At 41.2% G+C, this 144,179-nt stretch overlaps 1 protein-coding gene across 1 annotated transcript; it reads left to right on the top strand.

Moving 5' to 3' along the window:
* Positions 1-12,753: 12,753 nt before the first annotated feature.
* LOC132405566 (uncharacterized) lies at positions 12,754-95,209 on the top strand. Its single transcript, XM_059990473.1, has 17 exons — positions 12,754-12,836; positions 23,129-23,228; positions 27,167-27,508; positions 30,935-31,204; positions 33,688-34,026; positions 34,105-34,365; positions 49,492-49,836; positions 50,668-50,937; positions 56,351-56,689; positions 57,886-58,155; positions 63,236-63,343; positions 63,660-63,758; positions 66,169-66,246; positions 68,875-68,928; positions 78,081-78,121; positions 79,410-79,491; positions 92,104-95,209. Exons 2-16 carry the CDS (start codon positions 23,141-23,143, stop codon positions 79,476-79,478), a joined length of 2,973 nt encoding a protein of 990 aa, XP_059846456.1. The 5' UTR covers positions 12,754-12,836; positions 23,129-23,140; the 3' UTR covers positions 79,479-79,491; positions 92,104-95,209.
* The last annotated feature ends 48,970 nt before the right edge of the window (positions 95,210-144,179 follow it).

Below are 144,179 nucleotides of genomic sequence, written 5' to 3' on the forward strand. Positions count from 1 at the left end.
CCAACATTGGGACAAGAAAATACAAAATAGAGTTCTGCATGGGAATGCAAATTGGAGGGTAATGAAAACAACTCATATCAGGTCAATGAGGGACAGAAAGGTTTCATGGAGCATGTGTATAAACTCTAATTCATATCAGGACAAGTGGGCAAGATGATTACCGAATCATCTGAGATTTTTGCAAGAATTGGCTGAGTCATTTTATACAGGAGCAGGGAAATACAATAAAGATATTTAGATAGACACATGAATACACATTCATCTTCTTAATTCACCCGTCTTCCTAGCCCATCCACCCACCTTCTCCCTCACCTGCTCTCACTTATCAGCTGCCTGCTGAACTAAAATTCAAAGTTGCTTGTCATACAACCATACATGTATAGACATGAAAACAGCCAAAGGAAACAGTGTCCTCCAGAACAGATATGGCTGGAGTTTCCAGGTGCAACTCAGAAAGGATGGGATAGATTCATCCCAAAGAAGAAATATTCTAAAGGGAGGTAACTGTATGACAATTCAAAGAGAGCATAAAAAATGGGAAGTTAGCTAATAAGATAAAAGAAGATACGGAAAGTTTTTCAATACATAAGAATAAAAGATAAATGAGTGTGGATTTCAGTCCACTGCAAAATGATGCTGGGCAGGTAGTAATGGAGGATAAAGAAAATTCACAACTTGTATTTTGTATCAGTCTTAACTGGGGAAGATGCCAGTAGTATGCCAGAAATTCATGTGTGCCAGGGAACAGAAATGAGTACAGTTGCTATTACTAAAGAGAAGGTGCTTAGGGAAGCTAGAGGTTCTGAAATTGGTTAAGTTCCTTGGACCAGATGGACTATGTGTTTGGGCTCAGAAAGCGGTAGCCATATATGTAACATTGACTAGGCCTTAAGCTGCAGCGTCACCTGTTGCTACCAATCAAGGGAGATGACAATAGAGGCAGTGTGCTAAGGCGTCAGTGCTGGACTTCAATACTGGTTAGGTGGAAGAAAAGCTGAATGAACTTTTTCTTGTGGACAACATCCTTGGACTCAGGGACATGGGCTATATTATGTTTTTTTGTGTGACTGTTTATTGATATCTTATATGTGCTATATGTGCACTGTGTTGTGTGTGACTGTCGGTGCTGTGTTTTGCACGGTGGCACTGCAGGAACATTGTTTCCTTTGGCTGTTTTCATGCCTATGCATGTATGGTTGTATGGCAATTAACCTTGAACTTGAGTCCAAGCTGTTTACTGATAGGTGAGAGCATGTGAGGGAAATGGTGAATGGATGGGCTGCGAAGACAAGTAAATTATGAAGCTGAATGGTTATTATTGTACCTATCTAAATGCAGATTTTGTATTTCCCTGCTCCAGTTTCCAAGACTCAGCCAAAAATTCCAGATGATTCCTTGTCCATCTTGCCTACCTGCCCTGATATGAATAGGGATCAGTGCACAATCTCCATGAGACCTTTCTGTCTGTCACTATCCTGATACGATGTTACTTTTGTTACCCTTCCATTTTTGCATTACCAAGCACAGCTCTATTTTGTAGTTTCTTGTCCCAATGATGGGTGTCAACCCAAAATGTCCATACATGCTGCCTGGCCACTTGGCTTTTCAATTCACATCTTCAAGGGAATGTAAAACACTTCTGATTGTGCTGATTCAGAGCATGCTCTACTCTCTCTACACCCATGAATGTGTCGTTAGGCACAGTTCAAATGGCATCTATAAATTTGCTGATGGCACAACTATTGTTGGCAGAAATTCAGATAATGGTATGTGGGCTTACAGGAGCGAGGTATATTAGCTAGTTGCAGGAATAACCTTGTACTCAACGACACTAATACCAAAGAACTGACTGGGGACTTCCAAATAGGGTAAGATGTTGGATCTCAAACCAATCCTCAGAAGGTTCAGAAGCAGAAAGAGTGAGCAATTTCAAGTTCCTGGGTATCAACATCTCTGAGGATCTATCCTGGGCTCAACATTTCAATGCAGGTAAATGAAGGCATGACAATGGCTATATTTCATTCAGTGTTTGAGGAGATCTGGTCTGTCACTAAAACCACTCACAAACTTCTACAGATGTACCACGGAGAGCATTCTAACTGGCTTCATTATCATCTTATATTGGTAAGGGGCAGTGGTGGATCACTATTGCACAGGTTTGAATTAAGCTACGGAGATTTGTGAACTTATTCATTTCCATCATGGGCATAAGCCTCCAGAGTATCCAAGACATCTTCAAAGCGCGATGCCTCACAATAGAGCCATCCATTATTAAGGACTGTAGTACCCAGGGCATACCCTGTTTTTATTGCTACCATCAGGAAAGACACACAGAAGCCTGAAGACATGCACTCAACAATTCAGAAACAGTTTATTTCCCTCTGCAATCTGATTTCTGAATGAATGTTGAACCCATGAACACTATCTCATGACTTATTTAATTTAAGTATTTTATAGATCTATACTTACAGTAACTCATACTTTTTCACTATTATTATATGTACTGTATGTTGCAATGTATAGGTGCCACAAAGTCAATAAATTTCATGACATATGCTAATGATATTAAAGCTGATTCTAATTTTGATTCTGTCTTGGGGTCAGTGAAATACAGAGAGAAACTTGAGTTAAAAGCAATTTACAAAATTGTTCACTCTTTGTTCCAGCACAGCCAATTTCATGCAAAGTTGAAACTTCCTGCCACACTACTGATAATTATCTGCTTTTATGATGTATCTTTCTTTGCTCCTCACTTCTAAAGTCACAGAATTGACCACAAATATCACAGTTTTTGAACATGGCTGATGTGATATTCCATTTTTGGAAGTGTCAGTTCATCAGCTCACACGTTCACTGGCTCTTCACTGAAATCTATACATAGCGCCACTGTTGATTCTTCATTTGTAAAATATATTACATTTTATTTTGACAAAGCTTATTTGAGATATTTAATTTTTAACCCTGGGATGTGCAGGCTGCTACAAAGCCAACATTTTTTATTGCCCATCCCTACGTAATTCCAAACAGAGTGGAGGGCTGTGACATTTCTTGGGGCTCATAACAACCAAGTACATTGCTGTAGTTGTGCAGTCACATATAGGCCGGACCAGGTGTGTTATGAGCCCTGCGGCCTCTGCACCGATCCGTACAGTCCTGGGCTTCTGGGTTTCTCGTGCTCCTGTATTTACCAATAGTTGCCTTAACTAGAGTTGTTAAGCCCTTGTACTCTCTGTTTCACCTTGTCAAGTTAATTGTGATTGGCACAGGATTTTCACACTCTACAATTATTTAACGTGGATCCCATTGAACGCTCATCATGGGGTCCTTGTCTGGTGAATGATTTGCCTGTGGTGTCGCAGTTGTGCCTCTGATGTTCTGTCAAAATCCCTCTATATAACCTTTTGTTTCTGTCTCTACATGGGAGTCTGCTGTTCCTCCATACCTGGGTTCAGTCATTGCCAGTGCTCACCATGACGAGGAGAGATTTGCTCATCTGAAACACTGCAGAAGACAGCCTTGTTATTTCAAGGTCTCCATCATCACATTTGACCATATGTCAGCACTGAGTTTCTATGTGTGTCTCAGAATAAGACTATAAGATATAGGAGCAGAACTAGGCCATTTGGTCCATCGGTTCTGCTACGTCATTCACTCATGGGCTGATCTGATTCTTCCAGTCATCCACACTCCCCTGCCTTTTCCCCATACCCTTTGATGCCCTGGCTAATCAAGAACCTATCTATCTCTGCCTTAAATGCACCCAATGCCTTGGCCTCCCCAGCCACTCATGGCAACAAATTCCATAGATTTACCAACCTCTGACTAAAGTAATTTCTCAGCATCTCTGTTCTAAATGGAAGACCTTCAATCCCGAAGTCGTGCCCTCTTGTCCTAGAATCCCCTACCATGGGAAATAACTTTGTCATATCTAATGTGTTCAGGCCTTTTAACATCCATAATGTTTAGATGAGATCCCCCTCATTCTCCTGAACACCAGGGAATACAGCCCAAGAGCTGCCAGATGTTCCTCATACAGTCACCCTTTCATTCCTGGAATCATTCTCGTGAATCATCTCTGAACCTTCTCCAATGTCGGTATATATTTTCTAAAATAAGGAGACCAAAACTGCACACAATGCTCTAAGTGTGGTCTCATGGGTGCCTATAGAGCCTCAACATCACATCCCTGCTCTTATATTCTTTACCTCTAGAAATTAATGCCAGCATTGCATTTGGTTTCTTCACCACCAGCTCAACCTGGCGGTTAAACTTTAAGGTATCCTGCACAAGAACTCCCATGTCCCTTTGCATCTCTGCATTTTGAATTCTCTACCCATCTAAATGATAGCCTGCCTGTTTATTTCTTCCACCAAAGTGCATGACCATACACTTTCCAACATTGCATTGTATTTGCTGATTGTGGCTGCAGTTTAAGAACAAGAATGGAAGGGGAGAGAAGCGAGTGCAGTAGGAATAGGGGATTCAGTATTTAGACCAGCAGAGTGAAGATTTTTTGGATGGGAAAGATGCACCCAGGTAATATGTTGCCTCCCAGGTGCCAGGGTCAATGACATCCTGGACCAGGTCCAAAATATTCCAAAGGGGGAGGTACACAGCCAGAGATTGTGGTACATATTGCCACCAATGTCATAGGCAGGAAAAGGGGTGAGGTTTTGAAGATAGAATATAGGAAGCTAGCTAGAAATCTGAAAAGCAGGACCACAAGGGTAGTAATGTTTGGTGTACAAATTACAATGGCAGATAGAAGAGGCATGTAAAAAGGGCAATGTTATTATACTCATGGGGGTTTCAATATGATTTTAAATTGGGAAAGTCAAGTTGGTGCTGGATCCCAAGAGAAAGAATATGTGGAACGTCTGCAAGATTGTTTTTAGGGCAACTTGTAGCTGAGTCCACTAAGGAATAGGAAATTGTGCTTAAGAAGTTGTGTAATGGAATAGATTTGATTAGGGAACTGAACGAGCTCCCTTAGGAGTCAGAGAGCATATGATATAATTCACTTTACAATTTAAGAGCAAGAAGCTAAAATTAGATCTACCAGTATTACTAAGGAGTAAAGAAAATTACGGAGGCATGAGAGAGGAGCTGATCAAAGTTAATTGAAGGGGACTCCAGCAGGGATGACTGATCCATTTCCTTTTCAAAGCCAATCTCTTGCCTTCTGTCTGAAACCTTTCATATCCTGACTAATCAAGAACCTAGCACCCTCCCCCTTATATATACCCAATCACCTAGTCTCCACAGATAGCTGTGACATTAAATTCTACAGATTCACCACACTTCTGCTAAAAAAAAAAAATCCACATCATCTCTATTCTAAATGGACATCCATCTATACTGAAGCTGTGCTCTTTGGTCCTAAACTCCCTACCATAGAAAATATCCTCTCCACATCCACTCTATCTCTGCCTTTCTACATTTGATTGGTTTCAAAGCAAACCCTACCCATTCTTCTGAATTACAGTGAGTAAAGTCCCAGAGCTACAAATCATTTGTCATTCAATTAGACTTTCATTCCCAAAATCATTCTCGTGAAATTCCCTGAACCCTGTCCAATGTCAGCAGTTTCTTTCTTCAATAAAGAGAAAAAACAAGAGAAAATCTGCAGCTGCTGGAGACCAAAACAACACACACAAAGCACTGGAGGAACTCAGCAAGCCAGAAGGCATCTGTGGAAAAGAGTAAACAGTCAACGTATGTGCATACATTGGGGTGGGTCTTTAGCAAAGGTTAACGTTTGGATCCAGAGCATAAAATGCTTGGAAACACCTAGTCAAGAGGAAATTCATGAGAATGATTCTGGGAATCAAAGAGTTTATGTATTAGGAGTGTATGATGATCCTTGGCCTGGACTAACTTCACATTGAAACTGTTGAATATTAAACAGCTGAGTTAAAGTAGACTTGGAGAGAGTGTTTCCTATAGTTGGGGAGTCTGGGACCAGAAGGTGCCTCCTCTGAATAAAAGGACATCTTTTTAGGATGGAGATGAGGAGGATCTTCAGAGGGTGGTGTATCTGTGGAATTGATTGTCACAGATGGCTCTGAAAGCTGCTTCATGCAGTGTATTTAAACTGGAGGGTGACAGGTTATTGATTGGTAAGGATGTTGAAGGCTACAAGGAGAAGGCATGAGATTGGAGTTGACATGAATAATAAATCGGCCATGATGGAATGATGGAGTTAACTCGATGGGCTGTATAGTCTAATTCTGCTCCTATATTTAATGGTCTTATGATCTTAGTATTTTCAGCAGGGTAGGGGAGTCCAAATCTAATAGTTCCATTTAATATCAGAAAATGTAACATTGTATAACCTGAAATTCTTGTTCTTCACAGACATCCATGAAAACAGAGGATACACCAAAGGATGAGTGAAAGTAAAAACGTTAGAACCTCAATTCTTCCCTACTCCCCTTCCCTTACAAAAGCAGCAGCAAAGCATTGACCATTCCCCTCCCCCATCAGCCCCCCGACTTACATCAGCAAAAAGCATCAGCACCCACCACTGCTCAGCAAGCAACAGCAAAGAAAGACTAAAAATTCTAACCTAAACTAAACATTCAAGGTAAAAAGACTAAACATTCACCTGACAATTCAACATACCACAGGCTCTCTCTCTCCCTAATAAAGGGGCATAGAGGTGTCATAGAACAGCCGGGGAGACTAACAAGACAAAAAAAAACAAAACCTGCCGACTGCAAAGTGGATGTCTACAGTGTGATTGTGTTTCTGAGATCTCCCAACTCTAGAATTAGCAAAAAATTCTCCTCCACCAATGAGAGAAGGGAAGAGAGGGAGAGAGAGTGATCTAAGTACAAATACTTTCAACAGCTGATTCACTGTAATGATATTTCATTTTCTTTTGCAACGTTGGCGTTGAAGTGGCTCATCCCTAGGGTCTCAGAGCCTCAGAGCCCCAAAGGAGTAGTTGGCTTCTAGGCCACATCTTAGTGATAATTAACAAACAGCCGATTGGTGAGTCATGCGGGCAAGAACAATCGCCGTAAAGTACCGCCGTTTGAGTGGACTTGTATGGCAGGGACCTCAACAGAAGCCTATCTACTTTGAAAAGGAGAAAAGAGACATTAAAGTTAGAAATTAATCTGTTTATCTAGATGAGCTTGAAGAAGCTGCTCTCCCGCAGTTGTTGTAGATTTAAGCTAATGGAGAAAAGAATTAAATTGAACTTGAGGATCAAATTTTCCACGCAGACATCAAAGCTCAAAGTAAATCTATTATCAAAGTACATACTTGTCAGCTTATACAAGCCTGAGCTTCATTTCCTTGTGGGCATATTCAATAAGTCCATCATGGAATAATAACATAATAGAATCAATGAGAGACCACACTAACGTGATTGTTCAACCAGTGTGCAATAGACAACAAACTGCAAATATAGAATGAAAGAAATAATAATAATAAATAAATAAGCAATAAATAGAAAGAACATGAGATGAAGAGCCCTTGATAATGAATCCATAGTTAGAGGGACGATTTTAATGACAGAGCAAATGAAGTTGAATTAAGTTATCCCCTTTGGTTCAAGAGCCTGATAGTTGAGGGATAATAACTGTTCCTGAACCTGGTGCTGTGAGTCCTAACGCTCCTTTATCTTCTTCCTGATGACAGCAGTAAGCTCAGAGCAAGACCTGGGTGGTGAAGATCCCTGATGATGGAAGCTGCTTTCCTGCAACAACGCTTTGTGTAGATGTGCTCAATGTTGGGAAGGGCCTTATGCATGAGGGCCTGGGCTATATTCACCACTTCTTGTAGGATTTTACATTCAATGGCACTGACATTTCCTTACCAGGCTGTAACATACTTTGAAGTCGATCAGAGTCTTCCTGAACCAGAAAACCTGGATCAATAATTCCAGGTTGCACAACATGGAGCTTACATTGCTGCCGATCAACTAGAGCTCAAGAAAACCAGCTACAATCTATCAAAGCTGTCAAGGCTGCAAAACAATAATGTAGGGAGAATATTGAGTCAGGAATCACAATGAATAGCACATGTGACTCGAGATTAGGGTTGCATACCATCGCAGACTTCAAAGCCAAATGTTGTGGTGCCGCCAATATTGAATCCTCTCTCCTGGATGAGCCAAATCGCTTTTATGCCAGGTTCAATGTCACTAACTCTGACCCTTCAAGGAAAGACACTGCTACAATCATCAACTTGGTCATCTCTGAGGCTGAGATGTGCAGATGTTTCCAATGATTTGACAGTGGCAAAGGGACAGAACCGGATAGCATCCCAGGTTGAGTACTTAGTATGTGCGCAGCACAACTGGCAGGTGTGTTAACAGACATTTTTAATCTCTGCTTCTCCCAGGGTAGACTGACCTCCTGCTTCAGATTATCCACCTTTGTCCCTGTACCAAAAAAGGCCAAGGTAACATGCCTGAACGACGGGCTTCCTGTTGCACTCAGCTCAATAATAAACAAATTTGAGAGGCTGGTCAAGGATTACATCTGCAGCTTGCTACCACCCAAACTGGAACCCCTACAGTTTGCCTACCAACACAACCAATCAACAGATGACACAATAGCCACTTCTCTACATACTGTCCTTACACATCTGGAGAAGAAGGATGCTTATGTGAGAATGCTGTACTTGGACCACAGTTCAGCATTCAACATCACAGTTCCATCCAGGCTTGACGAGAAGTTCAGAGATCTCGGTCTTGACCGTGCCTTATGCAGCTGGATCCTAGACTTCCTTTCAGATCGCCTGCAGGTTGTAAGAGTGGGTTCCGTCAGCTCTAACCCTCTGACTCTCAATACAGGTGCCCCTCAGGGTTGTGTACTGAGTCCCCTTCTCTACTCCATGTATACCTATGTCTGTATCCCAACCCACAGCTCCAATCTAATTAAATTTGCCAATGACACTACAATGAGTGGCCTTATCTCGAACAATAATGAGGTGGCCTACAGTGAAGAAGACATCTCTCTGACACAGTGGTGTCAAGAAAAAAACCTCTTCCTCAATGCTTCAAAAACAAAGGAGTTGGCTGTGGATTACAGGAGGAATGGAGACGGGCTAACCCCTATTGACATCAATGGATCTGGGGTTGAGAAGATAAACAGCTTCAAGTTCCACGGCATCCACATCACCGAGGACCTCACGTGGTCTGTACACACCAGCTGTGTGGTGAAAAAGGTACAAAAGCACCTCTTTCTCCTCAGATGGTTGAGGAAGTTTGGTATAAGCCCCTAAGTCCAAAGAACTTTCTACAGCAACACAATTGAGAGCATCCGAACTGGCTGCATGACTGGCTGGTATGGAAACTGTACCTCCCTTAATCGCAGGACTCTGCAGAGTGGTGCAGATGGCCCAGCACATCTGTGGTTGTGAACTTCCCATAATTCAGGACATTTACAAGGACAGGTGTGTAAAAAGAGCCCGAAGGATCATTGGGGACCCAAGCCATCCCAACCACAATCTATTCCAGCTGCTACCATCCGGGAAGTGATACCGCAGCCTAAAAGCCAGGACCAACAGGCTCCAGGGTAACTACTTCCAACAGACCATCAGACTGAGGAAATCACTCTGACTTGAGTGTACTCTATATTGCAGTGACTGTTCTATTTATTATAAATTATTATGATTGCACATTGCACATTTAGATGGAGATGTGATGTCTAGGTTTTTACTCCTCATGTATGAGAAAGATGTAAGAAATAAGTCCATGTTATGCCGAATTTTTGCAAAATTCACAAGAAGTAGAGGCGCTGACATGCTTTCTTCATAATTACACTTCAGAGGACAGGTCCTCTGAAATAATAATTAAAGTTGCTGATTCGCAGATCAGGATTGGCTCCTGAAAGTCTGGTTTTCTCCCTCTGAAGTTAATAATCCACTCCTTGGTCTTGCTGACATTGACTAAGAGGTTGTTGTTAAGGCACCACTCAACCAGATTTTCAATCTCCCTCCTATATGTTGATTCATCACCACCTTTGATCCGGTCTACAACAGTGATGTTGTCAACATTGAAGCTGTGCATAGCCAGACAGTCATAAGTGTAAAATGAGTCGAGCATGGGGCTATGTACTCAGCATTGTGGTGTGCCTATGCTGGTGGAGATCATGGAGAAGAGTTTGCTTACAATCTGATCTGACTGGTGTCTGTATGTGAGGAAATCAATGAACCAATTGCACAAGGAGGCATTGAGGCCAAGTATCAGAAGCTTGTTGATTTACATTTACAGTTATGATGGTATTAAATGCTGATCTATAGTCAATAAACAGCATTGCGATGCATTCATCATTGGTGTCCAGATGTTCCAGGCTTGAGTCAAGAGCCAATGAAATGGCATTTGCTGTGGGCCTGTTGCTTCAATAGGCACACTGGATTTGATCTAAGTCACTTCTCAGGTTAGAGTTGATATATTTCATCACCAACATCTCAAAACACTTCATAACTGTGGATGTCAGTGTCACTAGATGATAGTTATTAAGGCAGGTCACCACATTCTTCTTGGGAACCAGGATAATTGAAGTCCTGCAGACTGCTGAAGCAAGAGTTTAAATATCTCAGTGAATACCCCAGCCAGTTGATCAGAACAGGCCTTTAGTACTTGCTCAGGCAAGGTGTTTCTAACGGTTCACCCTCCTGAAGGCTGCTCACACATCAGAGCCTGAAATCATAGGATTATCGGGGGCTGAGGAAGTTTGTGATGATTCCTCCATGTTTTGAAGGTCAAAGTGAGCCTGGATGGCATTGAGTTCATCTGTAAGTGAAGCCCTGCTGTTGCCTATGTCATTTGATTTAACTTTCTAAGAGGTAACAGCATTCAAGTCCAGACACAACTGTGAAACATCCTTCTTTGATTTGAGCTTAGTCTGGAACTAACTTCACATTTAAGATGGCTTAACTATTCTGCTGGTCTAACTATTTGGACCTCTTGCAACTTTCTTGGGAAAATTCTGAATGATTTTATGGGGACTCATTCATGTAAAATGTTTTAACAAAGTCTGTGACAACCACGCTGCACTCATTCATATCAACAGATGAGTCCCTGAACACGAGCAGTCCACTGATTCTAACCAGTCCCATAGCTGCTCTCTTGCTTCCCATGACCACCTCTTTGTTGTCCGCATCTGTGAATCTTTGCTCTTTAGCCAAACTGACAGAAAATACAGAAGAACGATATCTGGGGGAAATTATAATTATCAGTCAATATTTAGCCTAGTGACCATTATTTGCAGACAGCTGTGACTAAGACAGTATAAAATGAGGAACAATCTTCACTGCCCATTTCCTCATTTTGTTCACTGGAAATGTCTGTTGAAATGGCAAAGTAACTGTTCAGATTGCCAAAGATAAACTCAGGGGGATCAGACAGACACAGATTAAGCTGTGGAGATCACTGCAAGAACGAGTGTCTTTGTCAACAGTGGAAACCCAGTGAGAGCAGATCAGCAGGGCCAGGAGAATCACTCCGCTGTTGAGCCAAGTCAATGTGTATACTGAATGCAGAGCTGGATAGGTAGTTGAGTAGTAAGGGTGTCAACGGTTATGTGGAGAAGGCAGGACAATAGAGTTGAGAGAGATAACAAATCAGCTGTGATGGAATGGTGGAGCAGACACGATGGATCAAATGTTCTAATTCTGCTCCTAATTACTTTATGGATAGACAGCAATTTTCACAGCAGTAGTTTTCAGTTGGTTAAGTTCTCAGAACAGATGTAAAACGTCAGTTAATCAACACACTCAACAAGAGCTCAAGGGAATTTCTTCAGTTATTTTAAATGAAGAACTTTGTAGTTCAGGTAACACTGTTTAAATAGAAAGCAATGAATAAACATTGTTAAATAAGCTTTGTTTTACTTGGGGGTAACTAGATATTAGGTAAATGAAAATTATTTGCAAATTTGCTTTAGTTTGAATTGGCATTGCAGCAGCAAACGCAAATTATTCTCAAAAGCTGTGAAGGTCTTGAGGCACTGATGCACCATCAATAACTCTCTGAGACATGAGGCGAGATATAGGCTTTTATTGGCTGGAAGAAAGAACAAGCAGCAATTGACCACCACACTGCATCCTGGAGACTGAGGCCAGGGCGGTGTCTCCAATCGCCTTTATACCGGGATCCGTGGGAGGAGCCACAGGAGCAGTCAGCAGGGTGGGGCGTGTCCAGACAGGTATATGTAGTTCACCACAGGCACTCTGTGAGATTCGATATGGGAAGCACTACAAGGCACAGGAGAAAATGAATCATTGCAAAGCAGATGGCTGGAACTTCACCCATGGGTAAAACTAAAAACTCTCACTCAACACTGGACTAACTTTGAAAATATTTTATGACTTTATAAATCAAATCAAGCTCATTTTTTATTTTCTTCATCCTAAAGTTTGCCAAGTGGTGTTGTATCTGGATACAGTTTAAAACTACTGGGCCACCACAATCAAATAACAAACATTGAACCTAACAAAATTGACCATGTTTCATTCATAATGACATAGTCTGTCATTTACCATTACCTTACACTTTTGATATACTTTCAAAACTTTAACATAATGATGTTCTAAATCTAAAGTCTTCCAAAACATTTTTGAGTTCATTAACTTCCCATTTTTGGATTATTCAATTTGGTATTTCACATTGATATTTCATTGTCTCAAATACACTTAACATGAGTGATGCCGGAACCCTGAGCTGAAGAGGAAGAGGAAGCTCGCCTGCCCTGTGGTTTCACGAGAGTCACTGTCACTTACAGTGCAGAGTCTGGGGAACTCAGCCTGTTCTGTGTCTCAGTATTCGGAGATTCTAAGTCAGTCTTTGGGCTCCTTCACCAGTATCTTCCCACAAGGTAGGTGACCTCAATGCAATCTCACTTGAAGGAAAGGATAGGTTCCAATGGGTTAACTCAGTGTTAATTATCTTGTACTGTTGGATACTTCACACTTTCAATCAGTTCTATTGTTGCAGTCTGCCTTACTGTTGATTAAACATGGGCGTTAAAACATTATTTATTTGTTCTTTTTCTTGTGTTTTTTCTCTTAATTGCACTAAAGGAGGGTTGTCATAGATCAATGACCAGACTCCCATATTATACACATTTTAATCTTTCCTTCTTGTTACTTGGCCAATAAAATAGCTTCAATGTCAAAATGGTTTGAATTTTTCCTGTTTCCCCGCCAATGCTCTGGTTTTCATTCTCCCTCACCGTTCTACTGCCTCTTCAGTTCATGGCCTGAGCAATGAGGTTAGACTTAGTTGAAACCATTTTGCAGGGAAGGGTGTGGATGAACATTACAGACAAACTAAATGGACAGCTTTTTAATGCACAGTTAAATTCGTAGAATGGCAGCAGTAATTCCAGAATTTCTTCAGTCAGAGGTTGTGCAAGTGTGGAACAAGCTCCAAGCGAAAATGGTAGTCGACAACAAGGTAGACCATCAAAGCTTGCAGTGGGATAGAAACTAAATGGAAATACATGCTGAAAAATGGCAGATGGGATATAATGCAGACTAGTGTGAGGTGGTGAATTTTGGGAGGACAAACCAAGGTAGGAGTTACCCAGTGACTGATAGGGCACTGAGGAAGGATACAGTAGAGCAAAGGGATCTGGAAATGCAGGGCAATATTTCATTTCAAGTAGTGTCAGTAATAGAAAGGGTCTTAAAAAGAGCTTTTGGTACATTAGCCTTTATAGATCAGAGTATTTTGTCGAGAAATTGGGATGTTTGCTGAAACTGTTTGAGACAAAAGTGAGGGCGTATTTGGAGTACTGGGAGCAGTTTCTGTCACCTACATACAGGAAAGTTATCAATAAGATGGAAAAAATGCTGGAAAAAGATACAATGATGTTGCTGGACTTGAGGACCTAATATAAGGGAAGTTTGAATAGTTAGGGCTTTTTTCCCTGGAGTGTGGGAGAATGAGGGGTGATTTGATAGAGTTAGAAGAATTATGAGGGATATAGGTAGGATAAATGCAAGCAAACTCTTTCTATTGAGGTTTAGTGGGATGAGTATTAGAGGTCATGGGTTAAAACGAAAGGTGAAATATTCAAGGGAAATCTGATGGGGAACTTCATTCAGAGGATCAGGAGTGTGAAATGAGCTGTTAGCAAAGGTTGTAGATGTAGGTTTGATTATATAATTTAAGAGAGTTTTGGATAAATACATAGTTGGGAGGGGTATGGAAGGGTATGATCCAGGTGCAGGTCAATGGAAACAGGCAGAATTAGAGTTCCCACAGATGAGATGGCCTGAAAGTCTTGTTTCTCTGCTATAGTGTTCTGTGATTTTATGACTCTATGTGAAATCAATTACAGCATTTAAGACAGAGTTCATGGATGTGAGAAGTATGGAGGGCTATTGCCTGAGTCCAGATAGATGGCAGTGAGCAGAAGACCAGTCTGGCTCAGACAAAGTGGGCCAAAGGGCCTGTTTCTGTGTTGTGGTATCTGTGACTCTATTACAGTAGTGACAATATGCCAGTGGCAGAGCCCACAAAAGGGAATTGTTTACTCATGTAATTGTGTTGGAAAGATTCTAAAGTGTTCCATGGTCAAGGTTTTCATTTCATTTTTTTTTCATTTTTCAATCTTTTTTATTGATTTTCAAATAAAGAATATACAAATACAAATCAAAAGAGGAGTTTAACAAGTAGGTAATATAAAATATATATAAACAGCAATATTAAAGACAAAAAACATATAATATCAAACTCAAATACGTAATATATAATGCTGTTATATATAAAATGGTCAGAGAGAAATTACAACTCCTCTAAGCAATCGTAAAAAAAAAAAGATTAGAAATTTTATTGATAGAGAACGAAAAACCCCACCAACCAGACTAAAACAAAAAGGAGAGAAAGAAAAAAAAAAGCAAGAAAAAGAAAGATTGGGCAGTCCAAATGAAGATAAGCTTAAAAAAGAGAGAGAAAAAAAAACACATCTTTCCAGTCATCTCCGAACCTTCATGGACAAGGATATTCTCCAAAGAGAATAAAGAAAAATAAGTAAATAAAGATAAATCAAATCATGTGAAAATATTGAATAAAAGTCGCCAGACTTGTTCAAAATTAAAAGATGTATCAAATGTCCGGCTTCTAATTTTCTCCAAGCTTAAACATGACATGACGGAGGAGAGCCTATAGAAAACAGTGGGCAAGTTAGATTCTTTCCAGTGTAGCAAAATAGCTCTCCTAGCCAGTAAAGTTGAAAAAGCTATCACATGTTGGGCGGAGGCAGACACTTTGCTTGCTTCCTCTGAGAAAATCCCAAAAATTGCTGTGTGGATTAGGTTGAACATCCATATCTATAACTTTAGATAATATTCCCAACACATCCCTCCAAAAATTATTTAAACTTACACATGACTGAAACATATGGGTTAGAGTAGCCACTTCTGCTTTACATCTATCACAAATAGGGCATATATTATGAAAAATATGTGCCAATTTATCTTTGGAAATATGGGCCCTATGTGTTATCTTAAACTGAATTAAGATATGGCATGCACAGATAGATGAATTATTAACTAAATAATAAATTTTACTCGATTGGTTATCTGAGAGTGAATGTTGAAGTTCTACTTCCCAGGAGCGTTGAACCCTATCATTAGGTGATGTGCGAGCATTCATTAACTGTTTATAAATGATAGCTATTAATCATTTTTGAAAAGGTTTAAACTGAAAAATAACATAAGCCAAATTTGAAGAACAGATCAAGGGGTAATATGGTAAAAAAATCACGTAAGAAATTTCTAACCTGTAAATACATGAAAAAATGTGTATTGGAGATATCATATTTATCCATTAACTGTGAAAAAGACATTAAACAGTCCTGTAAAAACAAATCTAAAAAAGTTTTTATTCCCTTAATTTTCCATGTTAGAAAAGCCTTATCCAAATTTGATGGTTTAAAAAAGAACTTAGAATAAATATTACTAGAAAGTAAAACATTATTTAATTCAAAAAATCTACAAAATTGAAACCAAATTTTTAAAGTATGTTTAACAATAGGGTTAAGAGCTTGTTTACCTATTCTGGAGAACAAAAAGGGAAGAGGATCTCCTAATAAAGAAGTTAATGAAAACCCCACTACTGAATTTTCCTGCAGCTGTAACCATGAAGGGTGATCTTGATCCTCTATATCATAAATCCAAAAAGTAATATAGGGAATATTAATTGCCCAATAATAAAACCTAAAGTTTGGTAAAGCCAGTTATCCATCTTTTTTTGATTTTTGCAATAAAAGTTTATTCACTCTAGAGCTTTTATTATTCAAAACATAAGACAAAATCAGAGAGTCTATTTTATCAAAAAATGTTTTTGGAACAAAAGAGGGAACTGCTTGAAATATATTAAAAAATTTCGGTAGAATAATCATTTTTATAGCATTTATTTGACCTATTGATATCATCGACATAGGTGACCATTTGGAAAGCACCTGTTGAGTATATTCAACTAAAGGGAAGAAATTATACCCATATAGGTCTTTAAATTTTTTTGTAATTTTGATACCAAGCTAAGTAAAATGGTGTTTGGCAATATTAAAAGGTATTTGATCATAATAATCAAAATAATTATTAATAGGAAATAACTCACTTTATGTAAATTCAGTTTATATCCAGAAAAAGTACCAAATTCCATAAATATAGATAACATAGAAGCAATAGATTTCTTAGGATATGAAATGTAAACTAATAAATCATCTGCGTATAACAAAACTTTATGTAATTTATTCCCTCTCCTAATACCCTGCATGGAATTAGAATCCCTAAGAGCAATAGCAAGTGGTTCTAAGGCCAAATTAAATAATAAAGGTCTAAGGGGAACAGCTCTGACGGGTACCTCTATATAATCTAAAGTAAGGAGACTTTTGGTTATTAGTGAGAACCGCAGCTACCGGGGCATGATAAATCAATTTAATCCAGGAGATAAATCTTGAACCAAAATTGAACCTCTTCAAAACCTGAAAACCTGAAATAGATAAGGCCACTCCACCCTATCAAAGGCTTTCTCTGCATCCTAAGATACAATACATTCAGATTCTTTGGTTGAGGGGGAATAAATGATATTTAATAATCTTCAAACATTAAAATGTGAGTACCTATTTTTAATAAATCCTGTTTGATCGTTTGAGATAACATTAGGCAAGATACTCTCAAGCCTATTTGCTAGAATCTTAGAGAGGATTTTAAAAGCTACATTCAGTAAAGAAATAGGTCTATAGGATACACATTCCAGTGGGTCTTTACCTTTTTTTGGAATCAATGAAATTAGTGCTTCATAAAAAGTTTTAGAAAGGTTCCCAGAAGATGTAGAATCAGTGGACGTTTGATGAAGATGTGGTATAAGCATTTTATGAAAGGTCTTGTAAAATTCTACCATATAACCATCAGGTCCCGGAGCTTTACCTAATTGCACAGAGGATATAGCCTTGGCTATCTCTCTTGTTTAATAGGTGCATCTAACGTATCAGCATCTTGAATCGAAATTTGAAGTATGTTTAATCTTTGCAAAAATCTATTCATGATGATATTACTATCAGAGAATTCAGATTTATAAAGATTAGAATAAAAGTCCATAAATATCTTACTAATTTCATAAGAATCTAAAGTTTCTGTTCTATCTGGTCAGCGAATTTTTAAAATCTGTCATCTGACCATCCCAGCCTTTAATTGACCCGCTAAAAGTTTAGCAGGTTTTTCCCCAATGTATATAAAATAAACTTTTAGATTTAAAAATTTGCTGTTCAATGGGAAAGGTCAGAAGTAAATCAAAAGGTGACTGAAGTTTGACCCTTTTATATAGGTCTTCAGTAGGTTTAACTGAATACGCTTTATCTATCTGTTTAATTTTATTAATAAGCACTAACAATTCTGCTTTAGTTTTCTTTCTCAAGGCTGCTGAATATGAGATTATCTGTCCCCTAAGAAAAGATTTCAAGGTGTCCCATATAACCAGATTTGACATTCCTTTGGTTATATTGAATTCAAAAAATATAGAAATTTGCTCCTTAATAAAATTAACAAAAGCTGGATCCTGCAACAAAATGGGGTTCAATCTCCACTGTGAGATTTGCAAAAATCTATCCAGGAGCTTAAGGGTTAACTTTAAAGGCGCGTGATCTGAAAGCTCAATAATGTCATATGCACATTCAACAACAGCGTTTAACAGATCTAAAAAAAAATAATCAATTCGAGTGTATTTGTGATGGACGTGTGAAAAAAAGGAGACATCTTTATCACTGGGGTGTTTATATCTCCAAATATCGACAAGGCCATATTCTAATAAAAAAGGGTTAATACAAGCTGCCGCTTTATTAGGAAGCGACGGATTGGTTGATGACCTGTCAATCGCCGGATTTAAGCAACAGTTAAAGTTACCACCCATGATCAGTTTATATTCATTGAGATTCGGTAACTCTGAAAAAAGTTTCTTTAAAAAATCAGAATTATCTACATTAGGTGCGTATACACACACCAGAGCTACCTTTTGCTCGCATAATAAACCAGTAAGAATTAAATATCTTCCAATCAAATCAGTAGTAGTATTAAGGTGTACAAAAGGGGTTTGGGGACTAAGAAATATAGAAACGCCTCTTGTTTTACTATCCGACAATGAGTGAAAAAGAGGTCCTTTCCAAAAACGAAAAAATCTATCCCCATCCTGTTTTCGTATATGATTTTCTTGCACAGAAAATAATATCAGCATTAAGTGTTTTTAATTTCTTAAATATCTTTTTACACTTAATGGGATGATTGACACCGTTCCAATTCCAAGATATTATATTAACTTTATTAACATCCATGTTTCAAATTGAGTTTAACATATAAAAGAAATGTTACGCAAGTACAGATTAAACCAAAAATCACGCGGGTACAACCAGAATGACTGACGCATTTACGAAAGAGAAATCCATCAAAAGAACTGCCCAATCAAGAAAAAAACCTACTCTAATAGACCTCTCCCCTTCCCCCCCGCCCAATAGATAGAAAGGAAGGAACCAATAGGCTGGTCCCATGCTAACTAATCACCTTTGACCCCGTTCTCCAACTTGCAGCTCCATTTGTAAAAAAAAGCAAAAATCCCACAGAAAATAGCCATAATAAAAGGCACAAACAGAATTCAACTACTATAATGTTGTGTCTAACATTAATAAAAACATAATCAAGAACGGCCATCTTAGAATCAGCTAAAGTAGCTTAAACACATATTCAAAAGAAAGAATAAATCCGAGCAAATAATATTACAAAAAATATTTTTTCTCTCGAAAAAGAAAAAGAAATGAATATATGTATATAACAGACCTAGAACTATAATTATAGAAACAAATAAAAAAAATAAAAAGATTAATACACAACAGGTCCTACACGGACCACTAAAGTACAATACTATAAAGGTTCCCTACAAAACAGTGATATATGTATTCATTATTAATAAGGTAAAAAATTATTGAATCGACCACGTCCCATACCAGAGAGTGAAAAGGTATAAAATATACTTAACTCAAAAGCTCCATAAACAATTCATACAGCAGATTCTTCAAAATTGGCTATTGAATAATCAATGTAACTTTAATATTTTATTCAGTAGGCTTAACTTTAAAGTGTTTAATATACTTCCATCCCTCGTGAGGAAAGTAGCTTCTCAATGGTTGAGATTTTTCAGGAAAAATTATCAGCTTTGCTGGAAAGCGAAGGGAGGGATTTAAATCTAATTTATACATTTCACTCATAACTTCTCGATATTTCTTTCTTTCGGCAAAGATTTCAGGAGGATAATCTTCAGCTATACGAACGTGTGTTGAATTAAAGAGTAATTTCCGTTTCTTTCTGGTTTCGTGAAGAGTAGCTTCTTTAGTCGTGTAATATTGCAAAGTACCACTGCTCGAGGACGTAATTCGGCTGAACGGCGAGAGAATGGAATTCTGAGGGCTCTGTCGATTAAGGGGCTAGTTTTGAGGGTCTCAATGAAAAGTGAATACAGCATATCTGAAAAGAATTTTAACACATCGCCAGCTTCAGTATTTTCAGGCAGTCCCAGAATAGGCAGATTCCTCCGATGCCCTCTACTATCTAAATCAACCATTCTGTTCTTCATTTTCGATAGTTCCGAGGTAATTTCATTGATTTTCTTTTCCATCAAAGATATCTTCATTTCTTGATCTTTAATAGTTTGCTTGAATAAATCATGCTCACTCTCGATTCGGGTTGTAGTCTGCTGAAGTGTTTGAAGTTAAGAATCCAAGTTTTTCAGAGAGTCTTGAATCGTAGAAATAGCTTTTTCGAGCTTCCCGTTTGAACCGGTCAGCTTATCAATTTTAATATTAAATGATCCGAATTCCGACTTCATGTCTTGTATTGAAGAAAACATTCCCACTAGTGTAATAGGTTCCTCCATTTTCTTAGTTTGTTCTGTTTGCTCCATTTCGGGGAAAGTCTTGCCGCTTCTTAATTCAATACGAGAATGACCTTTTTCGGCCATTGTAGTTAAGTCGTAAAATCCTTCAGTAGAAATAATAAATCCTTCAGTAGAAGTAGTAAGTCATTAGAACTAAAAGGGATCTGTTAGTGGGATATAAAATATATTAAAAGAGAGAAAGTCGCTAGAAACGTGACCTACTCCTTATGCTGCAAAGATGAAGAATCCCGTCAAGGTTTTCAAAACATTCTACCTAACAAAATATCTGTCAGCGACCAAAGTAATAGAGTTTTCTTTTTGTGGTATATAAGTCACCCAAACCAATTGAACTGAACACTAGGGTTCTGTAAGAGGTACCATTAGAGATTGTGGAGGCATTAGCAATGATTTTTCAAAAATCTTTGGAATCCGGCATGATGCCTGAGGAATGTAAAATTGCAAATATCACTCCACTCTTTAAGAAAGGAGGAAGGCAGCAGAAACAAAATTATAGACCAGTCAGCCAGACCTCCGTAGTTGGGAAGATGTTGGAGTGAATTGCAAAGGATAAGGTTATGGAGTACTTGATGACAAAGTACAAGATAGGACTAAGTCGGCATGGTTTTCTGAAAGAAAAATCTTGCCTGATTAACCTGTTGGAATTTATGAGGCAATTATAAGTAGGATAGATAAAGAGATGCAGTGTATGTTGTATATATGGAGTACTTGATGACACAGGACAAGATAGGACTAAGTCGGCATGGTTTTCAGAAGGACTTAGATATATTAGGTATATATTAGATAGATAGGTAAGAAAGTGGAAAATGAAATACACTGCTGGAAGTGCATGGTTATGTATCTTTGAGAAGATTACAAGGAGGATAGACAAAGGGCATGCAGTGGATGTTGTATATTTGGACTTTCAGAAGGCCTTTGACAAGGTGCCACGCATGAGGCTGTTTACCAAGCTAAAAGCCCATGGTGTTACAGGAAATCTACTGGCATAGTGAAAGCACTGACTGATTGGTGGGAGGCAGTGTTTAGGAATAAAAGGATCCTTATCTGGTTGACTGCCAGTGACAAGTGGTTTTCTGCAGAGGTTTGTGTTGGGATCACTTCCTTTAATGATTTAGATGATGGAACAGATGGCTTTGATGACACGTTTGCAGATTGGAGTGGCAAGTAGTGTTGAGGAAGCAGGTAGGATGCAGAAGGACTTAGACAGATTAGAAGAATGGGCAATAAAGTGGCAAATGAAATACAATCTTAGAAAATGCATGGTCATACACTTTTCTAACCATCAGGGAAAATCCAAAAATCTGAGATGCAAACGGGTGTGGGATTCCTTGTGCAGAACACCCTAAATGATAACTTGCAGGTTGAGTCAGTGGTGAAGAAAGCAAAAACAATATTAATATTCATTTCAAGAAGTCTTGGATATGAGAGGAGGGATATGATGCTGAGGCTTCATAAGGCACTGGTGAGGCCCCACCTTGAGTATTGTGAACAGTTTTGGGCTCATCAGGGTGCAGAGGAGGTTCACAATGATGATACCAGGAATGAAGGGGTTATCATACGAGGATGGCTCTGAGTCTGTACTCACTGGAATATAGAAGGATGGAGGGAATCTCATTGAAACCTTTCAGATGTTGAAATGCTTATACAGAGTAGATGTGGAAAGGATTTTTCCTTGGTGGGGGAGTGAGTATAGGACAAGAGGCACAGCCTCAGGATAGAGGGGTGACCATTTAAAAAGGAGATGTCCAATAATGTTTTTAGCCAGAGGGTGGTGAATTTGTGGAATTCGTTACCACAGGCAGCTATGGAAGCCAGGTCATTGATTGTATTTGAGACAGAGATTGATAGGTTCTTGTTTGGACATGACATCTAAGGTTATGAGGAGAAGAACGGGAAACAGGGTTGACGAGGGGATAAAAATTTTCAGCCATGATTGAATGGCAGTGCAGACTTGATGGGCCAAATGGCTAAATTTAGCTCCTATGTCTTATGGTCTTAGGTCTAAATGCCAACCCCATCAATGACGACCAAAAACACACACTAGCTTCTCTCAGAACACAGGACTGGAATCTGGCATTGTCTTCTAGTGCTGTAACCCATCCACATCAAAATTTGACATGTTGTGCATTCAGAGATGCTTGTCTGCACACTTGTATCACGTGGTTATTTGATTTACTGTCACCTTCCTGTCAGCTTAAACCCTTCTAGCCATTGTCCACTGTCTTCGCTCATTAATGAGGGATTTTCACCCACTGAACTGCTGCTCATTGTTGTTTTAAATTGTGGTTTGCACAATTCTCTGCAAACTCTCAACACTGCTGTGTGTGAAAATCACCGGAGATCAGCAGTTCCTGAGGTTCTCAAACTACCACGCCTTGCACCAACAATCATTGCGTAATCAAAATCACTTGGATCACATATCTTCCCCATTCTGAAGCTTGGTCTGAACAACTACTGAAGCCCTTAACCATGTCTGTATGCTTTCCTGCATTGAGTTGTGGCCACATGATTGTTTCATTAGATATTTGCATTGACCAGCAGGTATACAGGTGTCCCTAGAAAAGTGGCCACTGAGATTAGAATCACTGTGTTTAAAATGATGAACAATTTTCCACGTTGTGTAACCCACTTGACCCTCTCTACAGTGAAACTCAATGTACTAATGCATGCTGTCTGTTGTTTCCGGTTGCTCAGTCTAAAGCTGCATTTATTTTCTTGCAGGAAACCCACAAAATGAGGCTGAGGATTCACTGCAGAAGTTTCTCAGCCAGTCTGATGTTTAATGTCCTTGTTTTACTTCTTCATCCTGTTTCCACACAAAGTAAGTGCTTTTCCTTCACTGATCACAATCACAATATGGTTCTTTGTGGGACTGGGACTGGCTCTTGGGGTTTCGCTTCTGGCTGTTATTCAGCATGCCAGAGGTTCAGCCCAAGATCTTAGCTCACCTTTGGAGATTCAAGATCTCATGGCTCTGGAGATAAGTGGATAGAAGGCTGGTGTCACGGCAGGAGATTGATGTGTTGTCAGGGGAGTCAGAAGATCTATGGCTGTGTGCCCAAAGATGGGAGATCTTTGGGCACAGTGCTTGGAAAAAGTGACTCAATGGGGTTTCAACATCATAAACCAATGAGTTGTTTCTTATGTCTCCCCTCTCGTGGTTAAACGGAGACACCTCTTTCTCCCTTATTAGGGAGAGCAAGAGCCTGTGGTATTTTGAATACTTGGCAAACAAGTAGTCTTTGGGGTACTGCAAGTCTGTGTCTTTGCTGTTGCTTTGCTCATGCTTGAGTGTTTAGTGGCTGGTACCGATGATTTTTTTTTGCCAGTAGGGGGAGGGTGTACTGTTACTTGCTGCAGGTTAGGTCCAGGAGGGAGGGGAACTGGGGGGAGCTTTGTGGTTCTAACACTTAACTGTCATTCATTCTTTGGGTGCACTCTTCTGTTTTCGTGGATGGTCGAGAAGAAAAAGCATTTCAGTATGTATATTGCATACATTTCTCTGACATTAAATGTATCTTTGAAAACTTTGAAACAATGCTTCATTATTGTTCATGTCAATTTGTTCACAGGGTTTAACTCACTTTCCTCTCTGAGTCCCTGAATGTGCTAATGTCTCACAATCCTTGCCACCATTGTGCTCCTCCCATCAAGACTCTCTCATTCTGCACCAACATAGTTCTTATCAAAGTCAGAAGTAACAGCCAGAGAGTATGTTGCTGAGGGAAACTCTCCCTTTTTATTCTGCCCAGTCTGTCTGCAGACTTTGTTACAGTCGTCCACAGCACCTCCTCCAAAATCTCCCCACCACTGTCCAGCAAGGTGGAAGGGCTCTCGCCTTCCTGTTCCGTCCACATCTTGAGACTCACCTGCATTATCTTCACTTCACCTTCCACACAGGCTTTTCTGGCTCCCTCTGATAACCTATCCTGGGACCCTCCTATTTCTCATCTTTATGCCCCTCTTTGATGACACCAACCGAAAACTGATTCTGGTTTCCACTAGTCAACTGTTGACACAACTTCAAGATCATCAGCCCCTCTCTCAAACCCTCCATTATCTCCAAACTTGTGGATTGCATGTGGGGTATCCAATACAAGAAGAACAAATATTACACACTCAGACACACACACACACACACACACACACACTCCATCCAACACAATAATTGCTGTCTTCAGTCCCACTGCAAGCTTTTTCCCGAATGACCAAGCTATCTATCTCCTGGCAACCACCTGATGCTGAAGACAGCAAAAGCAAACAGAGTGCTGTATCTGCCAGGAGATTGGCTTCCATCCACAAAGACAGTGGGAGATAAATTAATAGAGTGTGGGGAGATTATGAAAAGTGTAAAAGTAACAGATATTTGAGTTGATATCTTTAATCACCTCGGTATTGACCAGGACAATGCTGTACTGAGTTTTAGATCACACAGTATTAGTTCTGTGCATCCAGCAGAGTTTCTCGACGTAGTATATGAATTTTATTTTTATTCAATTACGGGATGTGGCCATCATCAGCTAAGCCAGCAGTTATTACCCATCTCTAGTTGTCCTTGAGAAGGTGGTGATGAGCTGCCTTCTTGAACCACCAGAGACTCTGAGGTGTAGGTACACCCACAATGTGAGTAGGAAGGGAATTTCATGATTTTGACCCAGCAACAATGAGGGAATGGTGACATGTTTCCAAGTCAAGATGGTTAGTGAATGGGAGGGGGATGTCCAAGTGCTGGTGTTCCCAGGTATCTGCAGTTCTATCCTTCTAGATGGTAGTGGTCATGGGTCTGGAAGGTGCTACCTTAGGAACTTTTGTGTATTGTTGAAGTGCAACCTGTAGATAGTACACACTGCTGTAACTGTTTGTTGACAGTGGAGGAATTATAAGTTTGTGGAAGGTGTAGCAAATAAGTGGACTGACTTTTACCGGATGGTGTCAAGCATCTTGGAGTTGCACTCATTCAGGTGAGTGGTGAGTATTCCATTACACTCCTGAACTGAGATTCATAGATGGTGGTCAGGCTTTGGGGAGTCAGCAGATGAGTTACACGCTGAGGATTCCTAAACATTGACATGTTCTGGTAGCCACAGTGTTTATATGGCCAGACCAGTTCAGTTTCCTGTCAATGGTAACTCCCAAGGTGTTTATAGAAGGGGATAATCTGATGGTGATGCCAATGAGTGTCAAGGGATGGTGGTTAGAGCCTCTCTTGTTGGATATAGTCAAGCAACTGGCACTTACATGGCTCAAATGTAACTTGCTGCTTGTAGCCCAGGCCTGGATATTGTCTAGGTACTGCTGCATCTGGGTATAAACTGCTTCACTAGCTGAGAAGTCACGAATGGTGAAGAACAATGAATTGTACCAGAGTTCTTTGCTTATACTGTTTGTGCAACATACAGCCAATAGACTTTGAGTACATAACAAACTGCAGAAAGACAAGCAGTTGAGTTACTGGAAGAATGCCAAGTGCACTGATTAAACTGATGTACAGGATACACTCTATCCTTGAACTGACGTTCAGGAGCTAACACTTGTGTATGAAGGAGTGACTATGCTGACTATTTTTTTTTCTGAAGCTATCACCTGCTATTGTACAGTGCTAGTCTTCCATTGCTGCATGTAAACTAAATGTGCTTATTATTAATCCACTCTGATTTGTTGCTTTTTATGCTGAGCTGTGCTTAGGCCTCCCTTGGTCAGAGTTGACCATGGATATTGCATCCTAGTTGTCTAAATACACAGGCCTGGGCTGTACGATGTGGAGAGCAAGCTGTTGCCCATGTAGAAAGTTTCCCCTCTTGATGCATCTGATGAACCCAAAGGAACAGCAGAGACCAATACAGTTTGGTATCCGCAGCATTCCAGGAGTTGCTAGTCAGCATTGAACTCACAGTAGGACTGCCTTAGGGACCCCAGCTCTGGATTTTTCCCTTCCCGAAGCCTTCCCCACTTCCCCATGAGTGGGAATAGCCACAAGGCAGTGGATGTTTGAGATCAGAGTTTATTTGTTAGATAACAGAGTGAAAATGTGCTCGACAAGCAAGGAGAATGGGGAGAAGTACAAAGCAAGAACTTTGCATCAGTTTTCAGTGAGGAGGATATGAAGGAAACTAAGATCGGGGAAGCGTATGTTGATATTCCCAGGCATAAGATGTTTATTCCCTTTGTGGAAGACGATTCCCCAGCGTCTGCTGGGTTCTTTCCCAGGTTAAGGAAGGAGAAAAGAAAAGAGATTTCTGAGTCCGTGGCTGAGATCTTTTTATCCATTTTAACCACACAAAGTCATAGAGTCATAGAAAATGTATAGCACAAACAGAGGCCCTTTGGCCCATTATTCGATGTATAAATCATTTACAATGCCTACTCCAATCAAACCGCACTGGGACCATAAACCTCCATACCTCTGACATCCATGTACCTAACTAAACTTCACTCAAACATTGAAATCGAACTTGCACTGGCAGCTCATCCTGCACTCTCATCACCCTCTGAATGAAAAGTTTCCCCTCATGTTGCCCTTAAACTTTTCACCTTCCACTCTTAACACATGAACTCTAGTTGTAAAACCACCAAGCCCCAGTGGAAAAAGCCTACTTGCAGTATTCCAGACTGACAGATTTCCACATGCTGTGTCTGCCTCACTGAAGGTTCTGTGGATGATCAAAAAGGAATGGAAATAAATGAACTTCAACATTAGTGACCTGCATGAAGGAAATGTGCCTTAAATATTCATTCAGTTGTTGTTTCTCTTTCCAACAGGAAACAGAAATCAGATTTATTTCTTGGATCAGGGAGAGGACATTGTACTAAAAGGCCCAGACAATCCTGGGAAAGGCCCATTAGTCTGGGAATGGAAACCACACTCAGGGCAGCACACCCACAAGTTGGTGACTTTCACTAGAGACTACTCAGGCCGTTGGAATAGATATTGGAACTATGACTGGAGCCACAGTGACTTCTACCATAAAGTGCAATTGGATTATTACACCTTTGATCTGAGAATTAAAAGACCCAACTTTAAATTTGCGGGATTGTTCACTTTGACACAAACACAGCCGACAAAGCAAATCCTGAGATACTACGAAATATTTGGAATCAAAGGTGAGTGGGTCAGACAAGCATCTCTCTTTCCCTGCAAATGATTTCATGCAAAATGCTGAGAGATCATGAGTCTCAAGAGATTTCATTCACCCGATGAAGAGAGAATCACTCATTAAAACAAATACGATGAGGATTCTTGATCTCTGTTTGTGAAGTTTTTGACAGGAGCAAATCTTGCCTGATTATTTCATCAGGAACAGCAAGGAAAAGAAGCAACAAACACTAAATTCTGGAGAAACTCATCTGGTCAGGAAGCATCTATAAATTGAAATGAACTGTCTATGTTTCTGGCTGAAACCATTCGTGAGGAAATAAATGGACAGGAAAAGTGGAGAAGCCAGAATAAAAGGGTGGGGTAGGGAAGGAGCAACAGTTGGTGGGTGTTAAGAGAATCCATATGAGGGATATGAGTGGGTACATGGGGAAGGGGGCGGAATGATTGGAGAAGCTGGGCTGTGATAGGTGGAAGAGGCAAAGGGCTGAAGCAGAAGGAAACTGATAGGAGAGGACTGTGGAGCACGGAAACAAGGGAGGAAGGTGTGGGGAATGTGCAGTTCACGGAGGCTGGTGAGGGAAAGAGACTGGGAAGGGCCCTGTTGTCTGGGAATAGAAACCACATTCAGGGCAGGACATCTGGAAACTGGGACCTTTCCAAAAACAGACAGGGCCTGGTGGAACAGGGTGTCACACTAGAGAAGCAGACACTTGTACCCACGGATGGATCTGGATTCTGGCACCATTAATCTGAGAATTAGAAAATACCCAATTGAACTTGCCGGATTGTCCACTTTGATTCAAACACAGCTGAGGAAACAAATTCAAAAATAATATGAAAAATTTGGGGTTAAATGTGAGTGGGCCAGACAGGGGACAATAACATGTTTCTATGGAAATAATCAGAGTAAATCTCCCACTAAAACAGCAAAAAAAAACATTTGTTCATTGCTTCTAACATGAACATGGTTTATCAATTTTCCAAAAGAACAGGAAGCCAAGGAATCTATCCTAGAGTGAATATCATGGTCTGTTAACTGGCATGGTCTAATATGGACTGAATTGTGTTCTGAAATACATTGATGACTTGTAATAAATCTCAGCCCAGTGGGTCTGGGGTGAGACTGGACATTGAAACTGCTAATCGGTGTTACCCAGTGGACCATGTCAATGGCTCACTCTGTCAAGGTCAATGAGGAAGCCCAGTGAACATAGAACATAGAACAGTACAGCACATTACAAGTCCTTCAGCCCACAATGTTATGCTGACCCTCAAACCCTGCCTCCCATATACCACCCCCCCCCATCTTAAATTCCTCCATATACCTGTCTAGTAATCTCTTAATTTTCACTGGTGTATTGTCTGTGGAATTTGGGCTCTGTCAGAGAGTTCATGAGGACAGCTGAGGGAGAAATAACAAAGACAAAGATATCAATCATTTGCATCCGAAACTCATTTGCATTCCTGACTCAAAATTACCATGCTGAGACTGCAAGGTTCCACCAGCAGTCACACAGAGAATAGCTGGAATTTCCCTGTGGGATATGTGAACAAATTTATGACTTACGTCCGTGCTTTTCCTAAGGTGAAATTCCTAGAATTGCTGACTTCTCCTGGAGTTGAATCTGCCGGCGCTCCCCGTCACTGTGCTCCACACTGACACTCAGGGTGTAACAGGAATACACTGATACTCCCTGGCACTGACAGTGGGAAAACTGCTGATGGTCCTGGTGCCTGGTTTGAGCTGGTGCAGGATCTGTGAGGTTACTCATTTCGCTAGGGGATTTACAGCAGTGAGAAGAAAAGGGAGGAAGGAAGGAAATTATTTGATTCTGTGAGTTTGTGTTTGATATGAATTTGTTAACTTTAGATGCATTTTCAAAAGATATTGTATGTTAAGTGCTTAATAAATGAACATATTTGATTATTTAATATTAATATAGTTGGTACAATTCAACACTAACTATATTGCAACAGTTTGGAGCTTCAGCAGAGGACAAACATTGGGAGTGTGACTCCGCCTCCTGTGGATGATTCTCCACACTTGTGCAGATGGGGTTAGTCTGTCCCAATTATATGACACAAAACTATTCAATTAGACCATGCCACAGTATATGGCACAGTAGATTGGTTCTAAAATGCTCCCAGACAATCTTTGTCCTCATAGATCTCAGCCAGGTGAGTGTAGGACCCTGGGGAATCAGAGCAGTGAGTGTGAGCTGCCAACTCCCTCAGCACATCCCAGACTAATCCAGTCTGAAGACCAGGGATGAAGATAAACATTGATACCTGCTGTGTTGGTGCTGTGTTGACTTCTAAATGACGGGACGGTCACTGTCTCATGGAGACACAAAAGACTACAAATGCTGAAATCTGCAGCAATACACAAAGAGCTGAAGAAATTTGCCAGTTCTGGCAGCATCCATGCAGACAAATGCACAGTCTGTGTCCATTTCTTTCCAGAGATGCTACCTGACCTGCTGAGTTCCTCCGGCTCACAATGTGCCGCTGTCAGACAGACTAAGGAACAGTCGAGTTGGGTCCTGAAGTGCCATTCTGACCAAAGGACTGGCCCCAGACCATTGTTCCTGGAATTAAATCACACCAGATTGAATTCACCACATCAGAATGTCCATTAAATTATACAGTCCTGGAATTCATTATTTCATGCCATGTTCAAGGAGGGACTGAAAGTCAGGGTAGACATTTAGAGAACCAATCACACCCAAAGAGCCCTTCCTCATGGAGGCTCAATGATTGGAGACCTGCTCAGTACATTCTGGCAGCTCATCAATTTAAATAATTGTGTGACTGGAATGACCTTAGATGTCATTTTAATCCACAGTCTCTCGGGCATGTGTCAGGTCGACTTATTAAAGTGTGCTGGCACATTGAGGACAGAGTCAGACTGGTGCCTTTTCCATGTAATATGGTAATCCTTGGAAGACAGGCACTACATTTCCAGTGCACCAGACCCTGGTGAGATTCCATCTCCATGCCCACTGGGGGTGTCTACAGTCACAAGCCCCCTCATACGGTGTGTCCCTGAGCTGAACTCTGACACTCCAGCAGGTTCAGGGGAAAGGTCCCGGTTTCTGCTCTGCCCCACTAACCCAGCTTGAGCTGGGCTGAGTTTTAATGGCCCTGCTGTGCTATCCCACAACTTGGATGCACACATACTGCAGAACCGCTGAAAACGTAAACATCCTGAACTCAAAACAGAAAATGCTGGAAGACACAGCCAATCAGACAGCACTTGTGGAAAGGGTTAATGATTCAGATCAAAGACATATCATCAGAATAGTTTATATTTCAGATTTCCAGCATCTGCAGTTTTCCTTGATGGTCACATTCTCAGTTCAGTTCGAGCCCGATCATTGGGCTGTACACGTCACCGTTGACTCTGAATCTCATTGGTCTGTTTCTCACAGTTGAGGCGAGTCCACAGTTTACTGTGGAGGGCAGTGACGTCACCCTCAGCTGTACCATCTCCAGATTCCCGGATACCGTCAGTCTCCACTGGAAACCAGTTGATTCATCCCAGCAGAGCAGGAGAAATACTGATCAGAGCCAGCTGAATAACACCGTCTATCTGATGCTCCGACACATTACGGTGGAGGATGGGAAGCTGTATCAGTGTGAAGTGCGGGAAAACGGAAATGTTGTTGGTACAAGCAAAGCAGATTTTACTGTAAACATGGGTAAGTGTTGAATTCAAATGTCAAATACTAAGATTGCACTTGTATCATAGGTGGTTCATGTAATGTTGAGAGATTATAGTCCGTGACCTACTGTCCCATGTAAGTTACAGCAAGAGTTAGAGAGAAGCTTCCAAAATATCTCTGCGGAGCAGCTGTCTGACTGTTTCTGTGTCTGTTTCAGCGCACAGGAAGGAGTTTCTTCTGTCACATTTGATCATTAAAATATTCTGATAGATTAAATTTCCATCAGTCCATCTGTATTTTAGAGTGAGGTCCTGATACAGCATCATGTCAAAGTGTTGTATAGAATGTGGAGTCACCATGACAATCACCAGCACTTCCTGCTCAAACTCATCACTGGGATCTCTGTTCAAACGTCAACACTGAACAACAAACTGTCCTCTCTCCCTCCGTGACCCTTTCGGCTTGGTCCTGATACTGTGTGAAATGACTGCTGTGGACTCAGGCTTTAGATCAGCATTTGTCTGGGAAGAGGGAGAGCAGAGTATCACTGAGTGTGACTGGCAGAGGGATGGACAAGAATAATGGGAATAAAGGGAAGGTGGGTAGAGGATGCAATGAGAGAGGAGGAAGGCAGCTGGTGAACAGAGAGAAGCAACAGAATCTGCGTGTGGGTCTCCTTCCCCAGCATTCGTCCCCCGCACTAATCTCCCTCCTGACACTTACCCCTGTAAATGGAAAAATTGATACGCCTGCCCATTCCGCTCTTACCTCCCTTCCACTCATAGCTCCAAACAATCCTCCCTGGTGAGGCAACTCTTCACCTGCAAACCTGTTGGGGTTGTCTTCTGTTGATGCTGCCTCCTTTACCTTGGTGAGACCTGAGGCAGATTGGAAGGCCATTTTGTCTTCGCCCCATCTGCAACAAGCTGGATTTCCTGGTGGCCAGCCATTTTAATTACAAGCAGTTGTTCTGTAGGTCCATGGTCTCCTCTGCTCTCAGGGAGGAGGAGCAACACCTCATATTCCACCTGGGTAGCATCAAACTTTTGACATTGAAAGTGATTTTTCTGACTTCTGCTAATTTTTCTCCCTCTCCTTTTCCCCTTTTGCTATTCTCCACTCTGGCATCCCTCTTGCCTCTTCTCGCATTCTCACCTACCTATCACCTCCTTTTGGCTCCCCACTTCCTAACCTTTCTCCCATGGTTCACTCTCCTCTCCTATCTGATTCCTTTTTCTTCTGTCTTTTGTCTTTTCCACCTTTCACCTCCCGGCTTCTCACTTCATCGCCCCTCCCTACTCACCTGGCTTCACCAATCGCTTTCTAGCTTGTACTCTTTCCTCTCCCCTGCTATATTATTCTGTCTTCTTTCCCTTCATTTCAGTTCCTGAAGAACTGTCTCGGCCTGAAACATTGACTGTTTGTTCCTCTCTGTTGATGCTGACTGACCTGCTGAGGAGTTTCTTCCTCATTTTGTGTGTGTTAATCTGGAAGGGAGGCATTGGGAAGGAAGAGGAAACTGCTTTGACAGACATTTGGAAGAAGTGAAAGGACTTGAAGAAAATGGTTGGATCAGACCTCTGAGAAATATTAAATACATAATCTATTAAATGCACACCAGGAGAATGTTGATTTGAACTCATCCAGCTTGCTGTCAGAGTGACTGTAAAGAGGGCCAGGCCCATGGAGAGGATTTGTGTGAATTAGACATTCCTGGGACAACATCATATCTGACACAGGAGAGTGCAAATGCTTCCATCCAGAGCAAAAAGAAACGAGGAACTCGGAGGGTCAGGCAGCATCTGTGGAGGGAAGTAGACAAAACTTGTGAAACTCTGGTGTTGTGTCCTGTCTGAATAATTAGAACTCGTACACGAGGATTCCACTTGCCTAAAGGGAACAAGAATTTTGTAAAACTTTACCCAAGCTACAGCTGCCAATAGCTGGGTTCTGTTGGAGTTAGATTTTACTCTTCTCCTCCTTGCAGATCTTTTCTGTACGTGATGTTGAATTCTCCCATGCTAATCAGTTTGTCTCCCTCTGTGACATGATTTAGGGTGTACACAAGGTTGGAGTGTCTGTGTTCATGGTTGTAACACACTAGTCCTGTGTGAGAGTGAGTGACGGTTAGGGGATACTCACAGAGTGAGTTACTGAAATGCCAGACGAGCTCAATCTTCATGGCAAAACCCACCCCATTAAAAATATCCCTCCTTTAGAGATCAATCCTCATCGATCTGTTCTGTCCACAGCCTTAACTTGACCCACCTCCTGGTCACTGATGGTAAGAGTTGTCAAATGTGAAATTTGAAAAAAATTGAAAGCAAATTGCAAATTATATTTTTTCATATTTAATTTGCTTTTGTATAGAATTAACAAGATGTCAACATTTCAATCCTGAACAACTGAACAAACCACAAATAATTTTTAAATTAATGAGTTTGAGTATTGTTCCTTATTGTCTCTGAAATACACTGTAATAAAATTCGATTGTGTTCTCCACTGTCTCTCTGATACAGATTTATATGGGGGACGTTACACCTTTTATCGTCCCAGCACAGATTACAGTGAACTCCACCTGCTTTGCTATTCTCGTTTTGCATACGGTCGTGGTGTGTGGACCTGGTCATCGCGTCAACCACACAGCCATCAGAAACAAATAGCATCTGCAACAGAACATCAGCCCATCAATGTCCATGGCACTGACTTTGGCAATCGACTAATGGCCTCAGTGGAACAATTCGATGGCAAGAATTTCAGTGCGAAGATTGCCCCGGTTCTGTTTGGAGATGCCGGAATTTACATATGTTCTCTTGGATCATATATATTTCTGACCATTGAGTTAATCACAGTGAAAGGTAGGTGACAGAATGTTGGAGTTGTTTTTACCAATTAAGTCATTGTTTAAAATGTAAATAGCCTGCTTGTTTCCACAGTCACAGCTGAACCGTCTGAGACAGTGACTGAGGGAGACACCGCTACCCTGACCTGCTCTATCTCTGACATCAGTGCATCAACCAGACTGGTTTGGATCAATGGAGATGGTGAAAATTTTGGAGAAAAGACACTAAATGGAGAAGAGAAATCACTGAGTCTGATCATACATAAAGCTGAGAGAAGAAGAGGAAAATGGAAATGTGGTGTGTTTGTTCAAGACAGGCTCTGGATTCTTGTTCCGTATTATCAGGAGCTCAGTGGTGAGTTACTGCAGGTTTGCTCTTCATATTGAGAAACATGACCACATTTTGTGCCATGAATAGTCATATTTGCCAGCAGTGAATCCTCTTTATATCCTCTGTGGGAGACTGTCTAATGCGGCTGGTTGATCTTGACGCTTTTGTGATCCACATATTCTTCAGAAGGCGTAAAACATGTTGCTTATGATCATTTTATTAAATATAGCAGGAACAAAGGAAAAAAGAGAGCAAACAAAGGTGATCTGGTCATCTTATAGCAGACCATTGAAACTGGAATATAACCAAAACATTAAGAATTATTGAATTAACTATCTAGATGAGAAGAGCATGATGCATGACTCTGAAACTAAGAATATTCCAGAGAAATATAGAAGTAACTTTAACCACTTAAAATTTCAGTGTGCAATCACATTTATATAGGTGATTATATTACAATATAAACAAACATAACAAAGTTAAACTACGAGAAAAATAACAATTCCACAGCCCAATCAAACAGGATTGTAATACGGACCACGGGATAATTCTTCTGTGTCCCCAGAAGCAATCTTGAAATGTCCCTTGTCCCTGCATCACTGTTTCTCTTGGGAGGCTCATGAAGTCAGGACAACATTGGGTAATGACAGTAAAATGGATACTTTCCATTGGATTTCTGGACCAGGCCCACAGCTACAATCACTATACACCTTCTCTCATGCCCATGCTGACCTATGCTGAACACATTCTAGACATTAATGACAAGGTTCCAAGAGTGACTGGGTAGCAGGCAACCCGGTACAGAGACTCTACTTCAAACACTGTAAGGTAGTTAAAAGCTCTTAAAATTAAATTTAAATGACAAATCTTTTAAAATCTCAAATTGTAAGCAAAATGTTGAAATATCCAACTGATGTTCAACTGAGAAATTCTTCTCCTCTCCCATCTTGTATCAGACCTGAACTGGGTCAGATTAGAGAGTGATACTTCAGTGTAATATTTGGTATCCCAGCAATTAGTGTTGCAGCTGTGAATTAGTCACACAGAGACTGGAGTGTCAATGTAAAATGGCTTTGTTCACAATGACAAGAGGTAATTTAAAGAAATTCTTAAAGATTCTCACTGAACTCAAAGTACATTTTCTACTCCTTAAATGCAGAATAATAGCATGTGATTAAATACAGTTTTGCACAGTCCCCTTCAACAATGGGGATAAAATGATTTTTATTTATTTATTAATTTTTTAAGAGAATTACATAAAATGAATAAAATATTAGAATAGTGAAAAATTAATATTGGCCCTCCCCCTCCCCTTAACCCTCCCCCCCTTAGACCCCATTTTGAAAAAAAAAGAAAAAAAAAGAAAAAAGATAGAAAGATTGCCTGGATATCAGAGGATCCCCACATGTTTCATGGAGTTCAAAATAACTTTAGTTTTTATTTTCCCCAAATAACTTATAATTTTATCTTCAAAGGACCTATATATTTAACCCTATCTTTTATAGCTAGGGGTGCCAAATTTTCAAAAATATATGAGATTCATTTCTTAAATTATAAATATTTTTTTCAAGTGGAATGCAGCTATATATTTCATTATTCCAATGATCCATAGTTAAATATGAATCTGAATTCCAAGTAACTGCAATAGCTTTTTTGGCTATTTTTTGCCAAATGCAATTTTTTGCCAATGCAATTTTTATAAATTTTTTCTGATATTTATTGAATTTAGGTTTCGATATTATCCCTTCAATATCACCTAATAAAAATAATATTGGGCTATGTGGGAGTTGTATTCCAATAATTTGTTCCAGTAAAAGTCTTAAATTTGTCCAAAAAGGTTGAATTTTAGAACAGGACCAAGTAGAATGTAAAAAGGTACCAATTTCTTGATTACATCGAAAACATTGGCCAGATAAATTTGAATTTAATCTATTTATTTTCTGTGGTGTTATATATAATTGATCTAAAAAATTATATTGTACTAATCTAAGTCGGACATTTATTGTATTTATCATGCTATCAAGACATAGTCTTGACCAATTTTTTTCATCAATAATATTCAAATCAGTTTCCCATTTTTGTCTTGATTTATGAATTCCTGGTTTAATTGTCTGTTTTTGAATCAAATTATACATACAAAATGTAATTTTTTTAATTTTTCCTTTTTGAATTAAGATTTCTATTTCATTAGGTTTTGGCATTAACATTATTTGACCCAGTTTATTTCGTAAATAGGCCTTTAATTGAAAATAACAGAAAAGAGTGTTATTTGATAATTTATATTTATTTTTTAATTGATCAAATGACATCAATATACTTCCTTCAAAACAGTCACCTATATATCTGATCCCTTTTTGAAACCAGTTATGTAAAAGTTGATTATCCATTGAGAAAGGAATAAGCCTATTTTGAATTAAAGTTCTTTTTGCTAATAAGGATTTCTTTATTTCATCATCCATATTTACCTTATTCCATAAATCAATCAAATGTCTTAATATAAGAGATTCTTTCTTTTCCCATATCCATTTGGATTCCCATTTATATATAAAATCTTCTGGTATATTTTCTCCTATCTTATCTAGTTCTATTCTAATCCATGCCGGTTTTTCTTCAACAAAAAAAGCTGCAATAAATCGAAGTTGATTTGCTTTGTAATAATTCTTAAAATTTGGAAGTTGTAACCCTCCTAAATCAAATTTACATGTCAATTTTTCCAACAATATTCTTGACATCTTTCCTTTCCAAAGAAACTTCCTCACACACTTATTCAATTCTTGAAAAAACTTCTGAGGCAGTTGTATTGGTAATGTTTGGAATAAATATTGTAATCTAGAAAATTTGTTCATTTTACAGCATTAACTCTACCTATTAATGTTAATGGTAACATCATCTATTTATCAAGATCTTCTTTTAGTTTTTTCAATGATGGTAAATAACTTAGTTTATATAAATTCTTTATATCATTATCGACTCTTATTTTATACCATTTGTTGGCCATCTAAATTGAGTTACTAGTCGACATTGACTATAATCTCCTTTGTAAGGGGTAAAATTTCACTTTTATCCCAGTTTACTTTATACCCTGATATTTTCCCATATTCTTCCAATCTAAAAGATAATTTTTGCAATGATCGCAATGAGTTTGTTAAATAAATCAGAACATCATCAGCAAATAAATTAATCTTATATTCTTCTTGGTTAACTCTGAAGCCCACAATATCTAAGTCTGTTCTAATTATTTCAGCTAATGGTTCTATCGCCAATACAAATAGGGCATGTGATAATGGGCAGCCTTGTCTAGTTGACCTTGTTAAGTGAAATGATGTTGAAATTTCACCATTTGTCACTACTTTAGCTTGAAGAATAATATTTAAGGTTTTGATCCATTTTATAAAAGATTTTCCAGGGATAAAATGATTATCGTATCAGGAGCATTCCATAAGGCTATAAGACATATGAGCAGAATTCGGCCATCTGGCTCACTGAGTCTGCTCTGCCTTTCAATCATGGCTGATCCTTTTTTTTATCTCCTCCTCAAGCCCAGTTCTGGCCTTCTCCCCACAATTTTTGATGCCATGTCCAGTCAAGAATCTATCAATCTCTGTCTTAAGTAGACCCAACGACCTGGCCGGCACAGCTGTATGTGGCAACAAATTCCACAAGCTGACCACCCTTTGGCTGAAGAAGTTTCTCCGCATCTCTGTTTTGAAATGGCGCCCCTCTAATCTGAGGCTGTACCCTCCTGTTCAAGACCATCCCACCAAAATCCGAATCAGGTTAACACCGGTATGTCTCATGAAATTTGTTAACTGAGCAGCAGCAGTTCAATGTAATACATAATATAGAAGAGCAAAAACAAAACAAATAAATAATAATAATAATAATAATAATAATAATAATAATAATAATAATAATAATAATAATAATAAATCAATTACAGAATATGTATATTGAATAGATTAAAAATTGTGCAAAAGACAGAAATAATATATATTTAAAAAATGTGGTAGTGTCTAAGGGTTGAATGTCCATTTAGGAAGTGGATGGCAGAGGGTAGAAGCTGTTCCTGAATCGCTGAGTGTGTGCCTTCAGGCTTCTGTACCTCCTACCTGATGGCAACATTGGAAAAAGGCAGGTCCTGGGTGCTGGGGGTTCTTAATAATGGACACTAACTTTCTGAGACACTGCTCCTTGAAGATATCCTGGGTACTTTGTAGCCTAGTACACAAGATAGAGCCAAATTAATTTACAACTTTTTGCAGCTCCTTTCAGTCCTGTGCACCTGTGCAAAAGCCCCACCTCCCATACCAAACAGTGATGCAGCCTATCAGAATGTTCACCTTTCCGCATCTACTCTGTCTAGGCCTTTCAACATTCTAAAGGTGTTTGTAAAGCTGTGGTTCAGGTACAGGGAGCCGGGATCATGTGAATCCCTGGAAGAGAATAAAGGATGCAACAATATATTTAAGAAGGAAATTGGGATGGTAAAAATAGGGCAAGTGAAAGCTTTGGCAGGGAAAATTAAAGATAATATGAACAGAATTTTTTTTTTCTACTCAGCGGTGGGCAGTGATGAGTTCAGTAAAATACCAGACATTTCCCAGAGGTTACATGTGGACTGGGGAACCCTTAATCTGTAAATCAGGAAGCCCCCCTTTGAACTTGCAGGTCTGTTCAGCTGGATTCGGACACAAACCAATGGGAAGACCCTCAGACAGTGGGAGATATTTGGGATCAAAGGTAGTTTGGTTAATGAGTTCAAAACATGATTTTCCTGTGACTATTTCTTCAAATTCCAAACGTAGTGTTGGGATTGTGTCAATCCATTTTCTGTAAATGCCTGCAAGAAAACAAATCTGAAGTTAGTAGCGGTGACATATACATTCCTTGATAATAAATTTACTTTGAACTTTGATCCTCTAGCTCCAGAATCCAGCATAAAATGAAATTTTCATTAAAATCAACCTGGTGGTTAATAATGTTTGAGGCATTTATTTGGTCAGTTTTATATAAATATTGCAGCAGAGTTAGTGGTGATGGGATTGAACCTGTGTGAGAGCTGAGGAAAATGGTTCTGGTCTCCTGAATATCTAAACCACAGCTCATCTGAGACGTCTCGGATTTTGAAACTGGAATGGCAGCTGAGGTGCCCATGTTGAGCAAAATTACTCATTGAAGTTAATGGAAACATTGAGATTTTCACACATGCATGTGCACAGCTTTATGTGGAATTCTGAAGCTGCTGTCAGTTATTCCCAGCTCTCCCATGAGGTGATCTGCTTTAAGCCTTCCCCAGTGGAATCATGGGATATCAATGAATTGTTGAAAATATGAAGTCTTTACAAGCTGCTCTAAGGTTTAAGACATTATTTTTCTTCATATGTTAGGACATAGATAATCAAACTCAGTACACTAAATTAATTTAGTCTATATTTCAGATCTCCAGCATCTGCAGTTTTCCTTGATTGTCACATCCTCAGTTCAGTTCGAGCCCAATTGTCACTGTTGACTCTGAATCTCATTGGGCTGTTTCTCACAGATGAGGCGAGTCTAGAGAGACCTGTGGAGGGCAGTGACGTCACCCTCAGCTGTACCATCTCCAGACTCCCAGATACCGTCAGTCTCAGCTGGAAACCAGTGGGCTCATCCCAGCAGAACAGGAGAAACACTGATCAGATCCAGCTGAATAACACCGTCTATCTGATGGTCCGACACGTTACAGTGGAGGATGAGAAGTTGTATCAGTGTGAAGTGCGGGAAAACGGAAACGTTGTTGGTACAAGCAAAGCAGCTTTTACTGTAAACATGTGTAAGTTTTGTTACCATATGTTGGATACTAAACTTGCACTTGTATCATAGGGGGATCATGTAATATTGGAAGTGAACGCCTTGGAAGATTATAGTCCGTGATCTACTGCCCCATGTAAATTGCAGCAATAGTTGGAGAGAAGCTTCCAGAAAGTCTCTCTGTGAAGAATCTGCCTGCTTCACTCTGTGACAGTCACAGCATACAGGAAGGAGATTCTTCTCTGAGGGTTAATCATTCAAACGTTTTGTTAGTTGAAATTAATCTCAGTACTCCAGTATCTTAGATTGAGATCCTGATACAGCATCATGTCAAAGTGTTGTATACAAAGTGGAGTTACCATGACAACCATCATCACTTGCTGCTCACGCTCAGCACTGGGATCTCCATTCATACGTCAACCCTGAATAGCAAACTGTCCTCTCTCTCTCAGTGACCCATCCAGCAAAGTCCTGATGCTATGTGAAGTGACAACTGTGGACTCAGGTTTCAGATCGGCATTCGGCTGGGAACAGAACCAAGGGAAGAGGGAAAGCAGAGTATCACTCAGTGTGAATAGCAGAGGTATAAATAATAATTACGGAAATAAAGGGAAGGTTGGAATAGGATACAGTGAGAGAGGAGAAAGGCAGCTGGTGAACAGAGAGAAGGGACTGAGACTGGGTGTGGGGCCTCCCTCCCTTTTCGCCCTCCCCACTACTCTCCCTCCAGGCACTTATCCCTGAAAGTGGAAAAAGTGTTATACCTGCCCATTTTTCCTTTCCCTAATCTCCATTCATAGCCTCAAACAGTCCTGAACTGGTGAGCAACACTTAAAATGCACTCCTGTTGGAGTTGTTCACTGTAACCCATGCTTTCAATGCAGCCTCCTTTACCTTGGTGAAACCTGACGTAATGTGGAGTCCTGCTTTGTCTTCACTTCATCTGCAGCAAGCAGGATTTCCAAGTGTCCAACCATTTTAGTTACAAAACTCACTCCCATTGTCCATGGTCAGTTGTCAGTAGGTCTATGGATTCCTCTACTGCACAATGAGGATACTAGAAACATAGAAACATAGAAAACCAACAGCACAATACAGGGCCTTCGGCCCACAAAGCTGTGCCGAACATATCCTTAAGTTAGAAATTACCTAGGGTTACCCATAGCCCTCTATTTTTCTAAGCTCCATGTACCTATCTAGGAGTCTCTTAAGAGATCCTATTGTATCTGCCTCCACCACCGTTGCCAGCAGCTCATTCCACACACTCACCATTCTCTGCATAAAAACCTACCCTTGACATCTTCTCTGTACGTACTCCCAAGCATCTTAAAACTACATCCTCTTGTGCTAGCTATTTCAGCCCCGGGAAAAAGCCTCTGACTATCCACACAATCAATGCCTCTCATCATCTTATACAGCTCTATCAGGTCGCCTCTCATCCTCCATCACTCCAAGGAGAAAAAGTCGAATTCACTCAATCTATTCTCATAAGGCATGCCCCCCCCCAATCCAGACAACATCCTTTTAAATCTTCTCTGCACCCTTTCTATAGTTTCCGCATCTTTCCTGTAGTGAGGTGAACAGAACTGAGCGCATTAATCCAAATGGGTTCTGACCAGGGTTCTATATAGCTGAAATGTTACCTGTCGGCTCCAAAACTCAATCCCACGATTGATGAAGACCAATACACTATATGCCTTTTTAACCATAAAGTCAACCTGTACAGCAGCTTTGAGTGTCCTATGGACCTAAGCCCCAAGATCTTGCTGATCCTCCACACTGCCAAGACTCTTAGCACTAATACTATATTCTGCCGTCATATTTGACCTACCAAAATGAACCATTTCACACTTAACTGGGTTGAACTCCATCTGCCACTTCTCAGCCCAGTTTTGCATCCTATCAATGTTCTGCTGTAACTTCTGACAGCCCTCCACACTATCCAAACACCTCCAACCATTGTTTCATCAACAAACTTACTAACCCATCCTTGCACTTCCTCATCCAGGTTTTCTCTAAAAATCACGAACAGATCCTAGAGGCACTCAATTGGTGACCGACCTCCATGCAGAATATGACCTATCTACAACCACTCTTTGCCTTCTGTCGGCAAGCCATTTCTGGATCCACAAAGCAATGTCCACTTGGATCCCATGCCTCCTTACTTTCTCAAGAAGTCTTGCATAGGCTACCTTATCAAATGTCTTGCTGAAATCCATATGCACTTTGCTCGTCCTTCATCTATGTGTTTAGTCACATCCTCAAAAAATTCAATCAGGCTCATAAGGTACAACCTGCCTTTGACAAAGCCATGCTGACTATTGCATATCATATTATGCCTCTCCAAATGTTCATAAATCCTGTTCCTCAGGATCTTCTCTATCGACTGAAGTAGGACTCACTGGTCTATAATTTCCTGGGCTATCTCTATTCCCTTTCTTGTGTAAGGAAACAACATCCACAACCCTCCAACCCTCCGTAACCTCTCCTGTCCCTACTGATGGTGCAAAGATCACTGCCAGAGGCTCTGCAATCTTCGCCCTCACCTCCCACAGTAACCTGGTGTACATCTTGTCCGATTCCTATGACTTATCCAACTTGATGCATTCCAAATGCTCCAGCACATCCTTTCTCTTAATATCTATGTGCTCAAGCTTTTCAGTCCACTGTACGTCATCCTTACAATCACCAAGATCCTATTCTGTAGTGAATATGGAAGCAAAGTATTTATTAAGTACCTCTGCTATCTCCTCTGATTCCATATACACTTTTCCACTGGCACACTTGATTGGTCCTATTCTCTCACCTCTTATACCTCTGCTCTTCATATACTTTTAGAATGCCTTGCGGTTTTCCTTAATCATATCAGCTAAGTCCTTCTTATGGCTCCTTCTGGCTCTTGTAATTTCATTCTTAAGCTCCTTCCTGCTAGCCTTATAATTTTCTAGATATCTATCATTGCCTAGTTTTTGAACCTTTTGTAAGCTTTTCTTTTCTTCTTGACTCAGTTTACAACAGCCTTTGAACACCAAGGTTCCTGTACCCTACCATCCTTTCCCTGTCTCACTGGAACGTACCTATGCAGAAATCCACGCAAATATCCCCTGAACATTTGCCACATTTCTTCCATACATTTCCCTAAGAACATCAGTTCCCAATTTATGCTTCCAGGTTTTTGCCTGATAGCCTCATATTTCCCCTTACTCCAATTAAATGCTTTCCTAACGTGTTTGTTCCTATTCCTCTTCAATGCTATCTTAATGGAGATAGAATTAAGAATACAATCCCCAAAATGCTCTCCCACTGATGAGATCTGACATCTGACCAGTTTCATTTCCCAATACCAGATCAAGTACAGTCTCTCATCCTGCAGGCGTTTCTGCATATTGTGTCACAAAACCTTCCTCAGCACATCTAACAAATTCCACCCCATCTAAACCACTTGCTCTAATCAATATTTGGGAAATTAAAACTTCCCACCATGACAACCCTGTTATTATTACACCTTTGCAGAATCTGTCTCCCTATCTGCTCCCTCATGTCCCTGTTACTATTGGGAGGTCTATAAAAAAACACCCAGTAGAGTTATTGACCCCTTCCTGTTCCTAACTTCCACCCACAGAGACTCTGTAGATAGCCCTTCCATAACTTCCTTCTTTTATACTATCTGTGATCAACAGTGCCATGGCACCATCTCTTTTGCCTCCCTCCCTGTCCTTTTTGAAACATCTAAAGCCTGGAACTCAAAGTAACCATTCCTGCCCCTGAGCCATCCAAATCTCTGTATGGCCACAACATCATAGCTCCAAGTATTGATCTACGCTTTATGTTCATTGGCTTTGTTCCTAATACTCCTTACATTAAAATAGTCACATCTCAAACCATCGGTCTGAACACGTCCCTTCTCTATCACTTGCCTATCAACCCTCTCGCACTGTCTCCAAGCTTTCTCTATTTGTAAGCCACTGCCTGTTCCTCCACTCAGGGTGGAGGCAATACACATCATATTCCATTTGGATTGTATCAATCTGACAGCCTGAATTCCAATTTTTCTAACTTCTGTTAATTTTTCCTCCTCCCCTTCTCTCTTTTTCTATTTCCCACTCTGGCACTTCTCTTACCTCTCCTCTTCTCCTAAATTGCCTCTCAAATTCGCTTGGTTCTCCGCCTCCTTCCCTTTCTCTCATGGTTCACTCTCCTCTCCTATCTGATTCTTTCTTCTCCAGCCTTTTGCCTTTTCCACATATCACCTGCCAGCTTCTCACTTCATCTCTCCTCACCACTCACCTGGCTTCACCTATCACCTTCTAGGTTGTACACCTTCCTTGCGCACACCTTCTTATTCTGCCTTCTTCCCTTTCATTTCCAGTCTTGATGAACTCTCTTGGGCTGAACCATTGATTTTATTCCTATCCTTCGATGCTGCCTGACATAAGAACAAAAGAAATAGGAGCAGGAGTAGAACATCCATTCAATAAGATCATGGCTGATCTTTCTGTAAACTCAGCTTTTCTACATGCCTTTTCCCCATAACCCTTAATTCCCCTACTATGTAAAAATCTATCTAACTGTATCTTAAATATATTTAATGAAGAAGCCTCAACTGCTTCCCTGGGCAAAGAATTCCACAGATTCACCACTTTCGAGGAAAAAACAGTTTTTTCCTCACCTCTGTCATAAATCTTCTCTGCTGAATCTTGAGGCAATGTCTCCTAGTTCTAGTCTCACCTACCAATGGAAACAACTTTCCTACTTCTATCTTATCTATCCCTCTCAATGTTTTATATGTTTCTATAAGATCCCCTCTCAATCTTCAGAATTCCAGAAAGTATATTCCCAGGTGACTCAATCTCTCACCTCATAGGTTTAACTCCTTCATCTCTGGAATCAACCTGGTGAACCTCCTCTGCACTGCCTCCAAAGCCAGTACATCCTTCCTCAAGTATGGAGACAAGAACTGCACACAGTATTCCAGGTGCGGCCTCACCAGTACCCTGTATAGTTGCAGCATGACTTCCCTGCTCTTGAATTCAATCCCTCTAGCAATGAAGGCCAACATTCTGTTTGCCTCCTTAATAACCCGTTGTACCTGCAAACCAATCTTTTGCGATTCATGCACAAGCACTCCCAGGTCCCCCTGCACAACAGTGTGCTGCAATCTTTCACCATTTAAATAATAATCTGCTCTTCTATTATTCCTTCCAAAGTGGATGATCTCACATTTACGAGTGTTGTATTCCATCTGCCTAACCTTGGCCCACTCACTTCTTTTGTGACATTGAGGGAGAGGTTGTTTTCTTGACACTACTGGGTCAGGGTGATGATTTCTTCTCTGTACACTGCCTCATTATTATTTGAGATTAGTCCAATCAGAGAGATTGGAGAGATTGGGCTTGTACACGCTGGAACTGAGGAGATTGAGAGGGGATCTGATTGAAACATTTAAGATGATTAAAGGATTTGATAGGATTGAGGCAGGAAATATGTTCCAGATGTTGGGAGAGTCTAGTACCAGAGGGCATGGATTGAGAATAAGAGGTCAGTTATTTAAAGCAGAGTTGAGGAAGAGCTTCTTCTCCCAGAGAGTTGTGGAGGTGTGGAATGCACTGCCTCGGAAGATGGTGGAGGCCAATTCTCTGGATGCTTTCAAGAAGGAGCTAGATAGATATCTGATGGATAGGGGAATCAAGGGATATGGGGACAAGGCAGGGACTGGGTATTGATAGTGAATGATCAGCCATGATCTCAGAATGGCGGTGCAGACTCGAGGGGCCAAATGGTCTACTTCTGCACCTATTATCTATTGTCTATTGTCTAATCAGTGTAGTGTCATCAGCAAACTTAATTAGCAGATTGGAGCTGTGGATGGTGACACATTCTTGGGTATACAGAGAGAAGAGGGGGCTTAGTTCACAGTCCTGGGGGGCACCTGTTTTGAGGGTCAGAGAGGCAGAGGTGAAGGAGCCCACTCTTACAGACTGCCGGCGATCTGACAGGATGTCCAGGATCCAGCTACACAAGGCAGGGTGAAGGCCGAGGTCTCTGAGCTTCTTTTCGAGCCTGGAGGGAATTATGGTGTTGAATGCTGAACTGTAGTCCAAGAACAGCATTTTCACATAAGCATCCCTCTTCTCCAGATATGTCAGGACTGTGCAGAATTGTAGCTATTGCTTCATCTGTTGATGAGTTGTTTTGGTAGATGAATTGTTGGGGTCCAGTGTGGGTGGCAGCATGCTACAGGTTTTGTCCTTGACCAGCCTCTCAAAGCATTTGCTTATTATTGAGGTGAGTGAGACAGGACGCCAGACATTCAGACATGTTACCTTCATCTTTTTAGGTACAGGGACAATGGTGGATGTTTTGAAGCAGGAGGACACAGTACACTGGGAGAGGGAGAAATTAAAAATGTCCGTAAATACACCTGCCAGTTGTGCTGTGCACACTTTGAGTACTCACTCTGGGATGCCGTCTGGTCCTGTGGCCTTGCAACTGTCCACTTGTTAGAAATACCTGTGTATTCCGGCCTCAGAGATGACGAAGCTGCCGGTTGCGTCATCTGCAGGTCTGCTCAGGGGCTCAGTACTGGCGACATCGAATCGAGTGTAAGAAAAGATTTTGCTCCTCTGGGAGGGAGGCAGCAATGTTGGAAACTACTCTGCATTTAGCTTTGAAGTTTGTGACAGACCTTGCCATTAGCTGCGTGTGTCATTGGTAGAAAGTTAAGTCTGAATCTTATCTCTGTATTGCCATTTTGCTGCAATGATAACTTTGCACAGATTGTAGCTGCATTTCGAACTCCTGTTGATTACTGTCTCTGTGTTGCGCAGTAAGTGCACCTCGCACAGAACTGCTGATCCAGGGTTCTGATTTGGATATAGCCTGACTGATTTCTGGGAGACAACATATTCGATGCAATTCCAGATGAAACTTGTTAACTGTTCCGTAATCTCGGAGACATCCTTATCATGGAAGACATTCTAGTCGAGGTCATCAAAGCAGTCCTGTAGCATAGAGACCGATTGGTCAGACCAACAGTGGATGATTTGAACTATGGCCACCTCTTGTTTCTGCTTCTGCCTGTACTTAGGCAACAGAAAAATGGAGGAGTGATTTGATTTCCCAACTGGAAAACGGAGGAGCGCTCAGTAATCTTTGCAGAAGGGAGAGCAGCAGAAGAGTCAGTCTATCATATCTGATGTGACTATCAGCTACTTGAACAAGAAATGCGAAGGAAATCACAGAAATTAAGAGTATACTGTAAAGTTAGAAAAGAGATTGCAACATGGTCACCGTACATCTGCGGATGTTCTCTTGTTTGTGCTCAAAATAAGAACTTACTTGGGTGTTTTCAGGTCTTGTATATAAATACGTGTACAATGGGTGGAAATCTCCACTGACAATGTAGTTTTGAATATTCTGACATCTGTGGACAACATGAAGGTTTCCTAGGACAAAATGCCAGGCAATCAAAATATAGTTCTTTAGTCACTGTGTTGAAGGACAGCTCTCTCTGCATACAATAGTGTGTATTCAACTGACAAGTCTTGTACTAATGGACAGTTGGTTCTTGACTCTACTAACCGGCTGCCAACCCCAGCCCACAGTAGATTCAGTAGCATTGCAGCAGAGCAGCAGTTAGCGTGATAACTTACAGCTCGGAGCATCGGAATCTTGAGTTCAATTCCGGTGTGAACGTCAAGGAAATTCTACATCCTAATCAACACGTAAGCCTCTTCCCATTGCTCTGGTTTCCTCCCATATTCCAAAGATGGACCAGTTAGTCAGTTAATTGGACAATGTAAGTTATGATTGATTTACTAGCTAGGATTTAATAGCTGAGGCTGCTGGACAGTGTAGATCATTGGGCTCCAACAGCCTGTTCTGTGCTGTAGCTCTAAGTAATCGACCCATAACTTCTGAAAGATGTCACATGACTAACGGTCCCCATCTCTGAGGCTTGATCCAAGAATCCATGTGTAGTCCGGATGTGGAGTGCGGAGACAGGGGTGGCTCAGTCCTTGAAGTAGGTGGACTACAACAGTAGTACACCATGAACAGACATGGACAGGCCACTTTATTAGGTACAGGAGATTCCAAACAAAGTGGCCACTGAGCCACAGGGAATGTGTGAGCTCTGTAGTGAATAAAATCTCCTCATTTTTTCCCATGGAATAAGGCATGAGGACAAGGAAATGCAGGAAAATGATTGGGCAAGTCGCATAAATAGTCCACATTACAGTGGAAGAGATGCTGAGCATCTTTAAAAATATGAAGGTGAGTAAGTTTCCAGGGCCTGATCTAATGTATCCAAAGGCACTGAGGGAATTTGTAGAAGAAATTGCGAGAGCAGTTTCTCTGTGTGGGAGATTATGTCTCACATAGCTAATTGAGCTTTGAAGAACTAATCAAGAAAGGTGAATGAGGGAGGGTATTGATATGGTCTATACAAACTGCATGAAAGCCATGGTTGTCTGTGGTACTCCACTTGGTACTGACCGCAAATTAGTAAATGCTTAGCTTCTACAATCCTCTGCCCTCCAATCACCCTGACAATTATTTTTTGAACCTTCTCAAACATCTTGAATCCCTTCTGAACCAATCTATGATGTGGGGCATTGTAAATACCTCAACAAAATCCATGTGCATCTCATCTTTCATTACTGCAATGATCAGTTTTTTCAGCCATCTCATTTTAATTAGCTTATTTCATTGCTTGTTATGAAGTATCATTCTTGTTTAAAGCTCCTAATGAATCAGAAAGATTCATATGAACTTCAGGAGCTGTAATTAGATCATTGGCTTTGTGAGGGGGCACTGAAGAGCATAGAACTCCAAGGTTTGTAGAACATATGAATTGGGTTATTGTTGTTTAACTAAAGTCATTAATTGTTTGGAGTTCCTTGTGCTTTTCTCCTGTGACTGAGTCTTTGTAATGTGGTCTCCTAGTGCTTTCTGTTTAAACATGTAAAGTTTATTTTGATAGGCTCAGGGATTCCATGTGATTTGTATTATTTAAGTCGATGCCTGGTTAGTGCTAATGGCTATGTTGAGTTTTGAGAATGTTACTTCTTGCAGTGTTGCTTGGCCGAGCCACCAATACACTTTTGATTATTATGAATAAGCTCTCAGCGCCATCTCTGCACCAGAAAATGCCTTCCCTCTGCACTTGGGTTCCAATATTGCCAGCACACATCGTGACAGTGGCTGAAAGGATATTTCAGAAATCCCAAACAATTCTAATCAGAAATTAAGAACAGAATCAGAACTCACAACTTACTGTAAATGAATTCTCCAAAATGCTCTTCATGATACAGATCACATTGAGAAGTTGTTGTCTGATTATTTTCACCATTCCATTTGCAGGAAGCGTGAATTCTATTTACTTTCTCCATCAGGAAGGAATCTTTGTATTGAAAGGGCCAGACAATCCTGGAAGAGACTCCATTGATTTGGAGTGGAGTCCACACACAGGGCAACAAACCACAAAGCGATTGGCCACTTTTCACAGAGAAGGTCAGCGGTGGACCGTACAATGGAGTGACGAGTACAGTAAAATACCAGACATTTCCCAGAGGTTACATGTGGACTGGGGTACCCTTAATCTGAAAATCAGGAAACCCACCTTTGAACTTGCAGGCCAGTTCACCTGGACTCAGACACAGTCCGGTGGGAAAATCCTGAGACAGTGGGAAGTATTTGGGATCAAAGGTAGGTTGGTTAATGAGTAGAATGTGTTCAAGAAAATGATTTTCCTGTGACTATTTCTTCAAGTTCCTAACATAATGTTTAGATTGTGTCCATGTAGTTCCTATAAATGAATGCCTGCAAGAAAACAAATCTCAAGTTAGCAGTGGTGACCTATACGTTCTTTGATAGTAAATTTACTTTGAACTTTGATCCTCTAAGCCCTGAATCCAGCATAAAATGAAATATTCATTGAAATCGGCCTGGTGGGTAACAATATTTGAGTGTTTACTTGGTCAGTTTTGTATAAATATTGCTGCAGAGATGGGGTGATGGGATTGATATTGTGATGAGAGCAGAGGAAAATGGCTCTGCTCTCTTGAATATCTAAACCACAGCTCATCTGTGGCAAAGTCATAGATTTTGAAATTGGAATGTTAGCAGTGGTTCTCATGTTCAGCAATATTCCTCATTGGAGTTGATGGAAAGTTTCTCACACAGCCACAGCTTTATGTGGAAGTCTGATGTTGCTGTCAGTAATTCCCAGCTCTGGCAACGGGTGATCTGTTCACAGTCTTCTCCAGTGGAATAATTGGATATTAATGAATTGATCAAAATATGAAGTATCTATAAACTACTCTAGGATTTAAGACAGATTTTTTTCTATATGTTGAGATGTAGATAATTAAACTCCATTACACTAAATTGACTTTAATTCACTGGAACATAATAAACTGAGTACAGCTGGCCAATATTTGGCTAACAATATGTTTGCAGGGAAATTAAAATTCTGCCTGGAGCAGTTCAGAGAGCCTGTGGGGAACTGAACCAAACATCATGTGTCTGTTTCAACAGTTGAGGCCGACTTACAGAGACCTGTAATCGGCAGTGATGTCACCCCCAGCTGTACCATCTCCAGACTCCCAGATACTGTCAGTCTCCACTGGAAACCGGTGGGCTCATCCCAGCAGAACAGGAGAAACACTGATCAGATCCGGCTGAATAACACCATCTATCTGATGGTCCGACACATTGGAACAGGAGATCCCAGTCTGTACACATGGGAAGTGCAGGAAAATGACTCCATTGTTCTCACTGGAGACAATGAAGTTGGAGTGGATGAGGGTGAGTCCAAAGCTTCCTAGGACCAGGAATGAAATAGTTTCTGATTATAAACTGTTCCACATTTTGTACACACTAACCGTGGGATTTTGCTGCAGGGCATGGTCATTGCTTTTACCCTGGGTCAGAGAGTAAGTATACACCCAGTGACCACTTTATTAGGCACCTGTACCCCTGCTTGTTATTGTAAATATCTGATCAGTGAATCATGTGGCAGCAACTCAATACACAAAAGCATGCAGACATGGTCAACAGGTTCAGCTGTTGTTCAGACCAAAGATCAGAATGGGGAGGAAATGTAATCTAAGTGACTTTGACCATGGGATGATAGTTGGTGCCAATAGGGTGGTTTGCAATTCTCAAAAACTGCCATTCCCATGGGATTTTCACATACAGCTGCTGTGCAGGAAAAAATGCCTTGTTAATGAGGGAGATCAGAGGAGAATTGCCAGACTGGTTCAAACTGACGGGAAGGCACCATAACTCAGATAACCATGTGTTACAATAGTGGTGTGTAGAAGAGCATCATTGAGCACATTGAAACTTGAAGGGCTACAGAAGCAAAAGACCATAAACATACACTCTGTGACCTCTTGATTAGCTAATAGACAATTTAATAAAATGGCCTTTGAGTGTGAAGTGCTGACACTGAGTTTGATGGAGCCTCACATCAATCATTTCAATTCACCTTCAGGAATCAAAGCGAATAAAGTCCATCCATGGATGTAAACAAATAGTCTTTCAGTCTGTAATGAAGCAGGGAAATAGGGAACTACAAACAAATTAAAAGTACAAATACAGAGGCAGTAGAGTAGCGTAATGGTTAGCACAATGCTTTACAATACCAGTAATCCTGTTTCATTTCACACCTCTGCCTGTAAGGCATCTGTACGTTCTCCACATGACCATAGGACCATAGAACATAAAACCATAGAACATTACAGCACAGAAACAGGCCTTTTGGCCCTTCACGGCTGTGCCAAACCATTTTTCTGTCTCGATCCACTGACCTGTACCTGGCCCATATCCCTCCATACACCTCTCATCCATGTACCTGTCCAAGTTTTTCTTAAATGTTAAAAGTGAGCCCACATTTACAACTTCATCTGGCAGCTTCAACCACTCTCTGTGAAGAAGCCCCCCTTACTGTTCCCTTTAAACTTTTCCCCTTTCACCCTTAACCCATGTACACTGGACATTTCAACTCTTATACTCAATACTTTGATTTATAAAGGCCAATGTACCAAAAGCTCTCTTTAGTCAAGTCAAGTCAACTTTTATTGTCACTTCAACCATAACTGCTGGTACAGTGCATAGTAAAAATGAGTCAATGTTTTTCAGGACCATGGTGTTACATGACACAGTACAAAAACTAGACTGAACTACATAATAATAAAAAAAAACACGGAGAAAGCTACACTAGATTACAGACCTACACTGGACTGCATAAAGTGCACAAAAACAGTACCGGCATTACAATAAATAATAAACAAGATAATAGGGCAGTAAGCTGTCAGTCCAGGCTCTGGGTATTGAGGAGTCTGCTAGCTTGGGGGAAGAAACTGTTACATAGTCTGGTTGTGAGAGCCCGAATGCTTCAGTGTCTTTTCCCAGATGGCAGGAGGGAGAATAGTTTGTATCAGGGGTGTGTGGGGTCCTTCATAATGTTGTTTGCTTTGCGAATGCAGTGTGTAGTGTAAATGTCTGTAATGGCTGGAAGAGAGACCCCGATAATCTTCTCAGCTGACCTCACTATCCGCTGTAGGGTCTTGCCATCTGAGATGGTGCAATTTCTGAACCAGGCAGTGATGCAGTTGCTCAGGATGCTCTCAAATCAGCCCCTGTAGAATGTGATGAGGATGGGGGGTGGGAGATGGACTTTCCTCAGCCTTTGCAAAAAGTAGAGATGTTGCTGGGTGTTCATTGCTATGGAGCTGGTGTTGAGGGACCAGGTGAGATTCTCCGTCAGGTGAACACCAAGAAATTTGGTGCTGTTCACGATCTCTACCAAGGAGTTGTCGATGTTCAGGGGGAGAGGCTGCTCTGTGTCCTCCTGAAGTCAACAACCATCTCTTTTGTTTTGTTCACATTAAGAGACAGGTTGTTGGCTCTGCATCAGTCCGTTAGCCGCTGTACCTCCTCTCTGTAAGCTGACTCGTCGTTCTTGCTACTCTATCTAACTATGATGCCACTTTTAGGGAATTTTGTATCTGTATTCCTCGATCACCCTGTTCTACTGCACTCCTCAGTGTCCTACCATTTACCTTGTATGTTCTACCTTGGTTTTTCAGTCAAAGTGCAATATCTCACACTTGTCTGTTTTAAACTCCATCTGCCATTTTTTAGCCCATTTTTCCAGCTGGTCCAGATCCCTCTGCAAGCTTTGAAAACCTTCCTCACTGTTCACTACACCTCCAGTCTTTGTATCATCAGAAAATTTGCTGATCCATTTTAACATATTATCATCCAGCTCATTGATATAGATGACAAATAACAATGGACTCAGCACTGATCCCTTTGGCACACCATTAGTCTCATGCCTCCACTCAGAGTAGCAATCTTCCGCTACCACACTCTAACTTCTCCCATTGAGCCAATGTTTAATCCAATTTACTACCTCTCCATGTATACCTAGTGACTGAATCTTCCTAACTAACCTCCCATGCGGGACCTTGTCAAAGGCCTTACTGATGTCCATGTAGAGAACATTCACTGCCTTCCTTTCATCCACTTTCCTTGTAACCTCCTTGAAAAAGTCTAATACATTTGTTAAACATGACCTACTATGCACAAAGCCATGTTAACTCTCCCTAATAAGTCCCTGTCTATCTAAATACTTGTAGATCCTAGCTCTTAGTACTCCTTGCAATAATTTACCTACTACCAACGTCAAACTTACCAGCCTATAATTTCCCCGATTACTTTTAGAGCCTTGTTTAAACAACGGAACAACACGAGCTATCCTCCAATCCTCCGGTACCTCACCTGTAGATACCGACTTTTTAAATATATCTGCCAGGGCCCCTGCAATCTCAACATTAGTCTCCTTCAAGGTCCAAGGTAATACCCTGTCAGGTCCTGGGGATTTATCTACTCTGATTTGCCTCCTCCTCTTCAAACTGTATAGGTTCCATGATGTCACTACTTGTTTGCCTTATTTCCATTGACTCCATGCCAGTTTCCTTAGTAAATACAGATGCAAAAACTCATTTTAAGATCTCCCCCATTTCTTAGTTCCATACATAGCTGACCACTCTGATCTTCAAGAGGACCAATTTTATCCCTACTTACTTTTGCTCTTAATATATCTGTAGAAGTTCTTCGGATTATCCTTCACCTTGACTGACAAAGTTACCTCATGTCTTCTTTTAACCATCCTGATTTCTTTCTTAAGTATCTTTGTGCACTTTTTATACTCAAGTACCTTATTTGCTCACCGTTTCCTATACATGTCATATATCTCTCTCTTCTTTTTCAGAGTTTCAATATCCCTAGAGAACCAAAGTTCTTCATTCTTATTTACTTTGCCTTTAATCCTGACCGGAACATACAAACTCTTCACTCTCAAAATTTCTCCTCTGAAGGCCTCCCACTTACCAACGACATCCTTGCCAGAGAACAACCTGTCCTAATCCATGCTTTTCTGATCCTTTCTCATTTCTTCAAATTTGGCCTTTTTCCAGTTTAGAACCCGAGGACCAGATCTGTCTTTATCCATGATCAAGTTGAAACTAATGGTGTTAATTTCACTGGAACCAAAGTGTTCCCCTACACACACTTCCATCACCTGTTCTAACTTGTTTTCCGATAGGAGATCTAATATTGCATCCTCTCTGGTCGGTGCCTCTATATATTGATTTTAAAAACTTTCCTGGACACATTTTAGAAACTCTAACCCATCTACACCTTTAACAGTATGGGAGTCCCAATCAATATGTGGAAAACTAAAATCCCCTACTATCACAACTTTGTTTCCTGCAGTTGTTTACTATCTCTTTGCAGATTTGCTCCTCCAATTCTCACTGACTATTGGGTGGTCTATAATACAACCCCATTAATGTGGTCATACCTTTCCTGTTTCTCAGCTCCATACGGCCTCAGTAGACAAGCCCTCTAATCTGTCCTGCCTGAACACTGCTGTAACATTTTCCCTGACTATAATGCTACCCCCCACCCCACCCTTCATCCCTCTGCCTCTATCATGTCTGAAACATTGGAACCCTGGTACATTAAGCTGCCAGTCCTGTCCCTCCTACAGCCAAGATTCACTAATGGCTACAATGTCATAATTCATGTCAATCCATGCCCTCAGCTCATCAGCCTTTCCCCCAATACTCCTTGCATTGAAATAGACACACCTCAGAAGATTATTACCTCCACACACAATCCTTCTATTTGTGACTTTGCATGAAACTTTAACATAATTTATTTTCACCCCTGCTCCACTATCTACTCTGGCACTCAGGTTCCCATCCCCCTGCAAATCTAGTTTAACCCCCCACCCCACCTCAATAGCACCAACAAACCTCCCTGAAAGTATATTGGTCTCTCTGTTGTTCAGGTTTAACCCATCTCTCTTGTACAGGCCCCATCTGCCCCAGAAGAGGTCCCAATGATCCTGAAATCTGAAAGCCTGCCCCCTACACCAGTTCCTCAGCCACGTGTTCATCCTCCAGAGCATCCTATTCTTACCCTCACTGGCGCAGGGCACAGGTAGCAATTCTGAGATTACCGCCTTTGAGGTCTTGCTTTTTAACTTCCTACCAAGCCCTCTATACTCACTCTTCAGGACCTCCTCACTCTCTTTTCCTACGTCATTGGTACCGATGTGTACCATGACATCTGGCTGCTCGCTTTCCTATTACAGAATACTGTGCACACGATCAGAGACATCCCTGACCCTGGCACCCAGGAGGCAACAAACCATCCGGGTTTCCTTCGAGTGCTCCAGTTTCCTGCCACAGTCCAAAGAAGTACTGGTTGGTAAGTTAATCGGTCATTATAAATTGTCTCATCATTAAGTTACTCTATGCTCTAGCTCAATAAATAAATATACAAAAAATAAATAAATAACACAATTAAGCTATTGGCTATGACATTCTCCCGAGGTCTCTGGTGGCATGAGTCACTTATGGAAGTATTCAATATGTTTTTCCATTTAAAGAGAGTTCTAATTTCTCAGTAACCTTGAGACTTTCTCAGGTCATTTATTATCTCCAGTTCAACAGTATCTCTTTGCTGACTCTGTGCTTGGGGAACATAGGCATCTCAGTTGGCACCTGGTGCATTCCAGCTACCTATCAAATTCCCCGTCTCAGCCATCCTAGGAGCAGGCATTTATTCCAGTGAAAACCTGAAACATCAATCTCAGCATTTGTGATAACCTAATTTTTTGATCCCTGTCCCTCTCTTGCAGATTTACACAATAAGATGTACACAGTTTATCGGTCAGACATAGATCACAGTGAACTCAGGCTGATTTGTGAAACTGCTTCTGAGCTCACTAAGGCCAAATGGACTTGGAAGTCACATTTCCAGAATCAGGTGATGGAAATAGCTACTACTTACAGATCTCAGCCTATCAATGTCAGTGGGAGGAGCTACTTCGAGAACCGACTGAGAACTGCAGAGGAAAATCTGAATGTCAAGAATTTCATTGTGAGGATTGTTCCTGTGCAATTTGAAGATGCCGGAGTTTACACATGTTCTCTGGGATCATATCAATATGTCATTATTGATTTAATCACAGTTAAAGGTAGGAGACAGAATGTTTTCAGTGATATGTCTCTGGGAAAGAACTTGCAGTTTGCATACATACTGCAATTTCAGCATGTTTCTCCAGTTACTTCCCTTGTTTGAGAAGTTGTTTTTTACTCCAAAATGTCTGCTGATGTTTATTTACATCTTACTAACCTATATTACTGCATTAAACCAACAGAATCTGGAAATACTTTGAAAAATTTTTCTCACTTAACTTGCTTTTAAACTTTTTTACTTTATTCCTGAGAACCAATGTGGCAAAATTTGTTTCCCACAGCTACAAATGATACTGCCACAAAAAACAATATTTCTTCATTACTTTAAAAAATAATTCAAATCTTCTAAAGTCATGCCAGAACACTTCCTCTCTACAAATGTCAGAGATTGATGTTTGAAGCCTCATTCAAGGTTTTAATGTGAATAATAATCAGAATCAGATTTAATATCACTGACATATGTTGTGAAATTTGTTGTTAATTGGTATGAGTACTTTGCAACATGTGATAATAAAAACTGCCAATTAGAGTTTCTATAGCTATATACATATGAATATAGAAGATTAAATTAAATGAGTAGTGTAAAAAGAGTAATGAAAAATCAAGTGGTGAGGTAGTGTTCATGGGTTCAATGTCCATTCAGAAATATGATGGCAGAAGAAAGAAGTTATTCCTAATTTGCTGGTATGTGCCTTCAGGCTCCTGTAACTCATCCCTGATGGTAGCAATGAGAAGAAGTCATGTCCTGGGAGATGGAGTTGCCTAATGATATACGTTGCCTTTCTGAGGCATCATTCCTTGAAGATGTCCAAGTGCCCATGATAGAGCTGACTGAGTTTGCACCTTTCTGCAACTTTTTGTGATCCTGTGCAGGCTCCACACCACCCCCTACCCCCATACCAGATGGTGATGTAGCCATATGATTCAGGAATTTCACTACTAACCTTCATTCATCTATTGTAGAGCAGGAGTGTTGTGCTCAGAGGCATTGTGTTCAGGGACTGATCATTATACAATGTTGTCAAAACTGATGTAAAATACTCCACAAGCTCAAATAGTGCGATGAAATATTGCTCACTTATCGTGCCAGTGATGATTTGGGTTAGTTTTACAGTCAACAGAAAAAAAAAAGCAATACAGTTGAGTTGAAACTTTGGCCATTGTTTAAAATCCCAGTGATTTGTTTTTTCCACAGTCACAGCTGAACCACCCAATGCAGTGACTGAGGGAGACAATGTTACCCTGACCTGCTCTGTGTCAGAGCTCAGTGAATCAATGAGACTGGTTTGGATCAACAGTGATGGTGCAACCGTGGATGAGAAAATATTCATGGAACAGAAGAGGAAAGGCTACTCTTTGCAGCTGATTATTCCAACAGATGATAAAGTCCAAATAAAATGGACATGTGTTTTGTTTCATCAAAACATACCCAAGATTTTTATTCCGTATTATCTTCAGGTGAACAGTAAGTGATTTATGTTCAAGTTTTTGACATCTATTTTTTCAAGTCATAGACATTTCTGCTATATCTCAGGGCCCATCACATGCCTGTAACTTTACTTCTATAGTAAGTAGACTAAGTCTCAGATGGGATCACTGCTGGTTGGTTGACTATTGAGCAAAGGCTGCCCTGGCACATAGAAAGCAACCATGAATTTAATCACCAATGTCTGTCCTTTCTGAGAAGTGACTTGAGATATGACAAGTGATCTGTGTTTTCCAGGATATCACTGTGAACCTTTATTATTAGTGGACAGTGTTACACAGTGAAGTAGGTAATGGAGGATTGTTGTCTTGTTGTTAGGCAGGACAATCCTTTCAAAAGATAACACCAAGGCAGACTCAGCAAAATCGTCCTCCAAGATTAGCATTCTTAGTTACATCTATATCCAAATATGGAATGAAATGAGTCGTTTTGGACAATGACCAATGCAGTACAAGGATATGTTGGGTGGCAGCCCAACAGTGTTGCACCAGCATCGGATGCTGACAAGTTACTGACTATTACTAATCCATTTGTCTTTGGAATGTGAAAGGCAACTGGAGCACCCGGAGGAAGCACACAGTCGTCGAGAACATATAGGCTCCTTACAGATAGCCTCGGCAATTGAACCCTGTTCACTGATGCTGTAAAGTGTTATGATAGCCGTTATTTAACGTGCCAACTGCAGGTGGTATTGGAGCATTCTGGTTCAGGAACAGTTATTACCCTTCAACCATGAGGCTCCTGAACCAGTGTGGATGACTTTACACACCTTAACTCTGAACTGATTCCGCAACCAATGGACTCACTTTCAAGAAAACTGAACTCATGTTCTCAGTATAATTTACAGTATATCCTTTTTTTAAAAAATTATTTGCACTATTTGTCCTCTTTTGCTCATTGGTTGTTTATCAGACTCTGAAGGTAGCCTTTCATTGATTTCATTGTATTTTTCTGTTCTACTGTGAATGCATGAAAGGAAATGAATCACAATGTAGGATATGATGATATGTATGTAATTTAATAATTTACTTTGAACATACAATTTTGAACTCTTGGGATTCTCTGGCCAATGGGCACTCAAGACAGTGAACGTTGACAGCCATGGGTTCCTGTGGTGACAGCAGACAGAAGCATGGCATAAACAACAGAAGCAATGCAACTCCACACAAACTACTCACTGACCACCATGTCAGGTAGCTTCTACCCAGTCAGTGGAAGCCCACATTGGCCTCAAACCAGAGAGGAGAAAACCTTTCTTGAATCCAATGGACTGGTGAGGACTGGTCATTATAACCAGTTAATAAGCATAGCATGCGATGACAGATAGATATGAAAGATGAGAAATGTTTGCTTCTAATTGAATTTTACTCATGAATATTTTAGTTCAAAAATAAACATCTTAAAACTTCAATTTTCATTCACAGTCAAACAAGGAGCAAAGCATGCAGGACATGGATTTGGAGTTCAGTTCTAGTCACAATGTTCAGGAAGGATGTGAAGGTGTCATGTCTATGCTAAAATCTGCATTGCATGTGTAACTTTGTGTATTGAGGAAATGCCTCTTGTTCAAAAATGAATTGAATCGGAAATGTCAAGTCCAGTTTCCTGCTGTAACAAACAAAAGAGATGGAGGAACTTAGTGGATGAAGGAGCATCTATGGTGGGAAATGGATATTCAACATTTTGATCAAGAACCTTCATTGAAATTAGAAAGGAAGTGGGTAGATGCCCAATTTTAAAAGTGAGCATGAGGCATTGAGCAAGAGGTGGTGGGTGATTGGCAGATGTGAGAGGGTGGAGAGTAGGGATGATGTAAGAAGTTGGGAGGTGACAGGTGGAAGTGACATAAGGCTGAAAAATACTAAATCTGATAGGAGACGACAGTGGACCATGGAATAAAGTGAAGGAAGTGAGGAGGAGAACTGGAGGAAGGATTCTGTGGGTGACATGCAGTTGGGGAGGGGGGAACAGGAAGAGATGGTTTGACAGTGGCCAGTGGGATAAGAACATAATGCAGAAGGAGAGAATTAAGTTTTTACTGGAAGTTAGAGAAATTGACATTCATGCCATTAGGTTGGAGGCTCCCAGGGTGGAATATGAGGTTCTGTTCCTCTGTCTGCAATTAACCTCAACATGGCAGGAGAGGAGGCCTTGGACAGACATGTCAGTGTGGAATTCAAAGAGGAATTAAAATGGGATGTTTCCAGGAGGTCTGCCTGGTATGGCAGACAGAACCAATGTGCTCAATGAACCAATCACACAATCTACATTGGGTCTGGATGATGTAAAGGAGAGTAGTTTCCTGCTGAGTGAGATTTGCATGGATAATATACAAAAACAACTTAAAACAGGCACAAAAATATTTATAAATGGAGGTACATCCAATATCTAGGCAATTCTGTCACTCTTATGGTGCCATTTATTTGGATAGGACTTATCATTGACCAGTGTTATTTGGCTAGCACTCAGTGTTGACCAGTGTCATTTGGATAGGACTCAGTATTGACCAGTGTCATTTGGATAGGACTCAGTGTTGACCAGTGTCATTTGGATAGGACTCAGCATTGACCAGTGTCATTTGGATAGGACTCAGCATTGACCAGAGTCGTTTCTGATGTCAACCTTCCAATGAAATTACAGTAGGTCAAAATTTTAACAGTTTCTCCGTCCACTGATGCAGCCCAATTTGCTGTATGTTTCCAACATTTTGTGCCATTTGTATTATTTATCATGGATCAGATGACCCTACTCAACCTGGATATTCTCTTTCTCACATTGAGCAGAAGATATAAAAGTCTGAAAGCACAAACCACCAGGTGCAAGGACAGCTTCTATTCCACTGTTATAAGAAGCAGGTTCAGAATTATTACCACCGATATGTGTAGTGAAATTTGTTAACTTAGCAGCAGCAGTACAATGGCACCACTCCTTGAAGATGTCTTGGATACTACGGAGATTTGTAAACAAGATGGAGCTGACTAATTTTACAACTTTTTGCAGGTTCTTTTAGTCTTATATAGTATCCCCCTCCCCTCTCCATCCTATACCAGACAGTCAGAATGTTCTCCATGGTACATGTATAGAAGATTTTGAATGTTTTAGGTTACAAACCAAATCTCTTCAAACTCCTAATGCAACATAGCTACTGTCTTGCTTTCCTTCTAGCCGTATCAATATGTTTGGACCAGGTTAGTTAGATCCTCAGAGATTTTGACCCCCAGGTACTTGAAATTGCTCACTTTCTCCACTTCTGATCCCTCTGAGAATTAGTTTGTATTCCCTCAGCTCAACCTTCCTGGTCCACAATCAGTTCTTTGGTCTTACTGACATTGAGAGCAAGGTTGTTGCTGTGACACCACTCAACTAGCTGATATATCTCACTCCTGTATGCCCTCTTGTCTCCTTCTGAGATTCTACCAGCAATGGTTGTAACATCAGCAAATTTTATAGATGGCATATACCTAACCACACAGTCATGGGTATAGAGGGAGTAGAGCAGCGGGTTAAGCACACATCCCAGAGGTGCACCAGTGTTGACCGTCAGCAAGGAACAAATATTATTACCAATCCACACAAAGTCTGGTGTTCTGGTTAGGAAGTCGAGGATCCAATTGCAGAAAGAAGTACAGGGGCCCAGGTTCTATAGCTTATCAATCAGGACTGTGTGAATGATGGTGTTAAATGCTGAGCTATAGTCAACAACCAGCATCCTGACTTAGGTATTTTTATTGTCCTTATGATCTAAAGCCGTGTGAAGTGGAATTGTAATTGCATCTGCCATAGACATATTGTGGCGATAGGCAAATTGCAGTTGGTCCAGCTCTTCACTGAGGCAGGAGTTGATTCTAGTTATGATCTACCTCTCAAAGCATTTCAAAGCAGACTCTTGAATGTAACTCTTGTCTGGTAAGCTATATTCTCAAATTCATTATAAACTTACACTTTATTGTTATTGCACTTTCTCAGTGGCTTTTACACTTTATTCTGCATTGTTATTGTTTTACATTGTTCTACATCAATGCACTGTGTCATGATTTAATCTGTGTTAACAGTATGCAAGACAAGCTTTTTAGTGTATCCTGGAACATGCGACAATAACAAACCAATATCCAATACCAGATATCGAACATCAGCTCCAGTAGTCTGGCACACAAAGCTTGTCATCCTTTGGCCCAACTACAGCCTGCTTCTGTCAAGTGCTAAGATGTCCTTTAAAAACAGGAGACTAGATGTCAGAGGAGTCACAGTGTGAATAGATCAGTGAAGGGTGTATTCTGGAAGTACACAGAAACATTTTCACTAGCACTGCAATGGAATAGTGAATTTCAGCTGCACGGTTATCAGTAGGCAGTAGATAAATGCACAACAGAGTTGTAGTACTTGAAAATCAGTAAGTTCTAGATGCAGGAATTCTGAAGGAAAGACTGAAATTCTGGAAACACTAAGTAGGTGTGACAGTATCTGAGGAAACAGAAAAATGTTAACTTTTCAGGTCAAAGAAACTGTCTTGGAATCTGATGGAGGTATTTCAAAAGACCCTTCCTTTAAATCTTACGGAATATTTTTGACATGAAACATCAATTCTGCCAGTTACCTTTCCATAAAAGCTGCCTAACCTGCTGAGTGTATCTCACATTTACAGCTCCCGTTCAGAGGGGACAGAAGTTCTGGGGCAAAAGCCTCCCCACTGTGTACAATTCCTATTTTAGTAGAAACCCAGACTATGATGGGCATTCCCCTGTTGAACAGTGGGAGGCCTCACACATGAACTGGATCCCTGTCAGCTACATATTCCCACGCATCCTCTGCCAGAATGAATTGGGACCTAGATCCCACTGTGATTCATTTCTTGTCTCTCTCTGCTGGTTACTGAGGACAGGTGTAGTTCTTCAACATTCAGGTCAGTTGACCTTGATCAGAAATTAAACCCAGAACCTGTGATGTAAATTAGTCAGTTTTTTTAAGCTTTTTTTAAAAATTAGTCAGCTGTCTACATTTAGACAGCTTTTGAATGATGTCAACATAATAAATGAGAAATTTGTGCTCATTGTTTTGACAGAGGATCGCAGTTTTAAACACACCACTGTTGTAATTATTGGTGGACTGGCCCTTCTCCTCATCATTGTCCTGGTGATGGTGTTGTGTCTAAGAAAGTGCAAGGTTACAGGTAAGGTACCTGAAGAAATGGGGAACATGATTCCAAAAACAAACAGTGGCAATTTTATCTTTTTTACACAGAGGAATCATATTAAACTGCAGTTTGGGTTGAATCTAATGACTTCTGAAATTAAGGAAATAAGTCAGATATTAATGTATCACCAAACCTGAATCTGATGACTGTAGAAACATAAATTACATATTGTTGCATTTTTTTAAACTTGTAAATATTTGAGCTTATGGGCAGTTGAAGTGCATTTTGCTAAATGCATGAAGTTGGAGAAAAAAGCTGAAAGAATTTTAAAAGCACTCCGCTGTCTTTACAGGTTTGAGAAATCAAAGAGAGAAATCACGGCAAACAGAGAGGAACACAGAAGATGACTCTAACCTTTATGCAAATCCAAATGAAATGCAGCCAACACAAGGTAACATCAAGACAGAAGTATCAAAGAAATTTTACTTTTGTGTCCCAAAAGCTTACAGCTGTTTGTCTTACCTTTGTAACTTAAAAGTAATCTTCAAACATGGAAATATTGTGGCATTATAAAGCCAAAAGAGACAGGAGCATAATTAGGCCATTTGATCTATCGAGTCTGCTCAGCCATTTCATCATGGCTGATCCATTTCCTTCTCAGCCCCAGTCTTTTGCCTCCTCTCTGTAACCCTTCATGCTCTGACTAATCATCAATCTATCAACTTCAATGAATTCCACAGATACGCCACTCTCTGGCTAAAGAAATTCCTCCTCATCTCCATTTTAAATGGACGTCCCTCTAATCTGAGGTCATGACCTCTGGTCTTAGACTTGGCCACCATAGGAAATATCTTCCCCAAAATCTACTCCATCGCGACCTTTCAATATTCAATAGGTTTCAATGAGGGCCCCCTTCATTCTTCTGCATTCCAGTGAGTACAGGCACAGATCCATTAAATGCCCCTCTTGTGATAAGCCCTTTAATCCTGTATAATTTTTCTGTACAATCTCCCAGCATGACATGAACCAATGTAACCTCACTCTAACCTCAGTTATTCAGTTGTGGAGGTGGTGTGTGTGTGTGTGTGTGTGTGTGTGTGTGTGTGTGTGTGTGTGTGTGTGTGTGTGTGTGTGTGTGTGTGTGTGTGTGTGTGTGTGTGTGTGTGTGTGTCTGTCTATAGATTCAATCAGTGAGGTGTCAGAGACTCATAGTATCACAAATGGATACGCCATCATAACAGGCCATTTGTGTCATAACAGATTCTATTTCACAACAATTCAATGAGATGAGCTGTCCTCATCTCAGTGCCCTGAGATTGTCTTATGGTCTTATATAATAAATCTGCCATGATTGAATTGCAGGGCAGACTCAATGGGCCAACTGGCTTAATTTTGGTCCTCTGTCTTATGGTCTTATTTCAGACATATACAGTATTCAAAAGTAAAAGAGAACAGTCCTTACCCTGAGCATTGTTAGGCCAATACCCTTGCTCTACACCACCACCTTCTGACAATTGGAGGATAGCCTCATTGTCTGGATGCCTGATACTAATGTCCTGAGACACTGATATTCTGCAGATGCTGGAAATCTTGGGCATCATACACAAAGTGCTGGACGAACTCTGCAGGTCAGGTAGCATCTATAGAAATGTGTAAACAATCGACATTTCGGGTGAGACTTCTTCAGGACTGGAGAGGAAGAGAAGTCAGAGTAAGAAGGTTGGGGGGAGGGGAGAAAAAGAAGTACAATGAGGTTGGTGATATGTGAAACTGGGAGAGATGGAAGAAAGAGAGGAGGGAGGAACACCAGTGGGAGGTGATGGGCAGGTTAGGAGAAAAGGTGAGGAAAGGAAACAGGAAGGGGGAATAGTGAAGGGGAGGGGGCAATCACCGGAAGCTCAAGAAATCAATGTTCATGCCATCAGGTTGGAGACTACCCGGACGGAATATAAGTGTTGCTTCTCCAACCTGAACATGACCTCATTCTGGCAGTAGGGGAGGCCATTGACTGACATGCCAGAATAGGAATAGGCAGTAGAATTGAAATGGTGGCCATCAGGAGATCTCACTTTTTATAGTGAACAGAGCGAAGATGCTCAGCAAAGTAGTCTCGCAAATGTGTCAGGACTCACTGATATACAGGAAGGCACACAGGGAGCACAGATACAGTAGATGATCCCAACAGACTCAACAGATGAAGCGTCACCTCACCTGGAAGGACTGTTAGTGGCCCTGAATGGTAGTGAGGGAGGATGTGTAGGGGCTGGGGTAGCATTTGTTCCACTCCCAAGGATAAGTACTAGAAAGGAGATCAGTGGGAGGGATGAGTGGACAAAGGATTCGCATAGGGAGCAATCCCTGTGGAAAGTGGAAAGTGGGTGGGGGATGGAGAAAATGTGCTTGGTGATAGAATCCTGTAGGAGATTATGGAAGTTACGGAGAATTATGTGCTAGATGCGGAGGCGAGTGAGGTGGTAGGAGAGAACAAGAACTCGTCCCTCCCCACCGATAGCTAGGACTCAATGAACTGCTGTTAAGATATGTTACATTTACCCAATAAAAAAACCTTTTGAAGTTCATTCATTCCGTGTTACTGGAATTCAAAACTGGGAATTGACCTGGACCTTCCACAATGTATTAAAGTGTAGTGTGGTACAACATGTTTCCATTAACTCTCTGAATCAATCCCCATATTATCATTGTAACATTGAATGCCTTTAGCACACATTATTAATACTGCGATCACATAGTATTTCTCCTCATGCAGGTGGCTGTCATTATTGATAGGGCACTTTTTTCTCAAGATACCCGATGTTACTTCTTGAAAATCAAGCCAAGTAAATGAAATGTTTATTCTCCAGGAACTAATGCGATGCCGGAGCCTGAATCCAGCCATATTGCTGAATATATGTCTGTGAGCAGGAAGGCAGTACAAAAAGGTAAATAGATCAATCTCTTATTCAATGAATTTCTCTGCTTGTACATTTGTGAAATTATTAACACAACAGTTTGCAGGTTTGCAATCAAAATCTATATATAGAGGAATTGAATCTCAATCACAAAACTGACTGATCAATCCAATACCCCATCTAGTGCCTACTACCCTTCACTCCTTCCCAGTCTCTTTCAAACAACACAGGCCTCACTCTGCATTCTACAAGGGTCTAATTTTCGCTGGATCATTATGGTTAAGACATAAAAGTAGATAAACCACAACATAGTGTAGTGGTTAGCACAATGTTTTACTATATGGATGATTTGGGTTCAAATTATGCCACTGCCTGTAAGGAGTTTGTATGTTCTCCCCGTGACCCCGTGTGTTTTCTCCGGGTGTTCTGGTTTACTCCCACAGTCCAAAGACGTACTGGTTGGTAGGCTAATTGGTCATTGTAAATTGTCCCATGATTAGGCTTGGATTAAATCGGGAGGCTGCTAGGTGGCATGGCTCAAAAGGCTGGAAGTGCCAATACCATGCTGTATCCCAATCAATAAATAAACACACACATTGGGATCACACTTCTGGAAAGTGGATAGCATGGTTGGTGGCCGCAGGGTCGGCACAACATTGTGGGCTGAAGGGCCTGTAATATGCTGTACTATACTATGTTCTATGTTCTAGAACGAGTCCACGGTCCTTGTGCTCTAAATGTGACCATCCACTTCATGAGATCTCATCCACTATTGAATACCTCCACCACATTTCAGCAGTACTTCAATGTGTCTGGAATCACTGAATATTATCTGTCAACGTGTCAGTGTAGTGTGAACATGTCATATTAGACACCATTGCTTTCTCAAGAAATTAGGTGATATTTCTGAATATGCAAGAACAATAGAGCAGTCTGTCTTGAAAAATCTGAAATACTTATTAATAAATCAGACCACTCTGATAATTTTCATGTGAAAAATCTTTTTCCAAATTCCAGCCTTCTCCTTAAACTATTTAATCAATCTAGTCCAAGTCCATGATTATATTTAATGATATGGCATCAACCAGTGGAGAATTCACCTGGCTCATTGTTTTCTGGGAATTCCCTATTTCAGTCCAGAATGGCTCCTGCCTTGGACTCTCCACTGTAGGAAATATCCTTTCTACATCCACTTTGTTGGGATTCTGTTGTTTTCTATTGAGCTTCTCTTATTCTTCTAAATTTCAGAGAATACAATTTGAATGAACCCAAATTCTCCATGAGACCATGTGACCATACAGATTCGCAACATCTAATATCTAGGGTCACACATGCAGTGTTTACATACTGCAGAACTATTTACGCCGTGGAAATAAAATCAGGACAGTGGTGAGAGAGGTGGCTGGAAGAAACCAGAGAAAATAAGAGTTGAGTTAGCCATGTTCTAATAAATATGGAGCGAAACAATCTGTGTTGGACCATAAGACCACAAGCTGTAGGAGCAGAACTAGACCATTTGGGTCACTGAATATGATCTGCCTTTCCAACGTAGCTGATCCATTTCCATCTCAGCCCCAAACTCCTGCCTTCTCCTGGTAACCCTTCATGTCCTGACTAAACAAGAATCTCTCAAGCTCTGCCTTAAATATACCCAATGACTTGGTCTCCACAGCTGCCTGTGGCAAAGAATACCACAGATTCACCACTCCCTGGCTGAAGAAATTCCTCCTCATCTCTGTTCTAAATGGATGTCCCACTTTTCTGAAACTGTGCCTTCTAGGTTGCTATGTTGCAGTGTCAACATAACACCAAAGAAGTGTACTGATTAACACAGTGCTTTATAGCATAAGCAGTAAGAATGGGGTTCAAATCCCACCACTGACTCTCGGGAGTTTGTACGTTCTCTCTGTGACCACATGGGTTTCCTCATGTGCCCTGATTTCCTCCCACATTCTAAAGATGTACAGGTTAGGGTTTGTAAGTTGTGGGAATTTTACGTTGGCACCGGAAGTGTGATGACACTTGCACACTGTTCAACACAATCCTTGCTGTTTGGATTTGAAATAAATGACATGTATAATTTTTATAATCCTCGCTGATTTGATACTTTTGATGCATTAAGCATTTTGATCTTACTGAACAGTGATGTTTCCAGTTTGGAATTAATCCATTACTTGATTTGTATGTTAATGCCTCCTGATACAAATGCAAATTCCTTGTAGACACAAGATGTAAATGTGTGGAACAATAAAACTAACTGCAGGAGGAACTCAGCAGATAGAACAAACTCAAATCAATTGGGGCAACATGGTAGCGTAGTGATTAGTGTAACACTTTGCAGCACCAGTGATTGGGCTCAGTTCTGATGCTGTCTGTAAGGAGTTTGTACTTTCTTCCCATGACCGTGTAGACTTTCTCTGGGTGCTCCAGTTTCCTCCCAGATTCCAAAGACTATGGTCATGGTTGGGAAGTTGTGGGCAAGTTATGTGGTGTGGAAAGCATAGTGACACTTGTAGGCTGCCACCAGCGCAACCTCAGACTATGTTGGTTGTTTACATAAACAATACATTTCACTGCATGTTTCAATGTTTTGATGTTCATGAACAAATAAAGCTAATTTTTATCTTTATTATCTTTGTTTCTATTTTGTCCCTGCAGACACAGAGGAAAATATTCATTATGGATCCATCTGCTTCAAGAAAAATGCACCAGGTGATAAAATTGTTTGAATTTTTAAACACTTTTCGTATCAGAATGATGATTGTCGGTGATGAGCCTAAAACTCTTTAAACCCCTGATATGGCAGTCCTGGGGTAAAGCTCCTCACTCACCCCATTAACACACTGTTGGACAGTCAGCTGAAGCTCAGACTATAACCCAGCCTTCTCTGTGCAGGTCCGGTCTCCCTCCACAGATATGAGCACGAACATCTGGACTGATATTGCAACACAACAGTGCAGTGTTGTTGCTGGTCAGGTGCTAACTCAAGGCACATTTGTGTCCTCAGAGGACACAAAAAGTCAGTCAGCACAATTCTGAATTTGTACAATGACTCATCTAATTACTGAATCTATGTCTTTTAGAGCTATGCCACCCCTATCTTAGCAATGCGTATTGATCTGTTGTCTGTGCATGTGCTGTTGTCTACACATACACATTGCTCTCTCTCTGTCTCTCTCTCTCTCTCTCTCGCTGCAATATGAATACACCAGTTAAAACCACCTCTCACATCTGCGCTTTCATGTATTTGATATGTCGTTGTGCACAGACACAACAAACTGGTGACAAGTGCGAACCTGAATGTCAGGAAATATCATGAACCACACTGGCAGTTATGGGACAAAGCAGCAAGAGTTAAACAGCCTGAGAAAACCATCATGGATGCTAGCATAGGAACACATGTGTAACAGTGAAAGACACGCTGAACTTTAGGTGAAAATAACATGACCATGGCATTAGTAGCAAAAGTTAACAAATTTGATAGTACTAATGAAGGCTTGGAGTTGTATGTCAACAGGGCTGAGCTGTATCGTAATGCAAACAAAGTGAGAATGCCCCTGCACTTCTTAGCTTAACAAACCCAAGAACACACAGTCTCTTGCGCAACCTAATAGCCCTTGAAAAGCCAGCAAGCAAGATGTTCAGTGAAATTGTTACAAATTTTACAAAATCACTTGAGCCCTAAACCATTGTGTAGTAGCTGAGAGATTTAGATTTTACAAAAAGATCCAGTCAAAAGATAAAAGCCTTTCTGAATACATTGCAGAACTGTGCAAACTGTGACTTCAGAAATGGGTTTTCTGTTATGTTAAAGATTAGGATTGTATGTGGCATGCATAATCAGAGTACTCAAACGAGGCTACTGGCAAAAAGAGATCTAACCTTAGAACAGACATTGACCATTCCAATATTGTTAAAGACTGCAACAAAGGATGTAGCAGAATTACAGAACGGGAGGTTAGATTGTGAAATGCACAAAATGTCCCTGAATGGTACAAAAAGCCTAAGATGTTATCGGTGTGGCAAATCTTCCCATGATGCAAATGACTGTTAGTTCAAAGAAAAAGTCTGCAGAAAGTATCACAAAGTCACATAAAGAGACCGTGCAAGGCAGACAAAAAGCACAATTGAGTGAAAACTCTTAAAAACTAAACAATTGCCTAAAGTTATCAAATGTAAAGCAGAATCAGACAATATAGAGTCTGACAAAGGTGAATTGTAATGCCAAGAACTGTGTTGCATAAATGAAGCAAAACACAGAATCATCTGGATCATAATAGATGTACCTGGCGTAGAAATGAAAATGGCAGTGAATACTGTGTCAGATTTGTCTGTAATTCCAGAGGCTGACTACAACACACTGTTTTCTATGATACCATTAGAGAAGACCTCAGTGATACCAAAGACCTATACAGGCAAAGAAGTGTCCCCCAAAGGCAAACTGAAAGTGAAGGTGATGTATGGAGGTCAAATACAGCAGTTAGATCTCTATTTATTGAAAAGTGGAGGGCCAGCGCTTCTCAGATGTGAATGGTTGAGAAAAATCCAAAGAGTCTGGCACTCAGCCAAAGCTCTCAGTGTGACATCAGCAGGAAAGATGGTGGCATCAACCAGAGATTGTCACTGCTGCTTAGTGCTAATGAGAACATGTTTGAGATGGGAATTGGTAAACTCAGAGAATTGAACTGGATAAAACAGAAACACAAAGATTACATAAAGTGCGTCTAGTGCCTTATGCACTATGTTCTCAAGTGGATGGTGAACTTCAGAGCTTGGAGGCAGCTGGCATTCTCTCCATGGTTGAGTGGAGTGATTGAGCCACATCTATTGTCCCGGTGATGAAGAAAGAGAAGGCCAGAGCAGTTCCCATATGTGGGGACTTCAAAGTGAGCATCATCCCTGTGCTGCACACTGTGCAGTTATCCCCTGACACATATAGAAGGCACATTTGCATCGTTGGCAGGGGATGAGAGATTTTCAAAGATTGGCTTGTCACAACCTGTCTGCAAATAGAGATTGAGGAGTTAAGCAGGAAGTTCCTCACAATCAACACTCACAAGGGACTGTTGCAGTATAATTGTCTCATCTTTGGCATCGCATCAGCTCCAACAATTTGGTAAAGAGCAATGGACCAAGTGTTCCAAGATGTCCCAGGAACACAATGTTACCTTAATGATATCATCATGATGGGCAAGAATGATGAAGAGCATTTCCAGAGCTTGGTAAAGTGAGTACGGTCTGTGTGGAAAGAGAGGGAAAAGTCTGTTTTTCAAGAATGAAATCTCCTATTGTGGACATGTCATTGAGAAGCATGACTTATGTACGTCACAAGAGAAGTCTGAAGCAGTGCTTATAGGCACGCAAATTGTACATGCAGGTTAACTCTTTGAGTGATTATGCAGAAAGTTTGAAGTTAATAACTCATATCCTTCTACCTTAGGCCACAAACTTATCAATCACCCCGTTGAGTTATTAACTGATGAGTTATTAACTTCAAACTTTCTGCATAATCACTCCAAGAGTTGAACAGCATGTGCATGTAACGAGAGCTGTATAACTCATCTCCCTCTACCTTAGGCCACAAACTTATCAATCACCCCTACAGTCGACACTTTCTGGACATCCAAGATCCATATGATCCACGACTACTGGACTAAGAGTGTAAATGTAGCAGGGGGCTATGTTGAAAAATAAATGTGCTAGATTTTCTAAAATTGACTCCTTCTACCTTAGGCCACAAAGTTATCAATCACTCCTTGTATGTGAGGAGAAAGAGGATAAGACGTGAGAGAATGGGACCAATCAAATGTTAAGTGGAAAAGTATGTATGGAACCAGAGAAGGTAGTCATGGTACTTAATGAATACTTTGCTTCAGTATTCACTATGGAAAAGGAACTTGGCGATTGTAGGGATGACTTACAGCAGACTGAAAACCTTGAGCATATGGACATCAAGCAAGAAGATGTGCTGGAGGTTTTGGAAAGCATCAAGTTCGATAAGTCACTGGGACCCGATGAGGTGTACCCCAGACAATGTAGGAGGCAAGGGAGAAGACTGCTGAGCCTCTGCCAATGATCTTTGCATCACCAATGGGTCAGGAGAGGTTCCGAAGGATTGGAGGGTTGCAGATGTTGTTCCCTTATTTAAGAAAGGGAGTAGAGATAGCCCAGGAAATTCTAGACCAGTGTGTTTTACTTCAGTGGTTGGTAAATTGATGGAGAAGATACTGAAAGGCAGGATTCATGAACATCTGGAGAGGCATAATATGACAGTATGGCTTTGTCAAAGACAGGTCATGCCTTAGGAGCCTGATTTAATTTTATGAGGATATGACTAAACACATTGATGAAGGTACAGCAGTAGATGTAGTGTTTATGGATTTCAGCAATGCATTTGACAAGGTTCCCCATGCAAAATTTACTGAGAAAGTAAAGAGACATGGGATCCAAGGGAACCTTGCTTTGTGGATCCAGAAATGGATTGTCCCCAGAAGGCAAAGAGTGGCTGTACACAGGTCATATTCTGCATGGAGGTTGGTAAACAGTGGGGTGCCTCAGGGATCTGTTCTGGGACCCCTTCTCTTTGTGATTTTTATAAATGTCTGTATGATGAAGTAGAGGGATGGGTTAGTATGTTTGTTGATGACACAAAGGCTGGGGGTGTTGTGGATAGCATGGAGGGCTGTCAGAGTTTACAGTGGGACATTGATTGGATACAAAACTGGGCAGAGAAGTGGTAGTTGGAGTTCAACCCAGATAAGTGTGAAGTCGTTCATTTTGGTAGGTCAAATATGATAGCAGAATATAGTATTAAAGGTAAGACTCTTGAGAGCATGGAGGATCAGAGGGATCTTGGGGTCTGAATCCATTGAATACTCAAAGCTGCTACGCCGGTTGACTGCGTGGTTAAGAAGGCATACATTGTATTGGCCTTCATCGACTGTGGGATTGAGTTCAAGAACCAAGAGGTAATATTACAGCTATTTAGGACCCTGGTCAGGCCCCACTTGGAGTATTGTGCTCAGATCTGTTCACCTCACTACAGGAAGGGTATCTTCTTCTTATCTTGTCCACAAAAAGACTCAACATGGCCAAGCCAGAACTGGACACATTTTTGTGTTTTGTTGGTGAATTTGGCAAGATCTGCAACAGTACAGGGTTCCTCTAGTGATGGGCATTGCAGGAGATGTTGCATAGATTTGGCTCAGTTCCACATTCACAAGTTGTCAGGATGCTTGTATATGCCCATTTGCTTAGTGACACCTTTGAACGACCTACACCAGTCTGTTAAGGCACTTCCAGGTTGCTCAGTTGCAATTAGCTCTTGGGGAAAGGCTTTCATCAGGTAAGCTCTTCCTTGAATTTAGGTGACTGGGTGCAGGTGTATGACCATGTAGAGGGTGCCTCTCATTTGATGTTTGATGGAGTCGTTATTTCTTGCTGGCTACCGTTCTTCTTATATCGGGGGAGCGATACCCACCAGGATATATAGGCTGTTGGTGTTTGTTGGTTTTAAACAACAGCTTGCATTCAGAACGACATCCATCTTCTTAGCATGAGTAGACCTTTCCCATGCAGAGTAGGCGGATTTGTCAGTGGAATAGCAAAGCGCAAGTGACACTGGCTCGCAATGTTTTCAAGCTTGCTCCTCATTTTGTGTTAGTGTGCTTATTCAGGATGTTGTTTTGTGTGCTCGCTTTTGCCTTTGTCTTATTGAAGTGGTTCTTCAAAGTGAGGCATCTGTCAAGGGTGACTCCTAGATAGGGTGCGTGCAATGAGTCAGTGTTGCTCCACACCAGGTTACTTTAAGCAGTCGTTTGGCTTCATGGTTCCTGAGGTGGAATGCACAAAATTGCGTCTTTGATGGGCTTGCGCAGAGGTGATTTTTTTCATAGTAGGATGTTAGTCCCTCCAAGGCCACAGAAATCGTTTTCTCCACAGTGTTAAAATCTGTGCTTTGGGCAGTGATGCATAAGTCATCAGCATATATAAAACGGTGTGTGACATCATCTATAGGTTGGTCATTCATGTAGATGTCGTACAGCAGCAGTGCAAGCACACTCCCCTGAGGAAGACCATTCTTCTGAATACACCATCTGCTGTGCTTCCCACCTTGTTCAACATAGAACTGGCGATCCTAAAGCAAGCTTGCTAATAGCTCTGTTAAGTGAATATCTGTTGTCATCTCCAGGATCTTGCAAAGGAGACGTCTATGGTTCACTGTATCATAAGCTGCTGACAAGTCTACAAAAACAGCACCTGTTACCATCCCTTGCTCAAAGCCATCTTCGATATATTGTGTGAGATCGAGCAGTTGTTGATATGCCGGGGCAGAAACCTGCTTGCTCTGGAATGATCTTCTCACCTACAGCTGGTACTATCCTATTGAGTATCAGGTCTTCAAACAGCTTATTGATGTGGCAAAACAGTGAGATTGGCCAAAAACTCTTCGGATCTGTGGGATCTTTTCTGGGCTTTAATAGTGCTATTACACATGACTTCTGCCAAATATTAGGTAGCTTGTGTGTTGCCAGACAGTGGTTAAACAATTGTAGGAGCCATTTCTTTGCTTGCTGTCTAAAATGCTTTATCTGCTCCGATGCTATGTTGTCAAGACCAATTGCTTTCCCGTGTTTTAGACTGGATATACCAATTTCCAGCTCTTCCTTTGTGAATGGTCCAGTGAAGCCAGGGTCATTGCTGTACCTCTTCCTATCTAGTTTTGCCCTTGGTTGTTTCTTGTTGGTTTTTCCATTTAGGGGCAACTGGTGTGCAACTTGGTTAACAGACACATTGGGAAGGTGGGCAGCTTTCTTGGGAAAGTTTGCGTATGAGAGACCATGCCTTCTTGCTGTTTTTTGTAAGATCTGTTATCTCCATCAAGGTGTTCCTGGTGTTTTGATGCTCTTGAGAAATTTTTAGCATCACCCTCTCACTGGCAGTTATTGTTTCCTCTGAGAAGGGGTCAAATTCAAACATTGAGACATACTCCCTGTAGAGTTCAGCATTCTCTTTGGTGAGACCAGGGATGTAGTGTGCTCTACAAACTTTGGGGATCTTCCTTTTGGCTATTTTCTGGACAGCTTTTGCAAACAGGTTGTAGTGCTCAGGTAGTGGTTTAATACATTTATCCTTATGATCAAGTACTCGTGAACCCATTCCAATCGGTTTTCTTCTAGTTGAAGCGCCTTTTGAATGGTACGACGGTTGGTCACCCTGCTGCATTTATCTGAATACAAACAGGACAGTCCAGTGACTGTGGTATTGGGTCTGTGACAAGCTTCTTGCAGCGGCCAGCGACGTTGTTCCTGACAATGGCAAGATCTGGGTTATAACTGCACTTCCAGCGGGCACTATGGCAATTTAGGATCGTGGATGAGACTAAGCTGGTTAGCATCCATCCATTCTTCGACTGCTTCTCCATCGTTGTTAAACTCCTTGTACCTCCATTGGCTACTGTGGCTATTAAAGTCTCCATTGATGATCTGTGGTTAACTGTGCAGGTTGGATGCAGGGTTTGAGAAGATGAAAACTGTGCCCGGTGGCTTATACACTGAGGTCACTGCTACTTCCCTCAGCTCTACAGTTAGAATTTCAATGTTGTCCTCCTGTTTTAGAAGTGCCTTCTACGACTGAACCAGTTCTAACAAATACAGCACTGCCATATTGTCGATGAGGTCTTTCTATAACCAGGATCATTCCTGGTATTTTTGGGTGGTTATTTTTGCTTCCTCTGTGTGTCTCCTGCAGGCAGAGGACATCATACTGCAACTCATTGCATAATGAAGCAAGGATGTTTCTGGCATCGGCGACCTCTGTCTTCAGGCATGATCAAATCCATGGTACAAAAATGTTGAATACACTACTTGCTGCACATGGTGGTGGTAGAACTGGTTGAAACTGGGTTGCGACATGAACGCTTCTACCTTGGCCCCCAGGAAGGATGTGAAAACTATAGAAAGGGTGAAAAGGAGATTTGCAAGGATGTTGCCTGATTGCTGAGCATGCTTTACAAGAATAAATTGATTGAACCCAGCCTTTTCTACTTGGAGTGACAGAGGATGAGAGGTAACCTGATAGAGGCGTATAAGATGATGAGGGTCGTTGATAATATGGATAGTCAGAAGCTTTTCCCAGGGCTGAAATAGCTAACGTGAGAGGGCACAGTTTTAAGGTGCTTGGAAGTAGGTACCGAGGAAATGTCAGGAGTAAGTTTTTTACACAGAGAATGGTGAGTGCATGGAATGGGCTGCCAGCGATGGTGGTGGAGGCAGATACAATAGGGTCTCTTAAGAGGCTCTTGGATAGGTACATGGAGCTTAGAAAAATTGAGGGCTATGGGTAACCCTAGGTAACTTATAAAATAAGTACATTTTTGGCTCAGTATTGTGGACCAAAGGGCCTTTATTGTGCAATAGGTTTTTTATGCTTCTATGTTATACCAATGAAGTCAACCGCCTCTGGAAAGACCGCTCTGTGGACTAACTTCACCAGAAATGGCTTACCAGAACAAATTGTGAGTGACCACAGTGCACATCAGAAAAATTCCAACTGTTCATGAAGCAAAATGGTATTAGACATTTCAATTCAGCTCCTCACCACCCATCATAAATGGATTAGCTGAAAGGTTTATCCAAACATTCCAAGAAGTCCATTAAAGTGATGGACAAGGAAAACATGTCTTGACAGCACAAGATGGAGAACTTACATTTTATATATCAGAATTCTGTTCATGCAAAGACAAATCAAACAATTGCAATGCTGTTCATGAACAGGAATCTGAGATCTCGCATAGACCTCCTGAAACCAGATCTATGGAGTGAAGTGCAGAATAAACAGTTGTTAGTTGCTAAGTGAAGCAGCAAAGAGCTTTGAGATTGGACAGGAATTCCTAGTGTATGATTACTGAGAAGATAAGTGGACACCCAGTAGGATTACTATAAGAACTGGATCACTGACATACACAGTGGATGTTGGAGATCAGACATGGAGACATTGTGAGGACTAGATGCTGGATGCTCAACTGAAGAACACACCTGAGTCAAATGCATCCGATGAGAAAAACAATCACCGGACTTACCTCACAGTGATGATGTCACTGACAACAACATGACAACAGAAACCGTGAACATTGTCTTAGACAAGGCACCTTCTAAATCAGATACCATTCCATAGGTCCAGAGACATGAGTAGATCATTATCATTGACAAGACACCTACCAAACCTAATGCCAATCCAAAGGTCCAGAGGCACTATCCTTTAAGAAACAGAGTGCCTCTCAATAGTCTAAACATTTTGAACTGTGATGTTAGTTATGGACTGTTATTGTGAAAGCATGTTTATTTAAAATATGGGTTATGAAAGGGAAATTGAATGTTTTGTACGTATACATGTTTATGTTGCCTTAATCTAAAGGGGGAGGAAGTGTAATGTTTGGATCTGTCTTTTAGAGCAATGACACCCACCCCCTACTGAGCACTACATATTGTCGGGTTGTCATTGATCTCTGTCTCTTGTTGCAATATGAACACACTAGTTAAAGCCATTTCCCACATGCATCAACATCAGGTCACTCCCCGGGCCCTGCCACTTTGTTATGTTCTTGGGCCCAGGCCCCTCTGCCTGTACTCAGCCCATACCCAAACGTTTCCAATTTGGCCTAACACTTAAGTTGATTAAACTAATTACATCAAGCAATTATATGTTTCATCGATTAAGTCGAGCAAAGTTATTGTTTTACTGATCTTTTGTCAGGAGGAGAGTGATGCAGTCAGTTTAGGAGATTTGTATTCTATTTCTCACTTCCTTTGTCAGTGTGATCTACCACTGTCATCTTTTAATTGTGATGTTTGCAATTATTACAGGGGAGAGACATGCAGGACCAACCTCCAATCAAGTGTCAACTGTAAGTACATTGGTTCTGTTGGGGAAATCCCAAATCTGGCAAATATGAAATTCCAAAGCAAATTTATATAGTTCTTTAATGATCTAAACAGATAAAAGAGCAACTGGCTTAAATATACACTCAATGTCCTCTTTATTAGGTACATTCTTCACCTAATAAAGTGGCCACTGAGTGTGTCTTCATGATCTTCTGCTGCTGTGGCTCATCCACTTCAAGGTTTAACGTGTCCTGCGTTCAGTGATTCTGTTCTATACAGCACCTTTGTGATGATCTCGATTGGTTGAGGTCAATCATGGACGTTATGTCCTGGCTGTCAAAGTTGATACGTAAGCTAGCGGATTACACTATGGAGAACAAGTGGTTGTCCATGCAGCATGCTCCCACCTCCACCCCCAGCTCCACTCAGCTAATTTGTTGATTCCAAAGGAACAATAGAAACTGATACAGATTAGCATTAGCTGCATTGGAGGGATTGCCGGTCAGTGTTGAACCTAACATAGGTCTGCCTTAGAAACCCCAGCTCCAGACATGTCCCTAGGGGTTTACTCCCAGAGCCTTCCCCATGAGTGGGTATAGCCACAAGGCAGTGGAGGCTTTGAGATCACAGTTTTCCTTCTCCTGAATGAGCTGTCAACCACAGCTGACAAGCCCCATCCGTCCAAAGTGACTGGTTTTAAGTTGACAGTCATCTGCCATTCCCCATTCTCCTGTTAGTAGAAATGGTTCTGCCAGGTTTAGTATCTAAGCCACATGTGAAGACTAGTAGCCAGAATTGTTGTCAGAAACTATTTGACATGCATGTTCTTGGGAACATATAATGTGTAGTGGGAGCTTATCATTACTTATCACCAAGAACAACCACCTTTGTAATGTATGATTACTTGAGTTACTTCTTGTCAGCTTGAGCCAGTTGAGGTATTTTCCACTGACTTCTCTCATTAACAAGACAGATTCACCCCGAGAAATACCGCTCACTTGATGTCTTTTTTAAAAGTTTTTCACACTTTACACTGTAAACTTTAGAGACTGTTGAGTGTGAAAATCACAAGAGATCAACAGTTTTTAAAATGCTCAAACCACCCTGTCTGGCACCAACAATCAAAGTCACTCAGATCACATTTATTCCTCATTCTCATGTTTGATCTGAACTGAACCTCTGGACCGTGTCTGCATGCTTTTATGCATTGAGTTGCTGCCACATGATCAGCTGATTAGATGTTTGTATTCATGAACAGATGTATCTGATGAAGTGAACATTGAGTGTAATTGGTATTTCTTTCTCCTTCAGAACCTGTCTTCTTCAAATCAAAATATCTCATCTGTTATCTATGCACCGATAACAACAAAATCTACATGAATATTCAGCCAAGGTCAGAAAGGAACATGTGGAAAGTTGTATATTTTGAATTTATTTTAATATTTTTGATTTATGATGTACTTTCACTGATGTATTTGCCCTGAGTTGACATAATTCAAAGATTCAATCATTTCATCATCACTTCTGACTGGCAAATGAGAACCATTTTCTCTGAATACAATTTCAGCATTTTATTTCAGTTTCTACAGATATCATGTGAAATAAACAGCTTCATTATGCAAGATAGATTAAATGGTGCAGGCACATTTATTATCAATACAACTGGTATGAATCGTGGGCATGTTATATTGGTGCCATAAGTGTGGCCATACTTGTGGGCTGCCCCAGCACAATCCTTGGACTACGTTGTTGCTTAAGCAAAACAACACATTTTGCTTCATGTTTTAATGTATATATGGCAAAGAAAAGCCAATCATTCGTGTTTCAAAACTTGGTATGACAGTTATGACTTAAATCAAACATGACAGGGTAAGATGAAAGTTCTAGTCCTTCACAGGACACCAACCTATTGCCACCAAATCTGGGCTTTGGATGGACTTCATCATTTACTGTATGCTGTTGAAACCATAAAGTCCATTGAACACTAAATGTGGAAGGTGGTGGTGTGGTCCATTCTTGAATTATTGAGCTCCTACAGGAGAGGGTACTCTCTGATATTCCTAAAAAGGTTCATGGTTTTGATCCAGCAATAATGGAAGAATGGTGATATAGTGATTATGTTATTAGGTACCTCCTGCACCTAATAAAGTGGCCACTAAGTGCATATTCATGATCTTCTGCTGCTATAGTCCATCCTCTTCAAAGTTTAACATGTTGAGCATTCAGAGATGCTCTTCTGCGCAACATTTTTGTAACCCTTGATTATTGAATTACTGTTGCCTTCCTGTCAGCTTGAACAGGTCTGGCCATTCTCCTCCAATCTCTTGCATTAACAAGGTGTTTTCACCTACAGAACTGGCAGTCACTGGATGCTTTTTTTTGTCTTTTGTACCAGTCAAAGTCACTTACAGGTAAATCACATTTCTTCCCCATTCTGATGTTTCATCTGAACAACAACTCAACCTCTTGACTATATCCACATGTTTTTATTTGTTGATTTGCTGGCATGTAATTGGTAGAATAGATATTTGTGTTATCAAGTGGGTGTAATTCCTCATGAGGGTTCTAAGTGATTTAGAGGGAAGGCTGCACAGGTGAAGTCTCGACATGACTGCATTCTTTGGTAGTAGGTGTAGCATGCTTATAATTCACTGACAAAGTGGTTTTATTGCATAATTACAGTGCATTTTGTAAAGGGAAGCAACAGAGGCCCCTTGATGAATGGCCAGATTAGCTGCCTGGAAAACAAAAGAATTTACCTGCAGAAGACAGAGGGAAGTGTGATTTCTGTAGAAGCATAAACCAATGTATTTGAAGGAGCATGATTCTCACTAAACTGACAATTCAGAGAATACTTATATTTAATTTAGACTGACTTGAGTGTTTACCATTTCAAAACACAGAGGTAAAATTTACATGTAAAAAGTATTTTCATTTTTGGAAGGAAACTGCAGTAACCCCATGCCTGCAAGTTCCTTCACTCTCTACATCTTAAATGTCTGGATTATATCACTTTAGTTTTCTATGTTGAAAATGTCTCTTTCTGTCTCTGGATTTAACAGCAGAAGTGAAAATTGCCTGAAACACAGTTCCTTCTTGTGTCTGAGAGCATGAAATGGAATTTCTGGCAATTCAAATGTGTAATACTGAGAACACTGATTTTGAAATCAGAATAGAGTTAACTCTATGTTGCTGATAAAAAGAGTGGAGGGGCATTAAATAACACCAATAACAGTTGATGTAAAGGAGAGGTGAATGTTGGACAATGTGGGCAAGCCCCAGTTAGAACATAATTGTAAGAATTTATGCCATTCTGGGCAACATGACCAGAAAGAATTTGTATTATTGAGAAGGAATGCAGACCAAATCAACATGAGAAGGAAGCCTCACTTGCCTCAGTCTCCTCAAGAGATGGAGAAACCGCTGTACTTTCTTGAGGTGGTGTTGAGAGACAACGTGAGATTGTCTGTTATATGCACTCCCAGAAATGTGGTGCTCTGAGCTCTGAGAAAGCAGGTATGTGCAGTGAGGAATGGTCGGTCTGAACCTTCCTTCAGTCCACAATCATCTCTTTGTTCTTCTCCACGTTGAGACTCGAGTTGTGGTGCCCTCAACAATCTACCAGCCACTTTACCTGCTCCTGGATGCCATCTCATTGTCATTGTGGATGAGGCCAACCATTGTGTGTCGTCAGCGAATTTGATAATTCAGTTTGAACTGGATCGAGCAGTGTAGTCATGTGTCAGCAGCATGAACAGCAGCAAGCTGAGCACACAGCCCCGGGGACGCCAGTGCTCAGTGTCATTGATATAGACTTACAGTATTTTTTTATGTCTTGCACAATACTGCTGCCAAGAAACAGGAAATTTGATGACACATGTCAGTGATAATAAACCTGATTCCAATAAATCATGTGATTAACTAGAAAAAAACTGATGCTTTGGACTTTGGCCAATTTGTCAAGGAAATGGTAGTGATTCGTGTAGCTTTGTGAAAGTAACAGAAATGTGCCCTCAGCCTGGATGAGTCAGCTGTTCAGCAAACACTTATTATATCATAAATTGATACTTTAAAGACTGAAACAAAACACTTTTGAAATATGCTGCACACAACTTTGTGGTCACACTTCCATTTACAGCAGTGATGACACTACAGTGGGGGATACCACAAGGGAAAAGCCTTTCCCCATGAACAGGTGTGAGGCTTGTTCAGCAGCATGCAAAGTCTGAGAATTTCAAAGTAGCAATATTTTATGAAATGTTTGATGGCATACCCAACCTTGCCAGACCAATATACACCTTTACAGGCGCCACAGAAATTCAGCTCACTATTCCTTCTACAAACCTCAGCTTTAAGGTAGAACCTAAGAAAGAATTGGAATTAAGACAATTTCAGGAAATGTCTCCTGATTTTCTTCCACTTCACCTCTGTTGGTGTCTTGGTCCGGTCCATGAAATCCATATTCCTGTTCACAGTCCGGTCCATATTCCTTATTCCAGGTTTTCTGTGTTTCCCCAGTTTCTGTTGAGGCAGCTGATTCTTGTTCAGTGTAGCTTCATAAATAGCTTCAGGATTCAGCCTCTGGCTGCTGGATTGTTCCTGTCCTAACCCTTTCCTTCACCTTCCTGCCTGGAGCCTCGTCTCGCCTCTCCTCTGCCTGGAGCCTCGTCTCGCCTCTCCTCTGCCTGGAGCCTCGTCTCGCCTCTCCTCTGCCTGGAGCCTCGACTCACCTCTCCTCTGCCTGGAGCCTCGACTCGCCTCTCCTCTGCCTGGAGCCTCGACTCGCCTCTCCTCTGCCTGGAGCCTCGACTCGCCTCTCCTCTGCCTGGTGCCTCACCTCACCTCGCCTCTGACTGGTGCCTCGCCTCGCCTCTGCCTGCAGCCTTGCTGTGCCTCATCTCACCTCTGCCTGGTGCCTCGCCTCACCTTGTTGTGTCTGGAGTCTCGGCCTGTTTGGTACTGCCTGTCTGTGTCCACGCCTTCGTTATGTAGGTCCAGCTGTTTGCCGCTACCTGGCGTTGAGAACTGCCTCTCCGTGTTCTATGTTTTGTGTAGTGAGTCCTGGCCCTACGTACTGTACCCAAGGAGGGGTCCTGGCTCTGTGTGCCATGTTCCTGTTCCTCCCTCGACTCAAGGCTCTGCATTCCTGTCTCTTCCTCGACCAAGTCAAGGCTTCGGGATCTCATCCAGTCTCAGTCACGTCCAAAGTCCTTGTCCTGTCCAAGCCAAGGCTTTGCATTCTCATCTTGTCATGTGCCTCGCCCAGCCCAGGAGTACCTTGCCCAGCCTGGTGCTGGGGTTCCCTTGTCCTGTCCATGAGTCTCACGTCCAGTCCTGTTGCCTATCCTCATCCTGTAGCCACGTCTTGTCCTCGCCTGGTTCTGGAGTCCGAGCCCGAGTCAAGACCCAGGTTCTGGGTCCTTGTCCAGTCTCTGGCTCGAACTCCAAGCCCAGGCTCCTAGTTTCCAGTTCCATATCCTGGTTCCACTATCATCAAGGCCTAGCTCAGGCCCAGAATCCTTGTCTCATCCAGGGTCTGTGTCATGTCAGCGTCCTTTCTTCCTCATTTCCTTTGCTTCCTTCTCATGCCTAGTCCTGCTCCTGGTAGTTCAGTGTCTACTTCTTGCATTTCGGTCCACTCCCAATGCCCCCACTTATGACAGTAGGATCTGATGTAATGGGAGATTCTGTGTGGAATTTGTACACATTTCCCGGGTGAGGTGGTGATGCATGTGTAGTATATATGTGACATATTAACATTCTTGCACATTCTTTGCACTGCATGTGTTTTAGCCTTTTTTTCTTTAAAAATCATAATAATCTTAGTTTATAAATACAGTACTTGTGAATGTGGGGAGTGTTCTGAACACTGTGAGAATCTGGTTTCATATGGCTTGCAGCTCTTTCTGCAGATAAACTCTGTCATTGTAATCATGAGGTCCTCCTTCGAGGAGAAGTCATCTTCACTGACTTCCAGGAATCTCTAGTCCATGGTTGGCTCAAGGTCGTGAATGGTATGGTACTAGAAACTTTGGCTCCACACACTAGGAACACACAAGTAATACTCCAGCAGGAGAAGGAACACACCAACTCACAGTCTACCCATTTTATTTACCCACCCTGTAAGGCAGCCCCTACCCCATTGATGAAAGCGTCTTCGCTCCCTATTGGACTTATCAGCTACCTCAGAATTCAAAGGGTTATGCTGAATCTTTGGGCCCAAGTGCAGGATCACACAGAAACTTGGAAAAGTTAAACAAAACTAGGAAATTTATTAACCAAAGGGGCAAAAACAAAACAGTAGAACTTACAAGATCTTGGACAAGTCAGAATAACTTGGTCAAGCTTCACTAGGAAATGATCAGGACCAAAAAGCTCCTGAGGGGATAAATACATCCAGGACTTGCCCAGCTAAGTTAAAACATCATTCTCTTGATAAGCTTACAAGAAACCATTTTGATAAGAGAAAAAAATCCAGGATACTTAATTGGACACATGAAAAGTCTCAAGGAGAATTAATTGGAAGAATCTAAAGACAATTACAACTTAAATGTAAACCAGGGAAGACCTAACTATAACACATCAGAAACACAAAGCACAAAAATGCATTATAATTACAATTAATAAAATGCAGAGAATGCAAAAAAAAACAAACAGCAAACAACTGAGACCTCAGAATACTCACTGATAACCTGAGGTTATCAGTACATAGACCCAGAGTGGATACAGGTCATGGTTAATGGTGATAAACTACCCAAGAAGAAGGAAGAATAGGAAAATCAGTGAAATTACATTTCTGAGAACCTTTTGCACCTTCTCTCAGTCTCAGTCAAATAAAAGGAAAAAATAAGTAATATAAATGAGATTGATAGACTTACCATTTTAACCACATAGCATAGAAACAGAGAAACATAGAAAACCTACAGCACAATACAAGCCCTTTGGCCCACAAAGCTGTGCCCAACATGTTCTTACATTAGAAATTACCTCTGGTTACACATAGCCCTCTATTTTTCAAAAGTCCATGCACCTATCCAGGAGACTCTTACAAGAAACTATCGTATCCACCTCCAACACCATCACCGGCAGCGCATTCCACACACTTACCACTCTCTGTGCAAGAAAACTTACCCCTGACATCTCCTCTGTGCCTACTTCCAAGCACCTTAAAACTGTGCCCTCTTATGCTAGCCATTTCAGCCCTGGGAAAAAGCCTCTGACTATCCACATGATCAATGCCTCTCACCCAAGGAGAAAAAGTCAAGTTAGCTCAACCCATTCTCATAAGGCATGCTCCCCAATCCAGGCAACACCCTTGTAATTCTCCTCTGCACCTTTTCTATTGTTTCCACATCCTTCCTGTAGTGAAGTGTCCAGAAATGAGCACAGTACTCCAAGTGGGTTCTGACCAGGGTCCTATATAGCTGCAACATCACCTCTCAGCTCCTAAACTCAATCCCACGATTGATGAAGGCCGATGCACCAAATGTCTTCTTAACCACGGAGTCAACCTGTGCAGTAGCTTTGAGTGTCCTATGACTTAGACCCCAAGATCCCTCTGATCCTCCACACTGACAAGAGTCTTACCATTAATACTATATTCTATATAATATATGGGCCATCATATTTGACCTACCAAGATGAATCACCTCATACTTACCTGGGTTGAGCAACATCTGCCACTTCTCGGCCCAGTTTTGCATCCTATCAATGTCCCACTGTACTCTCTGACAGCCCTCCACACTATCCACAACACCCCCAAACTTTATTACACCTTTCCACAATCTGTCTCCCTATCTGCTCTTCAATGTCACTGTTACTAATGGGTGGCCTATAAAAAACACTCAGAAGAGTTGCTGACCCCTTCTTATTCCAAACTTCCACCCACAGAGACTCCATAGACAATCCCTCCATGATTTCCTCCTTTTCTGCAGCCGTGACACTATCTCTGATCAACAGTGCCACTCCCCCACCTCTTTTACATCCCTCCCTGTCCTTTCTGAAACATCTAAAGCCTGGCACTTTAAGTAACTATTCCTGCCCCTGAGCCAACCACATGTTTGTAATGTCCATATTACCATAGTTTCAAGTAATGATCCACGCTTTAAACACATCCACTTTGTTTATAATACTCCTTGCATTGAAATAGATGCACCTCAAACCATTGGTCTGAGCATCTCCTTTCTCTACTAACTGCCTCTCCTCCCTCTTGCACTGTCTCCAAGTTTTCTCTATTTGTGAGCCAACCGTCTCTTCCTCTGTCTCGTCAGTTTGGTTCCCACCCCTCAGCAATTCTAGTTTAAACTCTCCCCAGTAGTCTTAGCAAAACTCCCCGCCAGGACATTGGTCCCCCTGGGATTCAAGTGCAACCTATCCTTTTTATACAGATCACTTTTGCCCCAAAAGAGGTCCCAATGATCCAGAAGTCTGAATCCCTGCCTCCTGCTCCAATCCCTCAGCCATGCTCCACCTCATTCTATTCCTGTACTCACTGTCACATGGCACAGGCAGTAATCCCCAGATTGCTACCTTCGTGGTCCTGCTTCTCAACTTCCTTCCTAATCCATGTAGTCTGTTTTCAGGACCTCCTCCCTTTTCCTACCTATGTTGTTGGCACCTATAGCTGTTCTCCTTCCCACTTCAGGATATTATGGATGCAATCAGGAACATCCCAGACCCTGGCACCTGGGAGGCAAACTACCATCCATGTTTCTTTCCTGCATCCACAGAATCGCCTGTCTGCCCCACCCCCCAAAATATAGAGTCCTCTATCACTGCTGCCATCCTCTTCATTTTTCTACCTTTCTGAGCCACAGGGCCAGACTTTGTGCCAGAGGCACAGCCACTGTTGCTTCCCACATGTAGGCTGTCCACCCCCAACAGTACTCAAGCAGGAGTATATATTGTCAAGGGGTACAGACACAGGGGTACTACCTGGCACCTGACTTCTGCCCTTCCCTCTTCTGACTGTTACCCAGTTATCTGTCTCCCAAGGCCCTAGTGAGACTACCTGCCTATAGCTCCTCTCTATCACCTCCTCACTCTCCCTGATCAGACAAAGGTCATCGAGCTGCATCTCCAGTTCCCTTAAGGAGCTGCAGCTTGACACACCTGGTGCAGGTATGGCCATCTGGGAATCTGGGAGTCCCCATGACTTCTCACATCTGACACAGAGCACAGAACAATCACCTCACACACATACTTCCTGTCTGGATTCTACACAGGCAACCTACCTCGCATTGACCAGTTATCTCTGAAGCCCCGTTAAGCCAATGCCCTCCTGCTCAGTCTCGCTCTACTAGCCACTCGCTCTATAAAGCTGCCTCTTATTAAACCCTTCTTGCTGTTCTAACTGGCTGATGTCCACCTGCTTGTGCAGTTGTGCCCCAACCAAGCCGCTGAAGAAATAACAGTGGGGAAAAATTCCCAAACAGTGCCAATAAGTACAGGAGATCAGGTTCACTTATTTTCTGGTTCTGTATCACACTTCGTTAAATCTGGACACCATGAAGAAAACACTACCTTAGGATTTTTTGAGACTCATTCAACTGCCTGTAGGTCCTTTCCCCTACTCACTTGTCTCCTTCTTTAAACACTAAACTGTCCAGAAATGAACCCATTCAGTATCAGAATCAGATTTAATATCACCAGTACAGGTCATGAAATTTGTTGCTTTGCAGTGGCAGTGAATTTTAATAGAGGTCTGTCTGTGCAATACGCAAGCCAGGCCAGCACGATATGGAGAGCAAGCTGCTTCCCATGTTGTTGGTTCCCCCTCTCCACACAGCTGATGAATCCAAAGGAATGGCAGAGCCCGATACTGTTTGGCACCAGTGGCATTGCAGGAGTTTCCAGTCAGGATTGAACTCAATGTAGGGATGTCTTAGGGACTCCAGCTCCAGATTGTTCCTCAGGATTTACTTCCAAAGCCTTCCCCATGAGTGGGTATAAGGTCATAGTTTTCTTTCTCCTGGATAAGCTACCAACCATGGCTGACAATTCCCATTTGTCTAAAATGGCTGATTTTAAGGTATCTGTCAGGGTCCCTTCTGGCAAGCGCTCACCTGGCTATTTACATCAGGAATTGGGCCTCAATCACCTCGTTTAGTTCCAATCATTCCCAGGTCCCATTAACTACAAACACCTGCTTTCCATCAGCCAGTGCAGTATAAGAATCCTGTGACCCCCAACTAGAAGGTGCGATTTAGTTGGTTGACTCGTGTATGAGTAACCTTGTTCCATGGTTCTTAGGACTATCAATTCTATGTCTAGCAGCGTTTCTGAATTCTCTACTAAAACCAAGACTCGGGGTAAAGAATCCCTTGGCACCAACTCTGCACTTGCTACGACCGTAAAACCTCCCAACTCGGCCTCCACGCCTGTGTTCAGTACTTGGGTTTGTTCCACCGCCACGTCCTTGCAACAGTGTCAGTAATTCACCTTTGCCCCTTCTCTTGTTAGCAGAAATGGTTCCACTGGGCTTCGTAGCTAAGGGACACTAAGGAAATGGACTTGGTTGTCAGAGGCTATTTGAGATGCATATTGTTGGGAACATTTAATAGGTAGTGGGAGCTTACCCCAGCTCTAATAACCTTAAGGAACTTACATTGCAATACAAAGTAATAAAAACCATAAATTACAAGTAGTATATATAAAAGTAAATTAAATAAGTCATGCAAAAAGAGGGAAAATACAGAAGGTTTATTGTCCATTCAGCAGTCTGATGGTGGATGGTAAGAAGCTCTTCCTGTAATGTTGAGTGTTTGTCTTCAGGCTCCACTACTTCCTCCTTGATGGTAGCAATGAGAAAAGGGCACCTCTCTAGACCGTTATGCTTGACTGATAGAATAGCCTTTCTCGCTAATTACTTTGTGAGATAGGGCCTCTCGATGGGGAAAAAAATTCACCTACTCCTGAACATATGTAGATGAAAAGATGCTCCAGTATTCTGAGAATTATGTAATTATTGGACTGTGCTATATATATATGTTTCCTTCAGTTTTTCACTGTCGTTTTTTTTTCTTGTTGACGATTGGTGGGCAATCTGTTAATTTTTTGTGTGTAGGAGGGGTTGGGAAGGTTTTGGTGTTACTGTCACTGTTTATTTCTGCAAATATATTTAATGGCTATCTGGAGAAGACAACATCAGAGTTGTAGTGTACCTGCACCGTTTGATAATAAAATGAACCTTTGGACTTTTGACCTGTTCACCTTTAATCTATTTTCCCAACCCTCCTTCCTCCCTGTGACTTCTATCACTGTTACTAATAACTGGCCCTCCTGATCATCAGAGTTCACCTCATCGTTCTTCAAAGGGAACATATTCTGCTTGTGAGAGGGAGAGATTAGTTTGATTTGTCATATGTGCAGCAAAAATTTTTAAAAATGTGGTGTTTGGAGTAGTTTGCGATGTGCTGTGGCTGCATGTTAGTGTTGTCATGCTTTTGACGCCAACACAGCATGCTCACAACTCACAAACCCGAACCCGTACTTCCTCTGTATGTGTGAGGAAACAGGAGCAGTCAGAGCATCTCAACGCGAATGTACAGATTCTGCAGACAGCGGCGGGAATCGAATCAGGATCTCTGGCGCTATAAATTGATTATATTAACCGCCATGCTACTGGGGGGAGTGTTACCAAGTTGTGCAGCAGAGTAGAGCTGAGATCACACCCAACATGGACAGATTTCTGCTGGGATGAGTTAAGTTCTCGCTCCCTGATTTCCTGATCCCAGTTCACTGAGTACAGTATCACTCTCCTTCACCTCTCGCCCACTGCTCCTTCCAGCTGAACACGATTGGGAGAATTACACAAAGTATGAGATCACACAAACTGCAGAAGTTTGACGGCTGGTTCTCCACACAGAGAGGGATTTCTCTTCACCGATCACAGTCACCGTGTTTCAGTTTATCATCACTTCTGTCCTATATTGGTACATGGTCAAAAAAAACCGATTCCAATTGCAGGCCGAGGCATTAGAGAAATAAACCCAAAAATCAGAACACCGAGAGCTAAATTCTTGCTCCCACTGAGCGCAGGCTCACTGCGGATAAAGCAGCCTCTGTGTGAAAGAGTTGGTTGAGCAGAGACTCGAGTCAATGGGAGACACTGTGGTTCACCACCGCTCTTCCCCTTCAGGATGTGGTGCATACCACACTGTTCAATGTGCAGAATATCAACACTGGCAACGTTCTGGAGTGATAAACACTGCGGGAAGCTCCGAGCAACAAGCTGAGCAAAACTGGAAACCGAAAACCATGCGATGAAGGTACAGAAAGTCCACAGACTCACTAAACCACTGTGACAAATTGCTTCAGCAGATGAAACAGTAACATGGTTCCTCGGCATCCTTCGTAAAACCAAAGCTGACAGTAGATCACCGTGAGGTGAGAGTGCTCCTTGCACAGGCGGCGGGCAGTCGAGGTCTCTGCCCCAGCCGACTCCTGGCCTCTCTTCCGGGGTAAGTTTGTTTCCTTAGAGAGGAAGCATGCAGTTAACATGGCCACATGGGGAGATTTCAGGGAACTGTGCCCCGTTCCCCGCCCTGGAACAGAGTGTTTTGTCACTATATTTTAATTCAAAATTGTATTTTGTGAGTGAAAAACAACAGTTGCTTTGTAAAAAAGAAGTGACCTCAGTGGCAGAGGAATCGAGTAACAGCAGATCAGTCGGGCATGGATGTCACATCATTGTAGGTTGGAGAGACACGCAAGATGCTAACCAGAGTCTTCCTGTAAAGTCTAAATCGTGGGACCCTGAGACTGCAGGAGTGTCCTAGTGAGACCCCTGACCCCTGTAATTCTAACCAATGCTTTTAGGCTTCATGTCCCTTGTGGGAGATTCCTGCCAAAATATTTAGGGGACAAAATTTAACACGTGGTCTGTACACACCACTGTGTGGTGAAAAAGGCACAACAGCCTTCTGTAACCTCAGACGGTTCGGAAAGTTTGGTTTGGGCCCCAAACCTTAAGAACCTTCTACAGGGACAGAGTCGAGAACATCCTGACTGGCTGCATCACTGCCTAATATTGGAACTTCACTTCTCTGAATCACAGGACTCTGCAGAGTGTGGTGCAGATAGCCCAGCACACCTGTAGATGTGAACTTCCCATGATTCAGGACATTTACAAGGGCAGGCATGTAAAAAGGCCCTGTAGGGTCATTGGGAACCTGAGTCACACCAACCACAATCTGTTCTATCTGCTACCATCTGGGATGTGGACTGCAATATAAAAGTTAAAACCGACAGGGTCCAGGACAGCTTCTTCCACCAGGTCATCAGACTGATGAACTCATGCTAACTTGAGTGTATTCTATATTACATTGACTGTTCTATTTATTATAAATTATTATAAATTACTATGATTGCATATGGCACATTTAGATGGAGATGTACCGTAAAGATTTTTACTCCTCATGTCTGTGAAGGATGTAAGAAATAAAGTCATTTCAATTCAATCTTTCTACTAAACTCGCTGGTACAAAGAGAGGATTTGGGGTGTGGGGTTTCTTGTCAAGCTCTACGATCCTCAGAGAACAGGTGATTATGGAATTAATATTGTCTTTTAATTAGAATGCCCACGTGCCTTGTTTTTGTTCGCAATCTGTTGACATGTGACTGAATGTCTCTCTGAAATAGTGTCTTGTTGTAGCTGGAGTAGGAAAGTGCTGCTTTATGCATGTCAGATGTGAATTTGAGTTATTGTGCAGACTTCATTTGTCATTCTCCTCCTCCTACACACCCATTCAGGGTTGGCAGGTGAGACTTGAGTCTGTGAAAAACAATCTCAGTTCCTGGAGCCTCCTCCACTGTGGTTGTAGGAGATGACCTTGGGAATACAGGAAATGGTTTTACAGCTCTGCGTACCTTTCTTCTCCTGTTCTCAGCTTTCCTACCTGGATTTACTTTGATTCTTGCTTTCCTATTAATTTTCTATTAACTTATTCATTTTTAATTCTTGTTATATATCATTTTATTTAAACGTTTTCCTTTTGTTCCACAGGTTATTTGCTCTTTGAAGTTCCACTGGATATTGAGAACCATGTGTTTGCAGAAGATAAAGATAGTTTTGGGACAAACATAGGTTGTGTATATGAGGCACACAGTGCAACATGGAATCAGGCCAATTTGTTCCTTGATATTTTTCTGTGCTCAAGTTCAGTAGAAATTCTTTTGTTGCCATACTACAGATGTTACGACAATTGAGGGTGTGATGCTTGGTCTCCTAATGAGGAATGAGACAGGGCCGGTCACAGAAGTTTGTGCAGTGGAACACCAGGCATCTAATGATCATAATGCCAATAGTTTGAAAGTAATTATGGAAAATGATAGGTCTGTTCCTTGGGCTGAAATTTTAAATTGGAGCAAGGCCAATTTTGATGGTATGAGAAAGGAGCTGGTTAGGGTGGATCCGGATAAGTTGTTTTCTGGCAAAGGTATATGTGGTAAGTGGAAGCCTTCAAAAGTGTAATTTTGAGAGCACAGAGTTTGTATGTTCCTGTCAGAATAGAAGGCAATGACAACAGATTTAGGGAATCTTGGTTTTTTAGACATATTTGGGCCCTGGTTAAAAAAGTGATTTTTTTGCAACTGTATTTACTCTGGAAACAGATAAAAAGCCTATTGAAATGAGGCAAAGGAGTAGTGAGGTCATGACCAGATAACAGGATGAGGTGTTTGTGATTTTAAGGATAATTAGGGTGGATAAATCCCCATGGCCTGAGAAGGCATTGCCTCAGAACCTGTGGAAGGCCAGTGCAGAAATTGAGGGGGTCCTAGTAGAGGTGTTTAAATCATGTTATGAATTATATATTTGATATGTTTGTTTTGCACTGTATTAGTCTTCATCTTGTTAATGTTTTATTTTGCAGTTGTTTTGTAGAAACACATAAAAAAATAATTACAAGAAAACATCCTTAGCCACAGATATTGTGCCAGAGGATTGAAAGACAACTAATTTTGTTTAGGCTGGTGAGTCTGACATCAGTAGTGAGTAAGCTATTGAAAGGAATTCTAAGAGACTAGAGTAGAAGTATCTGATAGACCATGAATGATTAGAAGTGTCAGCATGGCTTTGTGCACTTCAGGTCATGTCTAACCAACTTTATAGAGTTTCTCATGGAAAGTTGATGAAAGAAAGGCAAGTGGATGTTGTCTACATAGACGTTAGCAAGGTCTTTGATAAGGTTCCACATGGGAGGTTAGTCAAGAAGGTTCAGTCACTTGGCCTTCAATATGTGGTTATAAATAGGATTGGATATGGGCTTCATGGGAGAAGCCAGAGGATAGTAATAGATGGTTGACTTTCTGACTGGAGGCATGTGACCAGTAGTGTGCTGTAAGGATCGGTGCTGGGTTCATTGTTCATTGTCATATACATCACCAATCTGGATGATAATGTGGTAAGATGGATCAGTAAATTTTGCAGTTAATACCAAGAATGGGGATAAGAATCAGAATTATTATCACTGGTGTGTGTCATGAAATTTGTTAACTTTGCAGCAACAGTTCAATGCAATACATAATACAGAAGAGGAATAAATAACTAAATAAATAAATAATGAATTACTGTATACATACTGTATATTGAATAGACTAAAAATCATGCAAAAACAGAAACAATGTACTGTATATTAAAAAAAAGTGAGGTAGTGCCCAAGCATTCAATATCCATTTAGGAATCAGATGGTAGAGAGAAAGAAGCTGTTCCTGAATCACTGAGTGTATTCCTTCAGGCTCTGTACCTCCAACCAGATGGCAACAGTGAGAAAATGGTGCACCCTGGATGCTGGGGGTACTTAATAATAGACACTGCCTTTCTGAGAAACCAGTCCTTGAAGATGTTCTGGGTATTTTGTAGGCTACTACACGAGATGGAGCCAAATAAATTTAAAACTCTCTGCAGCCTTTTTCGGTCCTGTGCAGTAACCACACCCCCCACCTCCCACCCCATTGTTGCAGCATCAGAATGCTCTCCACAGTACATCTATAGAAGTTTTTGAGTTTTTGTTGACATATCTAATCTCTTCAAACTCATAATGAAGTATAGATGGTTTTTGAGCTATGCCTAGCTACATGGTCATGGATATAGAGAGATTAGAGCAGCGGTGTAAGCACACACCCCTGAGGTGCACCAGTGTTGATTGTCAGTGAGGAAGAGATGTTATCTCCAATCCGCAAAGATTGTGGTCTTCTGATTAGGAAGTCAAGGATCTAGTTCCAGAGAGAGATACTGAGGTCCAGGTTCTCTAACTTCTCAAACAGGATTTTGGGAATGATGATGTTAAATACTGAGCTATAGTCGATGAACAGCATCCTGACATATGTGCTTGTATTGTCTAGGTGGTCTAAGTTCATGTGAAGAGCCACTGCGATTGTGTCTGCCATTGACCTATTGCAGTAATAGGCAAATTGCAGTGTGTCCAGGTCCTTGCTGAGGCAAGAGTTCAATCTATTTATGACCAACCTCTCAAAGAATTTCATCACTGTAGATGTGTGATGAGATCTGAAGGATTATCCAATATGAACTGTTACTTTAAAAAGAGAGAGAGCAGGAACATGTGTGTGCTATTTCAGTGAGAGAGAGTGCAACAAAAAGCCTGTGAGTTACCTTGTAAAAGGCAAGGCGGAGCTATGTGACGGACATCTGGTGTTCAGCAGTTATGAAATATATACAAAGTCAACTGGCTTTGTAATTAGACATGCCAGAGACAAGGAAGACACTGACACTGGTTGAACTTTGTGTGCTCACGACAAAGGTGGGGTTTTTGATCACAGTGTAAACAAAGGGGTAACCGGTGGAAAGCTATCAGTGTGTTTAACCCTTGCCTGTGTTGATAGCTTTACAGTGCAAAACTGGCATTCTTGTTCATGTGGTGACAGTCAGCGACTTTAATAAGTTTCAGGAGCAGGCCAACAACGTGGAAAATTCTACGGCATCGGCTCTGGGAAGACTAAACATCTCTCTTTCTCTTCAAACCACTCAATTCAATATCCGGAACTGAACTGACTGCATACCTATACCTTCGTGAGACTGTATCATTTCACCACTTAAGCTTGAAGAAGTTTGGGAACTTTATTTACTCACTCATATATGCATATACACGGCTAACCAGTTTGCCTAATCTTGTTTTATATTACTTTACTATGTAGTTACTAATAAAATAGAGTTTGTAACAAAAGACTCAGACTCCAGGTGTGTCCATTTCTACTGGTCCTTTTTAACCCATTACGGGATATGTAACAAAATTGGGGGCTCGTCTGGGATATTATCACTTTATTGGGAGCCGTTCTAAAAAAATTGGGGGCTTGATTGAATAGTTAATTTGATTGTGACAAATCTCTTTTGATTTGTGTGAGTGGAATATTAGCAGAAATTGAGTTTCAGGTTAATAAGTTTGTGGCAGAACCAACCCTTGAGGCATTGGATGATGCTAAGAGGGATGTGTTGTTGGGAATTGCTCATAAATTAAAAGTTAAGGTAACTACAAGAATGAAGAAGGCTCAGATGCAGCTATTAATAGCACAGCATTATGTATCCAAGGGAATATTTGAAGTGGAGGTGTTGAAAATGTTTGCTGAATGTGAAGTAGTTACCGAGGCTGAGGTTCAGCTTCAGGCAGCAAAAATGAAGTATGAGTATGACTTGCAATTAAAATGGCTCGATGCTGAGGAGGCAGAATAACAGGGGGAGTTCAAGAGGGAGAAACCTATGTACTTCAATCGCTGGTAATGCTTGGAAGGGTTAACTGAGGGTTTGGATGTCTTGAAAGAGCTGGTCTTGATTGAAGATTTTAAGAGGTGTGATCCATTGGTCTAAGGGCATACCTAGATGAAAAGGATGCTGCTGCACTGCAAGAGTCTGCTAGGTTAGCAAATGAGGATGTTTTAACATACAAGGTTGAGTATACTCCAGATGAGAGTTTCCCAGAGAATAGCTGGGAAAATCAGGGGAACGTGTAATTTGAAACTGGGACTAGTAATGGAAGCCTTGAAGAGGTAGCTGTCCTGATTCCCTGTGTTCAGGTTGTTGAAGCACCTGTGAAATCCCAGGGTTCTAAACCTTGTGTTGAAACTCAGTTAAGGTCTGAGGTGAATGACTCGGTTGAAAAGGAGTGTGGTCCTTTTGTGTCAGATGGACGTGGTTCAGTGAATAAAGGGTTAACCTTGGTACCAGTGAAAGTTGAAGATTCTCAGTCACTTGTGTTAGATGGTGTTCTAAAAGAAAGTGATGAGATGAAAGCTGGTTAGGTAAATATTGAAAATATTGTTAAGGGTGCTGTTTCTGGATTTTTGAATAAAGAACTTGTGAAGTTTGGATTGGTTTCATGATCTTTGACCCTGCTTTCAGGACAATGGCCTGTTGAAGTATGTGCCAGTTTGTTAAATTTTGTTCTGCCATTTGAATGTAAACACCCTCAAGACTGTGTGTTATTTTTCACAATTGTTTTGGTTGGAAAAGGGCACCTGCAGGGATTACTGCAGAGACAGATTGAGCTAAAGGTTGTAGAAATAGAATAAATGGATCATTTGGGATGTTTCATAATGTACATATGGTTTTTGTAAGTCTAGTGATTGTACTGAGTTGGCACTTATCCAGGCTAAAATGTATTCAGCAGTACAGCTAACAAGCCAGCCTGTTGCTGATGACCCCCAAATGGATACTGATGTTTACCCTACATGCGCAGTAACCCAAAGCATGTCTGAAAAGTCTGCTGATGCAGATAGTTTGGGGCAGGGGGATTCTGATACCCATGATAGCAAAGACAGGGGTTCAAATCATAATGATTTGTCAGAGCCTTTTCTACCTTCCATGTTATAGCAGGATTTGGATAGTAAGGAGGATGAGAAGGTTTGTCCTTGTCCAGGGATGAATTTATAGCAGAACAAAGCCGGAATTCTGAAATTGCTGTGTTAAAGGAGACAGCTCTCACAGAAGAGGAAGTTCAGAGAGAGTCAGTCAGATATTATGTTAAGGATAGGGTGTTAATGATGAAGTGGAGACCACCTACAGTGTCTGCAAGTGAGGATTGGGCCATTGAACATCAAGTTGTGGTCCCGAAAGTTTACAGGGCTGAGATTTTAAACATGGCTCATAGTATGCCTTTATGTGGACATTTTGGAGTGAGAAAGGCAGTGAAAAGGATAATGAAGGAATTATACTGGCCTAGTTCTACTGTGGAAAGCAGCAGTGTGAGTGAGTGGAAATTTGAGGCTTTGACTTGAGAGATTTTGGCAGTTGGACTGTGCAATCAAGTCAATCAAGAATTGAATAGCTCAGCAGAAAGCCATTGATTAGACAATCAAGATTTGAATAGCTCAGACTCAGCAGATAGCAGCTGATTGGGCAATCAAGGTCAGTTGATCAAGCAGTTTGAAAAGCTCAAACAAATAAATAGAAGGGTAGCTCAAGTGGAGCGGCCTGTGGTAAGCGGCCAATGAGTGAGTGGGCCAGTGAAGTAGTGGAGATCTGAGGCTTTGACTTGGGAGGCTTCAACAAGAAGAGGCGGAGGACGAGTTTGTTCCTAGTTGGTCTTTACAAAGCCTCCTGAGATGGTGATGTGCCTCTCCTGTGAGATGTGGCAGTCTTAGGGGAACTCCCCTCTCCCACAGAGTCACATTTGCCAGAAGTGCTTGTGGCTGGGTGATCTGGAAGACCGTGAGGGGAATCTAGAACAGCTGCTGGATGACCTTCAACTCATAAGGGAGAATGAGGCAATCATAGATGAGATTACAGGGAGGTAGTCACACCTAAGCTGCCAGAAGCAGATCGTTGGGTGACAGTCCGAGAGGGGAAAATGAAGGAGAGTAGACAGGTAGTGTAGAGCACCCCTGTAGCCATTCCCCTGAATAATAAGTTTACCGTCCTGGATGCTGTTAGCGAGGATGATTGACCAGGTGTGAGCCACGGTGGCAGGGCCTCTGGCACTGAGTCTGACCCTGTGGTGCAGAAGGATGGGACGGAGAAGAGGAGAACTGTCGTCATTGGAGACTCTATAGTCAGGGGAGCAGACGGGAAATTGTGTGGATGTGAAAAGGAAACCCACTAGGTTTGTTGCCTCACAGGTGCTAGGGACAGGATGCCGCTGACCAGGTGCATGACATCCTGGTATGAGAGGGAAAGCAACCAGAAGTCGTGGTACATGTTGGTACAAACAACATAGGCAGGAAGAGGGATGAGGTCCTGAACTGTGAGTTTTGGGAACTAGGCAGAAGGCTGAAGAACAGGACCTTAAAGGTGGTGTTCTCAGGATTGCTGCCAGTACTGCATGATAGTGATGGCAAGAACTGGAGGATATGGCAGTTGAATGTGTGGCTGAGGAGTTGATGCAGGGGTCAGGGTTTTAGACTTTTGGATAGTTGGGATCTCTTCTGGGGAAGGTGGGATCTGTTCAGGTTGGATGGGTTGCACCTGAACTCGAGGGGGAGCAATATCCCTGCAGGTAGGTTTGCTAGCATGGTTCGGAAGGGTTTAAACTAATTTGCAAGGGGGATGGGACCCGGAGCGATAGAGCAGTGAAAGAATTGCATGGAGTAAAGCCAGATCTAATATATAGAGAGGCTTTGAGGAAAGAGAAGTGGAATAAGGGGTGTAAAAGTAGTAAGGTAGAAGGGCTAAAGTGTGTGTACTTCAATGCAAGAAGCATCAGGAACAAAGGTGATGAACTGAGAGCGTGGATACATACATGGAGTTATGACGTAATGGCCATTACGGAGACTTGGCTGGCACAAGGGCAGGAATTGATTCTCAATATTCCTGGATTTCAGTGCTTTAAAAGGGATAGAGAGAGGGAAAAAGGGGAGGAGGGGTGGCATTACTGGTCAGGGATACCATTACAGCTGCAGAAAGGGTGGGTAATGTAGCAGGATCCTCTTTTGAGTCAGTATGGGTGGAAGTCAGGAACAGAAAGTGAACAGTTACCCTACTGGGGGTATTCTATAGGCCCATTGGTAGCAGCAGAGATACCGAGGAGCAGATTGGGAGGCAGATTTTGGAAAGGTGCGAAAATATTAGTTCCAAGGGTTTAGATGGGGCAAAATTTGTTAAGTTGTCCAGGATGGATTCTTGTCATGGTATGTTGACAGGCGGATTGAGGGAATGCCATACTAGATCTAGTATTAGGTAACGAACCGGGTCAGTTCACAGATCTGTCAATGGGTGAGCATCTGGGAGACGGTGATCACCACTCCCTGACCTTTAGCATTATCATGGAAAAGGATAGAATCAGAGAGGACAGGAACATTTTTAATTGGGGAAGGGAAAATTATGAGGCTATAGGGCTAGAACTTGCGGGTGTGAATTGGGATGATGTTTTTGCAGGGAAATGTACTATGGACATGTGTTCGATGTTTAAGGATCTCTTGCAAGATGTCAGGGATAAATTTGTCCCGGTGAGGAAGATAAAGAATGGTAGGGTGAAGGAACCATGGGTGACAAGTGAAGTGGAAATCTAGTCAGGTGGAAGAAGGCAGCATACATGAGGTTTAGGAAGCAAAGATCAGATGGGTCTATTGAGGAATATAGGGTAGCAAGAAAGGAGCTTAAGAAGGAGCTGAGAAGAGCAAGAATGGGGCATGAGAAGGCCTTGATGAGTAGGGTAAAGAAAAACCCCAAGGCATTCTTCAATTATGTGAAGAACAAAAGGATGATAGGAGTGAAGTTAGGACCGATTAGAAATAAATGTGGGAAGATGTGCCTAGAGGCTGTGGAAGAGAGCGAGGTCCTCAATGAGTACTTTTCTTCGGTATTCACCACTGAGAGGGTGATGACAGCGAGGACAATATGAGTGAGGTTGATGTTCTGCAGCATGTTGATATTAAGGGAGAGGAGGTGTTGGAGTTGCTAAAATACATTAGGATGGATAAGTCCCCAGGGCCTGACGGAATATTCCCCAGGCTGCTCCACGAGGCAAGGGAAGAGATTGCTGAGCCTCTGGCAAGGATCTTTAAGTCTTAGTTGTCCACGGGAATGGTACCGGAGGATTGGAGGGAGGTGAATGTTGTTCCCTTGTTCAAAAAAGGTAGCAGGGATAGTCCAGGTAATTATAGACCAGTGAGCCTTACATCTGTGGTGGGAAAGCTGTTGGAAAAGATTCCTAGAGATAAGATCTATGGGCATTTAGAGAATCATGGTCTGATTAGGGACAGTCAGCATGGCTTTGTGAAGGGCAGATCATGACTAACAAGCCTGATAGAGTTCTTTGAGGAGGTGACCAGGCATATAGATGAGGGAAGTGCAGTGGATGTGATCTACATGGATTTCAGAAAGGCATTTGACAAGGTTCCACACGATAGGCTTATTCAGAAAGTCAGAAGGCATGGAATCCAGGGAAGTTTGGCCAGGTGGATTCAGAATTGGATTGCCTACAGAAGGCAGAGGGTTGTGATTGAGGCAGTGCATTCAGGTTGGAGGGTTGTGACTAGTGGTGTCCCACAAGGATCTGTTCTGGGTCCTCTACTTTTTGTGATTTTTATTAATGACTTGGTTGTGGGGGTAGAAGGGTGGATTGGCAAGGTTACAGATGACACAAAGTTTGGTGGTGTTGTAGACTGTGTAGAGGATTGTTAAAGATTGCAGAGGGACATTGACAGGATGCAGAAGTGGGCTGAGAAGTGGCAGATGGATTTCAACCCAGATAAGTGTGAGGTGGTACACTTTGGAAGGACAAACTCCAAGGCAGAATGCAAAATAAATGGCAGGATACTTGGTAATGTGGAGGAGCAGAGGGATCTGGAGGTACATGTCCACAGATCCCTGAACATTGCCTCACAGGTGGATAGGGTAGTTAAGAAAGCTTATGGGGTGTTAGCTTTCGTAAGTCGTGGGATAGAGTTTAAGAGACGCAATGTAATGATGCAGCTCTATAAAATTCTAATTAGGCCACACTTGCAGTACTGTGTCCAGTTCTGGTTGCCTCACTATAGGAAAGATATGGAAGCATTGGAAAGGGTACAGAGGAGGTTTACCAGGATGCTGCCTGGTTTAGAGTGTATGCATTATGATCAGAGATTAAGGGAGCTGGGGTTTTACTCTTTGGAGAGAAGAAGGATGAAAGGAGACATGATAGAGGTGTACAAGATATTAAGAGGAATAGACAGAGTGGACAGCCAGCGCTTCTTCCCCAGGGCACCACTGCTCAGTACAAGAGGACATGGCTTTAAGGTCAGGGGACGGAAGTTCAAAGGGGATATTAGAGGATGGTTTTTCACTCAGAGAGTGGTTGGTGCATAGAATGCACTGCCTGAGTCAGTGGTGGAGGCAGATACACTAGTGAAGTTTAAGCAACTACTAAATAGGTATATGGAGGAATTAAGGTGGGGAGTTATATGGGAGGCAGGGTTTGAGGGTTGGCACAACTTTGTGGGCCAAAGGGCCTGTAATGTGCTGTACTATTCTATGTTCTAGGTTCTGTGTTCTAATTTAAGAAAGGATGTTGTGAAATATTGCAGGACCTGCCATACCTGTCAGGCTGTGGGGAAACCTAATTGGGTTATTCAAGTAGCATCAATTAAACCGATACCTGCTTTTGGTGAAACTTTTTCTAGGGTCATAGTGGATTGTGCTGGCCCATTGCCAAAGACTTTGATTATCTGTTAACAATAATACGTGCTGTGTCTAGGTTCCCTGAAGTAGTGCATCTCAGAAACATCAAGGCCAAGACTGTGGTAAAAGCATTCATCAAGTTTTTCACACTCTTAGGTCTGCCCAAAGAAATTCAATCTGACCAGGGTAGTAACTTTACTTCAAGGACATTCCAGGGGATAGTTAAAGAACTGCGAGCTAAGCACATTGTGTCATCTGCCTATCACCTGGAGTCCCAGGGAGCCTTGGAACAGTTCTACTCCACTCTTAGGACCATGATTAAAACATATTGTGTGGAAAATGGGAAAAAACTGGGATAAAGGGATTCACTTACTTCTATTCACTGTTAGAGATTTCATTCAAGAAACATTGGGGTTCTGTCCATTTGAACTTTTTTTAGTCACAAAGGTAAAGGACCTTTCCTTTAACACTACTCAGAGAGCAGTGGTCTGATCAGAAAATGTGTGTATGTGTACTTAGTTATATTTTGGAATTCAGAGATAGACCTAACAAGGCTTGTGACCTTGCGAGGCAGAATTGTCAGTACTCTCAGATAAAGATGAAGCTCTGGTATGACAGGAAAGCAAGAGAACAAGTATATCGTGTTGGAGATAATGTTCTGGTGCTGTTCCTCCTCTTTATCAACCCCCTTCAAGTGAGATTTAGTGGACCATATGAGATAACTAAGAACGTTGATTTTTTTGAAAGATGTTATTAGAACTCATGACTGATGGAAGGCTACTCAAGTTGTGCACGTAAACATGTTCAAGCCTTCTCATGACACAGAGACTTCACCTGTGAATACTGTTATGACAACGGATAAAGTTGTGGAGACTGGTACCAAGATACCAGATAATTTTAACGGGCTCAGTGTAGTCTCCACAAGGCTCAAAAATTCTGATGCTTTCAAAAATATTGACAGAGAAATCCATCATTTCCAACCAAAGCAGCAAAACAATTAACTAGCAAGTATAAAGATTTATTCCCTGACATTCCAAGAGAGCATACAGCTGCAGTACATGATGTGATTGTAGATAAAATTGATCCAATTAAGCAACACCCTTACAGAATGAACCAAGACAAAAATAAAATGGTTAAACAAGCAATTGAATACATGCTGACAGCCGGCAATATTAGGCCATCTACCTCAGACTGCGCCTCACCCTGTGTTATTGAACCTAAGCCAGGTGGAAGCATGAGATTCTGTACTGACTACTGGAAAGTTAATGCAATAACCAAGACAGATGCCTATACTATCCCAAGAGTGGATGACTGTATTGATAGTGGGAAAGGCTAAATACCTTACAAATAGAGACCTGTTAAAAGGATACTGGTGTGTTCCTTTGACAGAAAGCGCTAAAGTAATATCAGCAATTGTGACACCATCTGGACTGTATGAGTACAGAGTTTTACCCTTTGGGATGAAAAATGCTCCAGGGACATTCTAAAGGATGATGAATTACCTGATGCGTGGTTTAGAAAATACAGAGGCTTATTTTGATGATTTTGTTGTATGGAATGAGACATGTGAGGAGCATATCACAGCAGTAGAGAAATTGTTTGAAAGGCTGTCCAAAGCGAATCTTACTGTAAACCTCTCTAAAAGTGAATTTGGCATGCCACTGTCACGTATCTTGGTTATGTAGTAGGCCAGGGCCAACTGGCTCCTGTACAGGCCAAAGTTCAGGCTATTGATGAGGCTCCTGTTCTGATGGGCAAGAAAGCATTGTGGAGGTTTTTTGGAATGGTTAGGTATTATCGTAAGTTTTGTAAGAACTTGCAGACATTGCTCTCTCTCTAATGAAACTCCAAGAGAAGAGTGAAAAATTTGTGTGGAATGACCTTTGCTAAGAGGTATTTGACTGCCGGAATACCATCCTGTGTTATCATCCTGTGCTCAAAGCACCTGATTTTAATAAACCATTTTCAATCATGGTAGAGACTAGTGATGGAGCTGCCGGAGCAGTATTGTTTCCAAAGGATGATGATGAAATTGAACATCCAGTGCTTAGTTCTCAAATAAATTTAATGCACACAGAAAAATTACTCCACTGTTGCAAAAGATTTGCTATCACTCATTTTAGCATTGCAACATTTTGATGTGTACATATATCCTGCGCAGAAGCCACTTGTGTTTTACACTGACCATAATCCATTAGTGTTTCTGAGGAAAATGAAGGATAAGAATAGAAGGTTACTTAACTGGAGTCTGATCTTGCAAAAATATAACATGGAAATAAAACACATGGAAGTTACTGACAACATTATAGCTGACTGTTTGTCTAGATGTTAAGTTTAAGTTTGTATATGCTTTGCTATGTTACCTGATAATTACACATGTATTGCTTTAAGTTGTATAATCGATAGTTAAGACAAACATTTTGCTCCGTGATCAAATTTTTTCTTAAAAGGAGGGAGGTGTGACGATATCTGAAGGATTATCCAATATTGACTGTTTCTTTAAAAAGAGAGGGAGAGAGAGAGTGGGAAAGCGTGTGTGCTATTTCACAGAGAGAGAGAGAGAGAGAGAACAACAAAAAGCCTCTGAGCTGACTTGGAAATGGCAAGGCAGAGCTATATGATGGACAGCCGGTATTCAGCAGTTGTGGAACATATACAAGGTCGACTGGCTTTGTAATTAGACACGCCAGAGACAGGGAAGACACTGACACTGGTTGAGCTTTGTGTGTCCATGACAAAGATGGGGTTTTTGCTCACAGTGTGGACAAAGGGGTGACTGGTGGAAAACTATCGGTGTGTTTAACCCTCGCCTAGGTTGATAGCTTTATCGTGGAAAACCGACATTCTCGTTTGTGTGTTCACAGTCGGTGAATTTAATAAGTTTCGGGAACAGGAGGACAACGTGGAAGATTGGATGGTGTTGGCACTGGGAAGACAGAACATCTCTCTCTCTCTCTTCAAACCACTCAATTCAATATCCAGAACTGAACTGCCTGCATAAGTATACCTTCGTAAGACTGTATCATTTCACCACCTAAGCTTGAAGAAGTTTGGGAAGTTTATTTACTCACTCATATATGCATATACATGGCTAACCTGTTTGCCTTACCTTGTTTTATATTACTTTACCACGTAGTTTCTAATAAAATAGAGTTTGCAGCAAAAGACTCAGACTCCAGGTATGTCCATTTCTGCTGGTCTTTTTTAACCCATTATGGGGTACATAACAAATGTGAGTGGTACTGGGTGATAGTTATTAAGGCAGCTCACATTATTCTTATTAGACATTGGTATAATTGTTGCCTTTTTGAAGCAAATGGAAACTTCTTCCCATTGCAATGAGAGATTGAAAATGTCTTTGAATACTCCCGCCAGTTGGTTGGCACAAGTTTTCAGAGCTTCTCCTGGTACTGTGTCAGACTTTCTGCCTTGTGAGGGTTAACCCTCTTTGGTAGTATTCCTCAATGGGCATTAAGGATTTCTATCAAAGGTTGCAGCGGAATTTAGATCAGCTGGAAAAATGGGCTGAAAAATCGCAGGTGGAATTTAATGCAGGTAAGTGTGAGTTGTTGGACTTTGGGAAGGCAAACCAAGGTAGGACTTGCACAGTGAGGAGCTGAGTCACAGAGAAGGATTCAATAGGTTAGTAATTTATCCCTTACAGCATAGAAGAATGAGGGGTGTGTCATGATGTGGATTAGCAATGTTGGAACCCAAATACAGAGGAAAGACAGACTCTGATGTACAGACAGCAACCAGAGTTTACTCATAAGAATTCCAATAAAACATCGGTGGTTCAGCTGAGTGACACTATGAGACATAACATTCTCAAAAGTAAGACCCCACAATTACTGCTAAAAGGGCATCTGCTTAAACAATATTACTAACACATAACCCCAAGACAATCCAAATTTTAGAAGTTTAAACAGAAAGAACTAGGAGACTGCATTACAATGACTGAGTCATTTGAGTGAAAGCATAAAGAACTCTAAACAATTAACAACTCTTGTTAAAGAACAATGTACCATTTCATGTGCACTAAAAACTTCAGAGCCCAACACTCTCCAGCTCCCCACAGAAACCCAAAGAGTTCATTGCAGCTGAGATCTCAGAGTTATAAAAAACTTATGAGGGGTATAGATAGGGTAATACAAGTAGACTTTTTTCCATTGAGGTTGCTTGAGATCAGAAATAGTGGTCATGGCTTAAGGGCAAAAGTTAAAATGTTTGAGGGGAAGTTGGGGGGAGGGTGCTCTTCACTCAGACAGTGGTGAGAGTGTGGAATGAGCTGTCAGCATAAGTAATGCGTAGGTACATGGGTGGAAGGATTATGGAGGGATCTGACAGGTCAATGGAACTCAACAGATTAATAGTTCCTCATGGAATAGATGGGTGAAAGGACCTGCTTTGTGCTGTAGTGTTCTGTGACTCTAAACATCAATTTGTTATTCTGGCTGTCAAGTTTATAATCAATGTTCTCCCATGTGATCCTCATGTTACCATCTCAAACATTAAAAACTTTCCTTAAAACGTCCACAATATTTTCTGCAAATTCCTGAAGCGAAAATCCTCAAGGATATGTCTGTAGAAGTTTTTAGTATTTAATCAGTTTTGTAAAGCTAATTTCAGCTTCCCTCTGTGTACATTTGACCCTTTTTGTGTTGCTCTGTGGGAGTTTGATATTTTGTTGCAGTTTCTCTCATGTGGAGCATTTACCCTTTCCTCCAATCACCTTAAAATTATGCCCACTTGCATTTGCCATTTTTGCCTTTGAAAATATCTCTGGTTATCTACTCTATCTATGTCTTTTGTCATCTTGCGTAGCTCTGTCAAGTCACCTCTCATTCCCCTTCACTCCACCAGAGAATGCACTAGTTTGCTCAACATATCCTCATAAGGCATCCTATCTAATCCAAACCGCATCCCAGAAAATTTTCTCTGTACCTTCTCTAAAGCTTCCACGTATTTATTGTTTATTGTTATAATTATTATTATTATTTTTTTTGTATTTGCAGTTTGTCATCTTTTGCACACTGATTGATCGCCCAAGTTGGTCTTTCGTTGATTTTATTATGGATATTATTCTAGTATGAACTTATTGACTATGCCTGCAAGAAAATGAACTTCAGGATTGTATATGGTGACTTAAGTGTACTTTGATATTAAGTTTACTTTAAACTTTGAACATCCTTCCTAATATGAAGTGACCAGAACAGAACACAATATTCCAAGTGAGGTCTAACCAGAGTTTTATAGAGCTACAATATTTCCTCACCTTTTGATCTCAATACCCTGACTAATAAAAGCCAACACTTTATATGCCCTCTTAATTTCCCTATCAAATATAACTTTTGAAATGATTGTGAACTTGTTAAGTTCCCATTTTCAATTTCCTTCAGTTTCCTTTCTCAGTCGACATTTTCACTCTGTGCTAATGATGTCTGAATCCTGAACTGGAAAGGAAGAGGATGGTGTCTGTTTGTTCAGTTTCACAAGTGGTAAATACTGTGCAGAGAGCATGGGAGGCACTCAGCTTGTTATGTTTTGTTGTGCTCTGAGTTTTGCTGCTTGGTCTCTAGACTCCTTCAATGGTCTGTTTCACCAAGGTAGGTGACCTCATCTAAATTGTTGGCTTTTAGACCTTTTCCTCTTATGAATTTTTCTGTTGAAATCTACCTCTCTTCAGGTTAAACTGGGGCATCATTTAATTTTGTTTCATGATCATTTCCTTAACTAGTTGATCAAGGAATATTCTCAGGTGATCTCTTCACACTACTTGATACATTTTTAATTTGGCCAGCAAAGGAAGAATATCAAAGCTCACTGCAGGTTTTGGACCAACTGGGAAAATGAAATGATAAATTGCAGATGGAATTTAATGCAGGAAAGTGTGAGGTGTTATGCTTTGGCAGGACAAAGCAGAATAGATCTTACCCAGTTTGCAGAGGGGCACAGAGAAGAGTGGTAGGACATAGGGTTCTGGGAATACAGGTCATTCATTCCTTGATAGTGCTTTCACAGAGGGATAGTGTCATTAAGAGATCTTTTGGCATATTGGCCTTCATAAATCCAAGTATTGAGTACAGGAGTTGGGATGTTATGTTGAAGTTGAGTAAGACATTGTTGAATGCCAAATTTGGAGTATTGTATGCAGTTCTTGTCACCTACCTACAGAAAACATATCACTAGGATTAACGCTCTACGGAGAAGATTTACAAAGATGTTGCTGGGAATGGAGGACGTGAGTTATAGGGAAAGTTTGAATATGTTAAGAATTTATTCCTTGGTGTGCAGGTGAATAAGAAGAAATCTTATCAAGATATACAAATTTATGAGGGGCATTGATAGGGAAAATATATGCGTGCTGTTTCTCCTGAGGTTGGGTAAAACCAGAACACATTTCTAAAAGTCATGCATTTATGTGGTTGAGACCAAATGTTTCATCTAATATTAACCTAATTTTCAGGATTCCCAGGTAACACTTTGATACTGCTTGAGATTTCATTATTCTCAGAGTTCTGCTGTCTGTTCAGTTCTTTGACTTTAGCACCACATATGATCCTGAGATTCATTTTCCTGCAAGAACTTACAGGAAAATAAAGAAATAGAACTTTGGAAGAACTCTTCATAAATAAAGACTGAGAAACAATCAATGCGCAAAAAGACAAATTGTGAAAATAAAAAAAGTAAATAATATTGATAACATGAGTTGTAAAATCCTTGAAAGTGAGTCTTTAAGTTGTGGAATTAGTTCATTGTTCAGGTGAGTGGAGCCTGATTGTTGAAGGGTAAGATCAATTTCTGTGAAAGTATCTCAAAGAGAAATGAGAAGTAAGAGTATCATAATCTAAATTCCAGAGAACTAATGAGTCAGTACGTAATATTTTAAGTAGGTTTAAGTTGGCGACAGAGGGTTTGATGATTTCCCTGCTTTTAGTTTAGCTTCTCTGATGATTGATATGAGGAGAAAAAGAAGCAACTACAATTGAATGAACAGTCTGTGAAAAAAAGTTAGAAGCTATGCCAACTACATCTTCAGCCTTTATTATAACTGTGAGTTGTAAGAAACAGAATGTTGTCTGAGATGGTGCCATGTTCAACTTATAAAGGAACATCTGACAAACAGTCAACATAGAAAATGCACCCTAGGATAAATGTTTACACCAGTGATCAGTGAATAGATTTATTCACCATATACACTCAGTAGCCTCTTTATTTGATACTTCCTGAACCTAATAAAGTGGCCTCTGAGTGTATGTTCATAGCCTTCTGCAGCTGTAACCTATTCCCTTCAAGGTTTGATGTGTTGTATGTTTAGAAATGTCCTTCAGCACTCCACTGTTGTAATATGAGGTTATTTGAGTTACTGTCACTCTCCTGTCAGCTTGAACCAGTCTGGCCATTCTCCTCTGAACTCAAGAGTTTTTGCCACTGCTGACTGGAAGTTTTTTCTGTTGTTTTTTGCACCATTCTCTGTAGGCTCTATGGACCGTTGTGTGTGAAATTTCCAGGAGGTCAGTAGTGTCTGGACAATTAAACCACCTCATCTGGCATCAACAATCATTCCACGGTCAAAGTCACTTTGATTATATTTCATCCACATTCTGATGTTTTGTTTGAGTAACGACTGAACCTCTTGACCATGTCTGCATACTATTGTGCATTTAGTTTCTTCTTCATGATTGGCTGATTAGATATTTGCATTAATGAGCAGGAATACAGGTGTACCTAATAAAATGGCCACTGAGTTCACATGCACATGTATTAGGGACTTGCTATGGTGTGCTGAACAGGGTATGACATGCAACAGAAAACAGCAATATCCATCAGTTATAAAGAATTATATAAACATAATGTTAGAGGTTAAAGGATGTGTATGGAATAAAATGTGCATGAATATACACAAACACCAACATATTTTTACAATGTATGCAATATTATAAGAAGTGGTTTAAAGAGTCTTCAGTGAAGTTCAGTGCCTAGGGTAATAGATGGAGGAGGGTGGAGGGATGCTTACTAGAATGATTGAACAGACTAACTGCTTTGGAAAAAAGTTTTGAGATTGCATGAGTTTTTCATTTTAATAGCCCTATACCGCTTTCCAGAAGGAAGCTTTTAGAAAAGGCATTTTTCAGGGTGGCTAGTCTCCGCAATGATTTTTTTTCATGATCAAATTGCAAACAAGCAGTTGAAGTTACCATATAATTTGTGAGTTAGCAGTCATTTATAACAAAGTGATGTAGAAATTTCTTCTTTCTGAGGGTAGAGAATTTTCTTCTGAAGGCTTGTAGAGGACAGAATGGTAGATACAGTGCCTATAAAAAGTATTCATCCCCTTTGGAAGTTTTCATGTTTTATTGTTTTACAACACTGAATCACAGTGGATATAATCTGGCTTTTTTGACACTGATTAACAAAAGACCTTTATGGCAAAGTGAAAACAAATGGCTACAAATTGATCTAAATTTATTACAATTATTAAACACAAAATAGTTCATTGCCTAATTACTCATTCCCTTCAAATCAATATTTAGTTGATGCACCTTTAGCAACAATTACAGCCTTGAGTCTGTGAGGATAGGTCTCTATCAGTTTTGCACATCTGGACACTGCACTTCAATTTTCCCCATTCTTCTTCACAAAACAGCTCAAGCTGTGTCTAATTGCATGGGAATTGTGAGTAAGCAGCCTTTTTTTCGAGTCCAGAAACAAATTTTCAATTGGATTCAGGTCAGGACTCTGACTTGGCCACCTCAGGACATTAACCTGGTTGTTTTTAATCAATTCCTGAGCAGCTTTGGCTTAATGTTTAGGGTCACTGTATTGCTGGAAACAAATCTTCCCCCAAGTCACAATTCTCTTGCAGATTACATCAGGTTTTCCTTCAGGATTTTGCCGTATTTTTCTACATTAATTTTACCCCCTACATTCACAAGCTTGCTGCAGTGAATCCTCCCCACAGCACGATGCAGCCACCACCATGCTTCATTGTAGGAATGGTGTGTTTTTGATCATGTGCAGTGTTTGGTTTACGCCAAACGTAACATCTAGTCTGATGGCCAAAAAGCTCAATTTTGGCTTCAACAGACCATAGAACCTTCTTCCAGCTGGCTTCAGAATCTCCCACGTCTTCTGGCAAACTCTAGCCAAGACTTCATGTGTGCTTTTTCAACAGTGGCTTTTTCTTTGCCACTGTCCCATAAAGCTGTGACTGGTGAAGCATCCGGGCAACAGTTGTGCAGTCTCGCTCATCACAGTCACTGAAGCTTGTAACTCTTCCAGAGTTGTCATAGGTCTCTCAATGACTTCCCTCACTAGACTTTTTTCTTGCACAGTCACTCAGTTTTTGAGGATGGCCTGCTATAGGCAGATTTACAGCTGTGCTATATACTTTACATCTTTTTGATTATTGATGTTAGGCCAAGGGATATTCAGTGATGGAAATCTTCTTGTATTTATATCCTGACTTGTGCTTTCAATAACATTTTTGAGGAGTTGGTTTGAGTGTTCCTTTGTCTTCATGGTATTGTTTTTGCCGGGATACTGACTCATCATCAGTTGAACCTTCCAGATACAGGAGTATTTTTACTACAATCATTTGAAACACCTTGACTCCACACAGGTGATCTCCATTTAATTAATTTTGTAACTTATGAAACCAATTGGCAACACCAGTGACGACTTGATGTCTCATATTAAGGGGGGGGGGAATACTTAAGCAATCAATTATTTTGTGTTTTATATTTGTAATTAATTTTAGATCACTTTGTAGAGATCTGTTTTCACTTTGACACAAGTCTTTTATTTGGAGAGGCATAATATCATTAGGAATAGTCAGCATGGCTTTGTCAAAGGCAGGTCCTGCCATATGAACCAAAATGAATTTTATGAGAATGCGACTAAACACATTGATGTAGTATATATGGATTTCAGCAAGTCATTTGATAAGGTACCCTATGCAAGGCTTATTAAGAAAATAAGGAGGCATGGGATCCAAGGGGACATTGCTTTGTAGACCCAGAACTGGCTTGCTCAAGAAGGAAAAATGTGGTTGCAGACAGGTCATATTCTGCATGGAGGTCGGTGACCAGTGGATTACCTCAGGGATCTGTTCTGGGACCCTTACTCTTCATGATTTTTATAAATGTCCTGAATGAGGAAGTGGAGGGATTGGTTAGTAAATTTGCTGATGACACATATGTTGAGAGTGTTGTGGATAGTGTGGAGGGCTGTCAGAGGTTAAAGCGGGACATCAATAGAATGCAAAACTGGGCTGAGAAATGGCAGATGGAGTTCAACACAGATAGGTGTGAAGTGGTTCATTTGGGTTGGTCAAGTATGATGGCAGACTATAGTATTAATAGTAAGACTCTAGGCAGTGTGGAGGATCAGAGGGATCTTGGGGTCTGAGTCCATAGTACACTCAAAGCTGTTGTGCAGGTTGACACTGTGGTTAAGAATGCATACCATGCATTGCCCTTCATCAACCGTAGGATTGAGTTTAAGAGCCAAGAGGTAATGTTGCAGAGATGTAGGACCTTGGGCAGGCCCCACTTGGAGTACTGTGCTCAGTTCTGGTCACCTCATGACAGGAAAAATGTGGAAACTATAGAAAGGGTACAGAGGAGATTTACAAGGATGCTGCCTGGATTGGGGAGCATGCCTTATGAGAATAGGTCGAGTGAACTTGGGCCTTTTCTCCTTGGAGTGATGGAGGATGAAAGGTGACCTGATAGAGGTGTACAAGATGCTGAGAGCAATTGATCGTGTGGAGAGTCAGAGGCTTTTTTCCAGGGCTGAAATGGCTAACACAAGAGGGCACAGTTTTAAGGTGCTTGGAAGCAGGTGCAGAGGGGATGTCAGGGTAGGTTTTTTACACAGAGAGTGATGAGTGAGTGGAATTGGCTGCCAGCAATGGTGGTAGAGGCAGATAGGATAGGGTCTTTTAAGAGACTCCTGGATAGGTACATGGAGTTCAGAAAAATAGATGGCTATGTATAACCCTACGTAATTTATAAGCTAAGGACATGTTCAGCACAACATTGTGGGCCAGAGGGCCTGTATTGTGCTATAGGTTTTCTATGTTACTTTGTTTCTATGAACGGGGTAAAAAAAAAGCCAAATTAAATCCACTGAGATTCAATGTTGTTAGCAATAAAAATGAACTCTTCCAAGGAGGGTGTATACTTTTTATAGGCACTGTATATTTAAGTTGGAAATAGATGAATATTTAAAAGATCAGGGAATTTAGGCTTCTCGAGAAAAGGACATATAAACGGAGATAAGTCAGCATTAATCAGCGATGGTCATAACCATCGCTTTTGGGGCAGGTTGGAGAGGCCTGTTGACCTGCTCCTGCTCCCCTTTCCTGGTGTTCTTGTGTATATTTATAAATCAGAGAATTAAAGTTTCAAAGGTTAATTTTGTTATCAAAGTATGCATGCAGAATACAACTCTGAGACTTGTCTTCTCCAGATACCCATAGAACTCAGAAAACCATATAAATAGTTGAAAGAAATTCATCAATCCCCCCCAACACAAAAAGAAAGAGAAACAAAAGCTCACAAATCCCAAACACCCCCAACCCCTCCCTTGCACAAAAACTAGCAGATCACCCAAACCCAAACCCACAGCTCACCAATCTGTAACAAGAAAGAATGGGTGAGAACACAAAAAAAACTTAGAACTGAAAGAGCCCAATATGAACTACAGTCCAATCTATAAATCTCAGAATTTCTATAACATCTCTGAGAGCATCAGGACTCAGATACTCAAACTAGTGGCCCCTCTGAGGGCAAAAACTCAAACCGGCAGCCCCTCTGATAGCAACGACTCAAACTAGCTGCCCCTCCAACGACAGTGACTTGAAGCAGCTGCCCCTTTTAAATCTGGTGAAAAGTTCTTTGGATGTTTACATGTAGTCTAACTGGTCCTGAGATCTTGTGAATTATTCAGAACAACAGAAGTTATGTATAATGTATGTGACGGGTTTCAATCAATCATTGGTCATTGTCTTATATGATCAAAACCTTATTCAAATGAACTACATACACATCATGCAACCTGATTGGTCATAGTCTCATATGAGCTCCATACACATCCTGCAAACAGATTGCAGGATGTACGTATGTGGTTAATATGAAACACTGACCAATGGGGCAACCGTTTCCTTTTTCAGGTAACTTATGAGGCTCTGTCAACCTCAGTTAAGTAAGTTTTGTGGTGATTCTGATCAACATTTTAAAGAGCCTTAAGAATAATTTAGCTTATGATTCTTAACTGTTTATATTCAGTATATTAGCCCAGGATTTTTTTTGGTCTCAAAAGCATGTTAGACTGGTGTATAGGGCTAATGTGCGTTTGATGTGTGTGTCTTATTGAAGACAATGTATTGTCATTAATAGAGTGTAGTTTAAGAGAAATAGGGTTACAAGGAGTGTGTGGTTTCAACGTTTGTTGTAGAGGGATGAGAAAGGTCCTGTGGTGTGTTGTTGGTGAAATGAGGTTATCGCAACTGGTAATATTAGGAAATAAGCAATGAGGAAAGACCTTAAAGTTGCAGCTCTATAAAACTGTGTTCAATTCTTGTTGCTCCATTATAGGAAGAACATGGAAGATTTAGATAGAAGCAGAGAAGGTTTACCAGAATGCTGCCTTGATTAGAGATCATGTCTTATGGGGAGAGGTTGAGGGCTTTTCACTTTGTACCAATGAAGAATGAAATGAAGGAGTGGACAGCCAATGGTTTGACCCCAGGATGAAAATGGCTAATACCAGAGGTATTTCTTTTGAATTGAGTGGAGGAAAGTTTAGGAGAGATGGCAGAGATAGGTTTGTTACACAGAGTGACAAGTTCATGGTAAAGTTAAGTACATTAAGAAGATTTAACAGACTCTTCAATTGGCTCATGGTTGAAAGAAAAATGGAGGCCTATAGGAGGGAAGGATTAGATTGATTGAGGAGTAAAAGGTTGGCACAACAATGTTGGCTAAAGAGCCCGTACTGTTCTGTGTTCCATGTAAAAGGAGATATTCATGTAAAAGGATAAAAGTTCCAGATTCAGTGGCTGTAATTCTGTGGTTTAAGACTTTAGCAAAAATATATCTTCTAAAAGACTGCCAGACTGTATCTAGTATTAGGTAATGAACCAGGTCAGGTCACAGATCTGTCAGTGGGTGAGCATCTGGGGGACAGTGATCACTGCTCCCTGACCTTTAGCATTATCATGGAAAAGGATAGAATCAGAGAGGACACGAAAATTTTTAATTGGGGAAGGGCAAATTATGAGTCTATAAGGCTAGAACTTGCGGGTGTGAATTGGGATGATGTTTCTGCAGGGAAATGTACTATGGACATGTGATCGATGTTTAAGGATCTCTTGCAGGATGTTAGTGATAGATTAGTCCCAGTGAGGAAGATGAAGAATGGTAGGGTGAAAGAACCATGGGTGACAAGTGAAGTGAAAAATCTAGTCAGGTGGAAGAAGGCAGCATACACGAGGTTTAGGAAGCAATGATCAGATGGGTCTATTGAGGAATATAGACCAAAAAAGGAGCTTAAGCAGGGGCTGAGAAGAGCAAGAAGGGGGCATGAGAAGGTCTTGGCGAGTAGGGTAAAGGAAAACCCCAAAGCATTCTTCAATTATGTGAAGAACAAAAAGATAACAGGAGTGAAGGTAGGACCGATTAGAGATAAAAGTGGGAAGATGTGCTTGGAGGCTGTGGAAGTGAGCGAGGTCCTCAATGAATACTTCTCTTCAGTATTCACCACTGAGAGGGAACCTGATGATGGTGAGGACAAATATGAGTGAGGCTGATTTTCTGGAGCATGTTAATATTAAGGGAGAGGAGGTGTTGGAGATGTTAATATACATTAGGACGGATAAGTCCCCGTGGCCTGACAGAACATTCCCCAGGCTGCTCCACGAGGGGAGGGAAGAGATTGCTGAGCATCTGGCTAGGATCTTTAAGTCTTAGTTGTCCACGGGAATGGTACCAGAGGATTGGAGGGAGGCGAATGTTGTCCCCTTGTTCAAAAAAGGTAGCAGGGTTAGTCCAGGTAATTATAGACCAGTGAGCCTTATGTCTGTGGTGAGAAAGCTGTTGGAAAAGATTCTTAGAGATAGGATCTATGGGCATTTAGAGAATCATGCTCTGATCAGGGACAGTTAGCATGGCTTTCTGAAGGGCAGATCATGCCTAACAAGCCTGATAGAGTTATTTGAGGAGGTGACCAGGCATATAGATGAGGGTAGTGCAGTGGATGTGATCTACATGGATTATAGTAAGGTGTTTGACAAGGTTCTACATGGTAGGCTTATTCAGAAAGTCAGAAGGCATGGGATCCAGGGAAGTTTGGCCAGGTGGGTTCAGAATTGGCTTGCCTGCAGAAGGCAGAGGGTCATGGTGGAGGGAGTGCATTCAGATTAGTTGTGACTAGTGGTGCCCCACAAGAATCTGTTCTGGGAACTCCACCTTTTATGATTTTTATTAACAACCTGGATGTGGGGGTAGAAGGGTGAGTTGGCAAGTTTGCAGATGACACAAAGGTTGGTGGTGTTGTAGATAGTGTAGAGGATTGTCGAAGATTGCAGAGAGACATTGATAGGATGCAGATGTGGGCTGAGAAATGGCAGATGGAGTTCAACCCAGAGAAGTGTGAAGTGGTACACTTTGGAAGTACAAACTCCAAGGCAGAGTACAACGTAAATGGCAGGAAACTTGGTGGTGTGGTGGAGCAGAGGGATCTGGGGGTACATGTCCACAGATCCCTGAAAGTCACCTCACAGGTAGATAGGGTAGTTAAGAAAGCTTATGGTGTTTTAGCTTTCATAAGTCAAGGGATAGAGTTTAAGAGTTGTGATGTAATGATGCAGCTCTATAAAACTCTAATTAGGTCACACTTGGAGTACTGTGTCCAGTTCTGGTCGCCTCACTATAGGAAGGATGTGAAAGCATTGGAAAGGGTACAGAGGAGATTTACCAGGATGCTGCTTGGTTTAGAGAGTATGGATTATGATCAGAGATTAAGTAGGAGCTAGGGCTTTACTCTTTGGAGAGAAGGAGGATGAGAGGAGACATAATAGAGGTGTACAAGATATTAAGAGGAATAGACAGAGTGGACAGCCACCGCCTCTTCCCCAGGGTGTCACTGCTCAGTACAAGAGGACATGGCTTTAAGGTAAGGGGTGGGAAGTTCAAGGGGGATATTAGAGGAAGGTTTTTTTACTCAGAGAGTGGTTGGTGCGTGGAATGCACTGCCTGAGTCAGTGGTGGAGGCAGATACACTAGTGAAGTTTAAGAGACTACTAGACAGGTATATGGAGGAATTTAAGGTGGGGGGTTATATGGGAGGCAGGGTTTGCAGTTCGGCACAACATTGTGGGCCAAAGGGCCTGTAATGTGTTGTACAATTCTATGTTCTATGTTCTAAAACCTGAAACAAATTTAGCACACCCAGCAATTCACATAGCATGTATTCAGTCACATTTAGTCACAACATAACATGCAACAGCCTGTGCCAAGAAATTGATCTGCCTTTTTTTTTGGAACCCGGATGCTGTGAACATAGATGGGTCATCTGTGGCTTCATGTTAGTCTCTCAGATAAGTGTAGTTCTGAGTTAATACTACTGTAGTATCGATTGTGCTGGATGAGAAGATATGTGTCTGCCTCTTGGTAATGTAATGAACTAGATCAGCAAATTTACAGATGATACCAAGATTAGGGACAGTAATGGACAGCAAATAAAGATGTCAAAGCTTGCAGCAACTTTGGACCGACTGACAAAATGGGTTGAAAAATGGTAGATAGAATTTAATGCAGACAAATGTGTGGTGTTTCACTTTGGCAGGAGAAACCACGGTAGGTCTTTATCAGTAAACTGTAGAACAGAGGAATCTGGAACAGGTTTAACATCAGATTTAATTCATATATTGTCTCTCATGCAGCACTTCCTTCAATAAGCATCTTTGCAGGTTTCTCCAAGGGTAGACACTCAACATAACTGAGTTTCAACTTTTCCATTACAGCTGACACTCAGCATAAACTGCCACAACATGAGTAATTCATACTATTGGTTGTCACTGCAAAATCATGTCTGTTAGTCTAGGTAACAGCTTTTTCCAGTAGTGAAATATCCCACTACCATCTTTCCATCTCCTCTGCTTGCAGTTATTTGCAGGGATCACTCCCCATGCCACTCCCTTGTCCACTTGTCCCTCCCCATTGATCTCCTTCCTGCACTTATCCTTGCAAGTGGAACAAATGCTACACCTGCCCCGACACCACCTCTCTCACTACCATCCAGGTCCCTAAACAGTCTTTCCAGGAGAGGCGACACTTTATCTGTGAGTCTGTTGAGATCATATACTGTTTGGTGCTACCGGTGTGGCCTCCTGTATATTGGTGAGAGCTGGCATAGACTGGGAGACTGCTTCGCCAAGCATCTACACTCCATCCACTAGAACAAGTGGGATCTCCCAGTGGCCACTCATTTTAATTCCACTTCCCATTCTGTTATGTCCATCCATGGCTTCCTCCTCTGGCGGGATAAGGCCACCTTTAGGTTGGAGGAACAACACATTATATTCCGTTTGGGTAGCCGCCAGCCTGTTGACATGAACATTGATTTCTGAAACTTCCAGAAATGCCACCCCCAACCTCCCCCCTCAATATCTCATTCCCTTTTTCCTCTCTCACCTCATTTCTCCAATCAACTTCCTAGCTACTTCATCCCTCCCCCTTCAGGTTTCATCTATCACCTGGTGCTTCTTTCCGCTCCCCCACCTTTTAAAACTACTCCTCAGCTTTTTCTTCTCTGGCCCTGCTGAAGGGTTTCGACCCAGAACATCGACTGTACTTTTTTCCATAGATGCTGCCTGGCCTGCTGAGTTGCTCCAGCATTTTGTGTGTGTTGCTCGGATCTCCAGCATCTGCAGATTTTCTCTTGTTTGCAGGAGGGAATTGACAAGTCTTTGAACATGAAGATATAATCACTTATGGTATCTCCCAGTGTTAGAGAAATTTATAGCTTACTGCTGTCTCAAATAACCATGGGCTGATGCACTCAACTAATGACCACCACTTCTCAATGGATCTGTTCAACTTTCTGAAGAGACAGCAGATTAGTGAGACACATCTCAATGCCAAATATTGTGAGTAATATCACTTTCTTTCATTTCCTCAATGTTGTAATCAATGTCTGTGCACTTTCTGCCAATTCAGTCTTTCCCTTGTAACCAGGATATTTTCTTGGCATCCACAATAAGCCTGATTCAGCAGACATCCCTTGGAGTTGCATTTACCATTTTATTCTTTAACATTCTTCCAGCACTGATCCACATTAAAAATTAAGTCTCTTCTTAACACCAATGGCTGGCATTTTTTTTGTGGACTGTGCACTCTGCTGGGGTTGCTAGAAGACTTTACCCACAATAATGGCTAGAGGTCAACAGGACATGGTTAAAAGATGGGTGTGCTTATTAGTCTAGTCAAGGTTTGTTGATGCTCGGTGCTTATATCATATGTCTACATAATGATGTTATACATACAGTATAATATTATTGTGAGGAGTTTAGGTAGGGTAATTGCAAGTAGGCCTTTTCCATTGAGGTTGATCAAGGTTAAAACTAGAGTCTAAGGGTAAAAGGTGAAATATTTAAAGGGGACTTGAGACAGAATTTCATCAGAGGATATTGAGAGTGTAGAATAAGCCACCAGAGGAAGTGGTGAATGTGGGTTTGATTTCAACAAGTATGAGAAATTTAGATAGGGACATGGTTGGGAGGGGTATGGAGGGCTATGATCCCGGCGCAGGTTAATGTGACAGGAAAATTAACAGTTTGGCATGGACTAGATAGGCTTAAAGACCTGTTCCTGTGTTGTAGTGCTCTATGACACTATGACTGTATGTCATCACATTCTATACCAGGCATGGGCAAACTACTGCCCGGGGGCCATATGCGGCCCGTTAAGCTTTTTAATCTGGCCCACAGAACTTGATGAAATTATATTAATAAACCTTGTTAATGTTTTTTCCCCGCAATTCTGGCGTTTTCCCAATAGATGACGCACTCTATATACATTGACCTTTGTTGAGGTGCAGCGTATTACTCCACATTTGCGCTTTACTCTTTGTTCGGCTTGACCTATTTGTGCGAACAGGCGTTCAGCGTCATGAACATCAACAAAGCCAGCCACAGATCCAAGTTAACTGACCAACACCTCAGATCCATCCTGAGAATCACCACAACAAAACTAAATCCAGACTTTGATGCGCTGGCTAAAAAGGGAGACCAACAACACTGTTCCCACTGAAATTAAAAATAAGTTTCTTCGTTGTGTTATGTAAAAAATGCATTTGAAAATATTTTTTTCAATAAGCCTTACATGTTACATGTCATTTCTGTTAAGTGATGGACATGAGTAGTGCGCAGATGCACGTACGTTCTCAAAATAAAAAAATGCACTCCAGATCAAATAACGCACTCCGCATACTGGCACGCTTTCACTGTTCTGTCCTTGTGCTGGTCGTTGTTGAGTTTTGGCACAGGGGACAATTGAGTAAGAAGGAGCAGGACAAGTAGACCAGCATCTCCTACCGTTTTTGAAATAAAGACAGTCAGGAGGAGAGTGATGATGATAATATCTTGAAGGATAACAGAATTTTCAGTGCTTTAAAATAATAACTGTTACTATTAAAAAAGCTGTATTTTATTCATTTAATTTTCAGTGTTTTAAAAGTCATTGCAATAAATAGCTAAATACCATGGGACTTCAAAGACAGATATTTTGTTGTAATGCATTTGTTCATTTTCAATTGAAATTAAAGCACGTTTTCTACATATCCCATGATATTTTATTTTCTCTTATGAGGTGTATTACCAAAACACTCCATCCATCTGCTCCTGGTCCGGCCCCCCTGTCAAATTTTAGAACCCTTTGTGGCCCACAAGTCAAAAAGTTTGCCCACCCCTGTTCTATACCATGTGAATTATTTACATGATATGTATAAATACATCCAAGAGCTAAACCTGGAGGCACATTTTTATAACAGCACAGTGCAAGAGGCAATGTAAGAGGAATTGTTGCCAAAACAAACACAACAGCAACTCATGCAGAGCGAATATTAACCCCAATGCAGAGCCATGTGGTACTGAGCACTGAAGTGCTGTGCACCAGAAAATCACACTTTCAGAGTGGATTACAGGTTACCTCAGAGCAAACCAAAATTACCAGTGGGCACTTCCTATCAGGAATCCCTGATTCCTATGGCAGACACACTTCGGAAAATAAGACCCCCGTGTCAGAAGAATGACTATCAATGGGTAATCCTAGAGCAAATGGATCGCTACAACAGACTGGGGGACTGATAGTCAATCCAAGCAAGGTACAGCCCTTCTTTATACTCCTCCCAATGCTCACAATGGTAACAATATACCTATTAATCAACACTCAACCTCTGCATCAATCCAGTCCAAAATCTCCAAAGACATTATCACCATATCATGAAAACAAGATTTTTACAGATGCTGGAAATTCATTGTAAAGCATCCACAAAATGCTGGAGGAACTCAGCAAGTCAGGTAGCTTCTATATTGTAGAATAAATAGTCAATGCTTTGAGCCAAGATGCTTCATTAGGCCTGAAAAGTAAGGGGGAAGAAGCAAGAATAAGAACAGACGTGAAGGTGGCTACAAGGTGGCTTTTGAGAGGTGAAATGAGGTGAGGGGTCAATGTGGGAGCTTGGGGGAGAGGAGGTAGGTAGAAGAAGGAAAAGTATGAAGCAGAAAGAATTTTGATAGAGAGAACAGAGAACCATGGGGATAAAGGAAGGGAGATGAGTACCAGAGGTAGGAAATAGGCTAGTGAGGAGAAGAGAAGGGATAAGAAAGGAGCTAGAATGAGGAATGGAAAAAATAGAGAAGTGGGAGAAGAGAGAAATTATTCCCACCCTGATAGTCCTGGTCCCAAATTAAACTGGACCCTAATCCCACTAATGTATCTCTTACCAACTTTTCAAAAGATGTGCACGTCACAACAGCAGGTGCGTTTTCAGACATTTTACATCTCTCCCTCTCCCAGTGTAGAGTGTCCTCCTGTTTCAAACCATCCATCATTGTTCCTGTACATAAGACCAAGGTAACATGTCTGAATGACTGACGTCCTGTTGCACTCACCTCAATAATAAGCAATTTTTTTTGAGAGGCTGGTCAAGGACTACAGCTACAGCATGCTATGACCTACACTGGACCCCCTCAGTTCACCTACCAACACAACCAAATGACAGATGACACAATAAACACAGCTCTACACACTGTCCTTATACAGTTGGAGAAGAGGGATGCTTATGTGAGAATGCTGTTCTTGGATTATAGTTCAGCATTCAACAACATAATTCCTTCTAGGCTCGGCAAGAAGCTCAGAGACCTCAGCCTTCAGTCTACCTTATGCAGCTGGATCCTGGACTTTCTGTCAGATCGCCAACAGGTGGTAAGAGCAGGCTCCTCCACCTCTGCTCCTCTAACTCTGAACACAGGAGCCCCTCAGGGTTGTGTCCTAAGCCCCCTTCCTTACTCTTTGTGTTCTCATGACTTTGTCACCACCTATAGCTCCAATCTGCTAATTAAATTTGCTGATGATACTACACTGACTGGCCTTATCTCAATTAATAATAAGGCGGCCAGCAGAGATGAACTCATTACCATGACACAGTGATATCAAGAAAACAACTTCTCCCTCAATGTCGTAAAAACATAAGAGCTGGTTGTGGATTACAGGAGGAATGGAGACAGGCTAACCCCTATTGGCATTAATGGATCTGGGGTTGAGAGGGTGAACAGCTTTGAGTTCCTTGACATACACATCACCGAGAATGTCACTTGGTGTGTACATATTAGCTGTATGGTGAAAAAAAGCACACAGCGCCTTTCACCTCAGATGGTTGAAGAAATTTGGCATGCATCCCCAAATACTAAGGACTTTCTACAGGAGCACAATTGAGAGCATCCTGATTGGCTGCATCGCTGCTTGTTATGGGAACTTTACTTCCCTCAATCACAGAACTCTACAGAGAGTGGTGTAGACAGCCCAGTGCATCTGTACATGTGAACTTACCACTATTCAGGACATTTACAAAGACAGGTGTGTAAAAAGGGCTCAGAGGATCATTGGGGATCTGATTCACCCCAAATACAAACTGTTCAAGCTGGTACCATCCAGGAAACGGTACTACAGCATAAAAGCCAGGACCAACAATTTTCAGGACAGCTTGTTTCAACAGACATCAGTCTGACTAATTCACACTGATACAATTGTATTACTATGCTATACTGGCTGTACCTTTGTACATATTATTTATTACAAATTACTATAAATTGAACATTGTATGTTTAGACAGAGATGTAAAGATTTTTTCTCCTCATGTATATGAAGGATGTAAGAAACAAAGTCAATTCAAATCAATTCAATTCCTATAATTCCATTGCAATCACCCTCCATAACTTTCTTCTCTTCCTCTCCCTGTCCAACTTGTCAACCATAATCTTCACCTCTCAATCATTGGCCACTTATCTCAACCTCAATCTTACCTCAAGATACAAGCCTCATGCCACTGATTTGATGTGATCTATATCCATGGGCACTCTGAGTGCCCACATAAGCTTGGTTACCAGTGGCACTTTACAAACCCATACCCAATGGACCACCACAAACACTTCTGGCATGGCATACCCATGGCCAACCTGCATGGTAACATGTGGATAGTGCACTATCAGGGTTCAAATCCTACTGCTGTCTGTAGGGGGTTGGTACATTCTCCCTGTGACCACATGGGTTTCTCCAGGTGCAGTTTTCTCCCATTTTCCAAAGTCGTAACAGTTAGGGTTAGTAAATTGTGCCATGCTACAATGGCATCAGAAACATGCCAGCACATCATCAAATGTTTTGGTTGTTGCCAAAAAACACATTTCACTTCAAGCTTTGATGTACATGTGAAAAATAAAGCTAATTTTTAGCCTTAAAGCAAGCACAGTATTGTTGGCCAAGTGTTGTGATGGTCATCTGCCCCATTACTGGAGCTACCAGATTATGGTTTCTTCAACTTTAATCTGATGTAATGAAGGCATAAGAGACTGAAGATGCTGGAATCAATCTGACATGGGTTTTCAACCAGAAATGCCAACAGTTCATTTCCTTCCATAGCTGCTGCTTGACCAATTGAGATTCTCCAGCAGATTGTTTGTTGTTCAACAAAACTTAATCTGAATGAAACCATATGTAGTAGAAAGGAAGTATTTTAATTTACAATTCAAAATACAAGGTATTTTTTTAGGTGTTGTAAATGCAGAGGAACACATACAAAATGCTGGAGGAACTCAGCAGGTCAGCCAGTGTCTATGGAGAGGAATAAATTGTTGATGTTACATGCCATGACCCTTCATCAGGACTGGAAAGGAAGCCAGAATAAGAAGGGAGAGAGCACGAAAGGAGTGCAAGCTAGCAAGTGATAGATGAAACTAGGTGAAGGGGAAGATAGATGAGTGAAGTGAGTGGGGGGAGCTGGATGAAGTGAGAAGCTGTTAGGTGATAGGTGAAAAAGGTCAAGGGCTGAAGAAGAATTCAAGATTCAAGATTGTTAATTGCCTTTCTTTAATACATGAGTCTGAAGGCAAACTCGATCCCACTCCATGTTGACAAATACAGTACTGTGTAAAAGTCATCTGCACCTTATCTCTAGATATGTGTCTACAAACATTGCACAGTACTGTACATAGACTTATTCTATTACATATTGTGCTTGGGGGTCTGAAGTGCACTGAGGAAATGCTCTTACAAGCATTTGATTATGTAAACTTGCAACAGTATGTAGATATAACCACTCACAGTTTTGCTCAGCTCCTGTGTATATAGGCTGAATTTATAAGTCATTGCTACTCAAGTGAGCATGTATTGATGCTTAGTACTGGGCAGCTTCTGCAAACCAATTATTTCTAGCTTTCTGGCCAGGCAGTATGTTACGATGGTTCTGAGTAATATCACTTTCTTTCATTCCCCCACACCAATGATCTATTTCTGTACACATACAGCAAGTTCTGCTTTCCCTTGTAAGCTCAATGCTTACCCAACACCCACAATGAGCTAGAATGATCCTTTGTGGAGTGTGAAGTTACAATAAACATTTTATACTTTGACTTATCCCACCAGTAGTGGCTTCACTTGAAAACCAAAGACTATTCTTGTCACCCAAGGTAAAGTATTTTGGGTGGAACCTCCATTCTGCTGGGGTGCTGGTAAATATTAACCACAGTAAGAGCCAAAGGTCATCCTGAGCTTCACAACAAAGGTGTATATTTTATTTGAGCATACACAACCTTAATATTGGCATCATAAATAATGTCATCATCTTCAATACTACGTAAATTATTATAGATAAACACATTTGAGAATCTAGATGGTAGGCCATCAGGTTCTACCTGTTCTTGTTCCCTTTATCTCCTAATGCCTTGCCCTATTTTACTCGGTGCTTGCCCAATCCCATCCCACTTATGTCCAGGACACCTTGCATGCTCTCCATCATTTTTCCAATTTTCTGACCCACACCTCTTCATCTTTAACATGGAGGTACATTCTCTGCACACTTCCATTCCCCATCAGGAAGGCTCTCGGGTTTTCCATTTCTTTCTAGAATATAGATTCAACTGGTCCTCTTCCACTAATGCTTTCCTCCATGTGGTGGAACTTGTTCTTCTTCTGAACAAATTTGCTTTTATTTCTTTCATTTTCTATAAATCAAAGGTATACCCATAGGTATTTGCATAGGTCCTTGCTATGTCTGCCATTTTGTTGGCTACATGGAGCAGCATTTGTTGTAAAATTTATTTTGCATCACTTGGCAACTCTTTCTCTCCTATATCAACAACTCTTCCTGAAACTGTGTGAAACTTATCAATTTCATCAGCTACTGACTTTCACCTACTCTCATATTCACTTGGACTAATTCCAACAACTCTCTCCCCTTTCCTTATCTCTGTCTCCATCTCAGGACATTTACTATAAATCCACTGACTCCCATAGTTGCCAATTACATCTCCTCCCCTTCCTTCAGTTTCACCATCTCTGCTGAATCTGCTCTTGAGATGAGCCTTCAACTCCAGGACATTTGAGATTTTCTCCTTTTTGAAGAAATGTTACTTCCCCCTCACTCAGACAGTTGCATCATCTCCTCCATTTACCACACTTCTGCTCTCACTTTCTCTCCCACAACAGGACATTGATAGAGTTCTCTTCATCATTAATTTTCACCCAGCCCATATCCACAACCAGGACATTATTGTTTGACAATTCCACCAGGTACAGCATGATCCCACCACCAGTCATAACTTCCTTTTTCCTATCATTTCTGTTTTTGCTCAGAGCCATTCTCTCCCTGATCAGCTCATAACTTCTCTCCCTACACCTCCTCTGTCACCTCCACTCAAGGACTTTAACAACTCCTAGAGTCAGTCAGAGATTCATACGCATTCCTTTCAACCTCATCTTTTGTATTGGGAACTTTTGATGTGAACTCCCCTATATCATTGAGACCAAGCACAGACTAAGGAACCACTTTTCTGAGCACCCGTGTTCGGTCAACAATGGTCACTGTGAGCTTGCAGATGCAAGTTATTTTAATTCTCCCTCCCATTCCCTTATGGTCCTCTCTGTCCTCAACCTCTTGCGCAGCCAAGGCGAGGTCAAATGTGAACTGGAAGATCAGCACATCATATTTCATCAGGATGGTCTACTGCCAATGTCATGAACATTGTGTCAACATCTCTGAAGATCTATCCTGGGTCCAATATATTGATACACTCCTGACGAAGGCTCACCAAGAATTATATTCCATTTGGAGTTTGTGAAGATTTAGTGTGTTACCAAAGGCTCTAGGAAATGTCTACAGATGTATCATGGAGAGCATTCTAACTGGTTGCATAAATGTCTGGTTTGAGGAGCCACTGCACAGAATTGGAAAAAGAGTTGCAGACGGTTGTAAGCTCAGCCAGCCCTATCATAGACACTAGCCCACCATCAAGAACATCTTCAAAAGGGGATGCCTCAAAAAAGGTGGTGTCTATTATTAAGACCCTCAACATTATTTGAAACAGCTTTTATCCTTCTACCATCAGATTTCATAAACCCATTCATAAACCCATAAACAGTACCTCATGACTTCTGCTCTCATTTTGCACGGCTGATTTAATTTTTTAATATACTCTATATATTTCTTATTGTAATTTTTAGGATATTTTATGTAATGCATTATACTGCTGCCGCAAAGTAAGAACTTTCACGACAGATGTCAGAGATAATAAACCTGATTCTAGGACCAAAGAGCACAGCCTCAGAATACAAGGACATCCCTTTTGAACAGAAATGAAGATGAATATCTTTAGCCAGAGGATGTTGAATCCGTGGAATTAATTACCACAGGTTTCTATGGAGGCTAAGTCAGTGGGTGTATTTGAAGCAGAGGTTGGTAGCTTTTTGGTTCATCAGGATATCAAATGTTATGAGGAGAAAGCAAAAGATTGGGGTCAAGAGGGATAATAAATCAGACATGATGGAATGGTAGAGCACGCATTGAGCTGAATGGCTTAATTCTGTTTCTATGTATTATGGACTTACAGTCTTACAAATTTCTCTGATTTCAGGCAACTAACTCCAGGTCTGTTACTTCCTTTGTCTGATCTACTAAGTTCCACTCAAAATGGCCTCCTGCTTTCCAACATCCCATGCCCCCTATCATTCAGCTTCTTTACTCTTCCCCACTTAGTCCATCTGCCTGTCACTGACACCTCCCCACACTATCCCTAATGCCAGGCCCCATCCCTCCCTTTCTTTCTCATTGGATAACAGGGTCTGATGTATTAGTTATCTCCTCGTCTGGCTTCTGTCAGTTTTCTGAGGATCTGATGTTGAAGTCTTGGAACACCACAGCAGTTCTGCCTTCACATGGATCCCACTGCAGCCATGCTACTCCTGCGTGAAGAAAGGCTGGAGTAATTCATTGTTGCTTGATCCTCCGTGGAGCTGAGATTCTGGAGATGGTCCCTCGTAGTTTGTCAATTTGCAGGAGGTGTATATTTTGCATGGGGCGGCCTGGAACCAAGTCTGATGCAGGATTGAAACAGGCACAAAGAATAATCTGCCTCTGAAATTATTTATGTATTTTTGCAGGGTAAAGGGCTGAATTTGCGAAATGTGTCTGCAATTGCTCCACAGCAAAATACCCATTGGTTTGATGTTCAGTTTCCTTGTTGTTCTACTTCCATCTGTTACCCCAGGAAGTAAGTGTCATGTTTCTACTAATCAAAATGACCTTCTTTGACTGCACCAGAGTCTTTCATGAAATCACCTTCTAGTGTCCCACATGTCAGTAAGACTTTAAATCCATCTTACTCCTCCTTTAAATGGGAAGTGTATGTTCCCATTCAGAGTGTAGCCTTCAGTAATGTAAGATGGTTTAAGATCTATCTTTAAGAATGTGCTTTATTTGTCATCCATACATTAAAACATAGAGTGCAATGCATCGTTTTGTGTCAACAACCAACACAGTCCAATGATTGTGCTAGGGGCTGCCTGCAAGTGTCGCCACAATTCCAAAGCCACCGTAGCATTCTCACAACTCACTAACCATAACAATATGTCCTTGGAATGTGGGACAAAACCAGAGCACTAGGTGAAAATCCACACGGTCTCAGGGAAAGCATACAAACTCCATACAGATAAGCAAACTCCAAATGGAGATCTCTGGAGTGGTAAAGTGATTGTGCTAATCATTATGCTTCTGTGTTGTTCAGTTACTCCAATTTGCTGCCCAAAACATCTTGATCCCAATTAAGCATCAGCTCAACTCCTAAATCTATGGCTTTGTCTCTGGAAGCATCCACCTGTCTTATGATTCTTGAATAAAATAATGTTCTTTCCAACAAAGGGATGACACATGTTGAATAATCACATTTGCTCAAAAGAGCGTAAGAAAATGGGATCAGGTGGAAACCATTTATTTCCTCAAGCTGCTATACCATTTAATGATCATGACTAATCCAGAATTATTCAATTCCACCTATCCGTCCTTGCCTTTCCTCCAAGAGGACCACAAACTTCTTCTAGTTCTTGGAGGCTTGTGTGCCTCAATGACCCGGACAGCTATGTAGGCCAGTGTCAGGGCTTTATGCTTTGGCTTTTGGTAGATTCATCCATGGATGAATGATTTATGTTTCATGAATGATTCAGCCATTTAGGTCAAAGGAACCCTGAACACTTCCCGAGACAGAGGACCTTCATTGCTGCCCTAAAAGCTAGCAGCCTAATGGACTCTAGAGTAGAGAGAGCTCTTGCCTTATATCACTTGATTGCTGGATTGATTAAATATCTATTCATCACTTCCAAAATATGTGCCAGGTGTCAGCCCTTACAGCATCCTGGGAAAAGAAATTCGAAAGTCTCCGATACTTGTATTTTCTAAGTTTGGGACAGCTTTTAACGGTTAGCACAGTACGTTACAGCACCAGGTGTACAACTGATTCTGGTGAAGTCCACTCTGCTGTCTGTATGGAGTTTGCCCCTGTGGCCGCATACATTTCCTACTGATGCACTGGTTTCCCCCCACATTCCCCAAAGACATATAGGTTAGGGTTAGTAAGTTGTAGGCATGTTATGTTGGTGACATTTGCACGCTCCCCTGCAGCATATCCCCGATGCAAGCTATGTGTTTCACTATACGTTTCAATGTACACGTGACAAGGAAAGTTAATATTTAAATCTTAGCGTGAGTCACAGATAAGGCAATTTATCCAAAACATTAAATCTCAAAAAAAACAATTTAAATGGCTTCTATACTTGTATTGAAGTTACCTGATAATTCGGATCTAAAAGAACCATCCAATGAAAGGCAGCAATGGCCAACTGACTGACTGAGGCCACTCACCAGAGGCCACTTTGACTTATCCAACTCCATCAGTGTAAAAGGCATTTGTTACCTTCACAGATAAAGCAAAGTGACCTTCATGAGAGACTGTGTAAAGGTCCCTTGAACTTGTTTTTGTCTGTCATGTATCTTCAAATGAGGTCAGCAGACTGATCATCACCCATTTCATAAATTCTCAGCTGGCAACAATATGCTCCAAATCCAGCCTCACTGTGTCCTGCACCAATCCTCTGGCTAGTTTCTGGTCATCGTAGACCAGGAGTCACCAGAATATGTGGAACCTATAGCTTTGTGTCCCAGAATAAAATTATCTCTGTTTTTTTTTAAATTAATATTTTGTCACAATGACAAACATAATAGGGGTTCTAAAATTAGACATATGATCATTTAGTTTATAACAAGTCACCACTAAACTGGAGCCAAAATGATTAGCTGACTATAATAAGAACATAGTATTAAATTCTAATATTATTCATCATATTGTGGATTTGTGATACCATTTTAATATTGTTACTAATTTTGACAGGAAGCCCCGATCATATCTACTTCTCAAATTCTGCTAATGAAATTAAGGACCAGACAATCCTGAAAATGGTGTTCATGTGTTGAAATGGAAGCCACACTCAGGGCAACATACTCAGAAGCTGGTAACTTTCTCCAGAAGTAAATTGGGCAGGTGGACAGCAGACTGCAATGATCACTTAGAAAACATTCACTTATACAGGGCCATACGTACTTATCGTTCCATAAGTACAAGAATATTACATCTCAGATTTGGCTTTGCGGGATTGTACACCTTGTTTCAGCTGCAACCACTGAAGAAAATTGTGAAAGAATATGAAGTATTTGGACTCAAAGGTGAGTGAGAAGGTGTCTGGGCAAAATGTGGCAGTGCGATTGAATGCAAATAAGTAAATCAGAGAAGTTACCTGGATCATGTAATTTTTACATTGCTACAGATTCAGGCAACAATAAATATATGAGTTAGGCAAGTGTTTTTATAACAAATAACACATTTATTAAACACTGAAAACAAACCCCCCAAAAATAAACAAATCACTAACATAACCGGAAATCAGCTGCTGTGTGGCAGCTTAAACAGTTCTTAAAGCAAGGAAGCTTAACCAGTTCTTAAAGCGACGTTGCGAAAACAGTTCTTTAAAGTAGTATTGCCAAAAGTTCAAAATGCTCACAGTCCATTTAAGGGAGAGACTTTTTAAGATGATTTAAATTCTCTTTCATGTTGTGTTGCTTCAGTTCCCAAATCAAACTTTTTCCCACGAAGAATTCACGAAACGAAACGGCTTAAAGGCACTGACCTTTCCTTTACCACACTATCCTCAATCCTTTCTGCTATTTTGCAGGGATTAACATGAGAACAGTCAACGAATTCCTTCCGAATAAGGATCAAACATGGTCGAACCGGTTTCACCGTCGAAATCGATTCTCCTCGATCTTTAACTCCCGAACTCCGATCTTCACTCTCCACTGATTCTCAACTAGCAGTATTGTAAAGAAACTGCTGGCAATGACCTTTTAAACTTTAGGCATTAGATAAAACTTCATCTTTCAACTAAACTGCATCATCACATTAAATCATGCAGTGGCATGAAGTCAACATGGCAAATCCAGCCACGAACTGCCCCTCCTCACAGGGAGGGGTCTTCCTTGTATACCCTGTAAAAAAAACCTGTCACATGACCTCTACTGGTGGGAAAATGACGTCACTCCACCCTCACAAGACCATTACCTCAAGTCCAGTATAGCTTTAACCTCAGTCACGTGACAAGTACACTACTGTCACGTGTCACGAGTACATAACACATCAACTGCTGCAGAATGAAAATCTCATAAAAAATCTCATATTTTCCATCCTCTTACTCAACTGGTTCTATCAGCCCATCATCCCCTCCCCATGTGGTTCCACCTGTCACCTACCAGACTCTTTCCCAGCATAACCAAATTCCACTCTCCTCATCTACACCCATCAGTTTAAGATAGCAAAGCTTGAGAGAAAATACTGCAAGGCTTAATGACATCTTTTAACCCACTGTTATTAGATTCTTGACCAGATCTTTTTTTTATTCACTCATAGATACATTCTTGAACTCCTAATCTACCTTTGTTTTTGTTTATTTAGTGATACAACATGGAACAGGCCCACCCAACTCAGCGAGCTGCACCACCTAGCAATAACCCTACCCTAATCACAGAACAATTTACGATGACCAATTAACCTACTAATCTGTACACCTTTGTACTGTGGGAGAAAACTAACATGTATCACAGAAAGAATGTACAAGCTCCTTACAAATGGTGTCAGAATTGAACTCTGAACTCTGGCGACCTGAGCCATAATAGCATTCCACTAACTGATAGCCAGAGGGACCATTACTTTTACACAGTACTGTATTTGTCAAGTGGGACAGAGAGGGAATTTGTAAATCTGGTGGGAGCAAAGAATGTTGAGAATGGTGAGGGTGGAGCACCACGGGAGGGGTGTTTGACAGTTAGCAGAGAAGAAATGCCAAGGGTGGGGTGGTAGCATGGTTGTCTATGAACACTCAGGGGGATACCTGAGGCACCAGACAAGGTATTTTGATTCCTGATAATTGGTATATTGATCATTACAGAATATCTCTCTGGTGCTTCACGCTCACTCCCCTCTCCATTCTCATTTTCTCAACCATGATTCCCTTCTCCCTGCCCCTTTCCCACACTCTGTCCATAATCAAGATCTACATCAGAAACAGGTTTATCATCACTCATATATGTCATGATTTTTTTCCACAGTAGCAGTAGATGCAATATAGAAAATTACTGACGTACTCTACAAATGTCTTAGGCACCCTAGCTATATAAATGTGCCTAAGACTTCTGTGCAGTGCTGTAGCATTTTTATGCATTGCACTATACTGCTACTATAAAAAAACATAAATGTCATGATATAATTTTATGAAAAACTAAAAGGAGATATGCGGTTGCTTTGGTAAGTCAGGTGACAATAAATCCAAAGGGGTTCTACAGTTATATTAATAGCAAAAGGATAGCAAGGGATCAAATTTGTCCCTTAGAGAATCAGAGTGGCCAGCTATTTATGGGGCCAAAATAGCTCCAGAAATAGCTGGGGGAGATTTTGAACAATTTCCTTACTTTGGTATTCACTAAGGAGAAGGATATTGAATTGTGTAAGGTAAGGGAATCAAGTAGGGTAGTTATGGAAACTATGATGATTAACAAAGAGGAAGTACTGGCGCTTTTAAAGAATATAATAGTGGATAAGTCTCCAGGTCCTGACAGGATATTCCCTAGGACTTTGAGGGAACTTAATGTAGAAATAGCAGGGGCTCTGACAGAAATATTTCAAATGTCATTAGAAATGGGGATGGTGCTGGAGGATTGGCATACCGCTCATGTAGATCCATTGTTTAAAAAGGGTTCTAAGAGTAAACCTAGCAATTATCTTTGAAGTCAGTGGTGGGTAAATGAATGGAAAGTATTCTTAGAAATGATATATATAATTATCTGGATAGACAAGGTCTCATTAGGAACAGTCAACATGGATTTGTGTGTGGTAGGTCATGTTTGACAAATCTTATTGAATTTTTTGAAGAGGTTACTAGGAAAGTCGATGAGGGTAAAGCAGTGGATGTTGTCTATATAGACTTTAGTAAGGCCTTTGATAAGGTTCCACATGGAAGGTTAGTTAGGAAAGTTTAATCTTTAGCTATTAATATTGAAGTAGTAAAATTGATTCAACAGTGGCTGGATGGGAGATGACAGAGAGTAGTGGTGGATAACTGTCAGGTTGGAGGCCGGTGACTAGTGGTGTGCCTCAGGGATCTATACTGGGTCCAATGTTGTTTGTCATATACATTAATGATCTGGATAATGGGGTGGTAAATTGGATTAGTAAGTATGCAGATGATACTAAGATAGGTGGCGCTGTGGATAATGAAGTAGGTTTTCAAATCTTGCAGAGAGATTTATGCCAGTTAGAAGAATGGGCTAAAAGATGGCAGATGGTATTTAATGCTGATAAGTGTGAGGTGCTACATTTTGGTAGGACTAATCAAAATAGGACATACATGGTAAATGGTAGGGCACTGAGGAATGCAGTAGAACAGAGTGATCTAGGAATAATGGTGCATAGTTCCCTGAAGGTGGAATCTCATGTGGATAGGCTGGTGAAGAAAGCTTTTGTTATGCTGGCCTTTATAAATCAGAGCATTGAGTATAGGTGTTGGGATGTAATGTTAAAATTGTACAAGGCAAATTTGGAGTATTGTGTACAGTTCTGGTCAATGAATTATAGGAAGGATGTCAACAAAATAGAGAGAGTACAGAGGAGATTTACTAGAATGTTACCTGGGTTTCAGCACCTAAGTTACAAAGAAAGGTTGAACAAGTTAGGTCTTTATTCTTTGGAGCGTAGAAGATTCGGGGGGGGGACTTGATGGAGGTATTTGAAATTATGAAGGGGATAGATAGAGTTGACATGGATAGGCTTTTTTCCATTGAGGGGAGATTCAAACAATAGGACATGAGTTGAGAGTTAGGGGTAACACGAGGGGGAACTTCTTTACTCAGAGAGTGGTAGCTGTGTGGAATGAGCTTCCAGTAGAAGTTTTAGAGGCAGGTTTGATTTTGTCATTTAAAAAAAAAATTGGATTGGTATATGGACAGGAAAGGAATGGAGGGTTATGGGCTGAGTGCAGGTCAGTGGGACTAGGTGAGAGTAAGCGTTTGGCACGGACTACAAGGGCCGAGATGGCCTGTTTCTGTACTGTAATTGTTATATGGTTATATACGTGAGTGATGATAAACCTGCTTCTGATATGGGTCTCTATCATGGACTGAGAGTGGGAAGAAGGCAGGGAGAGAGGAATCATGGCTGGGAAAAGGGGAAGAGAGAGAGAGGAAGGATCGGGAAGCACCAGAGAAACATTCTGTAATGATCAATAAACCAATTGTTTGGAAGCAAATGACCTTGCCTGGTATAGACAGGTTATTTAGTAGGGATCACTTCCCATGGTAGAAGAGTCTAAGACCAAAGGACATAGACCAATTGATAATTGGTCAATTATTATGTGAAAACTATGTTTACATGCCATCCCTACTGATAACTTCACCACATCAGAGCATCGAGGCAGCATGAAGAGTAAAGTAATATCAGGTTGCAGAACGTATTGATATCTTTACAGAGAAGGCCATTGACCAATTCTTCCATTCAGCCCATGGTAGAGCACGATGAAGAATTTTCAGGCCTACTGTATTATATTCTGTATTAGGTGCTCTCATCCAATTTGGCATGATTCCCTTTAGCAGAAGATATATATGCAGACAATGGTGACCTTGTGAGTTGAGTTTGTACCCAATATTTGGTCTGTGCACATCACCACTCACTCTGAATCTCACTGGTCTGTTTCCCACAGTTGAGGTAAGCCCAGAACAGCCTGTGGTGGGCAGTGACGTCACCCTCAGCTGTACCATCTCCAGACTCCCGGATACCGTCAGTCTCAGCTGGAAGCCAGTGGGCTCATCCCAGCAGAACAGGAGAAACACTGATCAGATCCAGCTGAATAACACCGTCTATCTGATAATCCAACACGTTACTGTGGAGGATGGAAAGTTATATCAGTGTGAAGTGCGGGAAGACGGAAATGTTGTTTTCACAAGCAAAGCAGATTTTGCTGTGAAGGATGGTAAGTGTTAATACTTGCTATTAGATACTGAAGAGGCATGTTACAACATCATCATAGTCGGGCAAAACATGACTCTCTGCCTGAAGGGTACATAAAGTGAGATTGTGATATCTTGGCTAGCGAAATGTGGTCAAAATCATTCAAAAGAGTAGATTCTGAACTTTATCCCATAAAGGCTGCACCCTAATTCACAGGAATTATGTCACTGAGTGATTGGAGCATGGGAATCGTACTATCTGACAAAGTACTACAGTAGTGAATGGCAATAATACCTGTGAAGGGACTGAAAATAGGATCATTTCAGTCCAGATTTCTCATAACTTCATATATTGCTGCCACAAAAAAAATTCAGAACATATGTGAGTGATGATAAACCTGATTCTGAAATGGGTCTCTGTTGTGGCCTGAGAGTGGGAAGGGGGCAGAGAGAGAGCAACATCATGGTTGGGAAAAGGGGATGGAGCAGGATGCACCAGAGAGACTTTCTGCCATGATCAAAAAACCAGTTGTTTATAATCAAAGGATCTTGTCTGGTGTTTTAGGGCTGTGTGTGCCTGCACCCATGCCACTCCCTGCTCCTAGCATTCCTTCTCGGCCACCTGCCGCAGCTCTAATGGTGCTTATCATAGTGCTCGCAGCTGGGCAAATCCTAACTGAGCTATAGGGTATGTTTGAATATGTTAGGACTTTATTCCCTAGATTTTTGGAAAAAGAAGATGATCTTTTCAGGGGTATTGATAGGGTAAATACATTCTGACTTTTTTCCCTTCAGGCTTGGTGTGATTAGAACAAGAGGTCATAGGTTTTGGATGAACGATGAAAATTTTAAAGTTAATCTGAGGGGAAACTTCTTCATTCAGAGAATGGTGCAGGTCTGGAATGTGCTGCCAGTGGAGGTGCTGGATGCAGGTTCAACTGCAACATTTAAGAAAAGTGTGGGTGGGTACATGGATGAGAGATATGGATGAATTTCTTTGGCTGGAGAGTGGTTAATCTGTGAAGTTTATTGCCCAGCCAAGTTATCGGGTATAGTTAAAGCAAAGGTTGATGCAGTGGTATTTTGATTAGAAAGTTACAGGGAAAAGGTAGGAGAGTGGGACTGAGAGAGATAATAAATTAGCCATGAAAGAATGGTGGAGCAGATTCATTGGGCTGAATTACCTAATTTTGCTCTGATGCAATATGATCTGATGGAAATGGGTATGATCCTGGTGTGGGTACACGGGACTAAGCAGGAAAATAGGTCACCCAGGGCTAAATGGGCCAAGTGGCCTGCTTTTGTGCTGTAGTGCTCTATGACTTTATAACTCTGCAATGCTGACTGACGAGGGAGGTCCACACAAGAAAAGTTGCAAATTTCGGATTGGCTCACCAGGCACCCTAGCGGTTGACCACAGTTACAGTGCATTCTACTGGCCCAGCAACAGGCTCATTGCTTCTTGCCAGATGGTCATGACTTAAAGGTAGGGGCTATGACGAGAAATTTGCTGATGATTTCAACATTATCACCGTTAATTGCGAGATTGGAAATTGTAGGCTACAGGAATTTATCATTGGACTGGGCAAGTGTGTTAAACATGGCAAATGAAGCTGATTCCAGAGGTCAGAATCAGGTTTATTATCACTAGCATGTAATGTGAAATTTGTTAACTTAGCAGCAGCAGCACTTCAATACAATACATAATTTAGCAGAGAAAAAAATATAAATAAACAAGTAAATCAACTGCATATATTGAATAGATCTTTTTTTTAATTGTGCAAAACAGAAATACTGTATATTAAAAAAAATGAGGTAGTGTCCAGAGATTCAATGTCCATTTAGGAATCAGATGGCACGAGGAAGAAGTTGTTCCTGAATCACTGAGTGTTTGCCTTCAGGCTTCTGAATCTCCTACCTGATGGTAACAGTGAGAAAAGTGCATGCCCTGGGTGCTGGAGGTCCTTAGTAATGGATGCTGCCTTTCTGAGATACTGCTCTTTAAAGATGTCCTGAGTAATTTGTAGGCTAGTACCCAAGATGGAGCTGACTAGATTTACAACCTCCTGCAGCTTTTCTCGGTCTTGTGCAGTAGCCCCTCCATAACAGACAGTGATGCAGCCTGTCAGAATGCTCTCCACAGTACAACTATAGAAGCTTTTGAATGTATTAGTTGACATACCAAATCTCTTCAAATCCTAGTAAAGTATAGCTGCTGTCTTGCCTTCAGGTAAGGCTGAGGGTGCATGATTAATGGTGGGTTACTGTGCAGAGGAACAGAGGGATTGTGGATTTCATATGCTCAGACATCCGAGGTATCAGGGTAAGTAGACAAGATGCTTCTTGAGGCGAATTGAATACGTGGCTTTATTAGTTGAGAAAAGGCCTGTAAGAGCACACAGGACATGCATGAAACACTAGTTGAGGTATAACCATATGGTTCTGGTGAGCTGACAACAGGAAGGAAGCAGTTGCACCTGACAAGAGAGGGAATGTATGCATATATGGGCCAACGGGGGAAATGGAAACATGATCTATGGTCGATTCCTGAAGTAAAGGAAGTTGAGGTGATATTTAATCGAGGTGTCCAAAACCATTGCAGGTCCACACGAAGAATCCCTTTCTTTCAGCAGAGACAGAAATAACTTGGCAACGGATCTGAGGGGATTGGTAGGAGGATTAGAAGAGATTTGGGGAAGCTTTTCTTTACACACAGAGTGTTGAGCATGTGGAGCTCACTATCTGAAGATAGTGAAGGCAGAGCCCCTCATCTTATTACAAAGCACCCGAATGAGCACAAAGTTCCATTGCCCATAGCGTTCCACACTTGGAGGATTGGCAGAAGGATTTCCTGTCTGCCAACAGTATTGTCATGGGCTAGTTATGTCACCGGCACTGGCCTACCGGCCATTAACACTTATATACAGAATGGTGCCAGGAAAACACCAGAAATATGAAGGATCTCACCAACCCTCATGGATTGTTTCCCATGTCCATCAGGGAAGAGGCTATGCAACATCCATGCCATTCAAAAACATCCATTATCCCACCCCACCACCCCTACATACAGTATGGGTAGGGGAGGACATTGAACAAAGAAATAGCCATTCACAATTAAAAGACCCATAAGTTATCTCCAACTCAAACAGTGACATTGTTTGATGGAAACCTATGGGACTGCCCATTTACTCAGTGAGGTGAGCTCTGGAGTAAAAATTTTGCTAAAAGAAGGCTCAAATTACCAAGCCCATGACATCACAGCACAAAATAACCAAACTTTATCGAGAAAAGATACTGCTAAAACTTCTCTCTTTTGACTTCAGGCCTGTATAGATTTCAAATTGTTCAGAACACACAATTATACAAGGTCAACCCTTCAGAAGCTAGATACGGAGGAATTTCTTCAGCCAGAGGGTTGTGAATCAGTGGAGTTGCTGGCCACAGACAACTGTGGAAGCTAAGCCTTGGGTTTATTTAAAGTAGAGGTTGATAGGTGCTTGATTAATAAGGATGTCAAACTTTGTGGGGAGAAGGCAGCAGGTTGGAGTTAAGAAGGAGATTAAATCAGTCATAATGGAATGGCGGAGCAATTCAAGGAGTTGAATGGTCTAATTCTGCCCCTATGTTTTATGAACTATAAATTGATCAATATAAATCTGTAGATCAAAACATAAAGAGTTTTTAGAAATTGGTGGTCAATAATTTTCTGCTATTTTCTCTTTATCTGAGAAATCATTGAAATGTGTTCTAACATAGTATTCTCCATGTCCATTGCAGAATTATATCAAAGCCAAAAAACCATATATCGTTCAGGCACAGGTAACAGTGAACTCAAACTGATCTGTTTCCAGAGAACTGATTACTGGAATGGTGCTAAATGGATTTGGAATGCACATCTTCACCAAATCCAGAACAGAGAAGTAGTGACTGCCTCAAGATCACAGTCCAAGCTGACACGACTTACTTCAGGAATCAAATGGTGACCACAGAGCTCAAATTTGATGGCAATAATTTCAGTGCAAGCATTGTCCCAGTGCTGTCTGAAGATGCAGGAGTTTACAAATGTTACATGGAGTCAGTTCTCATTGTGACTATTGAACTAATCACAGTGAAAGGTAGGAGAGTAAAGCTCAGTCATTAATCTACAATAACTTTCTGGCATTAGAAAGTTTTAGCAACACTCCTTTTAAAAAGAAAGGTCACAGAAGCCAATCACAAACAAGATAAAATCTGCAGATGCTGGAAATCCGAGCAGCACACACAAAATGCTGGAGGAACTCAGCAAGCCAGGCAGCATCTGTGGAAAAGAGTACAGTCGATGTTTTGGCTGAAACCCTTCAGCAGGACAAGTGCTGCCAGCTCCCTCAAATAATTGTCCCTGTTTCAGGACTAATACTGAACAAATGTGTAGTTCCAGAAGGATGTTTCCTCACAGTTCTGAGCTCAGGAAGTGGAGCTGAAAGGATTTTTGCAACACCAATGGCCAGCAAAATTTCAACATCCCAAAGCATGTATAAGTTAGTGTTAGTTAGCTGTAAGTAAGGATTCATTATGGTGTTAAGCTACAATCTCAGTCAAGATCATGGATCAAGTTTAGTTAAGTTTTATTTAGGTTCATAGGGAGACCAGGGTCCAGACTAAAGCCAGAAGGTTGATCAGGTTTGGTGACAAAGAGGGGAGTTAAAAGTCATGTACAGGGACATGGGGGAATTGGAGGACAGGATGAAGAATAAGTCTAAGTTTCAGATTCCACACCAAGTTTGAAGGCCAGGGGCATGGCCTGACAAAAGTTCAAGGCCTAGTTTTCAAGGTCCCGTCTTCCGAGAGTGTGGTGTTGGAGGCCGGAGTTTCAAGCCCTTATCCAGGTTCCTCATTCATCATCATCTGCAAGTCCTGGGTCAATACCAAAGATCAACCCCGAAGATTGACTAGAGATCTGGATTGGAACCTAATGGTCAATCAAAAGTCCAGAATAAAACTTGAAGGTCTATCAGGAGTCCAGCTGAAGCCCCATGGTCAGAGCACCAAGGCCGTTAGGGAAGTCGGGATCCAGTGTCTGTAAATCCATGAGGCAAAAAAATGAAGGCAGTCTGCCCTAGGGTTAAAGGACTGTGTGTCTGTGCGTGAGTGCACATGTGTGTGTGTGAGAAAGGGAACAGGCTTGTTTCACTGTTGTTGTTTTGTTGCTTGGTATGTTCTGTTTTATTGTGTTTTGTGTTGTTCTGTTGAGCATTGTGGTGCCAGCATAGGTGAAAAGATGATATATGCTACATCTGACAATTTGGTCACTACTGCATTGCAGGTGTCCAACAAGATAAACCTCTAAAGACAGAAGTCTTCCATTTTTAGAACGAATGTAATGTGGAGCTTCCAAAGAGCAAACAATCAAAGATGTCAGCTTTAGCACTGTGGACCCTGTTTAGCAATTTCCTGCCTTAAGTGCCCTTTGAACATGGAAATTTCCTTGCCTTACGCACACCTCTGGTAAACATAGTCATCATTGCTTGCATTTTAGTGCACACATTCATTCCCCAGCAACATAGCCCAGTAGTTGGAACAGTCCTAAAGTAACTCACACACACACACACACACACACACACACACACACACAAGGCTGAAGGAATTCAGCAGGTCAGGCAGTACTTAAGTATTTATGGCAAGGAATAAAGAGTCAAAGTTTTAGATGAAACTTCATCAGGACTGGAAAGGTAGGAAGGATGCGAAGGAGTACAAGCTGACAGATGATTAGGTGAGGGAGGAGGATGATGTTGAAGCTAGGAGGTGATAGGTGGAAAAGATAGAGGGCTGAAGAAAAAGAAATCTGATAGGAGAGGAGAGTAAACAATGGGAGAGAGGGAATGAAAAGGGATACCAGAGGGAGGTGATAGGCAGGTGAGAAGAAGAGAAAGGGTAAGAGGGGAGCTGGAATGAAATTGAAAAAAAGAGAAAAGGGAGTGGGGAGAAGAAATTTCCTTAAGTTAGAGAAATTGATACTCTAGTTGTTTGTAGTATAACCCTTTCAAGTCTGTTTCCTGTGGTGACAGCTGTGAGAAAAGATGGATTTGTTATTGTCTTGGTATCACAACTTTAATCATGTTTTGCCACTTATTTTTGACTGGATGAACTGCAGACATTTCTCTTTGTGCAACGTGTCAGCTGGCCTCTTTATTTTTAGGAGGACCTCCAAAGATCATCAGGTGGTAGCTGGTTTTAGACAGTTTACTTACAGTTTCTTGAGCTAGCTATGAGTGCAAGGGAAATGTATCTGACACCTTTCATCAGACTCCTTTGCAGCCTTCAGTATTACTGAGACCTGTGGTTTTAACAAAAGTGAACAGTGCCAGTCTTATGAACAGCAATTTTGTACAAAATTTTAACCACAGCTATCTGTAACTTGCTCCAAACAAAAATTGCTGGAAACACTCAACAGCTCAGACAGTATTTGTGGAAAGAGAAAGAGGGTTAATGTTGTCAAAGGGTCTCAGGGCTGAAAGGCTATTTTTGCTCCACTTTCTACAGATGTTGTTTAATCCGCTCAGTGTTGTTGACATTTTCTCTATATTATTTCAGATTTCCATCATCTGCAGCATATAATTAAAAAAACAATAGAATTTGTTTACTCTGGGCAAAAGAAAAGCAATATTGGAACACATAAATTTCTCATATTACAAAGATTTATGTTAATGACAGCCATTAATTCCCAAAATTGCCATTATCTAAATCACAATGCTTCATCTTAACTTTGTAAAGATTTCTGGGACAGAATGTCAGCGATGTTATTCAAAATCTTAATTATGTTCTTATGTCCACAGTGACAGCTGAACCATCTGATTCAGTGACTCAGGGAGACACCATTATCTTGTCCTGTTCTGTGTCGAAGGTCACTGAATCAGTGAGACTGTTTTGGATCAATGATCATGGCAACTGTTCTCGAAAAGACACTGAAAGGGGAAGAGAAATCTATGAGTTTGATGATTAAGAAATTTGATAAAGACAGATGGAGTTGGACGTGTGGTTTATTCCATCAAGGCAGGCTCCAGCTTTTAGTCCCTTACTACTTGGACCCCAGCGGTAAGTGACGTAGTGTTTGTTTTTTATACAGTACAGTCTCAGGTTATAGAGGGATTATGTTCCTGGTGAGCCGCCTATATCACTATTTTCTATAATGTGAATTATAGACAAAAATTAACATGTGTTGCTTCTTTCACATTTTGTGTTTACCCTATAAATTCTGTGAGAGTGAATTTTTATTCTATATCTCAAATGCTTTGGTTGTGACTTGAGAATTGTCATTACTCAAATGTGCTTAGAATTCTTATCCAAGGATCGCTTCCATTGTGGAGCAGCTTGCGAGTTCCTGAGATCCCATGAGTGATGCCGTCTGGAGCTTAGCCTGATCCTGGTGATAAGTTCAAGGGGGTGATTCCAAACAAAGAGTGATCCAACACCTCAATGGTGGAATTAATAGAAGATGATGATACATCACAATAGCAGTGAAGGTGGAGAAAGGTTGCAGTAGTGAAGGGTCTTGATTGCCATGCCACTGGACCCTGACCTCTAACTGTCAAGGACTATGTGGTGGTTGCAAGAGCAACAGCCTCCACACATTGAACAAAGTCACACAAGGGGATTTGCCATTAAGAGAATATCTCACAGGAGAAAATCATACTTGACTCAAGTGATTGGACGACTAATCAGAATCCTCTAATCATCTAAATATTCCTGTACTCCCTCCTGTAGATTCAATGCTGGAACCCCCATGTTAATGATCAATGCTTAGAATTATATTATATTTACTTCAGGACTATTTGTGTTACTTATAAAGCTAGTAATTTTCACTGTGAAGATGCTGACTTCTTGAACCACTCCAATTCAAATGCCGTTGGAAGACACAAGAGACTGCAGATGTGTTGTAAAGCAATGTTCAAAGTACTGGAGGAAGTCTGCAGGTCAGGAAACATCAATGGAGGAAAAAAAACAGTTAACATTTTGGATCGAGGCCCTTTGTCTGGACCGCTACACAAGTCTGCAATGCTGCCAGTCCAGACTCGAAACATTTCACTATACAACTTAGAATGGAACTCCACCAGTACTGAAGGAGTTCCCATGGATTTCATCAACATCAAAAGGCAGGCAAAGTGCTTCTAAGTCAAAATGAGTGTGAAGTGTGGGTGGTAATAGAGGCAACTACAATTAGGAGTCATAGATCAGCACATGAATGTAAGCAAATTGGATAATTACTGACTGTGTAGGAGTGACAAATTTGATTGATCATGGAATATGTATGTGTAGGTTGGCACATCATGGGCTGTACTGTTCTATCTTATACCATATGTTCTAAGATGTAATCTTCAGCCTGCTCTCATAATACAGTTTTCATCTGGCCAGTCAAGTTAAAGTCAGTCGGGAGTGACATTTTGTTGTTGATGGTGAAGTACTCTGTGTTGCAGGAGACATTGAATAAACTTGATCTTTGTTTAAAAAGTATTTGGCAACAAGGACATCACTCACCACTAAATTGGCCAGGCCTCATTATCATGAGGCCTCATGGGCCAGGCCAGGCCCATGCTATATGCACACATGGACTATTCTATTCCCTGCAGCTGTCACTGGATATGACCAGTGCAAGCCTCAGCAGAAATCTCTGTTTCTGGCCTTTGGATGGCCATTGCTAAGGCAGTTGGAGATGGTTGGGTCTATGATATTGCTCTGAGGAATTCCTGTGCTGCAGGGGCTGATATACCGGCTTCCAAACCCCATAACCAACTTTAGCTGTTCCACACACAGGAGCAACTTCATTTTGACTCTCATTAACTTTACTTTTTAAACCGCTCTTTTCACTATGCCCCTTAATTGCTGCACTTGGACAAATTCTGCTCAGAAGA

Source organism: Hypanus sabinus, chromosome 15 (genome assembly GCF_030144855.1).
Source record: "Hypanus sabinus isolate sHypSab1 chromosome 15, sHypSab1.hap1, whole genome shotgun sequence".
NCBI classification, from domain to species: domain Eukaryota; kingdom Metazoa; phylum Chordata; class Chondrichthyes; order Myliobatiformes; family Dasyatidae; genus Hypanus; species Hypanus sabinus.

Excerpts from the sequence above, each read along its gene's own strand:
- LOC132405566 (XM_059990473.1), top strand. The coding sequence starts at position 23,141 with ATGAGGCTGAGGATTCACTGCAGAAGTTTCTCAGCCAGTCTGATGTTT. Across the intron at positions 49,837-50,667 it reads GGAAGTATTTGGGATCAAAG|TTGAGGCCGACTTACAGAGA; the intron begins GTAGGTTGGTTA and ends CTGTTTCAACAG. Across the intron at positions 58,156-63,235 it reads GTATTATCTTCAGGTGAACA|AGGATCGCAGTTTTAAACAC; the intron begins GTAAGTGATTTA and ends TTGTTTTGACAG.